The following is a 144,179-nucleotide window of genomic DNA, read 5'->3' on the forward strand; positions in this document are numbered from 1 at the left end:
TTTTAATTCATACTAATTGGAGGCAAGAGCCTAGACCTTTTGAAGTGGCTCTGTAGTCGAAGGTTACGGCAGGGCACCACAGAACTCCCCACAGCCGCTTCCCCTGTTTTGCTTGTGACGCGCCAGCAGAACCGAGGGAACGATGACTCTTGCCAGCCTCTTCTGAAGTTTGGCCTTTTGGCTCAGAAACACGAGGTTAATTTCGGCATACGCTGTTAGCTTTTCTTTTGAGAGCAGTTCATTTTAAGAGCAACCTGCCTGTATCTTGAAAAGCATCCAAAAGCAGCAAGAAAGGTTTGGCTAGGAATCTAAATCAGTAAATTAGCTATCACTGGGCTAGCAGTCAGCCTCATTAATCTTTTATCTCTGCCTCTTCCCTCATATTTATTATATTCTAAATCACAAGAAAATACGACTACTCACTGCAGATGATTGAAGAAAAAATTAAGTTCTGGGTTTGCACATTGCCCCCAGAATACCACTCTTACCAAGCTGGTTATCAGTCAGCTTACAGCCTCCCCTAAGCAAGCACTATAAACACTCTGTGGTGAAAAACATTCACAAACCCAGGGAACTCACAGCGACTCCTCAGATACTCACGAGGTGGATTCACAGTCATCCAGGTTTTGCCACCCTGCTCTCATCCACCCTTTCTGCTCTTTCTCCTCCTCTTTCCTTTTTGAAACATAAGCTATGTTTAAAGAGAAAAGAGGAATTGCAGTGCTTGAGGGCAGTGGGAAACTCCTGCCTGCTGCAGGTCTATGCACTCTCACGGTTAGTGGGGACCAAGCGCGGCCTTGCACACAGGGTACATTGTACTTGGAGGTACACATAGAGCTGGGTCAGGACGGGTGTTCGTTTTTCTTCTTACATCAATGCTTCCCCAGAGATTAGGTTTATTTATTCATAAAGCTGAGATGATGTCAGACAGGAGTTACAGCGGTATAAAACCCTGGTGCAGACTCCAACAATCAATGTGCTAATACCAGAGGAGAGCACATGACTCCAGGGAAGCATGCCGCTGCACTTCCGTGTGTGAAAGGAACAGTGCAGCACAGCATTAAATTCCTGTTTTCCAAGCTACTTTGCATACAGACCTTAATGGAATACGATAAAAATCGGACCCTGCATTTGCCAAATATATAACTTAGAACCAGGAGCTGGCCAGAAGCAACACCAGTTGCTTTATTGACAGTTGATCCTTTATTGACACTAAGTCTGTTACTCACAAAGGCCCTGCTACCTGCCTCATTCATATAAGTCAGCCTCACAGTGCAGGGAGCTTCAGGGGCTTTGCTGGGCAGGAGGTAGTCAGCAGGAATGTGTTCGTTCTTTTAAGTATTGGTTTTAAGTATTGGTTGGTTTGTTAACATGTATAAATGGTTCTCTATGTGGTTAGACCATATACATCTTATGTAATTGTGGTGGTTTGAAGGAGATGTCCCTAATATCCTCAGGCATTTGAATGCTTGGTCTCCAGTTGGTGGCACTGTTTGGGGAGGCTTAGCAGGTGTGGCCTTGTACCATTTTGAGTTTACTCTCTCTGCCGCTTCCTGTTTGTGGTTTGAGATGTGAGCCCCCAGCTCCTGCTCCAGCTGACAAGCCTACTCTTTGTAGCACACCTCCCCATGGTGATGGTGATTGAGTCCTACCCCTCTGGAACTTTTCCTTCTGCAAGCCCAAATAAACCCACCCTTCTATAATATAAGTTGCCTTGGTCATGGTGTTTTGTCACAGCAACAGAAAAGTAACTAATACAGTACTCCTAAAAGTTTTTACCTTTTGTTAATAGAAGTATTTTTCAAATGAATAGTTGCTATTTGGTTTTCCAATTTATTTTTAGAAACTACAAGTTAAATTTTCCCTGTGTCCTGAACTGATTGTTTTTCCAGTGGCTGAAAAATGCATCCAGTGACTAGAACGTCATTATGTAGAATTCCTGACAGTAGTTTTCTATGAACTCTTTGATCTTTACATAGTAGAGCTGGGTGGGGAGTCAGATGATATAGACACTGGCCTTATCTGCTTCTGGCCCCGTGTGACCTAAGGCAAGGTCCTGGATTCTCTGGGACTTCGGTTCTTGTTCTTACTGTAGCTTTGGTTACTGGTTTAAAGAACAGTGAGTAGGCCAGGCAGTGGTGGCGCATGCCTTTAATCCCAGCACTGGGGAGGCAGGAACCAGGCAGATCTCTGTGAGTTTGAGGCCAGCCTGGTCTACAGAGCGAGGGCCAGGACGGACACCAAAACTACATAGAGAAAACCAGCGTGTGACAGTGAATGTGAAACTGGCAAGCTCTGGCATCTTAATTTCCATGGTCTTCCGTGCGTCCGTCTCTTCTTTCTACTTCAAAGTAGCCAGTCAGTTTCTTAAAGAGGAAATGAATGAGATAAAAGGAGTAGACAGACAAGAATTATTCCCTCGCCAAGAATAATGTTTATTCCAATTTTAAAAGTCTGTGACTTTCAATTAAAAGAAAAACTTTCAGATGGTAACTCAGCTGCCAGCAGCCCCAACTCCCTTAGACACTGCACCAGGAAGATACATCCGGGTATGGAGACCAGGAACCTCACGCCCTGTCCTGAAAGCAGCCAGCTGCCCTGCCGGGCCTAGGGCTTTAGCACATTGCCAGTGGTTTGGGGGGAGTCTGAGTTACTGTTCCATGAATCTCAGTTCCTGACGGCATCTGTTCTCTGCATGTCACACCAGCTTTCTTGCTTTGTACACCGAGATAACCGGGTGGCTTGTGTGTGCTCTGGAGTTGTCTGCATTGCGCTCCAGGAGCACTCTCTAACGTAGGAATGGACATCTTACTTGTGAACAAGAGCAGATTCTCAGAGCTGGTTTGGAGGCCTGTGGCTGCCGTGTCCACTTTAGTGGGAAGGCCAGTTGCAGTGGAAGCACTCCAGGGGTGACCTGTGTAAAGACAAAAGGGGAGGCTGTTAGGAATCTCACCATCGTGTTGAGGACCGTTTCTGTTTCCTACACAGCTTTAGCTGAAGTCTCGGTAACATTTGTCAACACAATCTGCTTTCTACGATTCACTTCTGGTCATTTGCCCTCCTTTAAAATTCATTCTAAACTTCTCTAGGGAATAAGGTAGGGGGTTATTGTCCTCAGCCATACCCTTGGCTCCATTTGAGGGCTCCTTCACTCCTTAGATCAGCCCAGGAGACAGTGGAGTGACATGTGTCCCATCAAACCAGCCATCACGCCCGAATTTCTGACCTGCTATGATGTTGAACTCTATAGTGCTGGGGGGAAGCATGGTGTCTGATACTCTTGGCATGTCCATTGCAGAAGAGCACTCCTTCTCTGTGTGGGCCTCAGTCACCTCAGCAGGCAGCAAAGAAGTTACTCTAATGGTCTCCTGTACCCAACAGCCAATACAGGCATGGGATGAGCAATGTCCACCCAATTCCATACGCATGGAGGCCTCATAAATGATGGTGTGTCTCTGTCAGACCGTCTCTCCTTTGAGCATTCTCAGCCTCCATCTGACTAAACTTAGAGGAAGAGTTAGCTCTCAGGATAGTGGATGGAGAGTGGGAGAGCTCGAGCCAGATGGTGGACAGCCCACGGGAAGACCTGTCCAGATCTGGGAATTTGTCCCCCCGGGGTTGGCCTTATCTTCCGATTCCCGTCTCTCCCTTGTGACCAGGCAACCTTCTCTTCAGACTGATGTTCCAGTTCATCTATGTAAAATTAACTCCCACTAGTGAAAGAGGCGTTTCCGTGTTTGTTCTCAGTGTCTTGGGGTTCCCCAGAGGAGCTCATGGAAGCTTCTGCTGTGAACCTAGAGCTCAGTGAGCAGGCCTGTCTGGCTGCCCCCACCATCGGCAGCTGAAGCTGCTTCCCATGTTCCTTTTCTCACAGCACAGACCTTCTCTGGTGAGCCTACCCTTTTTTTGAGTAAAGCTGTGCTGGAAGCCCTTATCAATGTACAGAAAGGGAGACCATGGGCTCTTATGGGCCCATCTGAGTCTACTAGAGTAGAAGAAACCACAGCGATGAAAAGGCGCAGTCGGAGATCTCTAGGAGAGATGACCCAGCTCCCTGTGGGATGTTTACTCTAGATTTTGAAATTTTATTTCTTCCTCTGTATTGATTTCTTTCCTCCTTGCTATAATGGAACACTTGACAAAAACCACTTAAGGAAGAGGGGGTGGGGAGCTGTTCTGTCTCACGGTTTCACGGCACAGTTCATCCACCATGGAAGGCAGGGCAGCAGGAAGATGAGGCAACTGCTCACCCTGCGTCCACAGTCAGCAAGCAAAGGAAAATGAATCCTGGTGCTCAACACACACATTTTCTCCTTTGTGTGCGGTCCAGGTCCCTAATGGGTACCACTGACAGTTAGAGATCTTCCTACCTGAGTTAACCTCGTCCAGAAACACACACACACACACACACACACACACACACACACACACACACACCTGCTCCCACAGTGATTACAAATCCTGTCAGTTTGACAATCAAGCTTAGAACTCAGGACAGTTCCGGATCATTTCCTCTACTGAAGTATCTGTTTCTTTTCTCTTTCTTAGCATCTTCCTCTTCTCCCTTTACTTTATTTCAAAGAAATGCCTACAATACTCTGTGGCATATCGCATTGCCCAGCACAATGCTTTAGTACTCCTCGGATGTTGTCTAAAATAGATTTCACTACAGTCATGATGTCAGCCATGGTGAATCTTGACCAATGTCAACATGTTCCTGATAAAGACAAGGTTAGGCCTGTCTGTGATGGCTTTAGCCACAACAAATCAGCCAGCAGTGAAAAAAGTAAAATTTCCAACAATTCTTGCAGGGGGAAAACAAATCTATGAGTGATTAAAAAGAAACCATAGGCAGACAGCCAAGAAACTTACTGACAAGTGGGTCCCCCGCTTCATGGACCCGTCCTTTGCCCTTCTCACCTGATGTCCAGAAGTAGAGGCTTCCCTGCACTTGTTTTCAGCTGAATAGAAAGAATGCAAACTGTGTTTATGGACTTAAAGGGATTGCCAGAAAAGTCTTTGAACAAAACGGGTTATTTTTTTACAGAGGACAAGCAAATACAAGAGATGTTGTGTGTTTCTGAGCCTCTGCTAATAAGCATGGTGACCATGAGAAGGAGTATGGACACTTTGACATCCATGCTCCTGTTAGCTAAAATGTAGTGACTGGATTCCAGTTACTGTTTTCTCATTTTGAATTGTTTTATAACCCTTTCACATAATCTGATAAATCATTTAATACTCGAAAGTGTGCCTGAGACACACACACACACACACACACACACACAGCCAAAACTGATGAGAACAACTAAATAATAACAAGACTAGACCATGCCCCTCTAGTCTACCACCTGTCGCCCCTCTTCCCATCAAAGACGGTTTTCATAGGTTGAAAACCTTGGACAGTACCCTTGATTCTGCTTTTGTTCTTGAGATTTGATTTTGTTTACATATGGATGGTGCATGCTCCTAACTGCTGAGCCATCTCTCCAGAAGCCCCAGATGGTTCCTTCTTGCCATTCAAATCCCAGCTTTATTGTTTCCTTAGAGAGCCATCCCTGATACCCATATCTTAGGAACTCCAGCAACAACTAACAACAAGCATACTCTCTCCCTTTTCTTCTCCTTTTTCATTTTCTTTAGCCGCCTGGTAACTGGATGTTAGTCAGTCTTCCCTCACAAAGAGGAGAGCAGAGACCACAGCTGTCTTATCGCCTGAAATGCCCAGTGCACAGGGCAGTGCCTGGCCTGAGGAAGGAAGCCTTTGTGAAACATTCCTCCCAGCCACACACTTTCTTCTCCCCATCTTCTGGGCCTTCCCCGAGGCCATTTCAGCAGAGATATTGTTTCTGGGTCCACCAAAAGGAATGCTTACCAGACAGCTAATGCAGGAAGGAGCTTTCCCCTGGCTTTCCCCTGACTATGGACTCTGTGGTCCTGGGCACCATGCATCCTTTCACTGAGCAGCAGCTGCTTTCTGGATCTGACTGGATCACCAACATCCACCCACTGTTGGTTAATGTGGGAGGCCCTGGAGGTCAGTGAGGGCTGGACAGCTTTTGAGCCCCAAGATAAAGGAAGGCTCTGGACAAGAACCACATGCCCACCCTTGAATTGCTGCAGTCGGGCTGGCTCTGCAGGCCAGCTGGAGAGCATGCTCTGCTCCGCGGACAGACAGAAGACAGGCCTGACAGAGCCTCCTTTCCTGGTACTGTTGATTTACACCCACCACCCCACCTCCCCACCTCCCCCATGAGCAACTGTACCCTTTTCTCACCGCCCAACTCCAACACAGTGGCCTGAGTCTGTTCTTGTTCTGTCTGGGAATATAATTACTACATTTTCTGCTAATGGCTTATTTTACATGATAATGAGTCCAAGTTTTTCTGCAGAGTCGACTTCATTTATGCAAAATAGATATAATTTGGAACGTGTCTGAATCATGCTATTCTTTCGGGGAGCAGAGAAGCTGTTAGGGAGCCTGTAAAATACAATTTTATGGGCTCTTGTCAGGTTAACAAAAGGAAATGTTGGTTCTGTGTTCACCAGAGATAATGTTTATTAGAAAGCTTCAGGTAAAACAGAAAGGAGCCTTTGAAGCTCATGGTCCTTGTGACTTCCTGTTTTAGGAAGGGAAATGGTCTTTGCCCATCTTCTGCACTTTACAGTAGTGACCTTGGTACATCAGCAGTCTGAAAGCATTAAGGAGACTTGCTCACTGATTTCCAATAGTATAGAACAGCTATTCCAAATCGAACCTGGCTATTCACAAGGAAAAGGAAGAAAATTAAATTAGCAGGGAGATGCAGCAAAGGCCTTTGAAAGTGTCATGACATCTCTTTCTATGTGATCCCCATGAGAATCTAATTTTATCCTGGAAAGAAAACATTTGTCTCCTCAAAGATGACAAAATACCTTTACTCTATTAAAGACAATGGGTTATTGCTCATAAATGGAGAACTGGGAGTTCTTCTTTATTTAATTTTGTCCTCAACCTGTGGTGGGTTTTCTCCAAAAACAATAACCTGCAAGAATATCATTCTTGTCTGGTATGCAGTTTGGTTTTTAAGTAGAGTTAATTTTCCATATTAATTTAAAATTGGGGCTTATGAATTAATAATTAAGAATTTTAGAAGTTCTTAGCTCTTGGGGCATTTATTGATCTTTGTCTTTTATGTGAACTTGAAAAACAGATGCCTCAGTCCTTGGAAACACATTCAGATCTAAAAAGTCTAAGTTCAGGGTAAGTTCTTAGAAAACAGCAAAAGGAACTTTTCACTCATGCACAAAATCTTCTTTTTAATTCGAAATAGACTTTTTTCATATAATATATTCCGATTACAGTTTCCCCTCTCCCATATCTCCCCACTTCTCCACCAACCCACATCCACACCCTTCTTTCTCTCCCTCATTAGAATACAAACACTCACCTGAGAAAATAATACAATAAGATAAAACAAAACAAACAAATCAGAATCGGACAAAAGAACCAGATGGGAAAGAGAGTCAAAGAAAAGGCTCAAGAAGCACGTACAGATGCTGGGAACACACTCGCACACGCAGAAAACCCATCGGAAACAAAACCGGAAACCACAATACGTAAGGAAAACATCTGGGGGTGGGGAGAAAACAAAAACAGACATAGCGTTGTGAAACAAAAAAGCCTCCAAAGATGCCATTGAGTTCATTTTGTGTTGGCCATCTCCTGATAAGCATGGGGCCTGCCCTTAAGTGTGGCTTGTATACCCAGTTGAGACTCCATTGGAGAAAACTAATTTTTCCTTTCTAAGTGGTTATTGATTCGAGATTCTTCTGGGTTATGGATGGGAGCTCATTTCTACTTCCTCTCAGCCAACAAGACCTCATCTGACTTAGACCTGTACAGGGCTTGTGCACGCTGCCACAGTCTCTGGGAGTTTATATGTCATGCACAAAATTTAAGCTTGGACCTGATGCCAATGATGTGGCACAGAAACATATGTATTAGGCCAGAGGTTGTAAAAGATCTTCCTCAAATGCTTTCTGCCTTAGTTTTTGAGACAGGGTCTCTCACTGAACCTGGGGCTCACAAACTTGGCTAGACTAGCTAGCCAGCAAACTCCAGGACCCCAACAGTCTAACACCCCAGGGCTGAGTTGCAGGTGGGAGCTGCCACATGCAGCTTTTTACATGGATGCTGAGGATCCAAACCTAGGTTGTCATACTTATGCTTGCCTGACTGAGCCGCCTCCCCGGCCCCCCACTTTGGCCTTTAGGGCAACACAAATGTGTTCAGAAAGGCCTGACTGCCCAAGGTTGACTTTGATCTGGGGAGGTGATAGACTAGGTTTGAGGACGGCTTCAGACTGTCTTCGGAAGAAAGGCATGCACCAAGAAAGCTTTACATATAATTGCAGGTACTTTTCGGGTCTCCCTGGGCCTGCCCCACCATCTTACGTAGGACCCTGGCTTGCATCTTCTGACCAGTGGCAGAACTTAATTTTTGTGCTGAAAAAATCTCGATGTTGTGATCTCTGACGATAGTATGGCACTTGGTGAAGATTTGGATTTTATTCTATACTGTGATACTTTCAGTCAAAGAAACATTTAGTGAGCCCTTTCATCGTTACTGGTATTTAAGACGCTGACAGTCATGAAGGAAGGAGCTACAGAGTTTTGTGAAGGACCTGTGCATAGAAGCTGATTTTTAAGCAGGCTGTTTGCCCTTAACAAAGAACAATCTCTGTAGTTTCTTGAGCTGTAATGTCCTTGGTGTCTTAAGATACAAATACTTAATCCATTTTCTGAGTAGAGTTAATTCATGTCAGCATTCGGATTCTTCTAGAAAAATCAAAACCTGGCTTTAATTCCGTTTAGTGATAATTGATGGATTTAAATAATAGGCACACTCCATGTGACGGTTAAACTTTTCAAAAGTGTTTGGGAACCTAGTAGCACTGGTGAAATCATTGCTCTTACTCACAACTCAAATCCTTTATTGTTTTGTAGTTAGTGGTTGTCTTGTGTGTAAAGCCCTTTGCTAGAACTTGTTCTACATAGAAAGTTAAAAAGTAAAAATGGCTCCAGTCCCACCAATCGGGTGACCCCCTTCTCTCACAGAAGGAGGAGCAGACGTGAATATTCATAGTGAGTGCAGAGAGAATGTGTAAGAAATGGGGCCGGGGAAGCCAGGAAGGCCTTGGCAAGCTCTGCAGAGGAGGGTGGCTCAAGCCGGACCTTAGTGGATAAACAGTAGTTGCTTGAACAAAAAATGCCTTTGCAGGACCACTCTCCTGTTCTTTTGATTTTCCTGAACTCTATTCCTAATTCTACCTAAAAGCTTGTGAAGACATACCTTACCACAGTCCCCAAGCTCGACTAGCACACGTAGTAGAAAGAAGCCAAAGCAGGCAAGCATGTGGAGAGACACCGTTCTCTCCTTTCCTTGTTCCTTCAGGGAAAAAGAGCCTAGGAGAAGCCGGCAGAGTTGATCCGGGGCCCTTTTCAAGCTCTGCTAAATCCGGTGGGGAGAGTGTCTTGGACAGGACCAACCTTGGCTCCGTCCTCATCCCAGCCCATCACTCCAGATGTAGTGACAGTGGCCTCACAAGGCTCTTTCTGCCCACAGCACTGAAAGCTCCCTTTCTGCCGTCTGGTACTCACATGACATGTGAGGGGTGAGTGTGGTCCCTGGCGAGGGGTTTCAGGACCAACTGACCAGGCCATGAGACTTCTTCCCCACCTACTGGCTCTGTTGCCTGGCCGTGCTTCTTAGCACCCTCTGTGCCCCCGGACCCTCACTCATAAGAGCACCTAGTCTTGAGGCTGCTGTTAATGTCGTCTTTGGCCTCCTCCCAGCCATAGTCATCACCATTGCCATTTGAAGGCAAAGCAGTCGGGCTCAGAGGTTAATTAACTTGGCCCATTTCACACACAGTATGACCTAGAGCCTGGGGCTTCCTGGGAGCCTCACTGCACACTCTGCACACAGGGTACATCTGCATTACACTGAATAGAATTTCAGAATTGCATTTTCAGATTTCATCACAGACAAACCTGTTTTTCGTGTGTTCTCTGTAGGCGACCCTATCCGTTCCTAGGTTTTCATTAGTCATGTGACTCAAGGTTGACAGCAATACATTTTGGGACCTGTTATCTGTAAATTAAGTTTTACTGGAACGGCCGTGCCTTCGTCCTTCAGCTGTGTTTCCTGGCTGCCTTTGTGCTGCAGTGGCAGAGTTGGAGTTATGAGGGAATGAGTGGCCTCCAAAGCCTGAAATATTTATGCCCTGGCCATTTACAGAAAATTGATGAGTTTCCTAATCTCACTTAGTATTTTCATCTTTCCTCCAAGATCAAGATCCTTAAATTTTAGACACCCATCAAATTCCTCTACCTCCATGCCCCATGTCCTACTTAAAATCAGCATCTACCAAATGATTCGAATACATTTTCCACAGGAAACAAATTCCTCCTGGGCTTCCTTCCTGTCTGGGTTAACACACCGCCCTATGTCAGCATGCCATCTTTCTCTTCACTGCTTGTGACCAATCTGCAGTGAATGCCTGTTGATTGTCCTAAATGTATAATCTGCTTGAGAACGTTGGCCTCAATGAGAATGTTCCCCATTCCAGTGTGCTCAGACCAGAGCCCAGAAATTCCTCTCCAGAAGGTCTATCAGATAACAGCTGTTGGTACATCTCTGTCATGGGAGAGAGGTCCATTGCTGAGTTGTAGACATGGCTTTTCAAGTGAAAATTGGGAAATGGTAGATGGCCAGAATATTCTTAAGCCTATGGTTTCTTTACGTGAACATATGGAGGGAGGAGTGATTATCCAATTGATCGAGTTGGCACTTCAGAACCATTTATTTATTGCATTGAAAGGGAATCTCCCATATTTGATGCAAGGCCTCGTTGATTGAGGGTAAAGAGTTAAAACCCTTAACATGACATTATCATTTTTCTTGTTCATCCAGAGAGCACAGACAGATAATAAATGCATTTTGATCCTCATCAGTATTACTTGAATATTATTGAAAACTCATGATACTATTAGCTCTGCTTACTCTTTTATGAATTTAAATTATTCTCCGATAACTAGTAAAGAACACAGAGGAATATCGCACAAATAAGCCTGAAACACAAAGGGATTAGTGGGTAATTAATATCCACTCAGTGCCTTAGCCGCTTTGATCTTGGCATTTGTTTTATCCAGCAAATATTTTCATAGTGCCTTAATTTCACTCTCTATTTGAAACTTAGACAGGAGTTGTCTTTGTTTTCCAAGAACAGAAGAGACGTTGACAACACTTACATGTAGAGCTGAGGCCATAAATTAATTCTGATTCTCCCAGCAAAGGTATTAGTCTTTGTGGAACACAAAATAGACTCAAGAATAACAGGTCCACGTGCCAAACAGTGATCTTAAAGATTCATAGTTTCCTCTGTTAGGGATAATATACTACATCTATAAGCTTCCCCAAATCCTCCCTGGAGTGTTAATTATCTATAGACTTTCAAAGATATATTTTGATCAGACATATAAAGAAAAAGTATAGCTCAATTACTGTCAAATTAAGAATGATTTTACATTCTGGTTCAGAGAAAGATACCGCCCACCATCAGACTTCAGAATTGCTGAAACACTTAAAGAGCAAGTGTTTGTGGATGTTAAGCTAACACATCGATTCCATGCCCTTTTCTCAGCTGCCTCCTGTAGTGATAGCAGCTGCTACTGGCACTGTGTCACTGTTTGTAAGCTGGTGACCCCGTAGGGCCTCCCATCTAACCTGGCAGGTGGCACTCCAAGACTAGATCACACTACAAGATCACACAAGTAGGTTCGTGTCTTTTAGGGAATAGAAGCTCGCAGGTCCACAGTACCATCCAGTGGTCATCTAGAAAGTTTGTGTTTGTTTATTTTATTTATTTTTACAGTACTGAGGGTTGAACCTAAGGACCTCCCACATGCTAGGCAAGTACTCTACCACTGAGCTACACCCCAGGCATTTTTTATTTTTGGGTGTCATCATTTTGGTTGGGAGGGGGGTTGTTGTTTGTTTGTTTGTTTGTTTTTGAGATAGGGTCTAACTATGTAGTCCTAGCTATTTTAGAACTTGCTGTGTGGACCAGGCTGGCCTGAAACTCACAGACATCCTCCTGCCTCTGCCTCTCAAGTACTGGGGTTAAAGGCGTGCGCCACCATGCCCGGCTATTTTTTATTTTGGAACAATGTCTTACTAAGTATTCAGATTGTGCTCATTCTGAATCCCAGATGACCTTGAACTTGTGATCCTCCTGCCTCAGCCTCCTGAGTAGCTGGGATCATAGTCGTGCATCATTAGGCCCTGCTCCCAATGATCTTTTTGTCAGAGCTAGACAGTTTGGTTCAATGGATAGAGCATGGCCCTAAGATTAGTCAAGTAACCTATTTGTGCTTAAAGTGAGAAGTAATGCCTAGTTCATGAAAGGTGTGACATGAAGCATGGGAAGAATCCTGTAAGACATCTGGCACATAGTAGGTTCTGGGATCGTTGTAGTGATGGTGACTGTTGATGCTGTCCTCATCATCAACCTCGTGTTTGAGGCTTACCCTAATCATACAGCACCTCTGTTCAGTGTTCCAAAAGTTTCCCTGTCACCTAGAGATGTTCTAGTTAGTGAGAAGTGGAAGAATCTTCTCCCTCTCAATAGGAAAGTAGTGCTTCTCTAGAATGCTAACTGTTCTACACATGAGATCATGATTTGATGTTATGGAGGAAAATGTATGAAAGTCATTCACAACAGTTGGCCCACCCTAATATCTACCCCATCTATGACCTGCTGGAGCTTGGGAATGGACTGGTCCTGTGGAACCATAGCCATAGGTCAGAATGTTTTGTCACATCAACAGAAGACAAACTAGGACAGTATCCTAACTGAAAATAAAGGTGACAATATGGACTGGCTGGCAGAAGCTGGACCAATGTTTCTAAAGAAGGTCAAAAGCAATGTTAGCAGTCAGAAGAGTTCGTCATCCACTACTTTCTGTTTTCTGTAAAGTTGTGTAACTTTATAGACTGTTAGGATTTGTCCGTTTGTTTTCTCAGCTTTCCGATGAGAAGTGAGTCTGTTGCTCCTAATGGCAGACTTGAAAACTTCTGAAGTAAAACCCTCCCCTTATGCTCTCTTCTCACTTGGTTTTTAAGAGTTTTTTTCTATATGTTGCTAAAATCTTGTATATGTAAATAAGCTAACAAGGGAGGGAGACTTGATTTAGAGTTCTAATTAACATATATATACACATATATATACATGTATATGTATAGCCAACCCACAGTAGATGCATCCTCTGTAGTAATTTATGTGTCCATTTGGGACTCAGTGGCTTCAGAAAGCTTAAGTGCTTTGCAAAGGACACCAGACAGTGTGATTTATATAACCTAGACTTCTCTGATGTCTCATTGTCCTCTTTCCTCTTACTGCATCTGACAGGTACTGCACTGTGGTAAGCTCATTTCTCCTATGCACTGAACTATAAAATCACCCCAGCATAGCAGGAGGGGTGGGAGGGACATGACTTTGGAATCAGCCGTGGATGACTTACTCAGACACCTATTCTCGTCTTTTCATTGGTTAATGGGTTTCTCAATATGATGCCTCTTTTTCTGTTGTTGGAATTCCCACCTGGAGGGGAAATCTGCCTTACATTCAATGTATTTACTATATTGTAAATAATCTGTGGACAAAGATAGGATAAAAAGCAGTGTGGGCGACCCATCATATTATTATCCACTGCAACCTCAGGAGGCTGATGCAGAAGAAGAATGAGTTTGGTGCCAGCCTGGACTACATGAGAAAGTCCCATCTAAGAAGAAAACGCACTGTGGCTTCATGACTAAGTATCGGTCCTCTCTCTCCCATGGTTTGGCACTTTGTGATGGCTGTACTCGTGAAGAGGTGACCTCAAATTACAGTTCTGACTTGAGAATGCAGAGAGGCCTCGAGGCCTTAGATTCCTGTCACCTTAGATACGGAAAGCTTACTGCTTAATGTCAAAGAGCATCTTCCGGGCAAATTCCGTAGTTCTCTCTATGGATGTTTAAACTGAACTTGGTTTCATTCGATAAATTGTGACATTTGGGCACACATTTAATCTTGCTAGAAGATTAAATGCTATATTGTAAAATGCAAAAGGACACATTTAATTTGGAATCTCCATTTTAATTGAAACACCATCATTCTATTTTGAGCATTGAGGAGGAACAATAAACCATGTGCTTAAGTTAATGATTGAGCTTAACTTTAAGGCAGCTTTCCTTAGTGTTTTTTGGGGGAGTGGCGGCAAGTATTTATAGGTGTGTTGTTTATACACAAATAAAACTAAATGTGTATATGGACGGCCATGTGTGCGTTGATGATTTGGTCCCATGTTAAACAGGGTCAGTTGCATCAAAACAGGAGAGTAATGACCTGTGTCCTGAGTCCCAATGTGGGGTTTGTTACACAGCAGGTGCTCAGGAGTAACACACCAATCTCCAGGTAAGTAATCAGCTGCAGAAACTTGGCTCTCCAGCTAGAGTGCCAGTCCTCAGAGTATTGTTGAAGCCCTGGGCCTCAGTTTCCCTGAGTACAGAAGTGTATGACAGTGTTTGCTTTGTCGTTTTAAAGGATTGGAAGTTAGAATCAAGGGGATGTTTGTCCCGTTTGCGAGTGTTGGACGATGCTGATGCTGGAATCCTCTCCAGTGTTGTTCCTGTGTGGTATTTACTGCATGCCAGTGCCATGCCAGTCCTAACACCCCGCTGCCCTTCAACAAATGCATAGTTAAGCCTTAGGAGCTAGTAATGTGATACTAAAGTTGAGGCAAAGTGTAATTTCTTCTCAATTATTTGACTTACAAACACTAATTAGACATAATTATCATTCCTTTTTGTTTTTCATGTGGAATTATTCAAATTCATACAGACTTATGATTGAGTCATTTCTCTCTGTACATTAAAAGCTTTTATGCATAGATGAATATGTATAAGAATTATTATGAAGGTCTAAAATATAGATAAATGAAAACTTGGCATTTAATGGATTACTATCACTCCATAGGACATTAGATCAGGATATGTGTCACATAAAATTCACTCTTAGATATGCTGTCTATTTAATGATGGGGTTTTTTTGAAATGAAATCTTACAGGTTTTGATGAAGAAAATCAATCAGTGTGTGCCTTATCTTTTATTCTCTCTTCTGGCTCAGTGTGCAATTAGATTTACTGCACAGGATCACAGTGTGTGTCATATATTAATTTTATACTCACCCTGCCCATATTAATTTTCTAGTCACCCTGCTGAAAAGTGATACCAGAAATGTACTAATAAAGTCATAATCATTAGCCAGAATCACAAGTGTTACAATTCCATTTTATTTTATTTTCAGTCTTTTCTATATATCCTTAGCTGATATGTTAATGATTGAACCCATTTGAGTTCACTTTCGTTATATACTGTCAGGGAGTGCTGAAGGCAGAGACTGTCAACATGTGATCCAACACATTTTCCAGGCAGGAAAATAAGATACAATCTCACACCATTTTTTACAGCTGTCTAGTCACTACGTGCATTCATATAGAGAAGAATAGTGGAGTCTTGGTTAACACTACGCTAAAGACTCCTAGGGCTTTTCCCTAAGCTCTGAGAAACATTAACAGATGGAATAAAATCACGGACAGGTGAGGCTCAAACACTACCCATTGCTGCAGAGGCCAGGCTGAAGGCCAGGTTTTATTTGTTCTAATATGGAACCCCAGCTTGAAGCACAGGCCACAGCGGCTTGCACAAGCCACCCCCTAATCCCAGCAGAGCCACTCAGGTTATGGCCCAGAGAATAGAAAAGAGCTTGTGTTCCCAGAGGGCAGCCCCACTCCCGAGAGAAGCAGCATGTCCCCCAGGTAATTCCTTGGAGTAGTCACGTTACCTCCCCATAGATGGAGCTAATGAAGAGATGGATTTATGTGCTTGAAATATGGCCATGGGGGCGGAATAGTTCACTCCCTTTGCAGAACAGGTAATAGAGCATTTCGGGTCATGTGAAACTGCCTAGAACTTAAAGACAGAGGAAAAGAGTGAGCTTTACCAAGAATGATAGGGACACGTTTGAAGAGAAACATCCCAGGCCTGGTTCTATCAGCAGAGATATATGCAGGGGAGTAACTTTGTGTTAGGAAAAAGCCAAGGCTGACGGAGCGTGTGAGAGCTGGGGAGCTGTCTCCTCACCCACAACTGTTAGAAGTAGCACAAGTGGGCTTTTCTTTGGGAAGGTTTTGTTGCTGTTGTGTTACTGTATGCTAGCATGCTGATCTCTGAGAATATCTTTGTATATTTGCATCGTTCTCTCTAATTTATCTTGACTAATGACATGTAGCTAGAAGCTTTCCAATTATACATTGAACTCAGTGACTAATCATCAGATTTCACTAGCAAAGAGCCCATAATTTTTGGAGTGTATGATCATTATAAGGACATGTTGCAGAAAGAGATTGTTTCCTCCTTTTCCCTGATAAAAAGGATGTTTGTGGTTATGTTAGAAGAGAGAGTTAGCTATGAGATAGACATTAAAATTTCAGTTTGTAAGTATATATCAGTCCAGGCAGACTGAGTGGCATGTGTGGGTAACTCAGGGTAAAGTCCAGATATATTCCCAAGGCAAGTACCTACTAATGTTAAGGTTGCCGCTTCTGTTTAAGTGAGGGTTATGCTGAATTTGCTCAAGATTGAGTCCTTTGACAAGGAACTTCAAAGAGAGATAATGGCCAGTCATAACCTATAGATTTTGTCATTCCTTCCAGTGAATCATGCCCAAAGATATCACTAAAAGAAACAAAATCAGTCTTTAATATTATGAGACTGTAAGGGAGGTCCATCTGGCATAAAGCCATAGTTAACTCTTCGCTGAATGCTTCAATGTGGACTACTGTGTCTGTTAGTGATGCTTGGGCAAGGGTGATAAGAAAGTTGTGGGGCCTGGAGTAAACAGAGCATATCAGCCACCAGCTCCTTCCCTGAAAGTCTCGCTAGGAAGATGTGACAATCACATGCTATATGGTAAATACAAGACACCATATGGATAAGGGCCAGGTTGTCTATCCTAGACCTGCCTGATTTGTTAAAAAGGGCTTCTTACAGAGTTTTGTTTTGTGGGATCCTGACTGCTGTGACTGTCTTGGCTTAGCCCAGAGATCAATAGGCTTGCTGTGTATAGAACCGGGCATGGCTTCCACGGTCTGGATTGTGGGGTTCCCTTCTTGGCTCTCTTTGACCAAATGGATATCTTAGTTCTTCATTAGATCGCAGCTGGCCGAATCCAGGGACTCTGTAATGCCAGAGAAAGAAGAGGGAACAGGATGTTGTAAATAAAGGCAACATATGTCATGTAGTTTCTCTGTTCTACCTGGGCAATAGACAGGGTGAGAGGGCCAGCTGTGTCAGCTTTTCCTGAAGAGACAACAGGATTTGTTTTCTCTTAGTGCAAGAGGCCTATTTTACTTGCTTATGTGTGTATGTGCTTATGAAAAACATTAACTTGTTTTAATGGCAGTTTTGTGAACTTATGAATTTAGTAAACCATTTGTGCTGGATAGTTTTATGTCAGCTTGACACATGCTAAAGTCATCTGAGAGGAGGGAACCTCAATTAAGAAAATGCCTCCATAAGATGGGCTGTAGGCAGACCTTTGGGGTGTTTTCTTAATTAGTGATTGATGGGGAGGGGACTAGCCCATTATGGGTGGTACCATCCCTGGGCTGCTGGTCCTGGGTTCTATCAGAAAGTAAACTGAGCAAGCCATGGGGAGCAAGCCAGTAAGCAGCACTCCTCCATGGCCTCTGCATCAGCTTCTGCCTCCAGGTTCCTGCCCTGTTTGAGTTCCAGTCCTGACTTCCTTTGATGATGAACAGTGATATAGACGTGTAAGCCAAATAAACCCTTTCCTCCCTAACTTGCTTTTAATCATGGGATTTCACAACAGCAACAGCAACCCTATGTAAGACATCATTCCTTTTTTTTTAAATAGATTATTTTCTCATACAATATCTTGTTTATAGTTTCACCTCCCTCTACTCTTCCCAATCCCTCCCTACCCTTCCTCCACTCCAGATCCACTCCCTTTCTGTCTCTCATTAGAAAAGAACAGGCTTCTAAGAGATAACAACCAAACATGACAAAGTAAAATATAATAGGATGAAGCAAAAACTTTCATATTGAAGTTGGACATGACATCCCAGCAGGAGCAAAAGAGTCCCGAGAGCAGGAGTCCCATAAAAATACTGAGCTAATAGCTATTTTAAATATATATATGTATGTATGTATGTATGTATGCAGATGACCTGGTGCAGACCCATGTCTGCCCTGTGCTTACTGCTTCAGTCTCTGTGAGCATATACGTGTTGTTCAGTTGATTCAGAAGGCTGTGCTCTCCTGGTGTCCTCTATCCCCTCTGAGATTCCATTTTTTTTTAAAAAAGCAAGTTATAGAGAGAGCATTCTCACGTCATATAGTGCATTCATTTCCAGTGCCCAGCACAGTGGCTGTCATACCCAGAGGCATGCAACCATTGCAGTCAGCTTTAGAACATTTACATGAACCCAAAAGTGGCTTTCACTGCCCCTGCTGTCCTCCCACCCCACCTACAAGTAAGTATCCCCTCCCCCCACCTACCTTAAGAACCCTCTGATTCCCTTCTGCCTCCATGGAACAGGCCAGGCAGCCCCTTGGAAACACTTACCTGGGATGGTTGTAGCTGTGAGAGTTTGCTGAATCTAATGGAAAAGTCTACAGTTTCTGCATGGACTGATGAAAAAATTATGTATCACTGGGAACGGTAACAAGCTGAAAATAGCCACGAATTCAGAACGGAGGAAAGTTCTTTACAGGCATCGCCAGTTGTAGATTTCAGTCATTTGTTCTACCTCCTCGCATGAAGTGCTTTTAACAGACAAAATTTGCAATAAATAGCTTACCGATTTCATATTTTTAGGCCTCTGGTGTACTGTATAGCAAAAGCCCCTGGGGACTTTCTGTGTATCGAATTTGAAGGGATGACTCCTCCCTTCTGAGAGGCTACGGCCCAGTAGGGAGGGATGAATTTGCAAAAACAGGTGAGTACAAAATAAAGTCAGAGCCTCTTAACAGCACTTAACAGTGCGCAAGGAAGGAACAGTCACTTCAGCGGGAGCATGTGAGGCAGAGCTCTCAGAAGCAGCTCCCACAGAGGGCAGCACTAGAGCCCACGGAAGCATTAGGAAGGCTTGAACACGGGGAGAAGGAAATGGAGGTGAAGGACCAGAGTGCTCAAACACATGAAGGTAGGACACATCGTAGGGCCTTGGGATGTGAGCAGATGACATAGCCAAGGGATAATGGGAAAGGAAGGTACTGAGGAGAATCCTTTGAACTATGAATCAGTATCTAGAAAGTCCTGTGTGAAGTACCAAGAGCCCAGGCTTCACCTACCACATTCATTTCCTGTGACGGCTATGGCAAAGAACCACAAACCAGTGGTTCAGAATAATACTTCCCTTCCCAGAGTTCTAGAGTCCACAAGTCTGCAGTCAGGGTGCCTCAGAGAGAGCCATGTTTCTCTGCAGCTCTAGGGGAGGAATCTTTCTTTGCCTTTCCAGCTGTGGTAGCCTCAGGTACTTCCCTGTCTGCCCCTAGCATCATATAATGGTCTCCCCGCGTCTCTCACGTCACCTTCCCTGTATGCAGCTGGTCTCTTGACCTTTTTTCCTTCTGCCTGCCCATCATCCCTCTTCCTTTCTATATACACATCCAGCCATGCTTGATAAAAATCTTCTAGCCTGAAAATAGAAAGTCAAAGGGAACTCACCGGAGAAAAGGACTTCCAGATCAGATAAACGACTCCAAATAAGGAGGAAAGAGACGTTTTACCAAAACCATCATGTGAAAATGTTCAGGCCCTGCTTATTTAGTTATCAAGAGTGTGTGAGCCAGGTAGTGTTGACAGCAGGAAGCCCGAAGCACACATGAAAGCCATGTTTCCGGCGTGAGCTATTATATGCCTGGTGCTTTACAGTTGGTGAACAGAAGACTTCCTGTGTTTGGAAATGGTGTGGGTATGAAGTGAGCTGCTCCCTTTAAAGCAGCAGTGTTCAGAGGTGGGACTTGGGGGAAGTGATTGGGTCATGAGGCTGTCTGGCTTCATCAATATACTCAATGGATTCATGGATTGGATGGCATTATGAGGAGGTAGTGAAACTTAGGAGGTGGGTGTCACCTGGAGAAAGTAGGCTACTAGAGATGCACCCTTGAAAGATAATGCTTTGTCCTTGACCCCATCCTGTCTGGCTGTTTGCTTCCTGGCCGCTGTGAGGTGAGCAGCCTCCTCTCCCTTGGGCTGTCACTAATGTGATCGATGTTCTGCCTCAGCTCTAGCCTGGAACGATGGGGCCACTAGCCACAGACTTCTGAAGCCAGACACAAAATCAGCCTTTCCTCCTTTTAATTGTTCCTCTTAGGTGTTTGTCACAGTGACAAAAACTAGCAAGCACATGCTTTATTTCCATGATGGCCTCACACCAGCCCCGGAGGAAGAATAGCTCAATCTCTTTAGGAAAGGGAACAGCAAATCCCAGGTCTCGTAGCCTCGCCAACACCACAGGTACCATCTTTCACTGCCGTCCTGATGCCTGCATGTCTCAGCCAAACATCCTTGGTACCATATAGATTTTTTTTTCTTAGCTTATACCTTTCATATTAGCTCCCAAAAATCTTCTGCCAGCTGCCAACTGTGAAGAATCACAGAGATTAGCAGTTATTCTCATCTATGTTACTTATTTATGAAGTGGACTGGTCATTTGAGTAACAAGCTTGATAAATAATGTCCTTTAAGTAGGCCACCAATAATGTCTTACAAACTTGTATTTCATTTTGATAATGGTAATAATAACTTTCTCGTTCATGATACTAAATCAATGGATACTATCATAAACGATACAGAAAGTTCCACAGAAATAAAGTTTTGTTCCTAGTTGGATTTTAAGGTATTTCCTGGTGATTAATCTAAAAATGTTAGTATCTAGTCTAGAAATATTGTCCATACTTCTTCATAAGAAATAGTTGCTACAGGCTAGAGAGTTGGCTGCCTGGGTAAAACATGCGGACTTGAGTTTGGATCCCCAGCACTCATATAAAGAGCTGGATGGGCCGGGCGGTGGTGGCGCACGCCTTTAATCCCAGCACTCGGGAGGCAGAGCCAGGCGGATCTCTGTGAGTTCGAGGCCAGCCTGGACTACCAAGTGAGTCCCAGGAAAGGCGCAAAGCTACACAGAGAAACCCTGTCTCGAAAAACCAAAAAAAAAAAAAAAAAAAAAAAAGAGCTGGATGGTAGCACTGTGACCCCCGCACTAAAGACAGGGTGTTGGGGAGAAGGCAGGCTGGGCTAGCCTTTCTGTGAGCTCCAGTTTCAATGAAGAAAACTTCATTGAGGGTGGAAAGGAGGAAGATAGTTAACATCAGCTTTTGGCCCTCTTGTGCTCATACACATGTGGCCACATGAACTCACTTACACATACCACACACACAAAAAAAAATAAAATAAAATAAAATAAAATAAATAGCTGTTAATTGTTTTACTAATTCTTCCCAAAGTTCTGGAATCCATAATCTGCAGTCAAGGCGTTTCAGAGCCATGTTTCTCCTGTAACCTCTAGAGGAGGAATCCCCATGCTGTCCACAGCTTCTTGGTCTGAAGGAAGAAGGCAGAGAAAAAGAGTTACTAAATATGTTGTATACAAGACAGAGAACTATAACCCCAAAGTCGATCATCCTCTAGAAGTGTTGATGTCATAGATACAGCAGTCTTCCCTCCTACCATGCACCGTTTGTAGTAAAACTCTAGAGCGGTGCTTAGGACAAATTCAGGGACACAGCTGCCCCTGACTAACACTGTGGTCCCCCCACGGACCCTGCTCCCAAGCTGGTGGGCTCTCTGTTTGCAGCATCCCTTTCAAACGACATCCAAGGCTTGACGAGACGGCATACCAAGTCCCTGGTTGCTCCAGATCTGAGGTTCATTTTGCTACAATGCACCTTTCTGATTTCTTTCTGTGGTGGTTTTATATAGTTTTTCTCACCTTTGCTGCTTAACTATAGGGCAGTTGCCATAGTAACACCTGTTGATAGCAGACCGGAAAGAAAACTGAATGCCATTTGCAGAAGGAAGCTGCTACTGTGTTCTTGCTCCCTTCTCAGACCAAGGGATGCTTTTTTTCTTTCTAATCTTGTGAGCGATACCTGTTTTCTTCATGTTGGCAGGTGGTTGAAACTTTTTTGCAGTTTCCATTTTACATGCTAAGCTGTGGCTACATCACCCTCTCGAGTGTTTTGTTGCGTGGTGATTTTGCTGACTATAACACAAGTCATGTCTTTATTAATTTTTACATAGTTTTTGTTAGATTTTTCTTTTTGTAAATGACCTATTCTGCTCTGTAATCCCCTTATTGGGCTGATTTTTCATGGGTTTTTTTTTTCTGAGTTTTTTTAATTCAGATTTTTTTTTATTCATTTTACATACCAATCACAGATTCCCCCCCCCCTCCTTCCCCTCATGCCTTCCCCCTCAACACACACCCCATTCCCTGCTCCAACAAGGCAGGGCCTCCCATGAGGAGTCAGCAGAGCCTGGTGCATTCAGTAGAAGCAGGTCCAAGCCCCTCCCCCTGCAACAAGGCTGTGCAAGGTGTCCCACCACAGGTAGTGGGCTCCAAAAAGCCAGAAAGAGGAAATCAAATGTATTTACTGTTAACATCTTTGTAGAGGTAAAAGAAACATACAGTTTAGTTCTCCTATTTGGTGTATAGCATCTACTAGTTTCTAGTATCTGTCTGTCCTCCTGAAACTTACTGTTGTTGAACAAACACCGTCTGTTCAGTGGATCTTGGGAAGCAGTTAGTGGGAAGGAAAGTGATGGGAGAAGGGTACTTTATTACCATGGGCAAACTGGGCAGAGGAAGACAGATCCAAAGAGTGTTGTCCCTAAAGGGCCATTGCTCACTAGAACTTTCAATTAGTGACCCTTTCTCAGATTTGTAGAACCTAGAACATGTGTAACCTTCAAGAAAGTTGAGAGTGTGTATCCGAGATATGAACTGATACTCTTGCATCCACCCAAGGCCAAAATGGACTTCCTCAAATGTCCTGTAAAAGTATTTTGATTGTGGCTGTCAGCAAAGATGACCCTTCAGGAGTTCGAACTCTTGCTGCAGGAAACCATGGCTCTCACTATATAGTCCTGGCTGTCCTGGAACTCACTGTATAGACCAAAGTGGCCTCGAACTCCTAGAGATCCACCTGCCTCTGCCTCCTGAGTGCTGCAGTTAGTGGTGTGTGCCACCGTGCCAAGCTACAGCCTGTTTTAATTCTCTCCTTTTCTTCTTTGTTTCCTCCCTCCCCTTTCACGCCCTCTTCCATGGTCAGTTGGGTGGATGTACATTCCATCTTTGATGGGGTAGCCAGGCAAAGGGCTGCAAATAGTAGAACATAGATTTCCTCTGTCATTTAAAATGTCACCAAACAACTAGGAAATAAAGCTAGGCTTATATGTGATGGTCATTAGCTCTACAGATGTATTAGAAGAAATATATTTTAGGTGTTAAGTAAAATGAAGAGATTCTTTAAAAAGAAATACACTAAAGAAACCACACATCATTAGTGTTGTTTTACTGAAGCTGAGATGTTTCAGATGCCCATTTAAGTGGGCATCTGGGCCCAGCTGGTCTGGGTGCAGCAATACAGCAACCTTTGGGTGAGGGGTTTCATTTGATTGCAGAACAAGTCCTTGTCACCACCAGAGTTAAAGGTCATGAGACATGGTCATAGGGATTCTGCTCCGGGCTCCGATCCTAAAGTGCTACGTGGTCCTAGCTGAGCCTTAGTTTCCTTCTCGCTACCATTCAGAGCTGAGGTATCGTGAAGTTTGCTCTCAGCTCTAAAAGTATCTTAAGCTTACTCTGAGATGGGTACAAGTCCTGAGGAACAGAACACAAACACCATTACACACCAAAGATGAAGGAAATGTCGGAAACCCAAGTAGTCTCAGAACCGTGAACACTAGATGACTTTTCCGAGAAGAGACAGCATGAACAGAGTGGAATCACAGAAAACAGATGGGCACTCACCTACCATGTGCAAGGCCTAGGTTCAGTCCCCAGTACTAAAATGAACTAACCGTGATCTAACATGTTTATGCAGTATGCTCTAGTAGAGTAAAAGCAGTTCTCAGAGAATTCCAGCCAGCCCAAAGTCTTGTGGGGTCCTTTCATAACTATCTCACAATTATAATTATGGAATTTTCTCTTTCATTCTGCTGCATGTTGTTTTCATAATTAGGCCTGCAAGCTAGTCCTGAAAATGATGTTTAAAAATGCACGCTCCATCTTTGAAATGGTATAATGAATGATGTGAACCTGCCTGCTCCTTCTATGTTCCTTTGAATTTCTATAATTAAGAAACAGCAGCAGCAAGGTGGCTGTGTCAGCCTTGATGTGAGGGCTATAATGCCCTGAGCATTACCTGCCTCACCCTCCCCTCTCTGCCTCAAAGGTGGGATGAGATGGTAGGAAGTGTGGCTGTTTTTCCATGCATTGGTTCTGACGGTTTCCCAGGGCCGCCATAACAAAGTGGCCCAGAGTGTGTGGCTTGGATGACAGTGATAGCTTGTGTCAGCTCTCCACGCTGGGGCTAAGATCCAGGGGTCAGCAAGGCACGCCACTGCAGTGGCTTCAAGCAAGTGTGCCCGGCCTCTTTCTCTCTGCAGCACCTTGATTTAAGGCAACCAAGTCTCAGTTTGGATCATGTTCTCCCGGCCTGTGTGCATGACTCTGGATCTAGGTGTGTGTGTGTGTGTGTGTGTGTACATTTTTGACTAGACAACTGAACCTCTAATGGTCTCAGAAAGGTAGCAGGTAAGTGTGTATACTTGGATATACACAGTTCAGCAGTATGAGTGTGTCACCCTGCAGAGATATAGCTTCCTCTTCTATTCTTCTAAACGCACCATGTCTTACTATTCATAACACAGCCCATATGCACCGAGCTCTCACTGTTTACTGCATGGCTCCATTGGGGTGCTTGAGCACACATTGGTTCATGCATTGTTTACCTTCAGATGAATTTCCTTGTCTTCCTCTGAGATACTAAGCATGACATCTTACTGAATGTATCAGAATCACCAAGTTCAACTTAGGTTATCAAGTAATTGTTTCCCATCAGAGAATGGCTGGGGTGTCCTGCATGTGGTGACACCTCATAGAACAAGCCCTCTGTATACATGCTACCAATGGCAGTCTTGTATGATGTCTACAAGCAGTGTGAAAAGAATGTGCTTGAAGTGTGTGTGTGTGTGTGTGTGTGTGTGTGTGTGATTGTGTATACAACTCTCCCTTGTATCTGAGTGGGTTGCTTAGGACACACACACTCACAAATACTCAAATCTGCTGATGCTTATTTCTTATATAAAATGGCATGGTATTTGCATAGAACTTTGTACATCCTCCAGGATCCTTTAAATCTTCTTTGGATATAACACCTAGTGGACCATGAATGCTCTGTAAGTAGTTGTTCTACTGTATTGTTTAGAGACATCAAAAAAAAAAAAAACCTGTTCAGTAAGGATGCATTTTTTAATATTTTGATATTCTGTTTTCATTCAGCAACTGGTTGAATCCATGTATACAGAGGGTTAGAGAGAGAGCGAGAGAGAGAGAGAGAGAGAGAGAGAGAGAGAGAGTTGTTAAATAACATACTCTAAGAAGTCTTGAGTTTGGACAGATGCCTGCTGTAGACTGTTATTATTGTTTGCTTTACTCTTTTGGGGGGGCGCCACCCAGCTCCCAAATAAATTACATATGGAAGCTTGTTATTAGTTATTAAATGCCCAGCCTTAGCTTGGCTTATGTCTTGGCTGCTTTCCTTAACTTAAATTATCCCATCTTCCTTTTGCCTCTGGGCTTTCCTCGTTCTCTTACTTCAGTAAATCTTACTCTTACTCCGTGGCTTGCTGTGGATCTGGGTGGCTGGCCCCTGGAGTCCTCCTCCTTCTCTGACTACTTCTTTTTCTCCCAGATTTCCCCTTCTATATATACTCTCTGCCTGCCAGCCCCACCTGTTTCTCTCTCCTGCCTCGCTATTGGCTGTTCAGTTCTTTATTAGACCTTCAGGTGTTTTCCACAGGCACAGTAACACAGCTTCACAGAGTTAAACAAATGTAACATAAGCAAAAGTAACACACCTTAAAATAATATTCTACAACAGACTATGGAGTTTAATGGAGGCCAGGACTATGAAGTTTTATGAGAATAACTGAACTTAAGTTGTTTATAAAAAGTGCTGTAGCCAGTTCACTGATTAATGTATGAACAGTGAACTAGTTAAGCTATAACCAATTGACTTGGGGCCATGCTGGAGCCTTCCCTGTATCTCACTGCTGTATAATTAGTGTCTGATTAGATTGGTGCTCGAGGTTCTCAGAACCTGCTCTGGTTCAGGAAGCTGTATTTACTGGAAATCAAGATTTTGTTTTATCTTGCCTGAGAAACTCAATTTAATTGATCTAAGGAATTTTCCTTTTACCAATTGTGTGTGTGTGTGTGTGTGTGTGTGTGTGTGTGTGTGTGTGTGTGTGTTTTATACATTTATAAAGATGGTGATAGATATCTAGTCTATGTGTGTCTATATGGAGACAAAGAATACAGTTACTTCATGTTTCATTTCCTAAATGTCAGCCAGGCCTACTGCCTATTCGCACAACCTTCTGAAACTCAGGCAACTTTGCAGACCAGTCTTTGAAACGTGGAGGCCTATGAGCAGAGCCTCATCACATCATCACATCGCCTGTATCCACCACCCCACACCCCCCCCCACCCCCACCCCCACCCCCCCCACCCCCACACACACACACACGCCGCACAGGTAGCCTGCCTAGGGTCCATGCAGCACAACTCGTTCTGTGGCTCCACAAGAACAGCCAACACGTCCACTGCTACCCCAGGATGGCATGGGCTGGCACTTGGCATGTAGATGCTCATGCAGTTGAGGGTGTCAGAGGTGTCTCTGTACTGATTTTCAGCTCCAGAGCCTGCACTTATACCACTTCTAAGAAGAAAACGTCATTCTTGCCTGTCTCCCTTCTACACTCATACAACTCTGCTTCCTCCAGCCCTTGGGTGATCTAGAGATTAACCCTTGGGTGCAGCAACAGAAAACAGAAATTAGAGGAGTTATTTCTTCTCAGGACACATCTGAAGGTTGACCTGGGGCTGTGATAGACAAGTCTGCATTCTCGCTGCCCTGTCGGGAAGATGCCCATCACTATGAGACAAAGTCAAACCGAAGCCAGAAGCTGATAAATGGCAGTGAATTCTCAGTGCAAAAAAGATGTTTCTGTGCCATAGGGAATGGCAGGACTGGGAAAGAGGAGATTTTATATTCATAAGAAAGGTAATAAAATTGACAGATGAGCCGGGCGGTGGTGGCGCACGCCTTTAATCCCAGCACTCGGGAGGCAGAGCCAGGCGGATCTTTGTGAGTTCGAGGCCAGCCTAGTCTACAGAGCGAGATTCAGGAAAGGCGCAAAGCTACACAGAGAAACCCTGTCTCGAAAAACCAAAAAAAAAAAAAAAACAATTGACAGATGAATGAAGAAAGTGAATGAAAAGTGACTTTCCCATTGCTTTGTTACTGTTCCGTGTGTATTTCCATTCTCTAAAAGAGTATTCTTTTAAATTGGAGTGAGGGGTCAGACCTTATTATGTAGCCCAGGCTGGCCTTGAACTGTCCATCCTCCTGCCTCAGCCTCCTGGTGCTAGCGTGTGCCATCTGCTTACCTTGAGAAAATTCTTAAATATTTTTTGCTACCAACTTGTAAAGGTCATGAGCAGAAACAGTTTCTGTATTTTCTGATCTCCAAAGCAGCATGTCATTTCTGAAACTAGCATTTTCATGCTGGTGTCTGTGCCCCTGGCCTTCTGTCCAGATACCTAAGAAGGGTGCTGTAGACGTCCCCTAAATGCTCACATTTGCATATTCTAGCCTCGTCTGTTCTTTACCAGCCAGGAGGACTGGTTTCCTGTTAAGCGCTCTATCACTTTCATTATTTTTCTCCTAGTATTAAAACTGCAAGGGATCCATCGCCAAGCCACACTTGTGATACATGCTCACAAATAAGGTTTGTGTTAATGTGTCATTTTATCTCTTTCCAAGTAACAGGCTTATAAATAGAAAGCTTTTGCTTATAAAATGCCAATTGTTTATGACTAGACCTTGGCATTAGAATGGTACCTGTCTTCCCAAGGTCTGGAGACTGCAGATAGTATAAAAATATGTATTCAAGGATTCTTATCACCAACTCCCTAAAATTCAAGAAAGCATATTATTCTTGGGGAGATTATTTTATTAAACTGAACCTTTGAGAGGATTTCCAGAAGGAACTATTTTCCCAGTGTCGTTTTTATAATCTTTTTGATGACTTAAAAAAAACACCCTGACATTCCCAAGCCATCTCATCCTCATGGTGGCCTTTGCAGGGCCTCTGAAAACTATCCTTTCTCCCCTCTTCCATTTCTCCGTTTGCCACAAGGAAAATAAAACAGGAAAACCCCCTCCTCTTAATGGCCTGCCGCTCTGCATCCATCAGGGATTTCAGCTGTTTGAGTGCAGGAACAATGAAGCAGGAGCATCAGATGATGGCGTGAAGACTGCAACTGTGAACAGGGAATGCAGTGACCGCCAGGGAGGCTGAGCTTGTGGCCAGCAGGACGGGGGAGGGGAGAGAGAAACAGCTGGGGAACTGGTAGGAGGTAGCCGGCAGCGGAGGCGAACAGGAAAAGCTTAGTGAGGGCAGGCCAGTGCCAGCAGCCGCAAGGAGACTCCTTGGAACACCGGCGTAGGGCACTGGTTCCTCCACTTTGCACAGCCGTTGACAGCCTGTTACCTTGTCTGTCACTGTCCCTGCGTTGCTGAGCCACTGAGCAGTTAACACTGTTGTCTCACAGGATTGCTGAAAAGGACTGAATACTGACATTTGATGGACAGGCATATCTGTCCTGTCTAAAATAGAGGGAGATCTCTCTAATTTATTGTTAATTTGTTAAACCCATCACAGAATGCCAATGGACTAATGGGAAGTAGCATGCATTAGTTTATGGATTTTTTTTTCTTTACCAAAAATCTTTCAAATTGCTGACATTCATCATCTTGACAAATTGGGGATGTGTATAATTAACTGGATTAATAGCTGATTTAGTAGGCATATCCCAGAGGAGCTGATTAATAAATTACTACCTCCCAGGGAGGCTCTTGGAGTTTTAGACTAATCCCATTTTAGTCAACGTTAGGCCTCATCTGGGTGAAACTCCGTCTGCTGCTGTAAACTGTGAAAGATGGCCACCCGATGGCGCAGTGCAGGAACCAGGAGCACCCTGGCCTTTAGCTCTGCACCCCAAAGCTGAGACACAGAACTGCCCTGGAGACTGTGTAAGCAGCCTCTCCCCAGACCAACTGCAAAAGCCTCAGGAAGGAGAGATGGGGCTTAGCCACAGAAGGAAGTTCACATTTTGTTTTAGCTAAGATGCTGTCTACAGCAGGATAATGTAGCTGATAAGAAGCTGCTGTGACCTTTGGCTTTCTGTATAAAGAATGGTATGCAAGGCAGCATAGACCAGGGCTCTGTACTCTGACTTGACCAGCCACATTCAGTGGAGAATTGCCTTTGAACTGCTCAAGGAGAACAAAAAAAAAAAAAAAACCCCACAAAACCCGAAACGGGAAGTGTTCGCCCCAGGAAGTCTCTTCCTGCCTGCCTTGCCTCTCTCCTCACCACTTTTTCTCATACACATCATCGTGCCTTCCCCAAAACTGAATTGGTGGTGACTAAAACATGAAGTATTGAGGCTGTTTAATGTGTGCTGCTGGTGGAATGCGCCATGGATCACATTCACTGGGCCTCATCCATGATGGATGCTTGCTCAATATTGGTGGAATTCATTTGTTCAGTTGTGATTTCCCATGCTGAGATGATATTGTCGCTGACCACTGAGAAGACTTTTGATGCCAGACCAGGCCTTTTATCAAATGCAGATCTCCTACCACAGGTCCCAGGGTCCCCAAATTAAATTATTCCCATGGCTCTGAACGGCTTTAGGCTGAGCAAGCTTTCAGGTGTTTTGCAAGCATATCACAAACTCCTTGTTTGGACCTTCTTGGGAGTATCACTTCAATGTTCAGAACCTGTTGCCAGTCATAAGGAAGCTGTCTGTAGAATAAGTGTAGAAAAAAATGATGCTGATCCTCACATTCTACAGGCTCTGTGGATGCAGATGCAGAGGAGCAGAAAGATGAGTAGATACCTGGTTTGGGGCGTCCTAAAATCCCACAGGACAGAAGAGCTATTAAGTTGAAAGTGTAGGCTTAGTTTGAGTCAGTCCTCTTTTGCAGTGTGCACATGTACAGATAGTCACACACACACACACACACACACACACACACACACACACACACACACCACACACACACCACACACACACATGAAAGGAGCCCCGAAGGACCACCATGTCAGTGAGGACTCTACTCAGGGCAGTTCACACGCGACCATTTGCCATGCAGCTAGGTGCTCTGCTTCAGTTCAAGTTTGCCACAGTTCTTTGAGAGTGATCTGGAAAATATTATAATGTCTACATCTTGTGGAATATTTTTTCAGTAAGAACTTTACTGAGCTATAATCTGTATAGCATACAATCATCCATTTAAATGATGCAGTTTAATGGGTATTAGCACAGAGTGATGCAAGCATCGTTTGTAGAACATTTCCACCACGGTGCCTACCTCCCATCTTCCCCAACTCTAAGCAGTCACTCTTTCTCTAGGCACCCAGCTTTATTTATTTGACCATTTTTGGACATTTCTTATCAATGGGGTCCCATAATATTCAGGATCACTGGCTTCTTTCCCTTACCGTGTGTTCAAAGGGCATCCATGTTGAACCTATGTCAATATTACATTCCATTCTACATGTGACTGTGTGTTTACCATTTTTGTCTCCGTTCATCAGTTAATGGACACATGGGTGGTTCTGGTTTGAGGCTGTGATGAATCATGTTGCTCTGGACCTCTGTGTACAAGCTTTTGTGTGGATTTCTGTTCTTGCTTCTCTTTGTTCTATTTAGGAGTAGAACCATTGGATGAGATGATAGTTCATGGTTAACACTTTCAGAGAAGTTTGAGACTATTTGGAAAGTAGATGATCGTCTTGCACTCTTAGCAGAGCGGCTGCAGGTTCAGATTTCTCCACATCCTGCCAGCACACATTACTCTTAGCTTTTAGTTCAGACCCATGAGGCAGCATCTCATTGTAGTTTACACTTGCATTTCTTTGATGATGGCATTGACCATCTGTGAATTCATTGGTCCTTTAATAACTTCTTTTGGAGAAATGCCTAGCTAAGACTCTTTGCTCGTTTGGGACTTGGATATCTTATTTCCTTTTAAGAGGTTTTATATATTCTCACTACATTTCCTTTATCATAAATAGGCTTGCACCTATTTCTCTTCTCTGGGATGTCATCTTTATTGTACATAGTGTTTTCTAAAGCTCATAACTTTTTATTTTATATTTTATTGATTGTACACTTAGCATCATATCAGTAGCTTTGGCCAAATCTGATCTCATGGAGATTTACCTGTGTTTTCTTTCATAGTAGTTTTTTTTTGTTTTGTTTTGGGTTTTTTTTTGTGTGTGTGTGGTTTTATCTCTTACATTTATCTTCTCAACTTAACTTTAATATCACATGAACTCAGGATTCCACTTTCTTGTCTGTGGCTGCTACCTATCCCAGCACTGTTTGCTAAAGTGATTGTTCTTTCTCCATTGGGTGGTCTTGGCACTTCCGTTAAAAGGCAATTGACTGTGTAAATAAAGGAATGTAAATCTATGGGTTTGCTTGCATGGGTGGTAATTTTTTTCCCATTTAACCTGTATGTCTGTCTGTCTTTGTGATAATACCACTATCTCCATCACCTTGTTTCCCTGGAATAGTTTTAACTCATGCTCTAGCTATTTTGACAGTGCAAAATTATGCACCACCCTAGACTGTTCAGTTTTTAAGTCGGGCTCTTCCTTCACATCTAGTAAAAGAAAATGCATTTTGATTTTATTTGTATGTGTGTGTGATATTAGGGATTAAACCTAGACCTTTGAGCATACTACACAGTGCTCTACCACAAACTCACAAACTGCATCCCCAGCCCTGAAATACTATTTCTAATATGCATTGACAGCATTTCACATTTGAAAACAAAAACAAAACAACCCTGACCTGAAGCCATTGGACTTGGATAATTAATCTTGCTCATCTTTCTGACTAATTCAAAAGAGTTTTCTGAGCTTGGGCGTTGACATGGAGAAGCCAAGAGGTGATTAGAATCTGCATCTAAATCCATGTGCATGGCAGGAGCCTGGGAGGAGGTTTGACTTGAAAGCTAATGAAAGAGTGGAACAATATCACTAGAATTCACTTAGCCCAGGAGCACTTCACCCAGCGCAGCCTTGTCCCTCCCACTTTGTGTGATTGACAGAGAGAGACCTGGAGTTGGGTTAGAGGAAGACAGCCCGTGATTGTGCCTCTCGTTCTGATCTTTTTAGATTTACTTTAGAAATAAGAAAATAATAATGTAGCTGAATGCACTGGCAAACAAAAGGCAGCCTTTCTCACTTGACAACTGGCAGGGAAAGAATAGTTATACCTTAATACAATATATACAATATAAATAATGTGTTGATTCTGCAGCAGAAGAAAGCAACACTCAGAAATGACGATCAGTCCAAAAGAACAACAGTTAATACAAATCCGGGTGGCTCATGTTCTACGATTGAATGTTAAACAATACAGAATTTGTACCTCAGTCTGCTAAAGTAATTAAGAAGCTCTAGATCTTGGTCAGCAGTCGGAATAGCCTCATGAGAATAAACTCTTCATTTCCACTCCATTCTTCTCCTCTCCTCCCTCGCCCCGCCCCCATCATCGTGTCTCATGTAAAGTAAGTGTTCAGGGGCCAGAGAGGCAGTTCATCAATTCTTCCAGAAGACCCAGGTTTGGTTCCTCAAAACTTCTGCAACCTCATCTCAAGGGGCTCCAGCACTTCCTCCAGCCTCCACGGACACCCCCACACAGCATACAGATGCACACATGTACACGTAAATAAATATTTTCAAAGATACAACTAGGTATCAGTACTGAAGGGATTTGTTCAAAGGTAGGAAGTAAAGCAGAGAGGAAAGGGAGGTGGGAGACGGGCTGGCCAAAACTCTAGAGCCGACCAGTGACAGGATGTGGGAGCTGATGAGTGGGGAAGACTGGGGGAGGCTTCTGGGAGTTGCCTCCCTTTCTGAGAACCTTTCTCATTTCCATGGTGGGGTGCTGATGGAATGATAAAGGATTAGATCCACATGCCCTTGGGTCTTGATGTATACACCACACCACCACAGCTTCCTTTCCATCAGAAAATTTCAGAATTGAGTCACAGCTTACCTTGCCAAAAAGTATGAATGTTCTTTTCATATAAATACTGTGTTTTACCTCAAATGTTGGTAACTGTTACTTGATCTTAATTGTACTAAGTAACATACAGATTTATCTGTCACAAACTAGGAAGACTTGGAGGGGAAAAAAAAGTAAATTGCTTTATATTGGATCAAATAGTAATGTGGCTCTTGTTTCAGAGGGGGAAAATCGTATGTATTCACTGCTGTTGGTACGTTTGCCTGTTTAGAAGTTAAACCTGCAGCCTCCTTAGAGAGGAATGCAAAGCTCCATGTCTGGTAAACAGGCCAGGGTTTTTCCAGTAAGCTGGCAAGTGTCTCTCACAGCCTATCCATACGCCTTCCCTGCCCCCCAACATTCTTTCTTTCTTTTTGGTTACAGGCCGAGAAAGGAGAGGGGCCCTCCCGTAACAACATTTGATCGGGACCCATTACTAGAACTCAGAAATACTTTCGGACAAGCACTCCTCCAAGGTAAATATTGCCATTGAGGAAGAACGAGCACACGGTTAGCATTCTCAGATGGCGGTGGCGGCGGGACCGCACGCACAGAGGTTTGATTGTCTAGTCTAGTGCAGACTTGGACTGTGTGAGAGACGGGGAGAGAGAGAGAGAGAGAGAAGAAAGGAGGGCTGCCGCTGCTTCCTGCAGCCTGGCTAAGTGTGTCACCAAGAGAACACCGTCTCACCCTGGGAGATCATGGGACAGGTCGCCGGCAAGTGTGTGGGAAAAGAGGAGGGAGCGGGCCTGTGTGTTTAGACTGAAAGTAGTGTTCATTCCTTTACGACGAAAGAGTTGAGTGATTCTAATTAAAGGTCAGATAAAGTATATGTTCTGCACATGTCATGGGGGGAGGGGGCTAGACCATTATACTCTGCACCAACTAAGACAACAAATAAGAAAAGTTTTGAGAAATCTCTCTTCTTTTCTGAAAATGTACACCAAGTAAGCCTTTCATTGATTTGTGTGCAAAATGCTTTCTAAATGTCTCATTTTGGAAGATTATGTACTTAATGCCTGTTCTGAAGAGGAGCCGTGGAGGGGGACACATAGACAGTCCTTGGGACCGGAGCAGAGTGGGCCAGCCTTGTCTTACATCCAGGGGAGTAGCTCCAGGCTCTTCCTCCATGAATCATGAGCTTAGCAGACAGCACGGCTTCAGGGAAGCAGTGGAGCCCACACTCACTTTCACACTTGTGCCTCAGCTCCTGGTGTCTTCACACAAACCTCTGGGAAGGCCCTCTGCTGCTGTTTAGTCTGTAGCAAAAGGCTGTTTTCGCTAAGCCCTGAGATTTTGCTTGACGGGCTCTTCCTCCTTTTTCCTCACAAAAGTGTCTGTGTACTCAAATCCAGAGGGATAAGACAATATACGATGGGAATTAAAATCTACTTGTCCACTTCCTTTGATTAGAAGATAATACACAGTTAGTGTTGGTCCACCCTCGGTGTTCTGAAAAGCCGTTTCAGATTGGCAAGGGGAGAGCCGTGTTCTGTCCTCCCCCTCCCCTGGCTGCTCTCCTCGGAAGGCTTGTGGGGAGTGGAGGCTGTACATTAGAGGAGAATTTTGTGATACTATTCATTCTCGGCTCTGACAGAGAGGACATTGTTTGCTCACTGTAATAGTCTTGGCAGGAGCCTCTGCTGTGCATACAGAATGGGAAACGGCAGAGCAGTGGGAAACCTCAGAATTCTAAGAAACACATCAGCTTAGGGATTTTTTAAAATATATTTTAATAGCTTCTCAGTACCAAGATGCAAGTTATAATTTGGGAAACCGTTTTCCTTGCTTACTTTCTTTGCCCTGCATTATGCATGTCTTACAAAGAGAGGTCCTTATGAGAGCAGTGTACCCATCTCAATACTGCAGCATCAAGAATGTCAATCCTAGAAATTTAGAAAGACTTCCTGCACGTTCCAGACAGCCTTTGATGTTGCTCCGTGTACTTTAGCACGCATACCATTGCCGGTGATGTTAATCTGAAGCTCATGGAAACAGTTATGTGCCCCCTGAATAAGAGAAAAAGCACATTTAAAGATGTGCAGAGAGTAAACGCTGCATGGCAAGGGGCATGGAGAGGGTGCCACCCATGGAAGGCACCAGCTGGAGAAGTAAGTGGTCAAAGTCTCTATGGTCTGGACTGGATACTGCCGGGGCAGAAATACAGACCTCGAGCTGAGGTCAGGCCTGAGTTTAAAGCTTGTCCCCAAGCTTGCCATGAGATTGTCCCTCATTCCCCAGTCTTGCCAGATATGTAGAAGAATAACCCCTTTGAATATTTCCCCCAGCTACTGCATTTTGTAAATCAGGAGATTTCTCAGTGTGCAGTTCCGATAGTGTCGGCCCTCAGATCATTGCAAACCCTCCGGGCTTTTGAGGTCACCTATGTAAAGACTCATCTTACACAGTCAAGGCCCACCTTTCACTTGACCGCCAGTGACATGACTAATGAAAATTATTTGTTTCGTTGTTTTTAAACTTTCCAGTATTTGTTGATAATCTTTTTAAAGATATGCTTGTATTTCTCTTTTTTCTAAATCGTATATTTTAATTGTTTTTTTTTTATTTTTTCTGATTATAATAGGAAGAGGGCGGGAGCTAAAGCTCAGTAACAGCGTAGATACCTCATATGCCTGAGGACCTACGTTCAATCCTTAGACTTACAAACCACAGTAATAAATAAGAATGATGATAAATAAACAAAAAATAGAGGAGTGCGTTAATATGACAGTGTTTGGGACTGAACAACAGAGAAATCAATAAAAATAACTAAGATCTCCAGCAACCTCCCTCCCTTCCTTTCTTGTTTCCAGTTGATGCATTTTAGTTTATCAGCTTTTAAAATAAATGTTGTTGTTTTTAACAATTGAGTAGAGGATTGCTGAGGGCATGGGGTAGATGCCCTTGGCATCTCTAAGATGCTGTTGTACGAGGGCATCCTAGAGAGCTGGGCCAGCCACTCCTGCCTGTCGGGAAGTCTGTGGAGGTGCTGCTTAGATGGCAAGGCTGTCTACAGAGGACCTGGTGGCCGGCCCATCATGACTCTGGCATCCATGGCATCCAAGAGAAACCCATTTGTTTCTCTTGAGTCTGAAACCCCCAGTACCGCTATACCCGGGGCCTGAGCATTGTTACTGTTGACACCTCGTCTCCCATACTTGTGAGCATAACTCATCAGAAGGATCAGGGGTAGGAGCTCACAGGCAGGTAGATCCTTGGAGGAGCCAGTATTAACTGGTTAGCTACAGTTGTCCTTAGGGGAGGAGACTAAGGGACTTGTGTGACCATTGGTGTAAGTCATCCTTGTCCACTGTGAAGAGAAATGTGTATGAAGGGAAGACAGCGAAGTCTGAACGGTGTTTTCCTGTTGCAGGACACATCATGGCTCCCGGAAAGGGAGGGGCAAGCATTGAGGTATTAAATTGCAATCTGCATGGCTCCATATTGTGATTGTTAGGATACCCATCTTACTGAAGATGAAAGAGAAATTCGGAGAGGGTAAGAACACAAGAGGCAAGAGTCAACACTGTCATCTAACAACAGCTTGTAATCTGGGCTGACCTTGCTGAGTTGTCCCCTCCTTCGGATCTGTAAACAGTCACCTCTCTAAAGGCACACACTTGGAAACAAACCATTGTCTGATTGTGTGTACCTCTGTAGAAAAATAACTTAAAGTCGCCTCCTGTCTAAAGTAGACAAAAGACAGTGATCATTATAAAACAAAATTCCAGACATTTCCGTCATGACCCTCCTGGTGCACCGTGTTTCTAGCGGGCCCAGTACCCTCTCCACTGCTGGGAGATTGAGCTCCTAGGGACAGTGTGACTTGCCACCTGCAAGAGCACCCTCAGCAGAGGCTGACGCGTCAGGAGATGAACATGTGGCCATCTCTGTCCTCCACCTGATTCCTGGGATCTTGTCTTGACCCCAGACCTCTCAAGGTGTGTTCCAAGGAGCCTTCATAAGTGTAGCTCCCAACCGTGGCCCCAAAAGAGATGTTTTTAATTCATAATCAGATATGTTTTACAGATACAAGTTAGAGAAGGTTAAGTGGATTCACTTGTTAGAAGACTTCTCAGAATTTTCTTGTGACCCTCTAAAGTAAGGTGTAGCCTGGAGAGTTTCTCTGTGTCGGGGAGAAGTCCAAGCGATGCCATCTTAAGAACAGGAAAGAAAAGAGTCTTGTGACATGGAGGCAACAGTATGCTAACTGGAAATCATAAACTCCTTTTAGGATCCCTGCCTTGCAGTCAGACTTTGAAACGCTAACTACTGGGACCTGGGATTTCTCATCTGTGAACTATGCCAGATAGAACTGGATTATTTCTAAGCTCTTTGTAGCTTTAGAAACCGGGGACTGGTGAGAACATGCCCTACTCCAGAAGGACCACAATACACAACACATGGACAGAAAAGCATGGCGGGAGTGAAATGAGGAACGGAATAGAAGGGGAGAGGGCTGGTAGGATACAGAGGAGTTCCACAAGATCCTTTGTGGTGGGTGTGAGAGAAACAGACTTTATTTTATTTAATGAGCAGTTTGAAAGGGAAATGTGTTTGTTGCTTCATGATTAATGATGTTCTAAACCCAAACAATTAAATGTTCCCAGGAGAAGCAACTGTTCCCAGTTTTGAGACCAAAATTTCCCCCATAGTCTTTTAGATATTGATTTTGGTTCTGCTGCAAGAAGATGCGGGACCTCAGTAGATGTGAGTCACGGGGAGCCATGCACACATTGTCCTCATGCCTGAGCTCCTGAACCATGCAGCCCTGCTTGGTATATGTGATGTGTGAGTCTTGACTGTCTGAGTTCTGAGGTATTCTCCAAAACCAGACGGACTGTATGACAGAAAGCCCCAGGTCCCTGGTGCAGTTGGAGGAAATACTGTCAATAGCAAAGCATGCTAGCCTTTCTGCCTGCCCCATTTTCTCATGGCTCCCCTTTTCTTCCCATGTTCTCAGCACCCCATCTTCTTTCCCTTCGCCTTTATGTAATTCCTTATAATGTGCCTGGGCCCAGAGCGCTGAGTTCTTCCTAGCAGCTGCTCCACCAAAATAATTGGGATTCACCATGTCCAGGAGTTGTACACATTTCATAGTACTAAAGGAAAACATTAGGATTCAGCATACCCAAGAGTTGTACACATTTCATAATACTAAAGGAAAATCACTGAGATTCAGCATGCCCAGGAGTTGTACACATTTCATAATACTAAAGGAAAATCACTGAGATTCAGCATGCCCAGGAGTTGTACACATTTCATAATACTAAAAGAAAATCACTGAGATTCAGCATGTCCAGGAGTTGTACACATTTCATAATACTAAAGGAAAATCACTGAGATTCAGCATGTCCAGGAGTTGTACACATGTCATAGTACTAACTATGGTACTATGGTTCAAATCCAATTTCTGTGTTTAAAGAATTGGTAAGTGAAATGATGACTTAAATGTTTAAGAAAATAATGTTTGGGAAAGGTGTTTTGGAATATGTCAACAGAGATCAGGTGAGCAAGCACACTTCAATGCCTAGGGTTTGTGTAAACATTCATAATTCCCATCTCAGTTTTCTGTAGTTTCCAATACTAATTAAATGAGGTTTCTTTATACATATAATGGACAGCCAGTTTTTGACAGTAAACATTAAGAAACATCGCAGTTACCACATTACTAACTGCAGTCATGTGCTCAGAATTTGTACACACTTCTCAGGATTTTGGAGAGAGAGAGAGTAATAAAGCACAGTATGTACAAATTTCAGGTAATGCATAACTAACCCATCGGCCATCACAGCATTTATAATTGTTTGCATTGGGCCTTGCTCAAGACCAAGCCTGTCATCATTCAATCATAGATCAAGGAAGGATGCACAAGACCACAGCCCACCCTGCTGACTGTGAACTGTCAAGGAGAGATGGTCATTGTCTTCCTCCCTAGTGTCCCCACAGTGAGCCCTCCAGGCTCCAATGGATAGCTCAAAGTCCATGGTCACACAGATGGCCCCGATTAAACTCACCAGATCACAAGGTAAAGCACAAAAATGTGGCCTGGCAGTGGTGACACACACCTTTAATCCCAGTACTCGGGAGACAGAGGCAGGTAGATGTCTGAGTTCAAGGCCAGTCTGCTCTACAGAGTGAGTTCCAGGACAGCCAGGGCTGTTACACAGGGAAACCCTGTCTCAAAAAACCAAAACAAACATCACAAAAACATGAATGTGGAAAAGACACTTGTAAAGAGGATTAACATAGATGGAGAGACCTGGGAAAGGGTTGGGAGATGAGTGTGTGTGTGTGTGTGTGTGTGTGTGTGTGTGTGCCAAAAACTTTTCGCCAGGTTACTTTATTATTAACCACAAAAAATTTTGTAAGTTCAGTATTTTTGTCCAAATTCAAGATACCATAAATGCTAATTAGTATAATAAACAATTTTTATCTATTTTAGTATCACGATATACTAAATGTAGCTTGAAAATTGCATTCTTAGTTCCCAAACCAAGAATATATAGCATAATTGCCATTTCAAACCTGTTTGGTGGGGCTGGAGAGATGGTTCAGTGGTTAGGAGCACTTGTTGCTCTGGCAGAGGACCCAGGTTCAGTTTCCAGCACCACATGGCAGCTCACGACCATCTGTGTGCAACTCTAGTTCCAGGAGGTCCAAAGCCCTCTTCTGACTTCCTCAGGCACCAGACATGCATGTGGTGCACAGACATACATACAGGCAAAACACTCATACACATAAAATAAATAAATCTTCTTTAAAAGATATTTTAAGTTATGCATTCCAGTACAAAATAGATTTAAAGTAAATTAAAAGCATGTTACTTTTTAAGTAAGAAAAAACTCAAAATGCGACAGCTAAAGTTTATATTAAAACAAATTTGACAATATAGTTAACAATAATATACCAAAAACCACAAAATTTTACGTTGTTTTTACGTATTATAGAACATTTAAATATCTGCCGTGAGGCCTGCAAAAATTTAACCATGAAAGTCAAAGTAGGCCACACCCTTAATGAAGCCCAGGAATGACTTTGGAATAATATTATTTGTTATAATTTGAATCTTGCCATTCTTTTTTTTAAGATTTTAAGATTTATTTATTTTTCTGATTATTTTTATTTTCTGTGTATGAGCATTTTGCGTGCATGTGTGTCTATGCACCACATGTGTGCCTGGTGCTCAGGGAGGCCAAAGGAAGTGCCAGATGCCTGGAACTAGAATTACAGGTGGCTCTTATCCCCCCAACTAGGTCATGGGAATTTTGAACCTGGGTTCTCTGAAAGAGCAGCAAGTGCTCTTAACCCCTGAGTCATCTCTCCAGCCCCCAAATCACAGGTGTGTGTGTGTGTGTGTGTGTGTGTGTGTGTGTGTGTGTGTGTGTGTGTTTCTGCACCATCAGGGATTGAACCCAGGGCCTCACACAGGTGGGACAAATGCTTTTCTGCTGAACTATAGCCCCAGCTCAAATCTTACCATTCTTAAAATCCATCAAGTACAGTTACTTTATTACTATATATATAAAATGGATGACTGATTAAAGGCAGGTAGCCTCATAAAAATTGTAATTTGATATGAAGCCTAATCAGTTGCAGAGGAAATCCTAAAGTCCACTGGGGTAGTCATTTTATTAGAAGAAAATGTCATAAAGCTGTGCTCACAACACCACCACCCCATCCATGCCAGTTCTCCTGGAGGTTTCTGTCCCAGGAGTCACCTCTTCAGATGAATGATAACCTTAAATGTCATTGGAAATCCCTATACTATTTATGTTCTCTTTACATAGTGCATGACAGAGAGATCTATACTGTTTTTGAAACGTCAATCAGACACAAGTGACATTTCCTCATTTATTGTTCTTATCATAAAAAGATTTCCCCAGAATTTCTACATTCCATTAGAATATGTTAGTTTTCCTTCCTTTGTGCCTTTGGGCATTAGGATGTTGTTAGGATCTCCTTATTTGGCAGGCTTATCAGTTTTGAAGTTCTGTCTTTATTCATTTCTTCCATCACAGTAGATAAAATTTACATCTGCTATTACATACATCCAAACTCCACTAACAAAGTTCAGAATTATTTATCTTGGACTCAACTGTTTTCCAAGAAGATTGGTTGACTCTCAATGTTAGTTTAAAAACCCACCTGTCATCACAGCACTGCTTAACAAGGTTTTAATATCTAAAGAAGTATTCATTGGACAGGACAGCAACAGACAAACCCATTCAGTGAAGTATCTTTTACACTGCATTAACTGAAGTAAACTACAATTTTTCTTGGAATCATAACTAGCTGTTATTTTCAAACTTTGAAAGAACAAGTCATTAGTACTAGGAAAAAAAGCTGTTGAAGTGCTGTGCTTGGCAACCTGGAGGGTCTTTTTGGCCTTTAGATTTGCCCATTTATAGTGCAGCACCAGTCAGAGTAAAATACTTGGCATCTCTGTAAGGGACACAAACGCTTTACCATTCTCTGTTGTGATCTGACAATCCTCTTCAAAGTAAGATGAATCAGTCTTGTTTGGGAAATGTTTTACACAAACATTGGCAGGGAAATGATCATTGAATCATTGTGGGCTTTAAGAATATGAACTTTCTCAAGCCAGTGATGGCAAATTATACAAGAGTATCATGGTTGTGTGTGAAATGCCTGTTATTTCTTCTACTCTGTCCTATCCCTTGCCTTTTAGGTTTTGGTGATCCATGTTAAAAATCAGAGACCACATGTCAGGTCCTTCCAAATGTCACATTCTTTTTAACTTAACCTTTCTCCTGCCCACAGTGTATTTCTCATAATTAAAACTTGAGATTACTTCATTAACATGTGCCCTTTTCTTCATAGGAGAACAGGAGAGCAGTAATTTGTAGGATTGCCCCCTTTGAATCCCAGAAGAAAAATACTCATGTCCATCCATTCTCTCCCTCCCCGTCCCTGTCACAGAGTGTGTGTGCCTGCCATTCCCTTACCCTTCTCTCCCTCCTCCTCATCTCTCAAAGAAAAAAAAGAGAAAAAGAGCCAACTAAATGTAATGCACCATCCTGGACAAAAAGCCAATCATTAGAAGCCTTGTCTGGTGGCTCACAACTCCCAGCACTTGAGAGATGGAAACAGGAAGATTGCTTCCAGTCCAAGGCCAACCAAGTCTACAGAATGAGACTCCTGTCTTCAAAAAATTAGATAAATTCTAAGAAAATATGAATTAAATGATAACAGTGTGCCAATATCAGTTTATAAATTATAGCATGCTAATATAAGAAGCTAATGATGCACTAGAAAATAAACAATTTAAACTAATGTAGTAAATTGCTATAGTTGACATCCGCCCATTTTGTAAGAAGAACTAGTGTAGAAAGTGATCATTTCTGCCCTTACTAAAATTCTTCACTGAATGTAACCATGCAGAGGTTGGCAAAACATAGGCCTTCAGCAAAGGCGGGGAACCAGCTCCAGTACTGCACCCTGATTTTGTGCAGTAGAATACACTCCAGATGCCCCAGAGAGAGGACGTAGGCTCAGACATCCAGACATGGTTGCCCAGACATTCCGGGTAGGAGTACTGCTGATCATGATCCCTATCTCCTGACCTTGTTTTCCTGTCTATAAAGTCGGGTCTGAGCAGGTTTTTCTCTTGGGGAACCTATGTTTATTAAAGATGAAATGTTGGCAGTAAAGTGACTTGTGTATATTATATACTCTGTAACAAGATTATTTATAATTTTGACACTTGAAGTCTTGTCCAAAAATAATTATAATTGTGAAAGTAACACTAGTACCAAGTGAGTTACTAGCATACTAGGAAGATAAAACCACATTCTTTGAGATCTCCGTGTTGAATCTGAACCTGAAATTAAAATCACACTAAAATACCACAGTGTAGCTTAATTTGTGATAAAATGATTTTATTCACACAAATGATGTATATTTTCAGAGAAAGAGTTTAGATTAATGTGCTTTTAGACTATACACTTAAATGATAATTAGCTTTGCTGTATTATTTAATGCAGTCTGTAGTATTGTTATGTGTTATTTAATTTAGGTCAATAAAACCCTGAATACCCATTTATGTTGGAGGCTTTTAGGATATTTTGGGTTCTGCCAAGTGTTCACATTATGCTTGGAGTTAATCGTAGGGACATTTCTCATCTAGTAATTATTTTTTAGTTCCTTCAGAGCCAGTCATTGTCTGGTATAAGAAATTATTTCCTAGCTGTGGTTGGTGCATCAGTGCTGAGTTTTGATTACAGGCATATTAAAAAGGTTTTGTTATAATTACCTTGATTGTTAAATCCCATAATGAGTGTGATGGAAGGGAATCTGTGGAAGGTTGAATAGCAGTTTTCAATTCTGACTGCTCGGTCAGATCACCCACAGGTTTTTAGTGTCCGCAAATGCAAGTTGCACCCCCAAACTAATTAACCCAATCTCTGCGGGCTTTTCTTTAAAGCTCCCAGGTGTCTCTAATGTGCAACCGGAGCTGAGGACTACTGCCTTGGAAAGCAAGATGCCTCCAAGGTGGCCCATCACAGAATGCTCCTGCTGTTTGTGACTGTGTGGCTTGAGCTGGGGAGTCCTGGGGACGAACATAGTTTCAAAGAGAAAGACACTTGCCAGCATTTGAACAAACAGAGCAGCTCCTGGCTGACCCTGACTCTCCCTCCAGGAGACGCGGGGAGAGGTCGCCCTGACTTTGAAGCCACGGCACGCCGGCATGCATGTTCTGGCTTTGCCTTGTTCTGCTTACTTCCACCTTACTTCCGGCATAGAGTCCACGGCAGCCAACAGTTAAGCAGCACCTGCTAAGTATCAGATCCCATGTTCACATGGATCTGACTTCCAGCCAGGAAACATGGATAAAAGGCCAGAGTTCTTGGCTTTGCCAGCATGAGGCCCCAAATTCAGTCCCCAGGACCATCATTATAGAAAGAAATCCAGAGTTCTGTTTTGTGAGAAAACAAATCTTTCTGACTAGTTTGACATTCCATCATTTGTTCATTTTGTTAATAAAAGAACTCAAAACGCAATCAAAAATAAGGCTTAAAGCCGGGCGGTGGTGGTGCATGTCTTTAATCCCAGAGGCAGGTGGATCTCTGTGAGTTCAAGGCAAGCCTGGGCTACCGAGTGAGTTCCAGGAAAGGCGCCAAAGCTACACAGAGAAACCCTGTCTCGGGGAAAAAAAAAAAAGGTGGGGGGGGCTTGAAACGGCAACAGAAATACAAATGATCTCTTATACCTGAAGTAAAACAGAAAAAGTAACAACCCTTGTCTGTTGCCTCAGCACAAACTCAGGGTGACCATTTGTCTGGCCATTGATCCTGTGGAGCAGTCGATGGGTTGTGTGTGTGTGTGTGTGTGTGTGTGTGTGTGTGTGTGTCCATGCTCTGGTTGATGTGGGTTAGCTCCTCCTAGCTAGGCTGTTCTTCCATATCTGGGCTTCAGCTGAGACCCCCTGGCTGACAGAGCTCTGCTCTCTGAATCTCAGCGGGACATGGTAGGCTTGTTGGAAGGGGCATCAGGTTTCCCTTGAGAATACAAGATGTCTCAGACCTCCCAGAACTGTGACATTGATACTTTTACTTGGGCTACATTCCTTGGCCAAAGCAAGTCAGTCGGTCAGTCTATGTTCAGGGGATGGAAAAGCAGATTTCATCTCTTGATAAGAGATACTGAAATGTCACACTGTGAAAGGCACAGACAGAGTGAGCAGCTGTGGTTCTTTTTACCATCACCCAGAGGATAGAAAAAAGTAATTCTGTCTTCAAATATGATGAGAGATTCCCAAGAAGTGGTTACATTTGAGCAGATTTCAGAAGCTGAAAACCCATTTCAGGCACTAAGAATAGCAAGAGCCAGACCACCAAGTGGTAACTTCATTAGACAGAAATGACGAGTTCTTCCGATACAGGAAGTACCCTGACACTGAGGACACTTCACGTGGGCTTCTGAGTGTGGACAGTGATGTGACCTAAGAGCCCAGGCCCTCATGTCAGATGTGATAACTGATAGCCTTTACCACGTACCAGCTGGTGGAGCACAGACAAGTGACGGTCCCTGCGTTTAGTACAGAGAGGTCAACCGTGTGTCTATTGGCTTTTGCAGTGTAGCAAGCCACCCTACGATTCAACAGCTGGCAAGCAGATACTTCTTCAGCTCCTAGTTCTAGGCCCTTCCTGTTTGTGCTGACTCACCTGGGCAGCTCTGATCTCACCGGGACTTATCAGGAGCCCACCGTCAGCCTGCAGCCAGCCTTGTCTCTGTGAATCCAGAGGTTTACTAGATTTGAGAAACCAGGGCAACTGGGCCCAAGTCTGTGAGCACGCAGGCTAGGCTTCCCAGAGAGAAAGCAGGGATCCAAGAGTAAACACTGCAGCAGGCACAGCTTGCTGGAAGGCTCAGAATGGACCTGCTTTTGCTCCCAGCGCTTTGCATAGGTAGAAGTAAGTCAAAAGGCCAGCCCAGAGCAGAGGGACAGCTATGGCTCACTGGAAGGAAAAGCCAGCCCAGAGCAGAGGGACAGCTGTGGCTCCTGGAAGGAGCTACGAAGTCCCATTCCAAGCAGTGAGGATACAGAGAGGGGAAGACTTGTGACAGTCTATGATCTCTCCCATCTACTTCACAAACCCATGAGGTTCCAAGTGCCAAAGCACCTGGCAGATTGTGCCTGTTCAATACCTCGAAACTGTTAACCTTTTCTTAGGTGTATTAACGATCAGATCCAAATTCTTTAACTGCTTTCTTTTGAAAGGTATCAGATAAGCCTCCATGAAGCACTACTCACAAAAGTTGAGTGTCACACAGCCTTCCCGTCTAGCATGATAACAGACGTAGGGAAGGTTGCCTCTGAGGGCATGTGTAGCTTGGTTCAGGGTCAGGGACTGTCACTTGATGGGGTCACCAGAGCTTGATGGCAGTGTGCATAACACATAAAGGGTCAACCCAAGAAAAGAGCCAGAAACAATAAAATACAGTATTTCATCTCCCAAGCTATTAAAGGTCTGTCATAATGGGTAAGAACCCATTTCAAAACCCGGGCTCTTAATAAACCTTTATTGATTTAGTTCACTATTGTAAATATTTTCATCAACCTCTTAAGGCCCACATAGTTCCAGATTGATCCATAAACTGCACACAAATCCTGTGCAACAGATTGAGCATAGGTTATTTGTCTGGCGGCTAGAATACCTAATTAGTGACATGGGTGAAAAAAACCTGCCTGTTTTGAAATGAATAAAACATCAAAGGCAATTAAGAAATACTTGGAGGGCCAGGGATGTGTCTCAGTGGGTAGAGGGTTTACTGTACTGTGAGGACCTGAGTTTGGGTTCCCTGGCACTAGATACAAAGTCTGCTGTGGCTCCATGTGCACCTGGGACCTCAGTGCTGGAGGGTGGGATGGAGACAGCTCACTGGGGTTTGCAGGCTTTCCGCACAGCCAAAACAGCAAGCTCCAAGGTCAGTGAGAAACCCTGCCTCGAGAGAACGAGGCTGAGAGATGAGAAGACCTGACGTTATCTTCTGGCCTCTGCGGGGATAGGTACACCTGCACACCACTCTTCACACGACACATGAATGCATCCTGTAGAACTATGGCAAATTCATTAAAGGGTCTACCTCCTAGAACGTGGAAGTTTGAAGCCCCGGAAACAGACGTCATGTGGTGGGGATCTCTGCCACTGCCTCCAGCCTGCTTCACCCAAAACCATCTCTTCTAGAAGTGCCAAGGCTGCCTGGAGGGCCTGACTCTTGTCGGCCTCACTTAGTCCCTTTTGTGACTTTAGAAAGTCTTGAGGCAGAGTGATGAAGAGGTTCAGCCTTCACCTCTCGAGGCCACAGAGGGGAGTCTGAAGCTGTAGGCCTTAGCTCAGTTCCTTCTGCACCAACAGTCACCTAGTGGATGGGGGTTGATAGAGCTATTCTAGTACATTGATGGTTAGTAGATTGTCAGCAACCACATAGATATTGAATCCCAGAAACTCCGAGTGTCAGAAAAAAAAGGGACTTGGAGTTAGAAGTCCCAAGCGACCCAGGCAAGGGGTGTGCTGAAAGGTTTGCATCTGCTTTTAAAACCCACACCTACCTCTACTCTCCTTTCTCAGTGGAACACAGGGGCATGCAGGTCAATCTTCTGGAAGGCTTCGGTGCCTTGGTGATAGAGTAGAGTTCATTCTGAACTTGCAGTGTTTGTTTTGAAAATAATGTTTTATGGACCATGCAATGGAGCACCTAACACAGTACTCCTTTGTCTGTTCTGCAGGCCTGACAGTGATTTCTGGTTTGTAAAATTCATGTTGGCAAGGAAAGTGCTTTTGTTGATACTGGTAGGCCATCTGGGCTTCATATTCTAAACTTGGTGAGTCTATTTCTATATCTTTAAGAGGAATTCCATAGTTTTGACACGTGTTTACAAAACTAGAAGTGGCATATTAGAATGATGAGCCCAAGATAAGAGAATTTTACCCTGGTAAACCCTGCAAATATGTTAAATTGCCACAATGATTGTCAATAAATTTTTTTAGATGCAAGTATCTGAGACTAGTTCTCCAGGATCCCTGAGTGGCATAAAGTTTTCAGTATTAACACTTTGTATTAAATGCATATGTTGAAACCTGTCTGAAACTATACCGATGAAAGCCATCCATGAGTTTAGTGAGTGCTTCATTCCTCAGTTTCAGATAGCTGGTAAAATGTAAATGCTCATTCCTGCTCACACAGCTACAGTAGTCACACTCTCACATTAAGTCATGAACTCCTGTTCTACTATGGAAAATCGTAGACTGTTGTCACCTTTAGAGATCTCCCTCCCTCTCTCCCTCTTCTGCTGCTTCCTTCTCCCACGTGCCCTCTCTCCTTACCTCTCTCCCTCCCTCTCTGCCCCTCCTTCTGCTGCTTCCCTCTCCCTCCTGCCCACTTTGAGACAGGTCTCACATAGCCCAGATTGACCTCAGATATACTATGGAGCCAAGGCTGACCATACATTCATGATCCTCCTGCGTCCTACTCCTGAGTGCTAGAATTCCAGACATGTACCACACCCAGAGTAGAGCCCAGCATCTAGTATGGGTGGTGTTGAGTAATAGCTTGCCTCTATCTCCTCCAACTCTGTTACTCCCCAACTGTCAAAGTCAAATCTACATCTTACTTTTCTTTTTTCGTTTCTCCTCCTCCTCCACACCATGTTTTTTAGTGTTAAAAAGAATGTATGTGGGCAATGGTGGCACAGGCCTTTAATCCCAGCACTCAGGAGGTAGAGGCAAGTGGATCTTTGTGAGTTCAAGGCCAGCCTGGTCTACAGAGTAAGTTCCAGGACAGGCACCAAAGCTACACAGAGAAACTTTGTCTTGAAAAAAACAACAAAAAGAATATATGTATTGAGTTCTGTCTTTTCACAAAAGTGAGAAAGATGGCTGACTCTTCGCTGGCTGCATCATTGTTGGTGTTACCTTCTGGTCACTGGGGTTCACGTTGTCCAATCTGTGACCTCACAGCTCATTGATAAGAGCTTCACTCTGTGGAATCCCATGTTTCCTAATCCAAATACATAATGAGGAGGAAGCATAGACTTTAGAGATGGTCCCAACACAGGGATAGTGCTGTCCCCTGGGTGGGATTCTTTGCCACGTCATCTCTCTATCATATTGACCCCTTTTATAAAACACTCATGATAATTTTAAAATAAAAATTAACTAATCAATTTTCAAGTTTTGAATTACTCAGAAAGGAAAATCTATGAAAATGTTTGATGACTCTGACATAGTCCACAAAGCTAAGGACATCTCACTGCCTTGAGTTGGAAGGTGAGGGACTCAGAGCTGGCTCTTGGTGTTTGTGAGTGAGTGAGTGAGTGATTGGGTGAGTGGGTGAGTGATTGGGTGAGTGAGTGAGTGAGTGAGTGAGTGAGTGAGTGAGTGAGTGAATGAGGGATTGGGTGAGTGAGTGAATGAGTGATTGGGTGAGTGAGTGAGTGCATGAGTGAGTGAATTCATGAGTGAATGAGTGATTGGGTGAATGAGTGAATGAGTGCATGAGTGACTGAGTGACTACATGAGTGACTGAATGAGTGATTGGGTGAGTGAGTGAATGAGTGGCTCAGGACACTTGGTTGGGTCAAGATCTCATTTCCATCTATATTCCTCTTGGGCACTATCAAATATTGGTTTTATGGGTGATTGTCAGTTTCTCTCTAAAAAATGGGAAATAGAGGGCCAGAAAGATGGCTTAGTGGGTAGAGCAGTGCTGTGCAAGCATGAAGACCTGAGTTCAGATCCTAGCACCCACATAAAAAGCCATGCCTGGCCGCGGGGGCCGGTAAACCCAGCACGCTAGGAGAGGAGCCAGGATTGCCGAGGTTTGCTGGCCTCCAGCCTTGCTTCAGGCTCAGTGACAGACCCTGACTTAAGGGAATGAGGCTGAGAGCCATCCAGAGCCACCAACATCCTCACACCCATGCATACACTGCACATACACCCAAGTGTGGAGTCAGCCTTCTACAGTGTTAATTTGAGGAAATCCTTTGTGTTCTAATAGGTCTGTAACATTTGAACTTTAAAGTGCAGGGGACAGTTACGTGTCTCTTACTCAACAATCTTTTGGGGAAATAGTACAAATGGACCCTTATCTTTAAACCTAACCCCATACTTTCCAACTAATTATGAAAACAGAAACTAAAACCAAACCCAGACCAGAGGATCCAGATTCAACAAGATTAAGCACGTGTGACAGAAGATGAGATGGTATCGTGCCGCCAGAGAGGAGACTGCAGTGTCTGCTGACTCCTAGCGTGGGTTTGATCTCCTGGTAGGGTTGCCACACAGTCTGACCATGTCCCATCCACATGTGGACGTAAGAAAACATGGTGTTGTGAAAGAGGGAAAGACCAAAGCTCCTGTCAGTAACCTTTGGGTCAATTCCTTCCCCTGCTGTGGTGCAATTCGGACAGACCTGAACCGGGGAAAGCCGGTGTGGGCTGAGGAAGTTCCAGAGATGCAGGAAGTGGGGGTGGGGGAATGGCAGGCCGTGAGTGAGCAGGATGAGGTAAGGGAGCGTGCAAAAGGCAGAATGTTCAGGAAGTAGCAGGCTGCTTATGATTTCCTTTGCTGTATCTTCTGAGCTGTGGGAAACCGTTAAAGGTCCTAAGATGTGAAGTTGGTGTGATCAAGCTTTCCATTTAAAGATATCGGTCTGGCTGAGGTCGGGGGCAGCAGCATGAGTCTAGGGACCAGTAGGCTCCTTCAATGCCGAGATCCTGGTGGCTTCAACAATGGAATGCAGCAACCAGGATAAGTTGAAGAAATAGACTTTAGAGTATGTAAAGATGAAGGCATTGAGGAGCTTGAAGATGGACTAGATAGGGGAACCAGCCGAGGAAGGCGGGAACTAGGATAACCTAGGGTTCAGTCTAGTGTAGCTAAGGGAAGGCTGGTGGAGAGCCCAGCCTGGGAGACGCCAGGGGGAGAGGCTCCGGTGCGAGCTGGATACAGAGCCCTCTGCTAGGTATCCAGACAGCATCAAGGCAACATGACGGGAATTGAAGTCATGATCATAAATAACACACACAAGAAAATGACAGAGAGCAAAGTAAGGGAAAGAGCCGAGGCTGGGCCTGGAAGAGCTTCGGTGTCCCGCCGCTGGGGAGAGGACTGCAAAGGCATCCATGCATGATGTGACTGCCATGCGAATTAGCTACTCTTCTCGTTGCTGCTACCAAAGGTCCCACAAAAAGTAACTTGAGGGGGAAAGAGCTTATGTGGGCACACGGTTTGGGGAGACAAAATCCCATCGTGGCTGGTGGCTTGAGAGAAATGCCTCTCACAGGCTCACGTGTTTGAACACCAGTCCCCTCTTGGCGGTGCTGTTTGGGAAGGTTACAGAACCTTGAGGCCATGTGACCTGCTGGAGGAAGTGTGTCCCCTGGAGAAGGCTATCGCCTCACCCCACTTGCAGTTGACTGTCACCTCTCAGCTCCTTGTTCCTGCCACCATGCCTTCCCACCATCATAAGCATCTCCTTCTTGAAACCTAAGCCAAAAATAAACTTTTCCTGAAGTGGCTTCTGGTCATGGTGTTTTATTACAGCCACCAAGGAAGTAACTAATCAGTGGCCAAGAAGGACTGGTAGCAGGGGGTGTTATCTCAGTCAAGGAGCAGACAGTGGGCAGGAAGTGGGACTGGACTTCAAAGCCTCCAGGCTGCCCCAAGATCGACTTCCTACAAGTCTCCACCCCTTAAAGGTCCCACAACTTTCAAAACCAGTGCCACCAGCTAGGAATCCAGTGTTGGAACACATCAGCCTGTGGGGACATTTTATATATAAACCACAAGACCACAGTTTGCTGTCTTCTGTTTGCTGGACCTCTGCCTTTGTAACTGATGCATGGAGCACATTACAGATAACTGTACAAGATGCGCGTCTAAAAGTTGCTCTGATATTTTTCCATGGTTAGAAGCCTCCAAGACTTCTCTGAAAACGTGGAAGCCCATGAGTTGGCAGATTCCTTAACAGTCCGTTAGTCATCCAGAAGTGTTCCAGTGGTGACACAAAAGGCTTTGGTTAGAGCCCGAGTTCCAGTTGGTTCAGATTCCCATTGAATTTGCACATTCTAACTCAGGCCAGATAGAGCTGCTCATGTCACACAATACAGTGTCTGCTTGTGGCTGCTCTCACCATGCTAGGAGTACTCACTGGGTTTGGAAGGATCTACTGCCTTTAAAAAGCTCGGTGTGTAGATAGCTGGAAAGGTTGCTCAGTGGTTAAGACATTGACGCTATGCTTGACAGCCTGAGATTGACCCCTGGAACCCACAAGGTGGAAGGAGGGAACCAATAATTTATGCAAGTTGACTTCTACACACATGCCATGGAGGTCACAAAATGAATAAGTGTAATTTTTAATTCGGCATATTTAAAGCGTCTACCTGTGCAGAAATCTGATGATTTCTCATGTTCTATGTTCATTGCAAATGATAAGTTGTAAATCATAATATCAAAATCAACTGCTTTGAGTGCAATAATGTGCAGATTTTTCCTTTAAGTGTGTGTTGAAGAGAAGAAGATTGTATTAAGTCGGCAAGGGAAGCAGCAGGAGGTAGTATGATTTATCGGGGCTCTATTCTGGACAAGGGCACTGAGCTATGCATGCTCCGTGAGGTACAAATGGAGCTGATTTTGATAACACTATTAAATGCTATTAATTTTTTCTATGCTTGTTAGAAAAGTGAAACACTGAAGTTACTGATAAAATTCTCAGTGGCTCTCAACCTTCCTAATGCTGTGACCCTTTACTACAGTTCCTCATGTTGTGGTGTCCCCAACCATAAAATTATTTTTGTTGCTACTTTATAACTGTAACTTTACTATTGTTATGAATTATAATATAAATATTTTTGGAGGTAGAGATTTGTCAAGGGGGTCATGCAACCCACAGTAGAGAATCACCAAATTAGAGTGCCTGTACACACCCATACATGTGTGGAAAGCTGGAAAGGTGTGTTTTCAATGTGGGTGGAAGTGTGAGTCTACACCAAACAGAGGTGCCTCAAAATAGTGGCAGTGCCCGACTGTCTATGCCATATATCCATGGATTTGTCCAAAGATTCTGCAGCTGACTTCCTGACCAGTACCCTCAGTACCATGTTGGTAATAATATAAGGATACAATTGCAGACAAAAAAAAATCCTGGACTGTAATTAAAACATTTAATAGATGGTTTTTGTCCTGAAATTCTCATCAAAAGCCAGCCATGTAAACAATAGCAAGCCACCTAAGGACTTTACCTTGGCATACTGAGGGCCCTTAGCCAAATATATATGGTGTATTTCCAATCAAGCGCTCTAGAAAAGTACCAACAGAGTAGTGGGGGTACAGTCTCATCTCTCTGCTTTCTGCTGGGAATTGAAAGAAATAGCCAAGATAGCAAGTTATAGAGAATGGAAGCGCTCATTCTGGCAGAAGCTGAGAACCAGCTAGAGGTCAGGGAGGCACAGGATGCAAATTGGCTTCTCTGCAAAAGGAGCTGGCACTGTGGAGCTAATTAAAATCCCAACGTGTGCATATTGCATGAGAACTATAAGTTAAAATTGCAACTGAGCACACTCATTTGTTACCTGCCATCAGTAGTTTCTAGCTCAAAGAACTCGGGACTGTATTTGGTTACTATTCTTGGTAAGACTACAGAGACAAGCATCCACTCACAGTCTCAGTAGTTACCATTGCTGGTGGTAGAGTTGGAGCTGCAGAGGCCAACAGGAAGATTATATTCTCTAGGACACATGCAACATAAACACAAGGTTCTATAAATATGATGCTTTCATACAGGGATGGCAGAGAGAAAACAGTGAGTATAGCCGAATTGCACAGACAACAGGCTGGTCAGGGAAGGCATTTCTGAAAAACATGTTTAAGTAGGATAGAAAAATGAAAAGGAATCAGCTATATGTTACCCTGAAGGGTGATCATTCAAGAAAACATTATGAAAATTCAAAGGGGAGGGCATGCCCAACATCATCAAAGTCTAGAAAGAAAAATACATGGAGGGTTATGAACAAGGAGAAGGAACCAGCTCAGAGCAGAAGGTTAGGTCACCTGCTGATGGTAAATCTCCAATGAGAGTTTATTCAACTGAGCTGAACAAAGTATCGTGTCCACTTCAGCAATGGTGATCAATAGAAAAGCTAAGATGGCCTAAAGCATAAAGAAAAGTTATTTCTTATCAAGATAATCTATTGATTTCTAGCACAGTCTTTACCTCTAAGGACTATAGATCATTTTGCAAGTGAATAAATAACTAATGTGTTTTAGTTGGCTTTGACACATCGCCTAAAAAACAGCAGCATTGAGCTTCAAAGCCATAAGATTTAATACATTGCTTGTTGAAAATTTTCATCTTAGAATATACTTTATAATTTATCTACCAGATTATGAGTACCTTTATAAGTTTGATATTAAGATTTTGGAAGATGCAGAAACATGTGGAAAGAAGAAAAATATGTAGACATGGCTCAAGGGAGCTGGGAGCTGGCTTAGGATTAAAAGCACCGAATACACTTCTGGAGGATGCAGATTTGATTCCCAGCACTTACATGTTAGCTCACAACCATCTGTAACTCCAGTTTTAGGGGATCTGTCCTCCACCACCATCAGGCACATACATGGTACACAGGCATACGTGCAGGCAAAACACCCGTACACATAAAATAAATTTGGTGGTAAATGGCTCAAAATCTCTATGTTGGGATTCTAGGTGTTTGTGCCATGAGCTTAGACACCACTTTCTGGGCCAGGCTTGATGTAGGATGTGTTCGGGACTGGGCTGTAAGCATAGGAACATTCTCCACTTACAATGGCTCAACTGAGGATTATTCAATTTGATGATGCCATGAAAGCTCTAAGTATTCAGCAGAATCGATGCTTCAGATACTAAATTTGGATCATTTCCCAGGCTAGTGCTATGCAGTACAATGCTCTCTCGATGATGATGGGGGGTAGCATCACTGAGCCTCGGCCACCAGTCAGGAGTGATGGCTCGGGAAAACAACCATCACTGTGGAGCTCTGCTTACCATACTTCTATTTCTGGTGTGTTTTACTGAGCTGTGCCCCCATTGTGAGCCAGAGAGCATCTGCTGGTTTATGGAATTGCCGGTAAGGACTTGTATGGTAAGAACGTACGGGTGAACTGTGTGTCTTACATTGTCCCTTCTTATTTTTGCTAGTGTTCTTGTAAGGTGAAAAACAACTGAGAGGAAATAGCACTTGTTAGTCAAGGCTTTAAAATACTGGCACTGGGGGGATGACCCAGCGGCTCAGAGCTCTTGCTGTTGTTGCAAAGCACCCAGGTTTGGTTCCCAGCACCCATATGGAGGCTCACAACCATCACTCCAATTTCAGGGGGTCCGATGCTCTCTTCTAGTTTCCTATGATACCAGGCACACCATTGATTCACATAAATACACGCAGACAGAAAACTAAAACACATAAAATAAAATAAGTCAACAAAGAAAACATTTAGACTGTCTGGCAGTGGTGGCGCACACCTTTAATCCCAGCCCTCAGGAGGCAGAGGCAGGGAGAACTTAAGTTCAAAGCCAGCCTGGTCTATGGAGAGAGTTCCAGGACAGCCAGCACTACTTAGAGAAACCCTATCTCAAAAAAAAAAAAAAAAAAAAAAAAAGCTTAGTAATATAAATGAACAGTTTAGCTCTGTGATCCTCGATCCTCATTATATATTCCAGTGCCTGGGAAAATTACTAGTGACCAGCCTTAGGGCATTTGGCTTGGACACTTGTATCTTATGAAGTGTCTCAAGTTATTCTAATATGTAACCAAGGTTGAAAACCAGCAATCTAACCAAAGGAATGAGTGTTCACCATGAGTTGCAGAGTTCCCTTCAGCCTTTAGGGGAACGCTAGTTAAGTTTTATTGTCTTGGATCTTTGAGAATCTCCCCATATAGCCCAGACTGACATTAAGCTCACTATGTAGCTCAGGATATAAACCTGCAGAGATTCTCCTACCTCAGCCTCCAGAGTGCATCACACCTGGCTAAATCTAATTAGATATTAATCATCTTAACATTTATGTGTCCGGCAGATCCGGTCTCAAAGGCTAAAGAGAAGACTGGAGCACAGCTCAGTGACAGAATCCTTCTTCAGCGTGCTAGTAACCCTGTGCTCAAATGCCAGTACTGAAGAGAATTTTTTAAAAATCTTCAGCTGAACCTGGAGACTCAGGCTATGATTCTAGCCACATGGGAGGCTGAGGCAGGAGGATCACAGCTCAAGGCTTGCCAAGGCCGCAGAGCAATTTCAAGGCCAACCTGAACAACTAAGTAAAAGGTGGTGAAGGTCTAGCTGCGGGTAGAACTCTTGCCTAGCATGTGCAAGGCCCACATTTAGTCTGCAGTACCACAAACATTTGCATTACCTGGAAGTTAAGAATCAACTCAGAAAAGTGAAGTTATAATAAAGACACATAAAAGTTTCTTCAAACGGTGTGAAATAAAACAACTTGTAATTGGAGTTGCTGCAGAGAGAGGGAAGAAAGAGCTAGGCTAAGATAATTGCTATAATTGAAGATAATTACACACTTTGAGCTCACAGCCAGCCGTGTGAAGGAAAAAGAAAAAAGGAAATAAAGGCAATATGACTTTGTACGTATTGCCTGGTTTTTCTAAAGAGAAGCAAGCAATTCACTGGGATGCAAAACCCTTCTTCCAGCTCTAAGAGCACTAGGTATTTATTACACAGAGGCAGAAAACTTCCTGGACCCCACAAACAGAGCAGTGGCATTCATTAACAGTTTTACCAAAAACACAGATAGACAGGTCATGTCAGCTTTTCATTTAAATATGTCACACAAAGCTGCTATTTATGACGTGAAATACTCATGTCATAAGCTCATAGATTGAACTGCTACCTCCTCGGCCTCCCAGCCCATGACAGTAGGAACATGCTAGACACAATACTAAAGCGTTGTTGGTGTCCTGCTTAGCAGGGGCAGGATGATGCCCTTCAGCTCCTGAGAGCCACCCCACATGGTAGTAAAGCAGGGTAAAGGGTGTCAGGTGAAGTACACACTGTTAGGAAATGTGGGAAACCAGCATTAGATCATCCACCCTACCCCTACCCTTTTAATTGGGGTAGCCAGAGCATTCTGATGTGGCCTTTGAGGAGGCGTTAGTCATTTGGGAACTATTCTGAGATTGTGTGCCTTGGCATCCTGGATGAATCCCGGCTACAGACCCAGACTTGGAACAATAGCATGCCTTGCACTATTCTTCGCCGTGTTCTCAGCAAAAAGAAGCAGAATGCATCTGTGGGTATGCAGTAGCCCTGCAATCTACCTGCTCCTGATAGACTATGATATGCTCACTTACCAGAAAGCCAAATAAGTTGAATTTAAAGAGTTTAGAGAACGGCCTAGGAAATGAATGTGGGAAAGCCTGACTTGTTCTTGTTTATGGTAGAATACTGTGCTTAGGGTACAATAATCATAAAATATTTTACAAACAAGAACAAGATAAAGTCACTTAGGTTAGTTAAGTTAAAATGATAACTATGAATTCCTTTCCCAGTAGGAATTACTAAGTATCAAAAACTGCCTTGCTTTCTTAGGTGAGAATTTTGTTTTAGGAGGGGGGTTTGTGGTTTTGTTCTTGAAAGGAGCCTCACTGATTTGTTCAGACTGGTCATGACACCCTGGAGTCAGGCAATCCTCCCATGGTCTCAGCCTCATCAGAGCAGAAGGTCGATCACCATACTCAGCTCCTAGGTGACTCTTCATCTGTTCCTGAAATCATCTCTTGTACCATTTCACAAATATACTTTGCTGGAAGTTTTCTTACAAGAGATCCAGGAGACTAGTGAGATCCCCCTCTACTGTATTTCCCAGAGCAGCCAGCATGGCTATGCAATGCACACTTCTTGCCTCCAGAAGACGTACCACACGCCTTGCAGTCTACGCCCTTAACAGAACCAGAACCATGCAAAGCTTCAATGGCAGAAAAGAGTGAATTCCTAACTACATGAGCAAAATCTCTTTGCGTTTTCATGTGGTGTCTTTGGTTGGTTGGATTTTGTTGTTGTTGTTGTTGTTGTTGTTGTTGTTGAATTTTTGGGGTCAAGGGCTTGGGAGATTCTTGGATTTTGTTGTTTTGAGACAGCATCTCACTAGATAGCCCTGGCTGTTGTGGGATTTGCTATGGAGACCAAGTTGGCCTTGAACTCCAAGAGACCTGACTGCCTCTGCTTCCTGAGTGCCGGGATCAAAGGTGTGCATCACTACACCTGACTTAAGTTCTTTTTTTAAAATGTTTTAATTGTGTGTGCACATGGGTGCATGCACGTGCGTGTAGATGCTCTCAAAAGCCAAAGGTGTCTTATCCCCTGGAGCTGGAGTAACAGGTGAGTATGAGCCACCAGATTATGGGCACTGGGAACTGAACTTGGATCTTCTGAAAGAGCAACAGGTTCTCTTAACCTCTGAGCCATCGTGTTAGCCTCTGGCTGAAAGCGCGTTATAGTAACTTGCGTTCCAATAATATCCATTTCCTTATTGTTAAATTAATAGAACTAACTTTGACACTCTGGGATGATGTGGTCGTCATCATTTTTCTTAGCTTACTACAGCACATCTTAGAATATGCCCTTCCCAAGCTCAGTTTTCCATGTCACCATCTGTCACTCACTTCCCTTCGATGTAATACCATTAACATTCCCCTTCCAGAAAAACATGAAGACACGGCATAGAGCAGTGAGGACCAGAGGTATCAGAGCCATCCCTCATAGTAGCTCTCATTGTACAAGAGTAGAGAATTTTTCTGCTCTTCCCTTTCCAAAGAAAATGGGCATTGTGGGTAAAGTGACCGTATTGACTGCCCGGGTACAAAGTGCTTTAAACTCGGTGAAGGGAAAGGCTGTGCCTAACTTCTCAGTTCAATGCATCCATTCTGAGTTCCTTTGCAGGCCAGCCCTAACACTGCAGCAGGGACATTTCAAACACAGCTCCTCCGTTTGGGAACTACTGTGACGTTCACTCAAACCGTAAAACTCTCCATATAACACTCGTAAGACTTTTCATAAACATGGTCTCAATGCATCACCTCCATTTTACTCTCCATTTACAGAGAAAATGGAAGATCTTGGGGGGAAAGATGTGATTTTCATTAGCTATGAAGATGTTCAAAATTGGATTTGCTTCAGTTCATTAGGTAGTATAATCGCATTAGTTACGTAGCTTTACAAGGAGCACAGTTGACCCCCAGAGTCTCCCTGAGAACTCCCTAGAGCTTCCCCTTCTCTGCCATGGGACACACAGTGGGATTACACTTTTCACTTTTCAGAATAAACCAAGGAAAATAATACTGTGTGTAGAAACCCTGCCCCCACACACCCTCCCTCACCCTCTATAGCGAGCCCCTGCCTGATGCTCTGTCAATGTTAAGTAATTCTGAAGTTTTGAAAATTTGAAGAGTGACTGCCACCTCCCTGGGGTCCCCATTAGGGAGATAAACAAATATCTAGCATATTAACCAGTGGTTTTATCCAAACTGTGGCATTCGGAATCTGTCTGAGGGTGTGCGTAGATGAGTCCTATCCCTAACCTTCCCCTGCCACCCCCTGCCAAAAGCCCTGGAGTGCAAGCAATCGTGGCAACTTAACAGGAGGCTGTGAAGCTGCATGTCAGATCCATGACTTCGCAAAGCTGCCTGAGGAGCTGTGATGGGCAGGAGCAGGGATGGTGGGTGCTTCAGCTGCTCGGTGCAGATGGGATGAACACTGTAAGACTCACGTGCTCCCCGGCCTGTGTTCTTTGAAGGATTTTCATTTTGGAATCTCTTAGGATGCAGGATAAAAATACAGACTGTGGGATCCCACTTTGAATCTATACCAGAAGATCTGACGGTCAGGTCTAGGCATCAGATTTCATAAATGTTTCAGGGGTTGTGAAGCAGGACTGGAAAAGGTGAAGGAAAGAGAGATTCTGGAGGGTACCTTTGGGGGAGCCATGGTGGGGGGCGGGGTGACTAGAGCACGTGCATATCACATGCTCTGCTGCAGACCCATGCAGTTATTGGGCAAGGCCAAGTCGCAGCAGGCACCTCCATAGGCCGACACAACACTCCCCTGTTCAGAAGTGACATGCTGTTCCACCCTACTGTCCTGTCCCTGTTTGAGACCCTGTCATTTCCTCCATGTGGTTTTCTATAACTAGAGACTTTTTAAGCTCTCCAAGGCTTTAGCAGCTTTTAAATGGAACAATGAACTAAAAACATGACAGCTTCCTATTGCTGAGTTCCAGATTCACTCAGGTTGGACCTGGTATGAGCAGGCCCTCAGCAGAAGACATGAGGGTTGGCTCTGGGCATCAGGTTTCCCAAAGGCCTCAGGTGTTCCAAAGCAGGATTGGGAAAGGGTGAAGTTGATTCTGGACGGCACCTTCAGGGGCTCTCGTCCTAGATCCCAGATCTTCTGTTCCACATCTGGCAAGAGAAGAGAGAGAAATCAAAATATTAAAGTATGTAGACACACACCTTCGTGCGCATGTCCGCCTTTCTTCATCACGTTCCCCATCTGACCAACCACAGACAGGGTGATAAGGCAGGAAAAACTGCCCTAAGAAGTCCCCTAGTTCAGTAAAGTGGTGCTTCACAGGCATAAGAACCTAGGTTGGGGCGTCCAGCACCCATGTAAGAAGCCAGATGTGGCAGTGTGTGTCTGTAATCCCAGTGCTCTGGAGGCAGAAACAACAGGATCCCTGGAGCTCACTAGCCAGCCAGCCTAGCCAAATCAGTGAGCTCCAGGTTCAATGAGACACTCTGTTTGAAAAGATACGGTGGAAATCAGCCAAGAAAGACATCTGATGTCCACACTGGACCTCCATACTCGTATTTACACACATGCATGAGCACATTGCATACACACAGTCACACGCACACACGCACACACACACACACACACACACACACACTTCCAAGTCTGTCCTTCCATGTCTCATCTTCCTCAGTCACAGCCCTCTCACCCTCCTTCCCTCTATTTTCTACACCAGGTGACTTGGTTGACACGGGTCATACATGCTTCTGTGAGGTTTTCAGCGCTCGTCCCGCCTCCCTTAAGTCTTTGCATTCTTAACCTTTGGTCTTAACTATAAAACCAGCAGCTTTCTTCGGTCTGTGCTGGCACATCCTGTCCTTGAAAGCTGGCCCGTCTTCAGAGGCCAGCTGATGCTGCTGGGAGGCTGCGTGCACGTGGGTGGTGGGCCTTTCCACCCTGCGAGCATGCGAAGACTGCCTTTGGAATCCGCCCGACACATTGAGGACAGTTCTCAGCTTGAGACCACATCAGTCCAAGGCAGTGCAGCTGCACGAATTCCATGGAGCCTTTGCAGCCACGCTACACAGAGCCAAGCTGCAGGGATTGCGGCGGCGTGCTGTCTCAAATGTAACACAGTGGAAGGGAAAGGACTCACGGCCTTTTGTTCTCATTCTACATGCTTGGAATATAATGCTAAGTTGTTTTTTTCACTCGTGGCCAAAAATACATCCTTGATTGAGAAACTTTGCTCTTACAAAGTTGACCTATTTCTCAGCTTAAGATGTGATTCGATGTGTCCCGTTTAGCACACAGTGGGTAGTTAGAGAATGAGAATGGCAAAGAGTTAGAAATGTCCAGAGGTATGAGTCAAGAAACCAGTGGGGCCAAACCAAGACCCTGCCTCTGTACTTCCTCACCAACAGAGGCAGTCTCTGGAATGTCATAACTTCTGGAATCCCCTTGGGCTTACCACACACTGAGATGGAGCCCTCTCAAACCTGTGGGGTTTGCCAAAACACAAGCATTTGCCCTTAGAGAGCTTCAAGCTCAGCCGACGGTGGTGGCGCATGCCTTTAATCCCAGCACTCAGGAGGCAGAGCCAGGCGGATCTCTGTGAGTTCGAGGCCAGCCTGGGCTACAGAGTGAAATCCAGGACAGGCTCCAAAGCCACACAGAGAAACCCTGTCTTAAAAGAGCTTCCAGCTGTGCCCCGCAGCAGCGGCTCGGCGTTACTTGTGTATGAACCACTGAATATCTGGGGCTTTGCTCAGTTCTGGCATTTTTGTTAAAGGCTGTTGGAAATCGCAGCCAGAAACATGTACATATGCTAAGTACATGCTTTCTGTTTCTTTGTTTCATTTTTTTTTTTTTTGGAGGGGCAGGGTTTCACTACATAGTCCAAGCTGGATCATAATTCTCAATTTTCCTGCCTCAGTCTCCTAGGCTAGAATTACAAGCATGTGCCTGTAATGAATCATGAAATGTAATGTTCATGAAATGATAGGGGCTTGAAATCAGCCTCGGTGTACACCATAGATTATGGCTGATGTTTTAGAAGGACTGTGGGGTAGATTCCTAGTACTACATGCTGCCTACAAAGACGGCCTGTGATTTTTTTTTCCCCCTCATGGCACCTATTTAACTGATAAGACTTCCCATGAACCTTAGGCCCATGCTTCCTGGTGCATTCAAACTGTCCTTAGGAACGGCCGGGCAGCATGTGTGCCTCTACATACGGCCCTGCCTTGTTCTTACTTAGAGAACCACAGCCACCTTCATGAAATGATAGAAGCTAGAAGCTGGAAAGGAATCTTAAATGACCACATTTCTCAAAAGGGGAAACTGAGGGAAGCCTGGGACAATTTAGATTCAGGCCACACAGCAGCTTAGTGGAAATGCATAGAACAGAATCTGCTGCACATGGCATGGGGTGTCCACCATGCCTGTCTGTCTGTCTGTCGACTGCTGGACTGACAGAACTGCCTTGTATTTAAGCACCACTGGGAAAGAAGGCGCTGGAGACCTTATGGCCACACGCACTTCATAGACGGTGAAGGCCAAGTTTCAGCACCAGGGAGCTAGCCACGTAGCCTCTAGCTCTCGTTGGAAGGATGACAAATGTCTTCCTGACAGGACTCAAATATCTTACTGGCATGAGTTGAGGCGAAGGCCATAGGTCACCATCTAGACAGTAGCTAAAAATGGAGAGCCTTTGGCCCCTCCAGAATGGCTGAACTAGAACTTCCAGGTCATCAGTGAGCAGCTAAGATTACAGGCCTGTGCAAGCAAGCTGGCCAGAAGGCTGTGTTTTCAACACATTTCCAGGAGGTAAAGTGCAAGACCACTGTTTCAGCCACTGTGCTATATGAGCCATGCTTGACCCTTCCTCTGCCAGCAGGTGAGGGAGTCATCTCCTGAGCAGCATGCCTTCACTGTCCGTGTCTGTCTAGTGTTACGGCCATTGATTGCTGTGGCACAGTGAGGGGGTATTATGAACAGAGTACCTCCGCTATTGTTTCTGTTCTATTACTTAAGCCATGTCTGTCTTAAGTTTTACTTCTCCAGCCCTGAGGGTGACTTCCACATAATAAGCATGTTTGGACGTACAGTGCTGTTAGGGGGTGCAAGAGAATGATAAACTCGTGATTTAAACTGTCCAAGTGCATCTGAGCCGTGTGTGTGTGTGTGTGTGTGTGTGTGTGTGTGTGTGCGCGCGTGCGTGTGTGCGTGCGTGTGTGTGTGTGTGTGTGTGTGTGTGTGTGAGTATGTGTGTGCAAAAGCAAATGCACTTGTAGATGTGGAGGTCTGGGTCAATGCCAGGTGTCTTACTTCCACTCCACCTTACAGTCACTGAAGTTGGAGCGCACTGGTTATGCTACACCAGCCGGCTAGTGAGCTCCCAGGAGCCTCGTGACTCCTATCTCCCAGCACTGAGGTTATAGACGTGTGCCACCAAGCCCGGCATTTGTGTCAATGCCAGGGATCCAAACTCGGGTCCTCGTGCTTGTACATCAAGCACTTTACTGACTAAGTCATCTCCTTAGCCGCAGATCTGAACTTTTAAATACAGTGAGCTGTAAGAGGAGGATTTGACTAGGAGGTATTTATGTCCAAGAGTTCATTTTTAAAAAAGAAGAAGCTGAAATCTGTTTGTGTTGTCTTGTACGATTATGAAAACAAGGGTTCAGTCAGTGAGCCTGAGAAGCCAAATAAAGAGGTCTGGAAGCAATGCTTAGCTGAGCGTGATGGTAAATAGACCTGGGCTCAGGCAGCATCCTGGGAGCAGCACATCCATCACAGCCCAGCTGCTGCCCAAGGCCTGCGAAGTGCTCTGGCTGCCGCGGAAAGACAGCCTGTGATTAATGCACCATGAGAAGGAGCGCTGCCCAAACGAGTCGTGATGGGGAACCGAAGCGCGAGGGAGGCTGGGTAGAGCTCCCTTGTCCTCACTGTCTGCCATCGTCCCTGGGAAGGATGAGAGCACCGGGGAGAACCCCCTCTGGATGGCCTCTGAGCACCTAGTGCTGGAGAGGGTAGGGAGCCCTTCCACTGACAAGGAATTAACAGGAGCGTCAGTTCCTGGTGTATAAAACAGACTCAGTGACACCCATAGCAGAGGCCCACAGGATTAAATCAAACATCGTATACATGAGCTGGAAAGATGGTTCAGCGGCTAAGAGTACATAGTACTCTTCCAGGGGGTCCTGAGTATGGTTCCTAGTGCCCACATCAGGTGGCCCACAATTCCTGTGCTTCCATTCTAGGGTGTCTGGACACCCCTGGCCTCTATGACACAAACCCACATATAGACACATTATTAAATATGAATATTTTTAATGATAGGGAAAGAGGCTGGTATGCAGTATAGACTCATTTAGAGTTCTGATGGGCTTTATTTCAAATAAAGTTTTTAAGGAAAACTTCTATGCGCGGGGCCCTAGCTGAACGTGGAGGGGAGAGGGCTGTGAGCACAGGGAACCTGTTCGGAAGAATGGCCGCGAAGCTGAGCACTGGCAGACAGGATGTCATCAGATTAAATCCCAGCTGAGGCTGTAGATGTGCAGAACCCTCTTTCCTCTGAAAAGGGTAGCATCCAGCTCCCTCCAGGGGAGAGGAGATGCAAAATGGTCCTCTGTGAGAGGGGAGGTGGGGACACTCAGCCTGACGACAGTGGTGTTGCCAGCACCCGGAGCCTGCTCAGTGGTAGCCATGTGTGTAGAGCAACAGTGTCCCCAGAATGATCCGCTATGCTCATTCCCAAGGGAGGCTTTGGCCCCAGGACACACTGGGCTTCTTCAGCTGTTCCACGCGCTCACCTCTCTCTCCCTGCTTCTCTCGCTTACACATAAACCACACTTGCATTTTGAGAATCTCCGTGCTCGTCTTCCCACAGAAGCAGCTAGCAGGAAAACTTCCTGTCCAGAACCTGTTGTTCAGCTTGTGGAGATGCTGAGATTTCAAAGGAAAGTGAGGCAAATGTGTTTGCTGCTAGGTCAAGTAAGCAAGCAGGCAGCATAAAGAGAGGCCTCCCAAAGGCCCCAGCTGCGGGCTTGCTGATGTGGCCCACACACGGTCCAGAGGCAGGACAACAACGCCTCTTCACCTGCTGCCCTCCTACGCAGCCCAGGCTGGGTCACCGTGACCCAGATGCAGGCAAGAGGATCTCGGAGCTCTGTCTGGAGGCAGACAACACAGGCTGCTAGAAATCACAAGCCCTCCTAGCTCCTCTTTTCCTTCTCTCCTTCCCCAAATCCACGTCAGATCATAATGAGAAAAGGCAGTCACAGGACTCACTCCCCTGCCCATCGAACCCCATCGTGCCTCTTAACCATTTGTGGGTGAGTGAACAAAGCAGCTGGGTTCCAATAAACAAATGGCAGGCAGGCGTGCTCAGATGCTCCCCAGCAGGGTCTGCTCTCCTGTGTCCAGGCTAGGTCAGAATCCCCGGTCGGGAGAAGTAGCCAAGCCCTGCTGACAGATGGCATAAGGATATTTAACTTATCCCTCTCATAGGAACAGTGACCTGAGTCACTCTCCCTTTGTGCTGGTGGAGGTGAGACTTTCGGGGTAACGTGTTTCTCAAGCTGCGGCAGGAAGAAATATCAAGATACTGCTCTGTGGTGACATCACAGGAAACAATACCAGAAAGAATCTTGGCCCAGAGTCTCTTACCACTTTCTGATCTTTGGGTATCTTCCTTCCATGCTCCAATCTTGGTAACATCTAGATAACCATCTATGTACACTCCAAGACCAAAACCTTCACAGCACACCGCAGAGGAACAGAATATTTGCTTCCATGATTCAGGCATATGCCACAGACCTGCTTCATGCTGTTGCTTAGCAGGCTTGTCTGTGTCTGTCAAAGTCCCTTCAATCTGAAAAGACAGCCAACCAAATGTAAACACTTGAGTTAAAACTCTCTAAGGGGATGTGGTGGTTCATTTCTAACTGTCCACATAATACAACCTAGACTAGCCTGGGAAGACAGTCTCAATTGTCTAGATCAAGTTTGCCTGTGGGGGATTGTTTTGACTGTTAATTGAAGACCACTGTGGGTGGCACCATTCTCTAGTAAGGGGGCCTGAACTATATAAGAGGAAAAGCAAGCAAGCAGGATTACATGCATGTATTTCTCTCTGCTCTTGACTGAATAGGGCACAACTAAACGTGCCAAGTTGCTGCCACTTTGACTTCCCACTAGTGATGGCCTATAACCTGGACTTGTGAGCCAAACAAGCCCCTCCTCCCCTGAGCTGCTCTCAGTGGTGGTGCTAGGAGTGGTTGTCGTCATAATGATATTTTATCACAGTGACAACAGTGACATTAGGACAGAGGACATGAGAATTCTGTCCTGGGATTCATTTACCCTTGGCCCCCGCACCCATCACTGCATACAGGACTGGGATCCGCCTGAGAGTGTGGCTCCTCGTGATTGTTAACTTGTCTGGTTCATTTGTAGCCCATAATGTGTCCTTTCCCCCATGGTTCTCATACCTGGTAATGACCAGGCAGGAGCTGTTCCCATATGGGGCCTGTGACTCTGCCCTCCTCCGTCCCTAGGAGAAGGATCATCAGCCGAGATGGTTTCTCTCATCCTTAATTACAGGCCCACAGGACGACTGTGAAACAGTAGTTACTGTCATTACTGACCCAAACCTGCTTCAAAGCAGCTGCAAGTGTCGGCCTAGATAATCTAACACGGTGGCCATCCCGGCCCTGCAGAGTGTTATTATTATGTGACTGGCTGTGTGTGATCAGAGCACCTACCTGTTAAGTGTGTTTGGCTAGGGAAGTAAACAGCTGCCATATGCTCTGTACCTTTTCATTAATTGTGTCTGGTATTTGCTTTTTTTCCTTTGGAATTGATCTGGGTGGCTGATAATCCAAGCTAATGAAGACAATTAAAATGCCAAGTACGACAAACACCAGAATTATTCAGCGCCTCTGTGAGGCTCCAGCCTGCTCCCTGGAGCCGAAACTAGACCTATGCTGCCACCTTGTGGCTAAAATGGTATCAGTTTTAAAGGCCGGTGGTTTTACTAATAATTGAAGTAGAATCAATGTATTTGACAGGATGATAACAGATAGTGAAGTTTTCAGTACAAAATAAGCAAGCTTGGTATGGTGATACACACATGTAATTCCAGCGCTCTGGAGGCAGGGGAGGTAGAAACAGAAGTTCAAGGCCACCCTTGGCTACATAGCCAGTCCAAGAACAACAAAACGTACATAAAAAAAACTAAATAGACGCACTTCTGAATGAATTCCCAGCAGTTTTATAAGCTGAAGTACTGACCTTCCTTAATTAAGGAGGTGAGTGACCACAGTCCCCCCAGAATTGACATAGGTCTGGGGGATGCAGGAAACCCCACGGCCCCGTCCAGTAATGCAGTGTATTTTTATTACACGGCTGTCTGCAACTTGATTGATGTCAGTGTATCCAATAACGAGGTATACCATAACACAAAAGAGCTGTGCACACTTGTCCACTGCCTTTCCCACTGTAAGGTCCACATGTGTCGTAGTGTCAGTTAAGGTGCATTGAAGGTAGACAGGCTCCTTTGCCCTGCAGCAAATAATTCTCTAAAAACATTACACATGCACTCTGGAGTCAGCTACTCTTTTTTGGTTTGGGTTTTGGTTTGTTTTTGAGACAGGGTCTCTCTACATAGCCCTGGCTGTCCTGGAATTCACTATGTAGACCAGGCTGCCCTTGAACTCACAGAGATCCATCCACCTGCCTCTGTCTCCTGAGTGCTGGGATTAAAGGTGCACACCACCACACCCGGCCTCCAAAATCAGCTGTTCTTGATGAATCTTTGCAAGAGATGTAACATACATTTTACTGAAGGACCCGACCCCCATTCCTGCCTAGAAGACAGAGAGCACAAGTCACAGTGTACACACACACACACACACACACACACACACACACACACACACACACGACAGCGGGGCAGTGCATTCACACAGAAGGGACCTTTCATCTCCACATAAAGGAGGAGACAGTGCATCTACGCGCGTTGGCAGGGAGACAGCAGGAGACACTTATGGTTCAATTGTAGAGGAGCCTATGGAAATTCAGGGTGTAGTATCCAGGGAAGACATGGGGGCAGAACTATGTGGGCAGATCCAGAAAGAGATGGAGACAAAAGAGTATAAGATCTCTAAACTAGGAATACTCTCACTCCAGAGGTCAGAGGTGTGAAGGTACCCGCCTGCCCTGGCACCATGTGCACACCCTTGATGCCAAGGCCCTCCAGGGACCTTGTAGAGGACCACTACTGCTACCTCGTCTCTCAGGGCTCTGCCCAGACCCCTGCTGGAGCCTCAGTCTTCCAGGAGAGTAGCATCAGGAGCCACTGCCTTGGAAGCTGTCCAACAGCTGAGACTGAGATTTTTCCCTGGCTCACTGGGAAAGTGGTACCAGACAAGCATTCTTTTCATGGCGAGATTTTTGTGCAGATGAGAACTGGGGAGAATTTCTTTCTGTGCCTTTTTATGAAGTTCTAATTGAAGGGGGTAAGCCAGGAGTTTTGACACATTTTCTGTGAGTTCCATCTTTTATTCAGTAGCTTGTAATGACTCCTTTTCCTCTCCCTCCCTGGGCTACCCTACTAGGACGGTAGCCTACATATTCCCTGTATCCAATCAGCCCCTCCTGTTAAGGGAACAAGAGAGGAAAGAGGAGACGCGTTCAGGAACGGAGAGAGGCGCTGGAATGGAGAGGAATACTGGAGAGCCCCTGCGGGCTTCTGGTCCACCACTCTGCCTTTGAGCAATCCACACAGCCAGCTACCTTCTAGGAATTTTGTCCTTTATAAATAGCATTGATTAATCCGGTGTGTGAATGAAAGTCCTTTGTCTGTGCTTCCTAAAGTGTTTCATGGTTTACACCTACACGTAAAAGTTATTTCATGGGTCACCACAATTTAAATGCTTCTTTCGTGTGTATTTTAGAAACCGATTGCCATGGCAGTTTGTAGACACAGTTTAAAAAGAATTATTTTTTGCATCCTGAAATGTGGTGGTTATTTTATTCATGTAGAAGCAATTTGTCTGTGTATTACTTTGAGCCTGGCCTGTTTACAGGCATAATGTATAACCAGAGAAAAATTCTGTATTACCCAAGTTCTAATGTATGCATTTATAGAGCATTCAAAGCATATTCATGTGGACTCACAGACAGAGAAACAGGATTTTCTCGGCTGCACTGGGCTTCAGCTACATATTGTTCTTCATCCTTGAAGACTGAGATAAACATGTCATAGAGAAATCTGTGTTGGTTGAAATGGCTTGGACTTTCCCCCTTTGGGTTACACTCTGATCTGTCACTAAGACACCCTAGAGGTCCCAGCAGGTGCAGTCTCGGGGATGGCCACACTACAGTGCTGTCACTAAGTCAAGTGAAAATGTAAACATCAGTGGTCTTTCGCAAGGAAGACGTGGCTTATGGCTCATCATCCTAACACAGAAGTTATGTTTTCTTACTGTACTGCTTACTTGAGAGGAAATTCCAGGCTGTTCCTTTTAATTAGAATGTTCTGAAACTGACCAAATGGGTGCTGTGTAAATAAGATCTCTCTTCTTACAGATAATATTGGCCTGGTGGCTCCTCCATTTTCAATGTGCCTCTAACACTGAATATTTAACACCAGTACCTGGACATCCTCAGAAGCATTACAGTGAGAACAGGGGGCTGGTCCAAGTGAGCTAGGATTTCCTCAGTGGTCAGGAACACGGCCATGTGGAGTCCAGGCGCCAGACTCATGGTTCCAGAGCACTTGGACCAGGTTCTTTCCCTGCATGGGTCCAACCTGCTCTGCAATGGGGACGAACAGTGCCTCCCGCTGAGTGGTGGTGGCAGCAATGCATGCCAAGCATCTGGTGGCGTTCCTGGGGCCTGCTGAGTGCAGGTCTTATGCCTACTTTGTGGTTCTTCACGAATCCATCTTCTACTGAGGGGGTGTCCTCAGCACAAGCTTCCAGCCTTTCCTTTGAAAATGAATGACTGGGTACCTCACAGCAGCTCAGTGAAGACTCCTCCTAGAAAGTAAAGTCACAAAATCACACCCTCAGTGAACAGCTGTGTGCAGGTGTGAAGACGGGCCACACTGACCATAAGCTATCTACGGTCAAAATGGGCTTGACGCTGGGCGGTGGTGGTGCACACCTTTAATCCCAGCACTTGGGAGGCAGAGGCAGGCGGATCTCTGTGAGTTCGAGGCCAGCCTGGGCTACAGAGTAAGTTTCAGGAAAGGCGCAAAGCTACACAGAGAAACCCTGTCTCGGAAAAAAAAAAAAATGGGCTTGAGGAGCTAGGGAAATAGACAGTGGGACATGGAGACAGACGGTGGGGCAGGGAGACAGACAGTGGGGCAGGGAGACAGACGGTGGGACAGGGAGACAGACGGTGGGACAGGGAGACAGACGGTGGGACAGGGAGACAGACAGTGGGACAAGGAGACAGACAGTGGGACATGGAGACAGAAGGTGGGACAGGGAGACAGACGGTGGGACAGGGAGACAGACGGTGGGACAGGGAGACAGACGATGGGACGGGGACAGACGGTGGGACAGGGGGACAGACGGTGGCCGTGGGACAGGGGGACAGACAGTGGCCGTGGGACAGGGGGACAGACAGTGGCCATGGGACAGGGGGACAGACAGTGGCCGTGGGACAGGGAGACAGACAGACAGTGGGACATGGGAGGAAAACAGCATTTTTGCAAACTGTGTGTCTAGGGACTGGCAAGATGGCCCAGAGGTAAGGTGCTTACCACCGAGCCTGACAACCTGGGTTCTGTCCCTAGCACCTACGGAGGAGAAGGAGAGGACGGACTCTTGCACGTTGTCTTGTGGCCTCCACATTTGTCCCATGGGGCATGTGCACCTACACACACACACACACACACACACACACACACCTAGATCAATAAAATGAATAAACAATTTAAAGATGTGTATGTATGTACATGTATACATGTGCACCAAACATTTTATACTGCCCTAGATAAAGACATATTAAGTCCAAATAAACATGTTTTCTTGCTTTGGGGTGCTTGAAATCTTTATTGAAGACCTGAAGAACCTCCCTCGAAATAAGTCCATCCTCCAAATATATCAAGATGATACTGTACCCATTGCTCTGGATGCTCTGCTAGGCACTGGTGCATTCCCAATCTGATTCTCACACGAGGAACGCACACATCGGACCACAGACTGGCCAAGTGTCGGGTTCCCAGGGATGCCTACCTCCTGCACACATCACCCTGGCATCTCTGAGACCTTGCTTATGACAGGAGGCTGTGCGTTTCTTACTTGAAGTGATCGTGAACAGTGCTGGAGGATTTTCAGATTCTGAAATATAGCTAGCTGGCCTGGAGAAAAGACACAAGCCTGGTGGCGACATTCCTGTGTATTTCCTATTCATTTCATACACAAACTGAAGGTCATTTTACGGGGCCAGTGCACATGCATCGGGCATCATGGACAGCAGTTTGTGGGGGTGGCAGCGTGGCAGTACTCAAAGTTTAGATTCAGGTTTCCCTCCGGTTTTGAATTTTCAGCTCAGGAATGCTCAACCTCTCCAGCGAAGCGACTGCAAACGTGTCTTTCTCTCTGCAGGAGGACGAAGCCTCTAGACCCATGTGAGCACCTGTGAAGAGCTGCCTCCAGCCTGTTGCTGGCCACCCCGGCTCCCACCATGGGCCCTGCAGGAAGCACACTGAGCAGCGGGCACATGCAGATGCAGATGGTCCTGTGGGGAAGTCTGGCTGCTGTGGCCATGTTCTTCCTCATCACCGTCCTCATCTTTCTGTGCTCGAGCTGTGACAGGTGAGGACAAACACACCTCTTCTGGAACCTAAACCTATTCCCTGTGCCCAGAGGAGCCTCTGTATGAAAGAGCCTCCCTGGCCCGCGTTCCAGGACATTCTTCATCAGGCGATTGGAAAGCCTTACTAATTTTCCTGGAGAGCAAAGCAAAGAGCCCCTTGTAGTAGTTCAAATGTCTCAGAGTGAGTTCTTGCTGTTCCTTGAACGCATCCTTTTTGTGTGTTGTCTTTTCCTAGCTGTGGGCATTTTGGAATCTGAGTGGGAGGCACTACATCTTTTTTTCACAGTTGGAGTTACTGAGGGTGCTCGCTATTACGTGGCTTGGGAGAGCTCATGTATTATTAAAAATGTGTGCGGTGAACTGCCCTTTATGAAGAGACAGATTGGTTTTCCTACAAGAGAGACTCACTGAATGTGGAAACATTTTTTTTTTCATTTTAATTAAGCATTACACTTGTCTCCCTTTGCTCAGGGAGAAGTGGAGTTCTTTGCAAGCAAGAACGGTCAGGAAAGGTATAAAGTGTGCAGGCTTCTGGTGTTGCCAGAACCCATGGGGACCAGCTTAGCCAGCTCCCTGCTCAGTTCTCTCAGTCTGAGAAGAAACGGGATGATATTTAGAAGTCTGATATGGATCCCACCCTAAAATCTGTCAAGAAGAGAAAATCCAGGCTTCATGTAGCCTCTCCTAATCCCTGCTAAGCATGGCACCAGGTCTTCGGGGCTGGGACAAGCCTGACCTCCAAGAAGATGAGAACATGGGAGACCCTAGTTCTAGCTCCCACGAGCTTGAAGATTCTGCTCTTGCAATGACTCACTTTCCCGCTAGGTGTCACCCTTTCCTCACCATAGGTAGAAACGTCATCTTTACTACTGACAGCTTTCTTTAGAGACTGTTCTGTGTAAAGCACGGTCTATTTTTATTCCCTGGACTTTTCCGTAGACTAGAGGTACATATGACTCATCCTGAGAGCATGTCACCTTCCTGATGTGCCAATGTTGTATCTCCTGTACTTTCTCTCATGTACTTTCACAGCATGTGACTCCACAGACTCTCAAGGAAGATGAGATCATTGTTAGGATTCGCTAGGGAAAAAAAAAGCGCTGTCTGTCATCTGAGCGCTCTAGGCACAGCCAGACCCTGCTTGCAGCCTGCCTCTGTCCTCCCATCGTGAACTCGATCCTCGGCTCACTGCAGGGAGGGGACTTGACTGTCAGTTGTGACTCTTTCCCTCTCTTAGCAAAATAAACCTAGTTCATAAAACCAGGTAAACATTAGCCTAGAGAAGCGTGGTGTCCGCTTCACTTTAAGGGACACACTTGACATCAGAACGACGACGTCTTCTTTTCCACTGCAGAGAGAAGAAGCCGAAGCAGCCCAGTGGGGACCACGAGAACCTGATGAATGTGGTAAGCCTTGGTGTGTCTGTCTGTCTGTCTGTCTGTCTGTCCAGTGACACCTGCCCAGGCATGTCGCTGCTGGCTTTTGACCCCCGTGAAGCTGGCATGCGGAAGTAGATAGACATGAGCTGTGGCAATCTACAGTCTGCATGTGTGGCTGGGGACGGGGAGGGTGCGCTTCGCCAGGGCTCCCAGCGGCTTCTGAAGCAAAGGCAGTCGCCGGACTGCCTGGAAGATCATACAGGGCTCCAGCCTGCTGCAGGGATGTCTTCGTGTCCCCTCGGGTCTGAAAGGACCGTCACAAGAACAAGCTGGATGACTCATAAGATTTATTGTCTCTCCACTCTGGAGAGCAGAGTCGGGCATTCACAGTGTTGTTACACTAGGTCCTTCCTGAGTTGGATCTGTTCCCAAGTTCAGTTCCTTAGTTCACACCCAGTCCTTGTCTCCACCTTCCCGCCACCTTCTCCTATGGCCCTCATATCGCCTTTCCCGCTCTGAGTGTCTGTCCTTAGGGCCAAGTCCCCTGCTTTCATAAAGACACCAAACATAGAGACCGGAACCCACCCTACCTAACCTCAGCTAATGTAACCTCGGCCTCAACAAGTGTCATCTGAAGTGGCCCTGTTTCCAGAAAAAGTCTGTGCCCTGGGGAATAAGATTCTGACCTACATTTTGGTGGAAATACAACCATTCACCAGGGCCTGGGGCCCACAGCAGAGTCTGGCCTTGCTGCCCTCTCCGATCCTCAGCATTTGATGGGCTCTTAGTGGGCCCAATAGTCTCAAGGATCCACCCACCTGGGTGAGAACCAGCCTGAGGGTGTCAGTCTGTCTGTCCTTTGACTTAGTTGTGCCCTTAGGTAGTAGCGCAGTCTCTGCAGCTGTATCCACAGGGCTGTGTTAAGAGTCCCCTCTGAGCCCCAGGGCAGTGCTGGGAGAGAAGTCGCTTTCGCTCAGAGCAAGAAGGAAGCGTGAATGCATCAAAGTCTGTGGGATCCAGGTTACTTGCACTCAGCGGGTGTGTTCAGAGCTGGTACAGGAGGCACCAGACTGCCCGAACTCCCACTTCCCAGTATGCCCATGGCCCAAGCAGGCAGGAAGCTGCCAGGATTCCCTTCCTGGCTCCTCCTCGACCCCTAGAGGAAGCGGGTAGAGGGATAGGCCATTCTTCACCCACCACCTTCCTCAGAGTTGGGGGGATAGTGAGTTGTGGCTGAGGCTAGGCATCCACCTCTACCCTCTTTTCTCTAGAATGAGGGTTCTCAGCCAGGCCTGGACCATTAGGAAGAGCACCACCTGGGAGCTGGTAGGCAGCCAGGGTTTCGGGGGTTGGACCCAGCCTCCAGGGCACTCTGACACAGGTCAGTGTGAATGCCACCATTCTGGATCTGTCCCTGCTGTCCTGCCCGAGGTCGGCAGCCGTTGGTGAGGTCAGCAGGTGAGGAGAGGAGAAAGCTGCCTCTTCATCGTCTTCCTCACATAGGATCCCCTCCACACGCCTTCATGACATGACTGTCTACCACAGTGCATACTCACAAGGATGCGCGCTCATACTGACGGCACACACGCTGTTGCCCACCTAGCTCCCGCGTTTCCTAAATCATTCAGTTTGCAGGTTTGTTCTGACAGAAGTTAAGGTGGAGAACAGCGGTTCAAACACGGCTTGTGGGAGTTCGGCCATGGTAGGTTGGCTATACGGGACACCTTCCCTTGATCGCCCGTCCTGTGCCCTGAGGACACTGTTTCCATAGTATGAGCATCTGGAACGTGGAGCAGCAGATGTGAACGGCATTGGCATGGAAGAGCAGGCTTCCTGGACATTTGGGCATCACCACACAGTCAAGGGCCATTCTCTGCCTGTTGTTACTGTTATTTGATTTCCTCTCAGAATCAGGAAGTTTGTGAGGCCAACTCCCCAAGACTTCTGTGTGGGATACATGAGAATTTCCTGTGTGATCTATCCTGGAGGCTGGGCTGTGTCTTGGGCAGCAGAAGCCATGAACATGAAAAGGATGGGGTCCATCGTACGCCCGTTTGGGTGCTCTCTGGGACCAGTTGATACCTGGAAGAGATGCCTCCAGGAGCAGCTTGGTTCTGCATGCCCCTTGTGACAGCACTACCTGTCACATTGTTCCAAGGAGTGTCTACATGCCACCGTCACTCCAGAGGGATAAACTGTCAGCCCTCTCTTCCTTCCAAGTTCCTATGTGTCTTTGAGAATAGGAAAGATACGCAAAGCAATTTTTCAGGAGATGATCATTTTAGTGAAAAACCTGAAGCCAGCGCTCTGAAACAGACTCAGAAATGTCTGGCATTAAACACTGTGCTGGCCCAGACTGAAGTCTCTTCCTAGCTGGAGACAGCAGGGATGCTTTTGTTGTTTGTTTGGCAACACCTGAGTTACAAGGATGGCATTGGTCCCTGCTGGGGTCTGTTCTGACCCACACAAGAATGTGTGGTCTCCTTTTGCCTCAAGCTAAGGAAACACAATGTAGCTGGAGCCCTGGAGAGTCCCAGTGCCCCTGAGAGTCCAGAGCCGCATCTTCGGAAGTAAGCTTAGTCGTTCTCCTGGTGAGAATGGTCCCCACTTGACACCTGATTGTGGCTCAGTTGTCTGCGGGACTCACCTAATTTAATTCACGGATTCTGGGGTTTGCTTTTGGCTGCTCTGATTTTAGGAGTGTCCTCCTCTGGTGCCCCACAGATTCTTACCAAAAGATGTATTTAAATTTTTCAGCCTTCGGACAAGGAGATGTTCAGCCACTCAGCGACCAGTCTGACAACCGATGCTCTGGCCAGCAGTGAGCAGAACGGGGTGCTCACCAATGGCGATGGTAAGCTCTGCAGAGATACCCCGTGAAAGTACTCGGTTTCCAATAAGGTAGCTCACAGGGCTGAAATGATGACTCAGTGGTTAAGAGCCCCACTGCTCTTCCAGAGGACTTGAGTTTGATTCCCAGCACCCGCATGGCCCCTCACCACCGTCCAGTACTGCAGTTCCCGGGGATCCAATGCCCTTCCTCCTCTGGCCTCCACAGGCACCAGACATGCAAGTGATGCACAGACATACACGCAGGCAGAACTCCCAGACATGTAAAATAGAGATTTTTCTTTTAAGTAAGGAAAACAGGCAGCTCAGAGACTGAGGAGTCTATCCCAGCCCAGTCATTATGATTACTAGTTTTAGCCAGAAGTCTCATTTGCATAATGACACGTGATATCTGGTTGTTGGCTGCGGGGTGCCAGGAGCCCTGTTAGAAGTGTGTAGTTTACTCCGGCCTTGAGAGCTTGCTACGCCTCGCTGCTCTTGTTACTCCCCCACTGACAGGAGGCACTGAGTCCCCAGTTTAAAAGTGAGAGGACTCCAGCCCACGGCGGCGGAATCCAATGGCCACAGACCTGGAGTGAAGCAAACTCATTAACTGTCAAGGTCACAAGTATGAGCAGTAGTAAGATCCAGGTGTCTGCAGGCCTGCCCACACTTCCTGCTGGGGCTGATGGGGAGACTTCTTGCCTGTGTCCTTCATCTGTGGCTTCTCACTGAACCTTTGAATCTCCCACTGGCCTTCCTCTTCCACTCTTTAGACATCATGTGGTCTCTTGGGCTTGTCTGGGTAACCCAAGTTTCTCTACCCATCTCAAGGTCAGCTGATCACACACACACACACACACACACACACACACACACACACACACACAGCTGCTGTGTGATATAGCATGAAGTTTCCATAGACTGGGATGTGGGCATCTTTAGGAAGCCAAATCTTTGTCACACAGCCATTAATAACGTGACCAAGGTTTAATTATCACAGAGTTTGGGGATCTGTAACTTGAACCGGGTAGCATGATTGTAGGGCAGGCACTCAGCACTCTGCGTACCAGCCATCCCTCTGACACACTCTGTACACTGACTGACAGTGGAGGAGCAACAATCACTTCCTTCCTTTGTGCTGGGCATTCACCCGAGGCCAGGCATCTTCTTCCTCCTTTATGAAGGAGACTCGGGGGTTATCAGTCACGGCACCCAAGTCTGCAGGCACCTGTGCCCCTGTGTGTCCTGAGACCAGATAACTGGAGCCACAGCAGGAGCCCTCCTGCAGGATTAGAAGGGGCTGGAACTCTAGCACTGTTAAATCCAGAGGATTAAGGACACATTATTGTCCCGCACGTTTCTCTCTTTTTTTTCTTCTTCCTAACAGTTTAATACTTTACATTTCCATCCATGGATATAATGTACGTTGATCACATCCACCCTCTTTGCCCTCACACTTCTGCTGACCCCCTTCCTCTTCCCACATGCCTTTCCCCCTTTCCTGTTGGGTTTTCTTGGTTTGCTGTTGTTGGGTTTTGTGTTATTGTGTGGTTTGGGTACAGGGCCTCGGAAGCCCCTCCCGGCTGGTACACTGTCACTAATTTCCCTACGGTGAGGTCCACTTGGGTAAGAACTTGTCGTTTCGATGTGAGCATCCCGAGAGAAGAATTCTGTTCCCGCTCACCTGTGGGTCTCTACCTGACTGAACAGTTCCTGGCATCTAGCCAGCACTCAAAAGTCACGTGATGAGGACCGACTCCCAGGTGTCAGGGTTACGATTTTAGAGGCAGTCCAAGGACATCCTGGTTGGACTTCGTCCGTGAGGCAAGGATGCAGCCGAGGTGGAGTGGAAAGGAGGCACGGTGTGTCTGGGCCCTTTGCGATACTGGCCCACCACTACTGCTCAGCTCCAGTTATGTCTGCTGAGTGAAAGTGGCCTGTGGAGTGGGGTAGGCATGGGAAGAGCACCTAGCCCCTCCATACAGGCAGGAACCAATTAGACGAGGGCGGCACGTGCCCCATTTCTAGTATCTTGCAGCTCCATGGGTTGTCAACTCTGTTTGTTTTCTGTGCTGGAGGTGGAACCCAGGGCCTTGGGTATGCCGGGCAAGCACTCTACATCTGGGTTGCAGCCACAGACCTCACTTCACTTTTTCTTTTGAGATAAGTTACCCAAGCTGGTCTTGAACTCAGTCTTCCTGCCTCAGCCTCTTGAAGCGGTTGGCCCCGCCTGGATTGTTACTTTAATCCTGTGTACTGACAAGCCCTCTGCCTACATGGGTTTCAGCAGGAGTAACAGTAAGTAATGAAAGGAACCATGAGTCAAAGTATAGCCCACATCATTTATTAAATTTTGTACTGGGAAAGATACAAGGGATAGCCTCCCTTTAAACATAACGGAATGAGAATCTGCATTGACGTCACAGTCTGTAGCCGAGCATCAGGTGAAGATGGCCTTGACGGTCTATCATAGTGGTCTGCTGCACCGGTTAGTAAGGGGTGGTCTTCCTCTGCTGCTAATACCCCTCTCCCTTCAGTTCTTTCAGAAGACAGCACCTTGACTTGCATGCAGCATTATGAGGAAGTTCAGACCTCGGCTTCAGATCTTCTGGACTCCCAGGACAGCACCGGAAAGCCCAGGAGTCATCAGAGCCGGGAGTTGCCCAGGATCCCCCCTGAGAACGCTGTGGACGCAATGCTCACAGCCAGGGCTGTGGATGGGGACTCGGGGCCCGGAGTGGAGGGGCCCTACGAGGTGCTCAAGGATAGCTCCTCCCAGGAGAACATGGTGGAGGACTGCCTGTATGAAACTGTGAAGGAGATCAAGGAGGTGACGGACAAAGGGCAGGCTGGCAAGTCCAAGTCCACTTCCGCCTTGAAGGAGCTTCAGGGGCCCCACACAGAGGGCAAAGCCGACTTTGCCGAATACGCCTCCGTGGACAGAAACAAAAAGTGCCGCCAGAGCATCAACGCCGAGAGCATTCTGGGAACTTCCAGTGACCTGGAAGAGGAAGCCCCCCCACCTGTCCCCGTTAAACTTCTAGATGAGAACGCAAACCTTCCAGAGAAGGGAGAGAGGGGGGCAGAAGAGCAAGCTCCAGAGGAGACCAGTGGACACAGCAAGGTGGGCTTTGCCTGATGAGGAGGTTACGGGGTCCTGGGAAATCCGTATACTCCCAGCAGGTCCATGAAACGGTGAGAAGGGACACAGTCTGGTGTGAGCTGGGCTTGGCTTTTCACCTCTGAGTCTTAAGATGCTGAAGATGGACGTTTTCAAAACCTCCCGCGCTCAGTAGCTCATGTGGATAGTTTCCAGCGTTTATATTAGATGTAATTAGACCAATATCATTGTCTTCAGTTTGAAGACTAAGAACTAAATAGGCAAGATTATTTGCCGTACATCCTCCCTCTTCTCTGTGTGGCTTCTCTGGGCAGGATGGTAACCTGGAGCCTTTCAGAATCCCGCAACTCAAAGCTGTACAGAGAGTCCCGATGTGCCCCCGCTTCCAACTTATTGTGTCTATTTTCCTCTAAATCGACTCACAGCTCTTATTTTTCACTAGTTTCTATGCAATATTTTGAAGTCATTTTTAAAAAGTTCAGTCAACAGAGGTCTAAAATCCATCAGCAGTCCACAGCCTGTGGCCCATGTGTCTCATAGCGTCTGAGCCACACCGAGCCTCGCATTGGGTGTCAAAATGCCCTCACTGTTAAGAAGGCCCCCTCTGCTTCAGTCAGCTAAGATAGATTCCTGTTATCTACACAGAAAAAATGCCAAGTTATCTTCCGGCCATAGCTTCACCTCCAGCCCTTTGCAGGGATCAGGAACCAGATTGGTGATGCTCATCCTTCCTATGGCTACACTCGGCATGTTATGAAGTCATTCTTAGCACTATTCTGAGTTTGTTTCAAATCTTTACGTTATCTTGTGAAATCGGCTGTGGCAGGCACCTTAAAAGTATTTACAAACATGTCCATAAACTGCAGTACAGTCTTGAGTTTCCACCCTTCGTATAACCAAGACAGGGAAACCAGTGTAAGCTCACACTGCCTAGACTAGCTAAAGGTTCTTATTATTAAACGTGTGAACGCTAAAAGGGTTGGTTTTCTATTGTTAATAAGCAATTCTCCAGGTTTGACATCAAAAACTGGAAACCCACATCTAAGGGTCAAATTATCCCTTCATGTCATAAAAGTGAGTAATCCTCTTCCGTGTAAACAATCCCAATTTTAAGTGAATTAAGAATTTAAAATGTTTGATAGTCTAAAAAGATTTTATTGAGCATCTACTATATGTCATATGGCCTTCTAGATGTTATACACCAGTGACCAAAACACAAATGAATGAAAATCCAGGTCATGTGGATTTATGCTTTAATGAGGAAGAGATAGACACAATACAGTTCAAAGGGAAAAAATAAAGTAAGGAAGATTGGGAGTAAGTGGGGTGGGGATAGAATTGTTGGCTTCCACCTCAACGTGAAGGTAATCCCAAGAAGAGTCTAGGGAGTGGCTGGGAAAGGTGCCCAGGTGGTCTTCAGGCACTGTGCAGTTTGGTCTCTGGGAAACCCCTGAGCTAGATCAGCGGCTGGTCTGTGGAGGGAGGGCAGGGGTAGCGCATAGACAGGCAAGGACGAGAGCAGTTTGCCGACAGGTACCAGGGTATGGATGTGTGGCCTGGGCTCAATGTCTGAACGAAGCCAGCGGGATGCAGCAGTATAATGTATGCTCTGAAAGCCTCCCCCGTGCTAATAACCAGAGCTAGAGGGGCCCAGTTAGGACAGAGGAAGCAGAAGTGGTGAGAGAGCCTAGCCAGAGCCAAGAGCTGAGGGCTGGCACAGCCTGTGGGCACAGGGAACCACTGTGAACCAAGATAGAGTATCTCAGGCGGCAGGAGCTGGAGCAAGCTAGAGCTCAGGACTGGCCCCAGTGGTGACACACCTCAGGGCAGCTGGGGAGGTGAGTGGGCCGAGAGGGAAGGCAGGGACTGGATTCCCACCGTTAGAACTAGCAGCAGAACTGTGTGTAAGCACTTGGGATTGCATGATTGAATACTAGGGCCAGAAGAGTCCCGAGAACAGGAATCTGGGGATGGGGGGAACAGTGGGAGAAACCAAAACAAGAACAAAAGACAGGAAAGAGGGCGGGAGTTGCTGGAGACTGAGTAAAGAAAGTATTTGAAGAGGAAGGCGAGACCTCAGTTCACACGGGACAAGTCATTGTTCTGATGTGGCCATCACTTGGGACCAGACAAACAGTTCCTCCGACCATGGAGGTAAAACGCAGCTGGAATGGGTTCCAAGAGGACAGTCATCTGAGACTTTGTTGTGCGACAGTGAGGGAAAGATGGAAGTACAGTTGTTTGTTTGTTTGGTGTCTAGCATGTTTACGTGTCGGTGGAGATGACCCCACCAAGGGAGAAAATCTGGTGCTGTAGACAAAATAGGAGAGAGGTAGAAGAGCACTCACACGCAGTGTGAGAGGACGGGATCCAGGGTGAGGGAGGGACGGCTGAGAGCAGGGCATGGCAAGCACGTTCGTGTGTGGTAACCCGTTGGGGACAGAAGGACACCAGGGCTGCTGGGGGTAGGGTAGAGTATTTGCCCCTCTCAGTTTTCTCAGAGAATCCAGAAGCGAGGCCGTCCCGTCCGTCAGTGACTGAGGTGGTGCTGTGGTGGGCAGGTGAGGATGTAGGGGGGCATTGGAGAAAGAGGAGAAGATGCCAAGTAAATGGGCCTGAGGAAGAGCAGATGCGGAGTATCTTAGTCGAGTGGCCTAAGACACAGAGCCACTGTGAGGGCCCGCCCACTGGCTCAGCAGCAAGGAAGGGACCTGAGTCTCCCCAGTTGTGACAACTGATTATAGAGTAATACTTGGTAAAGCAGGAAAGAGATACCACAAGGAGAAATGGAAAGACAGTTGTATCACAACTAAGTGTTGATGAACTGTTGGAATCCAGAATTAAAAAGAAGAGTTGGAATGAGGAATGTGGGTCTGAAGGGATTTCTAGGAGCTGGGGTGGTGGAGCACAGAGAGGGCCCAGGTAACTAAAGGCCTGGTGCAGTGAAGAGACGCTGGGAGATGGCGGAGCATGCTGTCAGTGTGGGGGAGAGAGGGTTTGGATGGATGTGGTTTTGTTGGAATCAAGAATTAAGATAAGAAGTGTATTAGAATTAGTTAATAAGCCAGAGCCTAAGTCATAGAAGAACTGGGAACAAAATCATTGAGAAACAAGGCCAGGGGAGGTTGTGAGATCTATGGGCATTCCTCCTGGTGACACCAGCAGGCTCTCAGATGAGACATGCTGGCATGTTGTATAAAAGGGCTAGCTTTATTATCACCGTCCCCCACCTCAATCAGCCCTCCCTTGGTGGTGATTAGGAACCAAATCCGTGGTTTAAAAATCACTGGCTTGTTTCCACCTGCACACTGAAGTATTAGATGACCTTGTGTGGCAGTGATGTGTCTGGGCAGCCAGAGTGTGCCAACAGCTGATGCAAGAGACACATAATTGCCCGTCGTCTGTAGAGATCACTTGAAAGTGTTGGTGTAGACATAGGCAGAAGGTAGGTTAAACTGTCGGCTTCAAACTGCTTGACTTTGGTTTGCATTTTTTTTTTTTTTTGACAGAGATTTAGTTCCTTGTCATACAAGTCTCGGGAAGAAGATCCGACTCTTACAGAAGAGGAGGTAAATTTCAATTCTTTTCAAATAACAAAAAAAAAAAAAATCTTTAGAAAATATAGACATCAAGGGGCTGGAGACATGGTTCAGCAGTTAAAAGCATGTACTGCTCTTGCAGAGGAGTTCAGTTACCCAGGCTGGGCAGCTCACAACCCCCTGTCTTACCAGCTCCAGGGGAATCCAGTGCCTACCAATGCCTCTGATATCCACAGGCATCTGCACACACACACACACACACACACACACACACACACACACACACATATATTCACTGATATAATTTTTAAAATAAAACTTAAAAAAATAAAATTTAAGTCTATAACCCCAGTTATCATAAATCCAATGCGGTTGCAAACAGCTGCAACCATTGTACATGGGAGGTAGAAGCAAGAGGATCAGGAATTCAGGGCCAACCCTGGCTACATTCGGCTAGCCTGGGCTACGTGAAACTTAGTCTCACACATACACGAAAATTCTCATGGAGAATTGTCTTAGTTAGGGTTTCTATTTCTGTGATAAAACACCATAACCAAAAGCAATTTGGAGAGGAAAGGGTTTATTTCAGCTTACAACTCTCAGGTCATACTCCATCACTGAGGGAAGTCGAGGCAGGAACTGAAGCAGAGGCCATGGAGTAATGATTACTGACTTGCTCCTCATAGCCTGCTTTCTTATACAATCCAGTGCCACCCACCCTAGAAGTGGCACCACCCACAGTGGGCTGGGCTTTCTCACATCAATCATCAGTTTTAAAAATGCCCCACAGACTTGTCTACAGGCTGATCTTATAGAGGCCTTTTTTCAATTGAGGTTCCCGGCGCTCAGATGACTAGCTCATATCAAGTTGGAAACAAAAACAAAAAACCTGCGCAGTCATGGTTGTTTAATAACTGCATAGTCATAGTTAGTCACACACACACACACACACACACACACACGCACACGCACACGCACACACACGCACACGCACAAAACACTGCATAGTCACAGTTATTCACAAACATAGTCTCAGTACTCAAGAGGCTGAAGCTGGAGGATATTTAGTTCAGTGCAAGCCTGGACTGCATAAATAGACCTCCCACCCACCCACCAAAAAAGGAAAAATAGTGCTTCTTCCCAAGAGTAAACGTTTCCTGACTGCTTCCCTTGTTTGAAAGAACTGACAGGCTCCCAAGCCTCTGCTTCAGTGTCAGGGTTGAGATGTTGGTTTCCCACAGGAAGGTACATGAGAGGTGGTGAGCCAGGAGAACGGCAGGGTGAGTAGGTGAGCAGACTGAAGGACGCTAGGCAGGAGGAAGTGTGGGGCGAACGTGAAGAGGAGAAAGAACTGTAGTCAGAAAAAGGAGAGGGAGTTTAGTCAACAGCTGGGGGACCACACTAGAAGGAAATCCCCAAGTTGGGATGGGTGGGAACAGGGAATTTGATCCTGTCTAAAAGACGGGGAAATGTCTCTGTTGAGGAATGTTGGATGCTGGTCGCTTCTGGAAAGATGAATTAGGCTAAGGCTGACATCACTTGAAGTAACCAGTGAAAACAGATGGTGAATGTGCAAGAACCAGGGTAAAAATTGAGACTTTTAGTGGTGCCTTTGAAATGTAGAAGCCACGATTATGATACACGTCAAGCTGGGTTCAGACAGAGCACCAGACCCCTTCCCTACTCTTGCTGCACAAGGCTGGAGTGGTATGCCCAGTGTGGGCACTTGGTCCTGTGGAGACTCACCCACAGAGCCAGGGAGTTCTGGAGTGCAGGGCTGGACGATGAAGAGTCTCAGAGTTCAAGACATACTTTCTTCAGATGATATTGCCTCAGCTCCTACAAGTTCCTTTTCCTAAGGAAGGGAAACGTTCATCTGTCTCCACAAGGCAAAACCTAGGAGTCATCTTTGATCCCTGTTGCCTCCCCCTCCCAGGGGTGGCCAATTGCCAAGGCCCTTCAGGGGTCTCCCCACCTTCAGTCTCACACTCCACCTCTGGAGTGCCCCTCACTGGCCCATGCAGTCCCCTCCTACTCTGTCTCTTGTGATTCCATGGCCTCCCTCTAGTGGGTTTTCTACCAATCACAGAAGTTCCATCTGGTCCCGTGAGAAACCCACAAAACTGGGTTTACAGGGTTCATCAAGTATGAGTGATGTACAGAAAAGAAGACAGTTTGATTATTCTCTAGTAACATACTTAGAATTAATATTGATGACAACGGTAACTCGTGGGTGGGAGGTGTTCATGTGTGCCGTGTAGTAGCTCATCACCAAGAAGGGGAGGAGGAAGTCACAGCTTTCGGGCAGCATATTCATGTCTTTGTTCCCTAGATCTCGGCGATGTATTCCTCCGTGAATAAACCCGGGCAGTCAGCACACAAGCCCGGACCAGCACTGCAAGGGCCAGAGTTTACCTGCCACTCCAAGCAGGGACCCCCTCAGAGGTCATCCTCTTCCTGTAATGACCTCTATGCCACTGTGAAAGACTTCGAGAAATCTCCCAACAACATCAGCACACTTCTCCCAGCAAGGAGGCCCAGTGGGGAGCCGGAGCCTGACTATGAAGCCATACAGACTCTAAACAGGGAGGAAGAAAAGGTCCCTCTGGAGACCAATGGCCACCTTGTCCCCAAGGAGAATGACTACGAGAGCATTGGGGACTTGCAGCATTGCAGAGATATCACCAGGCTCTAGAGACCCAGGAAGGAGTCCCCAAGAGTCCCGGGACAGCGCTGCCGGAAGTGACGTCAGTCTCACGTTGCTCTAGTTAACCGAAGTCAAGTACAGGTTCCCAGCTGTTCCTCAGCTTCTGAAACAGTAAGGGATAGCCCCACCTGTCAGGGCAGGACCCCATGCTCACAAGGAACCCTGAGTACCTGGGGCCTCCGCACCCCACAGAGGAAGGCAGGCTGTGAGGGGAAGCTCCACCCACCAATGATGCAATTCCTTCTGCCTGGAATACGGCCCTGCGGACCAGCCAGGGTTTTCTCCCTCACTCTCCTTTTCTCTGTCTGCTCCTAGTGCTAAAATATCTGGCATTTCACCCCTTGAAACCTCCCCACGTCTGTGGTTCATTCCAAGGACGGTCTCCCACAGGCTTGGCGCTGGCCTTCAGCTAGATGTCATGATGGTGAGAAGCTGGCCGCTGGTTCCCATTAGATCGCCCTCTTCCCAGACCTGCCCTGTTGGTCCCCGGGAATCTGGACTGTGCAGGCTACTAGGTCTGGGTGGGTGTCCCTGGAGTCTCTGGGGTCCTTGCTCCTGATTTTGACACTGCAGTCTTTTCACAAGGTACTTGAGGGACTTTAGACGCTTTTTCTATTTTTTTCTGTTCCAAACCTTCCCCCACAGTGTTCAGAAATTTGTCAAAGCCTTCTCAGAATTCCCAGTGACTACTACGGTACCTCTGGAGCTGTGTAAGCCCAGGGCTCTTCCTTCCAAGCAGAGCCTTAGTGCTCATGTTGGGACCCAGGCCACATGTGCGGATGGCAGCCATGGTGTCTATCCCTAAAGGGCTGTGGACACGAGTTTGTGTTTCCAGTGATCTCTGCTACCCACGTGTGTGACTTTCCTGTTATCTGACAGTAATCTAAGAGTAAAATGTAAACATTTATTTTATTATATAAATTTATAAGATGTTTTATGTTTCATGCCTAATTTCTAGAAAGTGCCAGAAAATATATATTAACTATTTTGATTTTATGTACAATGATTTATACTCTCAATTTGAAAGGACACCATAAAGCACATAAGCTAGATAATTATGAGCAGCTTTTAGTCTTTTCTCTAACAAGTAATACAACATTGAAGACCTGTAATGACTCAGCTTTCCAAACGGTACTGGGAGCTCCAGATCCAAAACATCCAGACCACTGGTGGCGAAAATGCGGTAGGGAAAAATAAATGTGTCCGTGTTTGTGATGGACGCTACTGAAATAGTCAGTGTTAAAAACGGAACAAAATCCGACTCAGGAATTTTGAACTTCCTGAATGTATCCGACTTTCATTGAAGGCTGATGACGCCTTTAAGAACACCAGTGGTGCTGTCCACAGTGCAGCACTTGACAGTGCAAATTGCCTGTTAGGCTTTTTTTCCCTTCATTTAACAAAAACCAGGGGCTGAAGTAGTTCCGATGAAAAGTTCTGCCTGGTTTGAATTTAGTCATCTCTAGATCTTCCAAGGCCAACATGGGAAACCGTGCTCACTTCTCATTTCAAAAGGAGCCTAGCCGAAGTGCAGACAGGAAGCCTTCCTGCACAGATTCAGACAAAGAGAGAGGCCGGTCCCCCCACTGCCGTGACATCTGACTCCAATGACTTAATAATCATGCTGTTTTCCCTTCATGTGACAGCGAGTGTGACTGAGGGGGTGAAGTGCCCGGCTTGTGGCCTGTGTTCCCATCCCGTATTCATAAACTTCTGTCGCTGCTGTGTACCACGCTTGTGGGACTGCAAACTCAACTCTCTTAGGTGGTGTCCGTCAACCCGTGACGATGCCACACGGATAAGCATCACCACTGCCGATCAGAAGGTCATGAGCAGGGGACCGCCAGCCCCAGGAGCAGCGGAGGGCAAGGATCTTCCGCAAACACTGACTTCCACCGCTAGGTATTAATGAGTTGACCCAAGCGTCTCTCGGGTCACAAGTGTCGCCTTAGCACGTGGTGCTACCCATGACACAGGGCACTCCCAGTCTGTGCTTGCCACAGCACCATTCTTCACAGGCACCTTACGGCTCAGAGGTTTGATTGTGTTTTATACAAAGTCTTAACTTAGCAGGGAAGCTGGTGTGGTCTCTATGTATAAAACTCTTTAGAGACAAATTCATTATCAATAATCATGTCATCTTGAAATCTTGTCGTCAGAATGTCCCCAGAGTTTTCAAATATATATGCAAAACAGTCATAAAATATGCACTCTCCTGGTTTGAGAACCATGAATAAGTTGTGACAGATCGTATCTTAAGTGTGCTTTACAAGGAACTGGAAAGCCCTCGACACAAGTTCCGAAAGAATAAGCAATCGCTGTGAGGACTGGGGGAGGAGCAGGCAAGGACGGTCAGCTTGGCTCAGCTGAGCTTCGGGTACATAATTAGTGTCTATTGATTGGTGTCTCCTCATTGTTTGACTTGATTATCCAGGGCTTCTTCGTTTTGTTTTGTTGTAACTTTTTACTCTTTTACTTGGTTCAAAATCTGTGTTTCTGTCTGAGCTGGACAGATCCTGTGGTCTGTTTTAAAGTCTTAACCTAAATATTACAGAGTTTAAATGTGTGACAGTAATAATCAAAGCAGACTGCCCCGTAGTATACAGAAACATTCACCGCTGATATCCACAGTGTGTGTCTGATCATACCCTCCTTGTGGGAAATTATCTACAAAGAGAAAAATAAATCATAAGATCTTTTTCTCTAAATCAGAATTATAATTCTATCTAGAAGTGGTTATTTCTTTTTCTTTAAATACTTTTAAAAGTCTGAGGAAAGCATTTTATACTGCTTCACATACTTCCCAAATGTAAATCATAAGAAAGCATAGGCTGTCTTATGTGAAATGTTTAAGAAATTCTAAAAGAAGGTCATCTTTATAAACATGTTGGCTGCATATTTTTGACTTGTCCTTATCTAAATCATATCATTAAGTCTCTAACACTTCTAAGTAATATCAATAATCTTTGTGAGAAAGAGGTCCATGGTTGTTCTACAGTAAATTCAACAAAATTGGATTCTCCCACAGTAAATTCTAATTGAGTGCTAAATAACAATAGGCCATCAATACAGAACTAAAATCTTACCAGCATGCCAGCGTACTTCTCTTACTTGATTTTCACCTGTATAATTAGAACACCCCCCGCCTTCACCAGTCATGAACTGTATGTACACACACATGTGTATGTATGTACATATGTATGTATTCTGTGTTGCTGGCTCTGGCACTAATTAGTCTGTGTTCTATTATATGTTTGGTAAGTTTATCATACCAGTGTGATGAGCTTGTGTCAGAGCAGCAGAATTCAAAGAAACTATTCTCCATCCGTTTTATTTGGTAATTATGGGACGCCTTCCTGGGCTGCTTCCACTTAGCTTTCCCAGTGAATACATTCAGATTTTAATTCTGCCGGTTGGCAAACAATGCTGTCTGAAGATGCCTTTGTTATACTTGGGACTCAATGCATATTCAGTCTGAGAAAAGACTGTAAACAGGTGTACTACTCTGTGTGTGTCAAGGAAGAGAGAAAGCCAAAAGCAACAGAAGAGAAGCCCTGAGCTGGGCTGCAGGCAAGGTGGCCGCCCAGGTTCCAAGGCCAGTGATCACATGGGGATCTATTTTATTCCTTGTTCAACCCCAAGCACTTGCAGCAGGAGGGACAAAGCCTGACTTGTGACCGTGCAGCAGCTGATTCCAGACTGAAGCAGGATTTGTAAATGGGTAGATGACACTGATCCCAATGCTCCCTGTGATAGAGAATAGGAATCCCTGTGATCTCGGGGTGCCATTCTTCAGAAAGGGTTGGTTTCTGGTACACAGACAGCTTAGAGCTGGCTGCCGGAGTCACAGTCTGTATTGAGGGTTATTTCCTGGAAACCCTGACAGGTATATTATACTGTGCCAAGGGGACATTGAAAATGTAATATTGGGGGCTGGAGAGATGGCTCAATGGTTAAGAGCATTGGTTGCTCTTCCAGAGGACCCGGGTTCAAGTCCTAGCATCCACATGGCTGCTCACAACTGTCTCTAACTCCAGTTCCAGGGGATCTGATGCCCTCATACAGACAGACCTGTAGGCAAAACACCAATGTATATAAAGTAAAAATAAGCAAATTATTTTAAAAAAATAAAAGAAAGTGTAATGTTGGGTGTTAGTGAGTAACTGATGTGAAAATAGGAACATGTCTGGACAGAATCAAATGTGGATTTATTTACAGTGGCCTCTGCATCCTTCCTTACTGGGGCCCATATCTTCCTCAAGGCATTATTCCGGCAGAGCATCAGACAAGCTGAAAACACTCTATACGACAAATAAAGAAATCAGGACAGAACCCAGGAAAGTTATTTTTATCTGGAATTAGGAAATAAAATGTTAAAAATTATGGTCCAAAAGAGAAAGAACACCTGTATAGTTTTTTAATCCTATTTTTGCTCATTTTCAAGTCTTTTGTGTTTTTATTTTTTACATCTTACCTCTAAATATTTGTATTTTATTGCTTTTCAAGTTCTTTCATTTTACTGAGAAATATTTGTTCAGATTCTTAATATCAGATAAAATTGGAAGTACAGTTTTGTTTAAAAGAGAATATTAAAGATCACTCCATTTAATATTCATCTATCCTAATACTCCTAATACAGACTTCTTCCTTGGGTTGTCACTGATATTCTGTAGGTTTTAAGATATAGGAGCCAGGCGTGGTAGTTCATGCCTGTAATCCTATAATTTGGGAGAATGGGCTGGAAGATCTTGGGTTCAAGGCTAACCTGGGTTACATGGCAAGACCCTGTTTCTAAATAAGCTATTCCAGTTATCTTAAGTCACCTTATATGTAGGTTGATGACTGTCCCGCCTCAGACTCCTCTGTTAAATGGTCACAGGAAAATGTTGTCATCTGTTAAATAATCATGTCGCGTTTACATGCCTTATGTTTTCTGGGGGAGTTTGAAATACAGCCTGATAAGTACACTATCATAAGTAGGGTTTGTATTGCTCATTCAGTCACTTTCCCTCGTAAGGATGGTTAACTGTAACATGTCTCTTGGGTTCCACACCAGTTCGAAGGTACTCCTCTTACTCAAGTACAGTACAAAATAATTCAAGACTCAGAGCACCCACCAACTGTCTGCAGATCTTTGTAACTGTCCGATCATCCAGTTCATGGAGGAGTGAGGAGTTGGTTTTCAAAAGTGAAATACTAAAGCTTTGGTTTTATATGTTCAAAACTATCCATACTGCCTCAGAATCCTACAGTTCTTCCCTAGCTCTGATGGTCTAGAGGCAGAAGCACTAGGGTGTGAAGTTGTATTTCTTTCCACCTCACTTTGCTTGCTCCTGCACAGATGGCCTTCTGTCCATTTGTCCATCTGTCTGAGGACCTCTTCCCCACCAATGGCAATCTCCCCAGCTACCCCTCTGTGCCATCTCTGCAGGATGTCCTCTCCCAGCACCCATCACCAGCCAGCGCGAACCCACTAACTGTGGCTCTGGAATGACCACCTCTAATTCCCTGCTTCTCAGGCTCCAAGAAAAGGTCACTGATGACTTTGTCCATTCCTGACCCAGCTCCATGTAGAACCCATTGGCGAACCTGACATGACATTCCCCATCACGTAGGCCTTTTCCATTTTGTAATGCAGGCTTCTGTTGCTCTATTTCCCTTTCGTCCCCTGAAGTCAGTCTAGAATATCAGTTCCTCCATGCTGCTTCACAGAGGGCTGCCAGCTACCCAGGAGGATTGTGAAAGCATTCACAGTGTTTATCTAAGAGAGATGCTACACAAAAAATTCCTGGAACGTTGAGTCTGGGGCTCCAATCATTCCATGTATTTTTAGTATTTTTTTTAAGTATCAAATATACATTTAACTCTGAAGGGGAACAAAAATAAAATTAGAACTAAGTGTTGTGAGTAGTTTCCTTATTCTGTTTGTCTCTCAAAAATATCCTGTCCCCATTCCCCACCTGCCACTTGGAATCTCTTAAGGCAGTGGTTCTCAACCTTCCTAATGCTGGGACCCTTGAATACAGTTCTTCATGTTGTGGTGACCCCAACCATACAATTATTTTGTTGCTACTTTGTAACTTTGCTACTGTTATGACTCGTAATATAAATACTTGACATGCAGGATATCTGATATACAACCCCAAATGGGTCATGACCCACAGGTTGAGAACCAATGTCTTAAGATGTGAACAGTGAATGTGTATAAATGAGGACAATTCACTCAAACATTAAACTTGTTCCTTAGATATTTTCTTTGGAACTCAAGAGCAAGCCAAGTGTGTGGCTAACGTAGTATGGTCATTATAGCTGCAGTCTGTAACCAGGAGAAGCAGTCTTTCAAGGATATTTTTTTAAGACTTCAGCTGTTTCGGAAGATCTACTCCTGGAATAGAACAAAACTCCCAGAGCCTTTCTAGCAGAACACAGCATCTGTCTGCCATCATCCCAGGGGTTTCTTCTTCCAACAATTTGTGGGGAGCAGGGAGCATAGTTTAAAAATTTCTTGGAAAAGTGACTTTATGTATTGAATTAAATCCTCCAGTTTAGTCTGAAGAGAATTATTGGTTTTGGAGACAAGAGCACGGGGCTGTGGTCTCTGTTCCATCATCAACTTTACCACGTGACCTCAAGCAAATGATGGAACTTCTCTGAGCCTCGCTTTCTCCATGTGACAAGATGGGGAGAATGATAATCAACCATTGCCTACCTCACAGGGGTGTTTGGAGGACAAGTAAGATACTATAGATGAGTATGAATGCTTCGGCCTCCTTGAAAGGTGCTACACAAATTAAGGTTGCATTGTTTTTAATGATCCAGTTCATTGTATTTAGGATTAGATAATAGCAATACTTTTTGTCATGTTTCAATTAAGCCTACTACTCTTCTCTGGCCAGATCCCGAGTTTTCATTTAGTAATGGTACCTAAGGAACTGACACGGGTGTTTGTTTTCTGTCTCTGATGGTAATATGTCAATTCTGAATAGTCATAAAGGCTGCAGTTTAACTCGTGATGTCTTCTAGTTTACATGTAATGAACCTTATTCAAGTTGTATATTAAAAGTATAATTACTTGTAAATAACAGGTACGTTGTAATTAAAGGCACTTATAAACTTGTCTTTGTTCTTTTTAAATTGTAATAAAGGTCAGTTTTATATAAAAGCTTGTTAAAATTCATTTGATATTTGGAAAGGTCAAAAATGCCTAATTCATATGCTCTTAGTACATACTATATAAGGATGCTAGCCATCAGCTGCCACCATAGTCAGGAGACTGTGTCTGATGGTCAGACCAAAGAGTGCTGTGGTTAGGGCCAGATCTCTGCAGGAAAAGCATCTATGTTTGAGTCCAGCTCCAGCTGACTCCAGGGAGTTGTTGGACAGTCTAGCTGTCGGGATTAGAGGGTGAAGCTTACCCAGAACTTTACCCTGGAGCCTAAATGAGATCTTGAGCACCTGTGTTTTGCAATTGCTAATAGACTTCACATGAAGCCTGAGCAATTTAGGGTGGCATTGACCACCTGTGCTGGGCAGGCCTGTAGAGATTTGCCCCAGGCCAAGAGGAAACACAGCTTGTCTGAAGAAGGAAGGCTTAGTGCCTGGGGCTTCCCCTCAGTGTGTAGCCTTGAATGCTTGACTGGCCTCTCCTGGTCAAGACTGGCCCTCAGACTGAAATATGAAACAGTGGGGTTTTCCTTAACCCTGTAGGCCCAACGCCATTCCACCTGTGAAAGCTCAGAGCTAGGGAAAGCTTTTTGTGACTCCTTAAGTCCCAGAACCCACCTAGACCGCCTGGGGAACTGGAGTCTCAAACTCAACAATGTGGTCTGTGTTCTGTCACCTAGGGAACAGGGCAGACTGCAGGTCCACCAGAAGCAGCCTGCCAATCTCCACACAGAGTAGACATTTAGCAAAGGGAAAGAGAAGGCTGACACCTAATTAAAGCCAATGGAACACATTGCACTCATTGTCATTTTTTAAAAAAAGATCATTCACTAACGTACTTAACATCTGCACGAATGATCAGCTCTTATTCTGTGCGTTTATTCAGACCTCAGTGTGCACGAGCTTATCCTCGTGATTTCTTTGTTCATCCTGGAGGATTATTAATCAGAATCTTAAGGCTGGACTTCAGATTGTGTGGAGCCAACTGTGGACCAGGAGTCACATCTGTCCCCAAGACATCTCCATCTGTATGTCCCAATGTCATCTCCAAATGTCATTCTGGAGCAGAATCATCTTTCTCAGCTGCCCCATTTGCCCTTTGGGACACATTTTAGATTGAAGTATCCCCTGTAACATACACAGCACTCCTGTGGCCTTCAAAAGGTGCTACATTGGTGTTTGCTCTGGCTCAGATTCTCCCACTCTTCTCTCCTCCACAGTTCAGTGAGCTTGCCCTGGACTGGTGTCTAGCAAGCCTTAGGATTTTGTAATTGGGATGTGCCCCTCCTAAAAACTGCTCGGTGGCTGTGAAGCTCTGAAGAAATGGCAGGGGACCAAGGCAGAGATGTTCTCCAAGTTAGACCAGCCCAAAAAGTGCCAGTGAAGTGGGGAGGGAGGAGCATCTGACATGGAAAGAAACTGCCTCACCACCTGACAGAATAGGCACACAGACGTCCAACAGACAGCTTTTCCATGCCCAGGCCCAAAAGGAAAAAAATAATAAATCCTCATAATATCAAAGTAGGAAAAGAAAAGAAAAACCAAAGGAACCTCAGAAAAGCCACTTAACTGACTCATCTACACCGTGTGATAAGTGCTGAAGCCACCAACCGAAGGCCAGCAGCCCACTGGAGCTCATGGCCTCATGGCCTTGGAGCCTACCTTTAAATGGTTGGCATGCATGTTTAAATCCCCAGGCTTTTTGGTATCCCATCCCCACAGTAGATGAGAGTCTCAAAAGCCCTCTGTGGACAGGTTAGAGTTGATGTGAGACCACAGGGGTAAGCCAGCAGAAGAGCAATCCAGGTGTGCAGCTCTGCCAGTGCCGAAGCCAGGACTTCAAGCCAGCTAAGCAAACCTCGGTCTTCCCCGGCTTTCAACACCAATCAGAGCTGGGACCTCCTGCCAGGTCCCCCGATGTCTCCCTCTCTGGTCCAGCCCCATCCTATGGCTCTCTAGAGTGCTCCAGATAGCCTTCCACAGTGTCAGCAGAATTCTCCTCCACCAAGCCAGCCTGCTTATGTCAGGCCCTGCTGTTTCCAGATGTGGTTCCAGATACTGGGGACACGGTTCCACCAAAGGCGGCCTGGCAATCCCAATAGACAGTACACGTTTAGTACAGAAGTAGAATGCTGACTCCTAAGAAGGAGGAGGACACAGCCCGCCCACACTGTCATTTTCTCTTTTAAGAAAAAAAAATTTGCCGGGCGGTGGTGGCGCACGCTTTTAATCCCAGCACTCGGGAGGCAGAGCCAGGAGGATCTATGTGAGTTCGAGGCCAGCCTGGGCTACCAAGTGAGTTCCAGATAAGGCGCAAAGCTACACAGAGAAACCCTGACTCAAAAAACCAAAAAAAAAAAAAAAAGAAAAAAAGAAAAAAAAATTATCAGTATAGCTCTTCCGGGTCAGGAAATATGATCTGTATACAAATAGAAGACAGTTCTGTTCAATAATGCCCATGTTCTAGGGGGAAATAAAGGGTGATTCGTCAAATCTCAGATCCAAAGTGAGATACCTAAAACAAGACAAAGGAACCAAGGCTGATATGGTGTGCTGGTTTGCCTGGAACGGGAAGAATGGTGGTTTTCCTGTGGGATGGCCAAGGGGATCCTCGAATCACCGGAAGAAGCAAAATACTGAAAGAAAAGATAGAAACACAAAGGAGCCTGGGAGGAGAAGAGAGCGGTGTGTTTGGGATCTCGAAGGGACTGTGATGATAGAGTTAAAATAAAAACCCAGAAGGCGGGCAGGAAGCAGAGCCACAGTGAAAAGAAAATGGCAAAGAATCACCTTGTGGCTCTGGAAGCAACGAGAAGCTGTGGAAGATTTAGAACAGGTCTGCAATGATTGTCTTTTGATGTAAAAAAATAACGTATCATTGGGGTCACAACTTGTACCATAAATGGAAACGAATTTCAGAGCTGATTGCAGGAGGAACCAGGGAAAGAACTCCGTCACCAAAGCGCTTGCCTGCTAAGCTCCAAGACTTCGGTTTGATTCCCCAGGACAGAATTTGTGGGGAAAAAAAACCACTAGATATGGTGGCCCACAGCTGTCATTTTAGTACTGAGGAAGAGGAGTAGGCTTTCTGGGTGCCAATGTATCGTACTTGAAAACTCCTAGGCCTGTGAGAGATCTTATCCCAAAGGAGGACAATGTCTGAGGAACACCACCTGAGATTAACGTGGCTTAGTTACTGTGGTGGTTTGGATAAGAATGGCCACCATAGGCTCATGTATGTGAATCTTTGTCAACAGGGAGTAGCACCACTTGAGAAGGACTAGGAGGGTGGCCTTGTTGGAGAATGTATGCCACTAGGCTTTGAGATTTCAAAAACCCAAGCCAAGCCCGGTGTCTCTCCAGTGTCTCTTCCTGCTGCCTGTGGATCCTGAGGTAGAACTTGTAGCTTGAGTTTTCCTGCCTAGCCCACGGTCAGGGCAAATCTCTCTCACCCGCCAGTCCCACAGCCTCAGACCCAACCAAGTAAACACAGAGACTTATATTGGTTACAAACTGTATGGCCGTGGCAGGCTTCTTGCTAACTGTTCTTACAGCTTAAATTAATCCATTTCTATTAATCTATACCTTGCCACATGGCTCGTGGCTTACCGGCATCTTCACATGCAGCTTGTCATGGTGGCGGCTGGCAGTGTCTCCCTCACCCAGCTTCCTGTTCTCTCAATTCTCCTCTCTGTTAGTCCCGCCTATACTTCCTGCCTGGCCACTGGCCAATCAGTGATTTATTTATTGACCAATCAGCAACACATTTGACATACAGACCATCCCACAGCAAGAACTCTCAACTACTTCTCCAGCACCATGTCTGCCTGCATGCCACCATGCTCCCACCAGGATGACAATGGACTAAACCTCTGAAACTATAAGCCAGCCCCCAATTAATTGCTTTCTTTCAAAACTTGCCATGGTCATGGTGTCTCTTCACAGCAACAGAATAGTGATGAAGGTACTGAATTTTCTATTGCTGTGATGAGACACCATAGCCAAAGCAATTTGTAAAGGACAGCGTTTAACTGGGTTCATGGTTTCAGGGGGTTAGAATTCATAATGCTGGAGCAAAGGCATGGTGGCCTGAAGAGCTGAGCACTTTCATCTTGATCCACAAGTAGGGGACAGAAAGAGCCAACTCAAAATAGCACAAATCTTTGGAAACCTCAAAGCCTGCTCTCTGTGACACACCTCTTCCAACAAGGCTATACATGTCCTAATCTTTCCCAAACAGTTCCAACAACTGGTGAACAAGTGTTCAGGCATCATGGGAGCATTCTCATTCACACCAGTACATTCCACTCCTTAGCCCCCATAGACCTGTGGCCATATCATAATGTAAAATGCATTTAGTCCAACTTCAAAAGTTCCCCTAGTCGTTCACAGTCTTACCGTTGTTTACCCTCCGGCCTCACATACACATTTGTGTGTGTATGCATGCACACTTAGAGAGAGGGAGGAGAGGGAGAGAGAGAGAGAAAATGAGAGAACTAATCCTACAGAGCAAACGAGCCAGGCATGGTGGCTCACACCTGTAATCCCAGCAGGAAACCACAGCAGCGGAAGGTTTGCCACAAACCAGATGCCTGACCGGATTACAGACTGCACTCTATCTCACACTGAGTGAGAGAATGAGGCCTTGTCCCCATAGCTAAATAAATAAGAATGTAAAATAGCCATAGTTTTGTACACCTACTAACTACTGAGGAACCACGCTATACGTTTAACTGTTCCAGCATCTCAAACTTTCCAACAATCTAGGAAGTAAAGCCTCCTGCTATTTTGATTATACAGATGAGCAAACGGAAACATCATAGTTAGCTAAGTTGTCCGGCTTTTAGGATTTAAATTCACACACACTTATTTCTAACCTGAGTTCTCTAGCAAAATTGCTCTGTGGAAGAGTTCCATCAGGGTTTAGAAGCAAAAGGTGTTTCTTAAGTAACACAAAAAGTACCTGGAGTTATAAGGGAAGTTGGTGGTATCTTCGTCTCCCTAAATGTATAAGAATTTTTCATATGCATCAGGCTATGTGTTGTGGCTAGGACCTGTAATTCCAGCACTCAGAGGGCTGATACGGGAAGATGGCAAGTTCGAGCCAGCCTATGCTACCTAGCAAGCCCTGTCCCAACAAAGCTACTATGTAAATATGTACATCGGCAGAATTGGCAGCGTTTCTGAGGAAGGTGAGATACGTCCTGTGCTCTGCCATACACGCAGTAGGAGTTCATTGTGTGGTTGGAGCGGAGGATGGATGGAGAGAACAGCAGCAGAGCCCTGTGCTGACTGACAGCCTCCAGGTGGACATGTCAGGCAGGTTCTTACCTCAACCCCAGGCCCTGAGCTCCAAGCCCAGGGGATAATTCGGGCATTTGCAAAGGGGAGACAAGGAGTTGAGGGATCTCAGTCTGAGGTTCTTGGCATTTGTACTGAGGTGCTGAGACCAGAGGAAAGGAAACTAGTTAAGATGATGAGGAGGCTTGGTCTGGGGGGTGGAAAAAGAAAGAAAAAAATGATATAAATTCTAGACATAAATTGGTGTCAGAACAGAAGGGATCTGATGCCTGAGGCAATGCAGAAAAGCTTGTGGTTGTTTGTTTGTTTGTTTGTCTGTTTGTTTGCTTTTAAAATCTGTATCCCAGGCTGTCCTCGAACTCCAGATCCTCGTGCCTCTGCCTCCTTCAGCAAATCCTACCGGCCTGAGGCCAGGAGAGCCAGCTGGTTTTTGTTTGTTTATTTCTTTCTTTCTTTTCTAAGACAGGGTTTCTCTTTGTAGCCCTGGCTGTCCGGGAACTCACTTTGTAGACCAGGCTGGCCTCAAACTCAGAAATCCACCTGCCTCTGCCTCTCACATTCTGGAATTAAAGCATGCGCCACCACACCTGACTACAATGTAGAGAATTAAAGTGCTTGCCCAGTCTATAGAAGTCCCAAGTTCAATCCCTGGTACTTACCACACTCTCCCCAAAAGAAGATTATCGGGAGTGGTTGTAGCTACTGGTAAAGTACTTGCCAATCATGTAGAAGACCGTGATTTCAATTCCCAAAACCAACCAACCAAAAACAGTTATTTTAAACACATCAAAAGCCACGCACATGCCTGCAATTCCAGGATATATATAGTTGAGGCCAGCCTGGGCTATAGAATGAACTCTGAAGAGCAACCCCCCCTCACAGTGGGGGCTTCCTCCTGGACCCTGGGTTAGGTACAAACCACACCCAAACACCTGTTTTCACAGAGAGATCCTTTATTAAGTGGGGCAGAAAAGTTAAAGTGGCTGCTTTTTGACTCAGGCAGAAAACAGCAGGTGTAATGTGCTCGAATGGGCTAGGATGCTACGGCAAAGGAGATGGGGATGGGAGCGAAGGGGAAGGGGACAAGGGAGACAGGGCAGGGGTGTTTGTCTCTGAGGACAAAGGACTGCCTCTGGATAGAGAGGACACAGACATGGCACATGGGCAAATGGTGGTTTATAAAGCTAAAGGGGAAACCCCGTGCTAGGATGTCTTCAATTTTATTTGGACATATTAATTAGGTGAGCCAAAGGGGGCTTTCGGTTGCTGGACTTCAATATTTTGATGGCTGGGCCTTGGTGGTCAGTCTCAGGAGGAGGAAGTGGCCAAATAAGGAAATAGACCTTGGTGGCTAGCTTTAGGAATGTAATCTAATGGTTTTTAGCAAGGCAGAGGGAATGGGGAGAAGGACACGGCCTGCCAGAGCCATGTCACCACACTTGAGTTAGCCAGACTCCCTTCAATTCCTGTCTCAAAAAATAAAAGGGAAGGATTAAGGGCTGATATGAAATAGCAAGGTAGATTTCTGGGTAAATGGTGGTGAAATTCATGAACTAGTGATAGAGACCAAGATGAGAAGAAGGTAGACAATGACTTTGGTTTCCACAGCTAATAATACAACACTTATGATTTCCCTTCAACTTCCAAATAATTCAATAATAGTGCTTTGAATTCCTAGTGAAGAAAATCATGGGTTATCAATGGGTTAAAAGGAGACACAAACTGTTCAATTAGAATAAACTGGAAAACTATATTTCCACTAAAACATAGTTAACCAGACCTGAAGGGAACCCGAGGTTCTTTCCATATGTGGCCTCATTGATGACGTTCCCAAAGCCCTAACTTAGTTATTCTTACCTTAACCCCAGTGCCGGTAAATTCCATAAGTGCCATAATTAACCATACCAGAGCTAGATGACAGGATCTGTAGTCATGTGACTAGCAAAGAACTGCTGGACAGCTACAAAGAAGCCAGAATGTTCTAGAAGAAAACCATCTGATCAGTCCAGTAACACCCAACTTGCATCTTAAGAAGTGAGGTTAAAAACTGATTTTCCCATTTTAAAAATGCATTCTGTACACTCTCCTCTCACTAATTAATTACAGAGAAGACTGAAAAACAAAAAAAGGTTTGGTCTGAGACTTCCGTTGCCAATGACAATTAGTGTTAGTGTGGTTTTTTCCTTCTCCCATGTTTCTCTTGTTTCATTATTCATCGTAACTATTGAGGCCAGTGACCTTAAATTGTTCTGGGTGTCTTCCACTTGCTTGCCATCTCCTCACATACAGAAGGATAAAATGAACAGATTGACTGTTTCCTTGGGAAATGTTAAATATTCATATCCTTTGGCACCAATAGCTTCCCACTGAGTCCTGAAATAAAACAGCATGTGTACCCAGGCCCAGGCTCTGTTGCGCCACCTTGAGCCAATGCCCCCTCTCGTTGGCATCCATCCGTGGGTTCCTTGCTTGGCCACTCCCCACCCCTAACACTCAGAACCATCCCGAAGCAAAGGTCACACACTGTGGAAACTGCAGCAAAACCAGCCCTTTGCACCGTGGGTGTATGTATTGTCCATGTGGTCCTCGGCTCTCTGGGACCTTCCGAGGAGGAAACTGGCTGCTCTTCGTCTTTGCTAAGCCACTGCTAACTTTTCTCTCTTGGCAACCAGACTTTTTCCACTCCATGTTTACAAAACCAGGACTGTACGAAGTGGAGGAAGCCCAGATGATGTCCCGAGTGAGTGCATACTGTTGTCATGGCGCAGCCGCCAAGCTCAAGGCTCATGGAAATCGGCACAGCTTCTCCCCATATGTAGGTCAGGCTTGAAACTGGGAAAGCCTTCTTCCTCTGGTCCAAATACTAGTGTTTAGCAACAATTGATCCGTATGTATAAAAACTAGGACCTTCAGCTTCCTCCTCCAGGAGGTTACAGCCTGCGATGGTTCACTTACGGACACCTCCTGCAGGGACTAGCCAGCCCCTCCCCGGGGCTGCACCGAAAATGCTGAGGCTCTGGGGTAGTCCGTGTGGCTCCATCAGAGTGTGCGCAGCCTACCTGACCCCAGCTTTCCTGTACAAATGTCTTCACTCCTTCGATGCCTCGCTTCAGGTTTCCAGATGGAAGCCTCAGCATGTTTCTTTTCTTTTCTTTTCTTTTCTTTTCTTTTCTTTTCTTTTCTTTTCTTTTCTTTTCTTTTCTATTCTTGAGACAGGGTCTCATGTGTCCCAGGCTGGCCTCAAACTCACTGTGTCGTAAAGGACTGGTTACCTTCAATCCAGAGGAGTTATGTGGATTACGTTCATTGAGAGGGGAAGGCCTGCACTGAAAGCGGGCAGCACCGTTGCCTGAGTGTGGGCCCTGAAATGCCAACAAGGAGCAAGCATTCCTGGTTCTCTGTCTCCTGAGCGCAGAGATAACGTGACCAGCCACCTTAAGCTGCGCTGTGCCTTGTTCACCAGGGTGGACCGTACCCAGAACTATGTTCCAGAGTAAACCTTTCCTTGGCTCAGTTGCTTCTGTTGGTGTATTTTCTCACAGGCAGAAGAATAGAAACTATGACATAGAGTTTGGTGACCCCCATCGAGGATACTGTGAGGGTTCACAGAGGGACATCCCCGCTTGAGAGAAGACTGGAGTTCACCTCAGTTGACAAAGGACACAGAGGCAGAGGAATGTGGAGTGATCTATCCCCAGAGTGATGCTACCCTAAGTCCCCTGGGGTGCTCAGTCTCAAGGAGGGGCCATTGAAGGGAGAGGCTGGGTACTACCTAGGATGTCCCCGGGCTTCTGTGTCAGGCACTGAAGACCCCAAGCCTCTTCTTCCCCATGTAGCCTTTAATAGAATGACTACTGTTTGCCTGTGGGCTCCCCCGGGAAAATGGTAAATACTTAACTAAGAATTAAATCAAGTAGCACAAGTGAAAGGGACTGACTGACTTTTCTGCCTAAACATGTTTAGATCTCTTTGTTCCTTCCTGACACCAGGAGAGACAAAAAAAAAAAAAAATGCCAGTTTATCACATCGTGTCTCCTTGTGTGTCTTCTTGCCCTTTCTCTGGCCTGTGTGCTACACAGCAGTTGTGTGTGCCGCTCTGTGTACACACACATGCAAACACACATACACATTGCATTAGCTTGCTTTCTGTTGCTATAATAAAACATTGACCAAAGCAACTTGTGGTGAAGTGACCTGCTGCAGGAACTGAGGCAGAGGCCATGGAGGAACTCAGCTTACTGGTTTTTCCTCCCCTGGTTCATCTTAGGCTACCTTTCTCATCACAGACCCACCTAGGAAAGGATAGCACCACCCACAGTGGGCTGGGCCCTTGGAAATCAATCAACAATTAAGAAAATGCTGCACGGGCTGGGAGATGGCTCAGCAGTTTAGCAAAGGGCATGGGTTCAATTCCCAGAACCCTCCTGGTGGCTCACAACTGTACATAACTTGCAACCCCAATTCCAGGTGATCTGACACCTTCTTCTGACCTCCACAGGTACTAGGCAGACACATGGTGCACATATATACACATATAAGCAAAATAGTCGTAAACATAAAATAAATCTAAAAATTTTTAAAGAAAAGAAAATGCCTCAAGACACAGCAACGAGCAACTCTAAAGGAGGCGGTTCCGCAGCTGAGTTTCCCTCTTGTCAGGGGTGTGGAGGTTTGTATCAAGCTGGCAGCTGAAGCTAACTATGGCACACATGGACACACACATGCACGTGCAAATGGACATACCACGCTGACCTCCTCCCCATGGATGCAGCCGCAGATCCCAGAGGCTGCTCTGTCATCTAGCCTTGGTGAGATTCCCACCAATCACCTGCCACACCCCCACCTCCGTGCCGGGGCCTACAGGGCCAGAGAGAGGGGACAAAGCCAGATGTCACATTGGAAGCACTTTCCCTGCCTGGCTCTAATTAAATTTCTTTGTTTCACTTGAAAAGACATCTTTAGTTGTCTAATCCACACTGGGTTTTGGCTGAAGTACAAGGCTCTAATTCAGCTGTAGGAAGTGCTAACTCCAATGTAGCTGAGAGAGAGGGAAGACAATGAACCCGTCCTCCCAGAGACTTGGGGCAGGAGGAGGGCAGCAAGCACTCACTGTGCTCATGAGGCTGTCAGGGAACACTCGGAGCCGTGTGAGCTGCTCCCTCCTGTATCCTTGACCCACTCAGAAATCTTTGGCAATCAAAGCACCAGCACACAATGTTGAGATAGCGCATCCTCAGCCCACGGTTGCACCTGTTTGATGGTGTGTGCGCTGGAGGTGACACAGGACAGGACACACGGGTGCCCTCAGTAAGACCGGCCTCTCTGAGCATGACTAGCAGGGCCTCACAGCTCATGATGCCCGCGAGAAGACTGACCCCATACTGAGAATGACAGAGAGAGTGGCCACCTGGGTGATCGGATGAACACGGCACATCTCCGCTACTCCCACACTTTGTCATTTTCATTCTGGTGACAGATACTCTAACTGTCCACATCCTGGCATGAACAGCACCTGTCTCTGAGAGGCAAACCAAACTCAAACTTACACCAACTCATCTCTTTCTTCCCTATCCTTCCTGGCCCCTCCCTTCACAGCTGTCCTCTTGGAGTGTGGGGTGACAGAGGCGGCTGGTCCCTTCTATCCCATTGCTTTCCCCACATCCACCTGGCTTCCCTTCTCTAATTGATGACACTTCAAGCCCCATCTTGGAGAGGGAACGCCTGGGGAGGAAGGACTGAAGGAGGAGCAAACGCTTCAGGCCTCACTCTTCTGTCTGTCATGAAGGCATCCTCACCCTGGCCTTTGATGGGGAGAGTCAGTGAGCCTTTCAGACAGCTGGAAAGGATGCCAACAATGCCAGAGGACTGCTCAATTCCTGATCCTGGTGCTGCCCTCAGCCTTACCCTGCTTGGGTGAGGCCTCCACGGGCAGGTCTCTGTAGCAGCGCTTCCCTGACAGCCTTTGGCCACTCCCACATCTCTGCCCCACTAAACTCTAGCCTCTCCTGTACCTTCACCTGATGTCCCAAACACACCCCCAGGCTCCAGCTTCCAATCTTTTTTTTTTTTTTGGTTTTTTTGAGACAGGGTTTCTCTGTGTAGCTTTGTGCCTTTCCTGGAACTCACTTGGTAGCCCAGGCTGGCCTCCAACTCACAGAGATCCGCCTGGCTCTGCCCCCCAAGTGCTGGGATTAAAGGCGTGTGCCACCACCGCCCGGCCAGCTTCCAATCTTAAGGACTGTGTGATGATTCACGTTGTCAACTAGACAGGAGCTAGACTTCCCTGGGAGACAAATCTCTGGACCTGTCTATGAGGGAATTTCTAAACTGATTAACTGAGGTGGAGAGAACCACTCTAAATATGAGTGGCACTCTTGCATGGGCTGGGGTCCTGGACTGAATTAAATGGAAGAAGGAAGCTAAGAACCGCCATTCATCTCTCTCAGCTTCCTGACTGCAGGTACCACGTGACCTACTGCTCAAATGCTTGCCATCCTGTCCCTGTCCAGCAGCCTCCTCATTTCATTAGCTAAAGAAGTATCTTCTTGGGGAAAGTAAAGAAATGCTATGTGAAGACTTAGCCTTTGTTCCTAAAATATCTATAACAAACCAGGATGTGCAAACACTGTTCTTCCTTCAGAGCTAGGAGGTATGTCTGAAGCTTAACCATATTAAACCTTCCTATGAACGTCAAGGTCAGCTACCAACTGTGCTGCCTCTGGCGTACCTAATGGTCTTTTCCCTCGGCTTTCTACTTAAGCTCCCGTAAGACACTCCAGCTTCCTACCCCTCAACCGTGATCTCTGCTGCCCTAACTGCAAACACAACCATTATGCCCTTCTGCTCACACCCTCACTAGCTCCCCTTCCATGGCAGGCGGAAGAGCTGGTCCCTGAAGACATCCACATCCTAATCCCCACAACCTGAAAACTTTTCTAGTCAAAGGGGATAAAGTTAAGGTTGTAAATCAGCTGATCTAAGATGAGAAGATGACCCTAGATGACCCAGGTGGCCTCAGGCTAATCACAAGGGTTGCTAAAAATAGAAAAAGGAAGCAAAAGACAACAAGACCTGAAGACTTTATGTAGATGACTTTGAAGACCAGGATGGGGCCAGAAGCCAAAGAATGCAGGAACAAGACCTCCAGAAGATGGAAAGGCATATGGATTGTTCCCCAGAGCCTCTAGAAAGGGATGCAGCCCTCTGATAACTTTTAGCCCAACTGAATCTTATTTGGGACTTTTAAGTATAATAGTTATAACACAGTGGGTGATAACTGTAAGGTGATAAGTGTATGTCCAGCTAAACTGTTGCGTGGCCATTTGAAATGACCTACCCCCACATCAAGGCCTTCCACGATGAAACTGCTTGGAGTAGCATCTGCCATTAATCATCCTCTCCCACCCTACACTGGGGCCACACTGGTGTGGTTCCTCCAGGCCATTGCACGTTGAGAATAGCTGCTCCATTTTTCTCACCTAGATAATTCCTTAAGTCTAACTTACTCGCCGGGCGGTGGTGGCGCACGCCTTTAATCCCAGCACTCGGGAGGCAGAGCCAGGCGGATCTCTGTGAGTTCGAGGCCAGCCTGGTCTAACTTACTCGAGTCTGAAAAAAAAAACAGTGGGAAGTCTTCACTGATTGCACTCAGAATGAACATGAACTGAGTACAGTCTGGAAGATGATGCTCAAGCCACTGAAGGAGCGAAGGAGTTTTAAACACGATGCCCTCAGAGCAGCTCTCAGTGAGTGGTTGGGAAATGGACCAACCAAGGGAGGGTTGGAGGGGCTGGAGAGACCCTCGGTGGTTAAGAGTGTGAGTTGCTCAAGCAGACATTCTGAGTTTCGTTCCCAGCAGCCACATCAGGCAATTCACAGCTGCCTATAACTCCAGCTCTAAAGGATATGTCGCCCTCTTCTGGCTCCCATAAGCACTTGCATCTCATGTGCACATACCCACACTTAAACATGTACATCGTTTTAAATTTAAATTTAAAACAGTATTACTTTGAAGATAATGGTGTAGGTTGTAGAAGTGCCTTGAAATCTAACAGCGATCCTCTCTGAACTTGCGAATTCCTTCATTTTCCAGCACTGAGATGTCCCTTCCCATCAGGCAGTCTTGATTGCTCCATGTGGACTCCAGATGTTAGGTGAAGTCGTCTGGCCAGCTAGCCATAGACAAGGCCAGTTTGACCTACTTTTCCAGGACTGGGAGAATCCAAAGTCGGCCAGTTTTTTTTTTTTTGTTTTTTTTTTTTTTGTTTTTTTTTTTTGTTTTGTTTTTGTTTTTTTTTTTGTTTCCTTTCTTTTATTCTCACGGTCACTGTTAGCTCAGATTTGTGCCTCAGCAACTAACCCTGACACTGAACCAGTCTGCTCTGGACATGGTGCTTGGAAGGCCAGGGGGGTCACAGAAGCATTTGGCATGAGTCAGCTGGTGTGGACTTGTCTGAGCTGTTAGGCATGGAAGAATTAAGTTGAATTAAGGAGAAAGGCTCCTAAGGGGAGAAGGTGGAGGGAAGGGAAGAAGAAAGGGAGGGAAGGAGGGAGGGAGGACAGACAGGAAGAGAAAGAGAGGGAAGAAAGGAAGGAAGGACTCCGGAGGGTATCTGGGGATGGAGGAGTCGGTTTTTGGTGCTCAGCCCTTTGGCCTTGTAGTAAAGTTCCAGGCAGTGGGGACACGATGAAAATTCAACAGAAAAAGCAGCTGTGCTTTTGAAGCCAGCAGGAGTGAGGCCTGAGCAGCAGAGAATGATGCTCTTGCCTCCACAAGGCCAGAGGGTGAGAAAGGGGACTCACAGGGAGGTGCGACTCTCCCTGGTCCTGAAGTAGCAAAGGAAACCCTGAAGAGACAGACCCAGGAAGCCAGAAAGCAGTGTGGGGACTCCTGGGAAGGGCCAGGCACAGGAAGGGCACTCTTCTGAGGTAGAGGAAGAGGGCTGTCATGGAGTTCGGAAGTCATCCGCAGTCCTCTCTCTTCTTGGTGCGGGGCCAGGTAGAGGCTGCACCTGAGGTCCAGTTAGCGAGCCTTCCAGTATCCACAGGTTTGTGAAAGCAATGTTAATTATTGACGGAACCAGCGAGCCTAACTAAGTCAGTGGGTCTCACAGCATGATGTGAGCAGCTTCCGTCCACAGAGTTTTCACAAGCTACATACAGTGCCTGGTGCTTGGCTACGTGGGCAGAGGATATACGGGGGGCAAACCAAGGTTACCCAGCTCTATCTGGAAAAGGAAGAAATTGGGGAGGGGAGAAAGGGGAAAGAAAGGAGGAGGAAGGTATAGATGAAGCCGGAGGACTCCAGTTGAATTCTTGGGACCTGCATGGTAGATACATGCAACCAACTCTTGCAATTTGTCCTCAGGCCTCCAATTATGCTCCATCCCCAAGTAAAATAATAAGTAAATAAATGTAATTTTAAAACGGAGGGGAGACATTTCCTTTTACCTCTGGGGAGGGGGTTCTTTACTGGGCATCCAAGTAACATTTCACTGAAAGGAAGATCTTTTTCATTGTTTGCTGTGTTTATTTATTGGGTGGAGGGGTGTATGTCTGTGGAGGTCAAAGGATAACCTGCTAGAACTGGTTCTCTGCAGCCACCACATGGTTCCCAAGGGTAGAACTTCATTGTCAGGCTTGACAGCAGGCAATTTACCCACTGAACCATCTTACCAGCCCCAAATTAGCAATTATTTTTGTGCCTAGAATTCTATTGCGATCCCTGACTCTTCTATAAATAAGGGGCTCCCTTTATGGAGAGGGAAGCAATTCTGAGCAGCATTAACATTTTCTGAGTCATGTAGTCAGGTCCATAATTGGAACCTTTCCTACCTAAGTCCAAGTCATTCTTTGCTCCAGGAAACCGTGTAATCTCACAGGCACATGAAGAGCAGTCGTGATTTCAACTCTCTTTTTGCCAGTGTTTTTCTGAACCTACCAACAGGATGTGCTGCTTCTTTTAATTACAGAAGGAAAAAAGTAGGACCCTTTCAAGATTTACCACATTTTCATCTAAACGACATGGACCTTCTGATCCTCAGAATTTTAACCTTCTTGTCACTAGCGAAATAACTGAAGTTGGCTGTCATTTCCAAGCCTAGCATCTATACATGGTTTTCTTCACTTTCTTATGCTCTTGGATTGGAAAACAGTTAAATACAAAATAAGTCACTAATCATCACTGGTTAAAAAAAATAAAAAGTTGACTATGTTTTACTAGTCTAGACTGTCACAGTCTGCTTGCCGGAAATCTGTCCAGCCTTCTGTCTTCTTTCTCAATTGTTTGAGTAAAACACAGAAAGAGAGGAAGAGAGAGACAGAGACAGAGACAGAGACAAACAGACACAGAGAGAGATTTATCCTTCCCGGCACAATGAGGCTGAATAGATGGGGAGACCGGAAGGGTCCAAGGCCGGCTCTGGTTCAGGGTAAATGCCATTCTTGAGCCTCCTCAGGAAGAAGACATCCCCCCTGGAAGGAGACAGAAGAGCTGGGTGTGTGAAGGCCGGCTGAACCAGCAGGTTCAGGTCTTCAACAAACAGCCTCTGTCTGTCACCTTGAACTTGAAGTAGCTGGCTGGGCCCTGAGCACAGAGCTCCGCCAAGTCCTGAGCAGAATGCCTCTCCTTCCCAGAGACTCTGCTGTTCTCTGCCACCTGGAGACTTTCCAAACTCCGGAGATGTTCAGGGAATCAAAGTCCAAGAGGCCCATGTGGAAGAACAAGCAGGGCTCTTTCCTCTTGCAAAATATTGCTCCAAATGCCTGAAATGCTCTGAGGGGAGAGTATGCTTTTGACTTGTCAGGTCAGCAAAAGTGAGGGAAGTGATGAGCTAGGACGTTCTCTCTCTCTCTCTCTCTCTCTCTCTCTCTCTCTCTCTCTCTCTCTCTCTCTCTCTGTGTGTGTGTGTGTGTGTGTGTGTGTGTGTGTGTGTGTGTGTGTGTGTGTGTTTGCAGGTACACATGTATGCCTATAAGTGTGGAAGTCAGAAAGCAACTTTGGCTGCCCTTCCTTAAGACGTCATCTACCTTGTTTTTGAAGAGAAGTTTTCTCACTGGCTTGGAACTTGCCAAGTAGGGTGGCAGGTCAATGAGCCTGGAGGATCCACCTGTTTCTGACAAACTTCTCTTGTTCACAAGGCAAGTACTTTACCTCCCAAGTGAGCCCTCTCCTCTGCCCCATAATAACCTCTCTTGTTCCCTTTGGAATGAGAACTGGCTGTGTTTTGTGGTGATAATTGTTTATTTGCTTAACTTTGACACATCTGCGGCTTCCAAACCAGGGCTTCCTGTGTGACACTGATCTTCAGATCTGCTCAGGAGAAAGGTTTCTCCAACAGAGGGCTGGACTGGAAGCCAGACATCATGAACCTGCTTCAGCCTTGCTAGGTCTCTTATTCTTATATTTAGAAATTAAGGAAGTCACCTTGAGTACCTCAACAGATTCCTCACAGGGCCACGGTTCTGAGATCTCTATTGCTCAAGGACTACCTTGGGGCTAGAAATGGCACTGCCCAGTGTGGTGTGCTCCATTTCAGTCAATCTGGGGAGCAGGGAGGGGTGGACGTGAGCGGAACCACAGTGGAGTTGCTGTGGAGTTAGCAGGGGCTGAGGAACATCCTCAGAATCTTACAGCTCTGGCAGAGAACCGCCACAAACCAATCATGGGCTGACTTATCCCCGCCAGCCAGCTTAGCGGAGGTTCAGGAATGCGTTTGCTGTTGAGGGTGTGGCATGGCTGCTGAGGGGAAAGGCTCTCAAATGCTCCCGGGTAACATTTTCCTAATTTAGCAGTCAGTTAACTGTGACTCATAGTCCTCCCGCGGCTCCTGTGACCAGGAGTAAATACAATATTGACAAGAAGTCAGCAGATGCCAGCACCCCCTCACCCACCCCAAAGAGAAGACGTGGGGAAAATGGGCTTGCTTCCTGTTTTCTTTGCCTAACAAAATGGCAGGGACCACTACAGCCTCCATTATTGTAGCCTATGTGAAAGAGGGCTGATCGCCGTTTCCAGCTTATGAACTGCAAACACGGGCATACTTCTACCTTCTGGATCTTGCTTTCAGACAGGCCCGAGTCACAATGAACAATGACGAATGGGTACGTGTCCTCCTGATTCCTCAGAGGTCTGCTGTTACTGAAAATCTTTCTGCAGTCACAGCTCTTAGCAGAATGAATGCAGCTTCCCGCCTCAGCCGTGTGTCTTCTCGGCTGTGCAACTTTGGGCAAGTCGCTAAGTGTCTCAACATCCAGGTCTCACGTCTCCAACAAAGAGAAAAACGTATCCCTTCCAGCTGTTGAAGTCAAATGGGGTTTACGATGTTCCCAACCCCTGCCCCTGCTAGATGAGTAGTCAGGGGAAGATGGTGGCCTGCACCATCCGTACGCACCTGCTTGTGAGCTGCAATTGAACAAGCATTGCCCCGTCAGTGCACAGGATGGTGATGCAGAGAGATGAGGGCTGAAGAGATCTCTCAGCAGGTAGAGTGCTTGCCTTGCAAAAATTAAGACAAGATTTTAATCCCCAGAACCCACAAAGAAAGGGGGTGTGATCATGTTGGTGCAAGCTTTTAATCCCAGGGCTGGGGAGGCAGAGACAGGCTGAATGCCTATGACTACCTCTTCAGCCAGCCTAGCCTGCTTAGCAACACATATATGAACACACACACACACACACACACACACACACACACACACACACACAGAGGCAAACAAAGAAATGAACCCTCTTGGTGCACCCATTGCCCTGGAGCAGCATGGTGGGCAGGGTTCTTCTTTGCTCAGAGAGAAAGCGTGTTCTGAAGCAAAGCTTCCCCAGGGAAGCCAGAAACTCCAGGAAGATGTGTACCTTAGGCCGCATATCAAAGCACACCAGGAGCTTCTTGGCTGGATAGCAGATCAGCAGTGTGAGAAGGCATCCATGGTGAGTTGTAACATCCAGGAAGCTGAACAGTAAAACTGGATGCCTCTCCTTATTCCTCCTCTCCCCTCCATCCCAGCAAACATCTTTCCTATTGGCCTCTCACAAAACTCGATTTCTGGACACTGGTGATGTGTGTTTGGAAATCTTCAAATGTTCTACTAAAATGCAAATGCAGTGGAACCCAAATGAGCAGGAGTGCAGGCTCCCTGAGGAGAGCCCACTACAACGCCCTCCTTTTCCCAGGTTCAAACATGGAAATCCCAGAGGGCTCCGTAATTCAATGAAAGCCATGCCATGGGATGCTAGAAGACATCAGTTTGCCTTAAGATATTCCTTCTGCTGCTTGGTCAGAACCATCAGCAGCTGTAGGAGAGAGAGACAGCCTGGCTCACAGTGTGTGTTTTTCCACTCAGTATGGCCCTAAGAAGCCCTTTCACTACTCACAGATTGAGCTGTAAAGCTGCAAGAGTCGTCTGTTTTTTAAGCTCTGAGGAGTTACAGCATCTAACTGCACAGATTGCAAGGGCAGCTGTCCTTCTGAGGAAAGCAATTGCATATATTGTCATTTGGATGGTGGGGTTGGACAGAAAGAATCCAAGGCCTCCGGTCTTTGGTGGGGACAAGTTTAGAAAAGTGACCAGCGTAAGAGAGCTGGGCAGTAAGGATAGTGAAGATCGCTGTGGGTGGAGGAGTTAATATCAGTGGGAATGAGGTGATGAAGAGGGACCACAGAGATGCTCATCGCCACCTCTCTATCATCTATTCCATTCCATTTCAGTCTGAATCCTTAATGGGAGCAGCAGAAGTGCCTGTGGCGGTCTTCTCTCACAGGTAACTCCCGTTCATCATGCCAGGAGCTCAGCGAGCCAGTGGTGTGAAGGGCAGTTTGAGAGCATGGCCTCAGAATCTGCAGGAGGCTGTCTGAGGGGCTGCCCGAACGTTGCCCAGCTTCGGACCCCTCACTTCTTTGTATGATTCCTCATAGCAAAGCTCCAAAGGAAAGCACTGATTGGCCAAACAAGATCACACGTTCACTTCCGGCCCTGAGGCTTGCCCAGTTGGCAGATACACCTCTCCTTCAAGACAGCACATTTGGGAGTGGAGGAGGGGCACTTTCCTGCAAGGTAACAAGGGCTTTTGGATATTCGACAGACAAAACAGCGAGACGCGGCGGTTAGAGAGTCTGCCCTTGAGTTTGAAGTGTGCTTTAGCATGTTGAACATATTTAGAATGTGTGTGAGGCTGACCCACCACAGGAGGCTCGGAGAGGTGGACCACGGAGCAAAACTGCATCTGAGCTGATGGACAAGAGGACGATTCTGGATGCAGAGTGGCACTCGTTACATAGGTTCAAATCCTGGTGTGGTCCCTATGTACCCATAAGTGACACTTATGGACAGGGAAAGGGTGGAGAGTAAAAAGTAAAAGAGTAGTTTCCATGTCTTTGGAGGGTTTTTGTTTGTTTGTTTTGGGTTTAGGTTCTTTTGGTTTTTGGAGACAGGGTTTCTCTGTGTAGCCCTGGCTGTCCCGGAACTAGCTTTGTAGACAAGGCTAGCCTTGAACTCACAGAGATTCACCTGTCTCTGCCTCTCAAGTGCTAGGATTAAAAGTGTGTGCCACCATCACTGGGCTCAACGCCTTTGTTTTAATTACTGAAACAGCAGCTCCACCTCTGCTCAAGATGCCGAGGAAGCTGACACCTGTGTGAGTCCTTCCTTCCTGCTGCTCCTCAGGACGCGTCTCCTCTTGAACACACAAAACATCTCTTGGGAAAGAAATACTCTATGGTATACTACCTAAGTTCCGACACTGACAGCTCTCAACAAATGTGTTGAGCCTAGGTGACGTGGCCTTCGGGAACAAGGCTTTGCACAGGAGGAAGCCTCTACTGGCTTCTACATTTTTGTCATCAGACCTTATTAGCACCCTCAGTCTGATAAGAAAAAATTCACAGTGCTCTCCACAGTGCACACCATTCAGATGGAGCTAAAAAGCGATTCCCTGGACTATTTGGGGCTGCTGCTGCTTCCTCCTAGCTCAGTGATTCTCAACCTGTGGGTCGTGAACTTTTGTGGAGGCGTTGAATGACCTTTTCACAGGAGTTGCCTGAGACCATCAGAAAACACAGATATTTACATTATGTTGCATAACAGCAGCAAAATTACAGTTATAAAGTAACAAAGAAAATAATTTTATGGTTGGGGGTCACCATACCATGAGGAACTATATTAAAGGGTCGCAGCATTAGAAAAGTTGAGAACCACTATCTTATCTTGAGCAAGTGACAGAATGTCTTTGAGATTCCATGTCGATCATAAAAAGAAGGCTTGACACTCGGGAGGCAGAGGCAGGCGGATCTCTGTGAGTTCGAGGCCAACCTGGTCTCCAAAGGGAGTTCCAGGAAAGGCACAAAGCTACACAGAGAAACCCTGTCTCAAAAAACCAAAAAAAAAACCCAAAAAACAAAAAACAAAAAAACACTTGATACCAGGGATTATTGTGAACATTAAAGAGATGGCAGGTCCAACCCAGCTGAGCACACAGTAGTGCTCAGAGCATACATGATCAATATCTGATAGCAGTCACCCTGAAAAGCTCAGTGGAGCTCTGACACAGTGGCTCTACAGTTGGCCATGTGTAATTGGAAGATTCTCTCCTGCCTGCCAGTTCCCAAATAACCATTCAGAGGCTTATATTAACTATAAATGTTTGGCTGACGGCTCAGGCTTGTTACTAGCTAGCTCTTACATCTTAAATTAACCCATTTCTATTAATCTATGTATTGCCACATGACCATGGCATTACTGGTATGCTGGCATGTTATTCCTTGGGTGGCAGGCTGGCATCTCCCAGACTCCACCCTTCTTCTCCTGTATCTCTGCTTGGATTTCCCACCTGGCCCTATCCTGCCTTGCCATAGGCCAAAGCAGCTTTATTTATTAACAGATGAGAGCAACACATATTCACAGCATGCAGAAAGATATCTCACTAAAGTGGCAATTAACGAGGCAATTCCATGTAGTTTATCTGGTATTTAAAAGAGGTTTATTTCAGGGTAACTTACAACCAGTAAAGGGGTGGGTTACAGGATCTGGAATAGGTGAGGTGCAGTCCAGTGTGGTTCTCTGGAGAGCTCTGACTTGGTCTGCAACCCAGCATCCAAGATCACGAGGAGCCAAAAGAGCAGGCACATATGCATCTCGGGTCTTAAGGGGTCCCTGTCTCAGCCATGCCCCAGGAGCAGGTCACAGGCACGTGTAGCAGTTACCTGCTGCCTCACTAGGGTCAGTGCTTCAAGATCAAAGCTGGAACAGCTACCCACTACATCCCACAGCAGCCATGTGGTTTGAAACCTGTACCTTCAATATAGGCACCAGCTGTGGGCCTCTTTACCTGCTGTTATTTTATGTGATGGTTAGTCTTGATTGCCAGATTGACAGGACTTGGGGTCACCTAGGAAGCACTGCTCTGGGTGTGTCTGAGCAGTGCTTTTCTAGAGGATTAACTGAGCAGATGAGGCCTGTCTTCAATGTGAGCAGCTGCATTGGACCACTCCCCATGGGCAGCACAGGTAGAAAGAGGCCTTAGGAACAGGCAGTGTGGGGCGCCCGTCTATGCTTCCTCTTGTTGAGTGAGCACATCTGTGGTTGCTGCTCCTTCCCACTACTGACATCGGAGTCCAGGTTCTTAGGCCTCCAATATGTAGCCCACACCATCAACGGCAGGGAACATCTCGACTTTCAGCACTGGATTTGGACAGCTGAGGTCATCTAGCTTCACAGACTAGCTACTTCTGAGTTCTCAGCTTTTCTGGTGTTGCAGACTGACATTGCTGGACTGCCCAGCTCCTGTCATAGGAACCAATCCAATAAATATCTACAACTAAATATGTATACATTATGTTCCTCTTGAGGGCCCAGCCTAATACACATCCTCAGAAGGCTGGGAATGAGTGAGATGATGTTGCTAATACACAGAGAAAGATGCCAAGCACTCATGAAGTTTTCAGTAAGTATGAGATGCAATTGTTGATGGTCCTCGCTTTACACAATGCTACCCATCTGGCTGGAGAAAGGATTTGAGCTACCCTCACCTCGGTACAGTGTACAGCTGGAGTTAAAGGAAGAAGGATGACCGGAGATGCTGACATCCCTGAGGGAGGAGATAGAAGAGACAGGAAAAAAGGATTTCGTGTATGGATATTTGGTCTGGAAGATAGGCTCCCAAGTCATAACTATGCCCCTGTGGTAGTTCCAGCACATTCCACCTAGAAGAGTGTTCTTAATGTGACATCCCCTACATGTGCCTCCTTTACAAGGAGACAGACTCTCGGTGAGAATCAGCACAATGAACATGACACCAGGAAACACCTAAGTGAAATTTAAGGAAAGAGAGCCTGGTGTGGGCCAAGGTAATGTAGGTTCAGCAGTTATCGGGTGCTTATCACTTGAGAGAAACCGTGTATGCATTTGAGGGACCCCAAAGTGGCTGGAATCAAGGCTGTTTATGAAAATCTTGTAAAAACATCCTGACAGATTACGTGGATGAGGAAAAGAAAATCCAAAGAGCTTCAAGGAGGAAGAGTTTTAAAATTGTGAGGACATGCAGGGGGAACGTTCTGCACATTTTAAAGGTTCAACACTCCTGTAACGGGAGTTAATGAGAAGAAATCCTAAGAAAGCTGCTTGATCATAGGTTTGTGTGACTCAAGAGCCTTTGGACTGAAGACCCAAACACCCAGGCTAAGCTTCCCATTTCATGCTTTAGTTCTATAAAGACACTCGTGCAGAAGTATGATTGAATAAAAGGCTGTGAACAAAACTGAGCTGGGAGAGTCAGCAAGCCTGTCTCTTCAGATTCTCCCAGAATGCTGCGGAACATAGCTTCCTTCCAGACACAGCACAGGATCATTTCTGGAATGGTGTTAACATGGAGGTTTGATCGTTTTTCAATGTTAGGCAGAAAGGCAGCAAAGTCAGAGTCATGTTTTGGGGTTTTATGTCTGGCTTTGGAGGAAGGGATTCTGGTTGCTGCTGTCCCATTGCAGGAGAGGGATTCTAGCTTCTGTGGCTTGTGAAAGGAAAGTGGTCAGAGGCAGGAGGCTGGGGAAGCTTAGTGATAAGCCTTGCTGCTAAGGACTTCCCTACAGACTGACACTTTTCTGAGGCCCAACAATCACCAAAACCCAGCCATTTGCATATTTTTCAGGCATTTAAGTAATGGGTGAAGGAGACACTTAGAAGCAGACAATTGAAAGAAGAGAAGAAAAAAGTTCCAGACAATGGCAAAATTACTAAATGTATCACAGATTCAAAATGGAGAATATGCAAAAAAAAAAAAAATGTCATTTAGGAATCCTTGGGTGTCTGTTGTCTTGAAAGTCTTTGAGGGATTCAAGTAGACAGCAGGCTCCCAATCAACTCATCTCCATAAGCAGACTGATATTCAAAGAGGAATGGAGCAGAAGTCTTTGTTAATCATAATAAAGAATTTGCTGCATTCAAATGAAATAACAGCGAAGTGGAAGCATGCCAGGGCAACACCAGTTTCCCAAGCGGGAATAAAGGGAGCACTAGGAAATTATAGAGCCTTCATCTCAATGTCTGTAATTTGCAAAATAATGGAAACAATAGCAGGGTAAGTTTGCCAAATACATTTACAAATGAGTATCATTCCCTTTAATCAAGCTAGAGATAGCCAGCAAGGCTGCTAGGGAATGGGGGTAGGGGTCAGAATTTCCCCTTTCTCCCCTTGATAGGGCCTATGACACAATGAATAAATTACACATGACTTGTTTGACTTTAAGGTCCAGATTAATTTACATCAAAGTGTGACCGTTAATACCTACTTTCAACTTCGCTGGATTTGGAATTTCCTAGGAGACACACCCAGCAGGTGTGTCTGTGAGAGTGTTAAAGGTTTAAAAGACCAGAAAAAGATACGCTCTGGCTGTAGGTAGATAGCTGTTGTTGGATATTTTGATCACACTGTGATACTCCAGACTGTCGATAAAGTTTACCTTGAATCACAGGGCGAAGCCAACGACTAGCTGACCAGAATTAACCATAGAGAAGCCAGCAATTTGGATAGAGAAGATGCTCAGGAAGAAAAGAGCTGGGACCAGAGTTTGAACTTCCTTTTGGTTCTGGGATGAGGGAAGAGAAATGTCTCTTGCAGTGTCTCTGGCCAAAAAGCAAGGTCGGCTAGCTGCTACTCAACCTCTCTGAGCTAGCAGGTTTTCATCCCAGCCTTTGACTCCTGCATCTTATTGATAAATAGAACAATAGAGACTTAATTTAAACCTGAATATTATGGCCATGGCAGAGCCAGGGCCACAGCCACTCAGCCAGTGGGGCGCTGACTAGGGGGCTGTGGGACTGCAGACATAATTAAAACATTGGTAGATTCATGTGCAGCCACTAAGCTGACAGAGAAACATTAGGTAGCACTCTGCCACAGGCTGAGATACTGAATGGAATAAAAAGGTTTTAAAAAATGGAGAAAATCAGCTGAGTGGTACCATTGACCTCCTCCTCCTGGCTGTGGACACACGGTGTGACCAGTCTCCTCCTGCTCCTTGGCCATGTCTTCCCCACCATGACGGATGTATCCCCACAAACCAAGAGCCAAAATCAACCCTTCCTTCCTTAGCTGCTTTTGCTAGGGTGTTCTGTCAACAGCAGTGAGACAAGAAACTGACACCTGAAGGCTCCAGATGTACCCGTTACAGATGAAGCTAAGTCAACAGGAGCAAAATACTCTCCAGTAAATGAAGCCTCCTGTGTGCTTTGTGTGTATGCGTGTGTGTGTGTGTGTGTGTGTGTGTGTGTGTGTGTGCATCCTTTTTCTCTGTGTCTCTCTTTCTGTCTCTCTCTCTCTGTGTGTCTCTTTCTCTGTCTCTCTCTCTTTCTCTGCCCTTTCTCCAGAGCCCACATGATGCACAGAATTAAAAGGGCATTTAAGTCACATAAACTCCCTAGGACTAAATGAAAACCGCCTAGAGTGAACATGTTCCCGAGGCTCACCTGGCAGGTTCTCCTTCCAAGTCCAGCTGTGATTCAGTAGCTTCCTGGGATATCATTCCTTATTAAATCTGTGCCAGTTCACATCTTCCCACTGTTCTTCGGGGAAGATGCAGCTCCATAGCAAGCTGAGGGTGCTCTCCCATACTTGACTTCCACAGCAAGCTGAGGGTGTTGTCCCATACATGACTTCCACAGACATAACTTTACCAGACACCTTGCATTGTATTTAATTTATCTAACTTGAATACTTAGTTCATAGTGGAAAATCCTTGAACTTCTAGAATTGATGTCATTTGACATAAAGTGTAGCAGACTGGCCTAGTACAAGGAGCTGGAGAAAGATCTTTGATCTCCCTGGTATGGTGATATTTTATTTGTGCTGAAATGTGATTTTATTTGTATGTTAATAAATAAAGTTGCACCGGGCGGTGGTGGCGCATGCCTTTAATCCCAGCACTCAGGAGGCAGAGCCAGGCGGATCTCTGTGAGTTCGAGGCCAGCCTGGACTACCAAGTGAGTTCCAGGAAAGGCGCAAAGCTACACAGAGAAACCCTGTCTCAAAAAACTGAAAAAAAAAAAAAGAAAAGAAAATAAATAAATAAATAAAGTTGCCTGGGGGTCAGAGCCAACAGCAAGCCACAGCAGAAGTCTGGCAATGGTAGCACACACCCTTAATCCCGATCACATGACAGGCAGATCTCTGTGTGTTCAAGGACACCACCAGCATGGAGACACACACCACGCCTTTAATCTCAATACCAACCATAGAAGACCTGGAGTTCTGTATAGACAGGCAGTGACGAGGAGGTCATGTGGTTGGGTTTACAACCAATGAGAAGGCAGAACAGAAAGTCAATAAAAAGACAGATACACAGGAAGTAGGTCTCTTTTTCAGGGGAAGGACGGCAGCGGCAGCGGGTAGTAAGAAGGCGGTTTTAGTCTCGGCTCTTGGCTACTGCTCTGACCTCTTGGGCTTTTAACTCTGCATTTGGCTCTGTGTTTCTTATTTAATAAGACCATTACATCTACACCCTGGGATGCTGATGACCAGTTCCTAGGCTAGTTTATAGTTTCCCTATAGTTTTAATGCTCTTAGTTCTTTTTTGTGAGTTCATTCCATCATTGACCATGTAGATAAAATAATCAGTACCTCCTCCTGTGAGAGCCAAAGTAATGTTTTAAGTTTTAATTACTGTGCCTAAGAGTTTCATAAAACAAAAATGCCTCTAACCCGTAAGCTCCTCGCCCAAGGACAGCTACTTCCTAAAATGCTGGAGGCTATTTATATAAGATAACAAGCCAAATAATTTCACTCCCCTAAATAAGTTTGTTTGATCCAACTGCACAGGATGTGCTTGATCACATGTAGGTGGTGGTATGTAGGCAGGAAATATGTCAGGATGTATGCTTGCCTCTGTTTGGATCTGGTGGGAAATATGAGCCTTATGGGTTTGCCTTATAAACCTCTGCAAAATGTGACTTGTCACCATTTTCTGGGATGGCCTAGGAAAGGACCTGGTCAGAGTCCATCATCCTGGCCAGTATTTAATTGAAGGTTGCTTCAAATATGGCTCAAAATTGTGGTAGTGGTCTTATTTTCATCAGGTGGGATTAACACTCCCCATTGGTTTCTCCTTTCCTGATTCTTCAACCTGGAAAATAGCCTTCGTATTTCAGTAATTCAAGCCAATGGGCTTAAAATTCCTAAATTTTACAAACAAAATCCCCCTTTTCATCCATTGCCATTCTCAAAGTTTGAGATGGAGATGTGTTCTTCCTTCTGTTGAAGATCAGTGTCCCTAACTAAGCCTGTTCTAGAATCCATGTGCTTCTGTCTCTGTGGGGACCTCACATCAGTCTTCAAATCAGGTCCACGCTCAACGTCTAAACCCACCCCTCCAACGCCATGCTGCTTCTAGCTAAGCCCCTTCTACCTACGTGGCTCCAGACTTGACCTTCTGAAGGGAACCATCTCTGCCAGTCCCTCCTCCTCACTCTGAGCCCTTGAACCTCTCTCCCATTCCAACAGTACAGAAGATGTCTTCCTAAAAGTTTCCAGCACCTTGCTCATCTCTAACTTCTTCTCTAAGCTTTGCTTCACCTCTCAGTAGCAACTGACCCCTTTACCCATGTTCTCCATACAAGTTTCCTCTCGGTTTTGAGCTGGTCACTGTTGAAGTCTTTCCGGTAATCACTTTGCCGAAAGGAACCCGAGGGACTGTGCTGTGTCTCGGCTTCTTCTGTATTCTCTTGGAGATTTGAGCCTCTCCCTTGATTCAGACACCCAGATTCTAGGAGATTCCCAGTTTACATTCAGTTCTGCTTTTTTCTACTCAAGACATATGCTTAACTTCTGAAAACTTCCTTGTCCACCTCTCCAGCCCCCTGCTTCCTTCTTTCCTCCGTCCTTCTTCTTCCTCCTTCTGTATAGGGAATTAATGTTATCATTATCTACCCTGCTTTCCTGAGGCAGAAAGCTGGGATCAATTCCAGACTTCAAGTGTGCTTCTGTGTTCGTGTGTGTGTGTGTGTGTGTGTGTGTGTGTATGTGTGTGTGTGTGTATGTGTGTGTGTGCCTGTGTGTACACATGGATGCTTCATGTATATGGAGGACAGAAGTCAATGTTGGGTGTCTTCCTCAACTGCTTCTCCATCTTATATTGTAAGTCAAGGTCCCTCACTGAATCTGAAACTTGCCAATTCAGCTGGACGTGAGCTTCAGGGATATCCCCATCTTGGCTTCCCCAGCTCTGTGACTACAGATTGCACGCTGCTGTGCCCAGCTTTTACATGGGGGATGGAGGTTTAAACTCAGGTCTGACCTCAGGTACCAGGTGAGTCATCTCCCCAGCTCCTAAGCTGGGACTCCTTGTCCCTTACAAGTCACAGCCAACCAGCCACCAATGCCCTCAAATACTTCCCTACCCATTGCCGTGTGTAACCACACCACTTCCTCCCTGCTTGGGGTTGAGTCTGAAGTGTCCCCCATCGGCTCATACTCTGATGTTTACTCAGCAGTTAGCACTGCTGTTTGGGGAGGCTGTGGGACCTTCAAGAGGCAGGACCTCACTAGAGGCAAGGTAGGTCAGTAAGAGCAGGACTTCCCAGGTTATACTCAGCACCCGGTCCAGATAATCCTCTGCTCCCTGGTGTGCTGTGATGGGAAAGGCCTCTGCCATTTGCTCTTGTGGCCATGACCAGCACTGTTCTATCATCCCTGTCAGGTATGAAGGGAACCCTCTGAAACCCTGAGCCTGACTCATCTCCTTCAAGCTGTTTCTGTCAGGGACTGTGGCCACGACAGTGCATGTATGACTGACACCATCCCCAGTGCTGTGGACTTGCCTGTAGCCCTTGCTGTCTGCCCCGTGTAGATTCTTGGAGCAGGCCTCCTTCCTTACTTCTCTGCCTGTGTGCTACTCCATCCGTTTTCCATGCTCCTGCTAGCATGCAAGCATGAGACTAAAATCCAGTCATGGATGGCTGCTAGCCATCTTTGATAGCTCCCCATTATCTGTGTCACCCCTGATCCAAGTCCCCCACCATCTCACATGGTCTCCTGACCCATTTATTGCCTCCACTACCACCACCCCATCCCAGCAGTATTGCCTCCAGATGCCATTTAGTCTCGTCACTACATGTGTTTGTGTCCAAAGCCCACGGCCTGGAATGCCCTTCACAGCCCGGCATAGTCACAGGTTCCACCTCATTCTCAAAGGACTGAGATTATCCTGTCCCGCTCTGTGTGGGGGAGGTCCTCTCTTCTGCCTAGGACTCTTCCACGTATTCATATTGGTGACTTATTTTTACCCTGTTAATATTTGTTGGCATGTCTGTCTCCCCTTCTGGACTCTGAACTCCTTGGGGATAAAATGCAGACAGTTATCTTTGCATACCCTAGCAAGGCATTTACATTATGGTTAATGAAATCAGCTAAGTTGAACCGAGGACAAGAACTTTCACTCTGCATTCTCCAGGTTGTGGAAGACTGTTGGTTTACTTGCCTTCTGCTAATTCTGTGACCAGTTTAATGTTGGAGCTTGGTTTGGTTTCTGCAGCATCTCTCACAGTCCCCAGTTGGCTAGAAACTAAGCCAAGCTAAGGCCGGGCATTCATAATTAAGAATAAGCTTTCGTCCCATTCCCTCAGGTTCTCATCCCCCATCTGTTCTCCTGTTGCCCTCCCTCATCCTCAGTTTACTCATGGGGGAGAGATTATGGGGTTAGGGAGAAACCTGGAGCTAGGGAAATTCCCAGGAACCCATAAGGACGACCCCAGACTAGACTACTAGCAATAGTGGAGAGAGTGTCTGAACTGGCCTACCCTGGTAATCAGATTGGTGAATACCCTAACTGTCACCATAGAGTCTTCATCCAGTAACTGATGGAAGCAGATGCAGAGATCCACAGCCAAGCACCAGGATGAGCTCCAGGAGTCCAGTTGAAGAGATGGAAGAGGGATTCTATGAGGAAGGGGCATCAAGATCGTGATGGGGACACCTACAGAGACAACTGAACCAAGCTCAGAGGAACTCACAAACGTTACCAACAGCTGTGAAACCTGCATGGGACCGACTAGGCCCTCTGCATACAGGAGACAATTATGAAGCTGGGTCTGTTTGAAGGGCCCCTGGCAGTGTGATCAGGATCTATCCCTGGTGCATGAGCTGGCTTTCTGGATCACATCACCTATGGTCGGACACCTTGCTCACCCTTGATGCAGAGGGGAGGGTCTTGGTCCTGCCTCAATGGAATGTACCAGGCTTAGTTGTCCTGCTATGGGAGAACTGGGTGGAGGGGGGGGGGAGTTGGGGGTTGGGAGGTTGGGGGGGGTATGAGAAGGGGATCTGTGGTTGGTATGTAAAATGAATTAAAAAAATAATAATAAGCCTCCATATGTGATTTATTTGGGAGCTGGATGGTGGCCCCCCCAAAAGAGCAAAGACAAATTCACATAAGATTTCCCCTTTACCTTTATAAAGTGCTCTGTGTCTGTCTCCTCTCAATCCACAAGCCGTCCTTTGTCCCTCCAGGACAAATACTCCTGCCTCTTTCCCTTCTTCCCTTTCAGGTCTCCCTCTTCCTCTATCTCCTGCCCGCTGTCCCTCTGGGGCAAATGAATCTCCTTTGTGCTAAGAACATGGCCTTGGGGGTCCGCAGCGGGTACTTTTCCTTTCACTACCCCATGCTCATTCAGCAGGGACCCCTCAGAGATCAGTGAGGTTTACAGGGCAACAGGTACTGGGCCTCTGGAACGAACTGTCATATGGGTAAGAAAGGGCAGAGGAGAGGGCACACACACACACAATGAATGAATATGCCAGTCTCCTCCCCGACTCCTTCCCCCCAGTGCTAGGGCCAGAACCCAGAGCCTTAGGAGAGCAAGTCTACCAGTGGGCTGCATCACCAGCCCAAGTGTCGCAACCTACAGGCAGCTTTTCTAGGGCAGGTTCCAGACTTCACGGGACAGTTGTACTTTGGACTTCATATTTATGAAGGACCCCATGTCTTAACCAAAAACAAAACAAAACAAAAAACAAAAAACCTCCTTCTGTCTGCTTTGGCGCTTATTGATAAAGTAACCAAAGTGCTTTGGAAACAAGATGAGTAGACACATAATCAGCCCAGATCCTTTATGGCCACCACGGGTGTGGATCTTTCCAAATGGCAGAGCTCGCTCTGTCTAGCTTTGGAGCCCAATGTCCCTTTCACACAGAAGCGTCTCAGCCGCGTTAGCCCAGCCTGGAGCACTCTTTTGTCCCACAGTGGAAGCTTCACAAGTACTATGAATTGCCAGTCTGCCCTGATGCCTTCTGCCCCTTCCCAGCTCGGGTACTCGGCTCGGTGCCCAGCTCAGCCATGGTGAGAAGCCTGTTACAGGAAAGAATAGAAGACCAGAATTCTGTATTTCAGTTTAGTTCCAGACTTTACACTAACCCCTCTCCTCCGCCAACACCTGCTCAGACTCATCTCTTGAAATGGCCCTCCCTGGAGATTTATTCCAGGTTCATGTGCCTATTCTGCCCCCAGTAGGGTGTTGTCTCTTCATACTGTCCAGCAGGGGTGTGGCTTGGGTGCCCAGGACACTGCACAAGCAGACTTTGGGCTGAGAGAGAGAGAGAGAGAGAGAGAGAGAGAGAGAGAGAGAGAAAGGAGGGAAGGAAGAGGAGGAGAAAGAGGAGGAGGAGGAAGAAGAGGAGGAGGACAAAGGAAAGAAGAAAGAGGAAGGAAGGCTGAAGGAAATTATAAAACATTGAAATAAAAATTTCAGTTACACAATTAAATTTAAAGTTGCATTAAAATTAAGTGTGGCTTCCATCTGCTTCCCCATGAAGTCACAGTCGTGTTGTCAGTAGTGAACAAAGAGACTTTCCCTCTAACTCCCCTACACAAAACAGAATTCCGTTTGTTCGTCTGTGTTTTTAGTTTGCTTGTTTTTACTTGTTTGTTTGAGACAGGGTCTCAAGTAGCACAGCCCATCCTAGAACTCACAATACAGCCCAGAGTGACCTTGAACACCTGCTCCTCCTTCCTGAGTGCCGGTGTGTGTGTGTGTGTGTGTGTGTGTGTGTGTGTGTGTGTTACAGGCGTGCACTGTCAAGCCCAGCTCCACTCGCTTTATCCACATCCCGGATTTCTAGCCCAGCAAGGCATCTGGTACTTTCTTTAAACCCTTCAAGGAAGCCTGGCAGCCTTGGCCTCTGCGAAGTCTCCGAGGACTCCACTCAACTGGGGAAGCAGAGAGGAAAAGGGGAGTGTCTCCTCCACCCACTTTTAATATGGCTGTGTGTTACCAAGGGGAGGGGAGGGGCAGGGGGGGGCTTAGGGGGGGGGCGTGGCTCACCAACCATCCCCAACAGCACGAACTGGTGTGACAGTAACTTTTGTTACTGTAGTTTCTTTTGTCCAGCGGAAGAGCTCAAAACTGGAGAAAACAGGAAGGTACCAGGACCTCCCACTGGGAAGGCAGAAGTCCTTTGTCTCCTTAAGGCCAACCTCACCCTTATCCATTAGTCACGCTTTTCACCTCCAGAGAAGAACCTGGCCGCCCATATCCTAAACCACTGTCCCCCACACCCTGAAAACACGGCTTCTGCTCTAGGCTTCTGCCCATCTGCTCTAGGAAGCAGTTCTTTGCTTAGCCGCGAGGCCCCACGCCCCAGGACAAGGAAGCAGACAAAAGCAGCCACCCACTCTGTCCAGGACCCTCAGTACTACCTGGTTGGTTTTCCATCTACAGTCGACATTTATTTATTTCTAACATTAACATTCTTTCTTTTCCCCCTGAGACAGGGTTTCTCTGTGTAACAGTCCTAGCTGTCCTGAAACTCGCTTTATAGACCAGGCTAGCCTCAAACTCAGAGATCCACCTGTTTCTGCCTCCCAAGTGCTGGGATTAAAAGTATGCGCCACCATCACCCGGCACATTAACGTCCTTAATCGTGCTCTGCTGGTGGTTTCATTATTCAACTCCGAAAGCGTCATTCTCCTGTGCAGAAATTGGCACAGGGGTGTGCACATACTGTCAAGTGAAAACATGGGGACTTCCAAATGTAAATAAATGAGGCATCGTCCCTGCCTTGGACATGTTTATAGATGACTAGCTCTTGAGAAAATAAATAGAAAGCATATATACTATTCATGTAGGCATATATAAACCCATGAATGCATATAAATGTTTTATACATTCATACACAGAAACAGTGTAAGTTGAGCAAACATGGGCTGTTTAAAATGCTCCCAGCTCTTCACCAATGCCAGTGGGAGGCATCTATGTTGCAGAGAGAGGTGGGAAGCCTTTCTGAGGACCACCTGGGAGCTGGCTCCAGGCAGGTGTAGGGTCCAAGTTGAGGAGAAAGAATTGCACAGAGATATGCATGTGTTGAATTTGGGGGGAATGAGGCAGGGTGCTGGCACAGTTTGATGCAGGCCCTTTTTATGAGAGAAAGGTGAAAGACGGGATAAACAGAGAGGTTGGGATGGGTGCTGATGAGCTCCTCAGCAGAGGTAAGAAAGGAGAGAGGGGTGTTTCAGCATCACCAACCTCGAAGTTGGAGGGCCATTGGAGAGGAGTGCCAGGTCTCCCTGTGGTGGCACTTGACTATAATCCCAGCTGCGGCATCCTCAGCTATTCGGAAAGTTCTAGGCTGTCCTGGGCTACATGAGACCATGTCTAAACAAACAAACCACTAAGTAGATAACTTTAAAACCATCCCTGAGGCAGTCTGCTGATGGCCAAGGACTAGAGCAGCCACAGGGAACTGAGTGCGGATTATAGCAACGGAAGATGTGAGAATAAACAGAGGTGATCTCAGAAGGGGCCTGAGGACTGATGAGGCACTGGGAGATACTGAGAGGTAGACCCCGTTGGCACAGGGTACACCCTGTTTGGTGACAAAATTCCCCAATCTTGCAAAGCTTCTGGGGGCATCCTGGTTTTGTGGGAAACAAGTTTCATCAAGTTCAAGAGCCCTATTAGGAGAAAATGTATGAAGTAGGTTAAAAGGTCAGCTTATCTTTAGAGTAAAAGAAGTTACAGCAAGTTACACGTAACAAAGCCGAAAATGGCAGATCTAGAAATGACATCATAACTTTCTTATAATTGTCAGTTAGCTACTGCATGCAAGACTGTTTCTCTACATCCTCTCTCCATCATATCTTCCTTCCTTTTTTAAATGAGTAAGTTATAGGACATAAAGTTTGCCATTTCAAAGCGTGCAGTCCGGGGGGGGGGGGGGGGTTAACACATTCACTGTGCCGTACGCTGGCCACTGCTCTCAGTCACAGAACACCTCTGCCACCCCACAAGAAAGCCTGCCTCCAGGTGCCAGCAAGAAGGCTCCGCAGCCAATGGTGCTTGCTGCCAGGCGTGCCGATTCCATCTCCGGGTCCCCCAGGGTACCAGGAGGAAACAGACTCTACACATGAGCAGGGATGCACATCCACACTGGCGTATAGAGTAAATAAATAAACGTGGAACTAAGTGGGAAAGCCTGTCCCCATCAGTTGCCAGTCACAATTCCCCTGCCTTGACCCCCGAGGCCACTAATCTATTTTCCAACTCAATCAATTTCTTATTCTGCGAATCATGCAAACTGTGTTATGTAATATGTGGCCGTTTGTGTCTGGGTTTGTTTTGTTTTGTCTGTTTTTCACATAGCAGGCTGTTTCAAGGTTGATCTGTGGCATGCCTTGTAACAATATATTCCATTTTTAAAAGAAAATAATGTCTTGAGGTGAAAGTCACAGAAGATAAAATCATCTAAAATGACCAATTCCCCAGCAGTTAACATTCCTCTTCACTGTATGATCACTGCTTTTGTTAACTTTCAGGGTGTTTTTTCTGTCACCCCGAAAGTAAACCCCACATCCTCTCCACAGTCGTCCTCACGTTCCCTCACCAACACCTCATCACTGCCCATCTCCTCCCTGTCAGTGTGGGCTGACTCACTCTCCTCCTCTGGCACTGGAGTGAGGTGTGAGCAGGTAGCCCATGGGTCTCTAAGTCTCTGCTGAGTTTCCATGTCACTCTCTGTCTCCATCACCCTACCTTCAAATCATCAATTCTTCCGCCTGATCAAAACTACTATTGAGTGAGCTGTGAATTCAGTTACTATGCATCTCAGCTCCAGAATGCTATTGGACTTTTTAAAAATACAACCTCTTCTCTGTGAGTTTGAGGCCATCCTAGTCTACAGAGCAAGTTCCAGTACAGGCTCCAAAGCGACACAGAGAAACCCTGTCTGGAAAATAAACAAACAAACAAAATACAATCTCTGTCTCATTACCAATACTCTGCACTTGCAAAGTCCGGTACTTTTCAATTGTTTTTAATGAAGAAATTGAATATTTTATTTCTTATTTTGCTATAAAACTGTTGCTTAACCAGTAAAACAGAGCCAGCAAATATAGTATACTGCATAATTAAGATAGTGTTGTTCTTCATCTGTCCCTGTGCAACTAAGATACTTTCTTCTACATCCAACAGTTGCAGCAGGATGATCATTAAATTTCTTAACATAAATCCATAGATAGAGTAAGCAGGCAACAATATTATGTAAAGCTTATAACAACAATGTTATCTGTGAAATACGTCATCTTTTAGAAAGTTTTAGCACAAATAATCCCATGAATTCTTTTTTTTTTTTTTTCCCTCTCTATATAACCATTCTGACTGTCCTGGAACTCATTCTGTAGACCAATCTGCCTATCTCTGCCTCCCAAGTGCTGTGTGCTATGGGAAGAAAACATACCTGATTTAAGTGTTTGAGTGTTTGTTTAGATTTATCTGTGTGCGTGCGTGCGTGCGTGCGTGCGTGCGTGCATGCATGCACATGCCAGACATGGGGAAGATGCCCAAGGAGGACAGGAGAGGGTGTGGATTCCCTGGAACTGGAGTTACAGTCAGTTGTAAATAGCCCATTGTGGTGCTGGGAACCGAACTTGTGTCCTCTGTAAAAGCAGTATAACAGTTACTTTTCTTTTGCTGTGATAAAATCTGATGACTGTGAAGAAGTCCTGGAGAAGTCCCACAAAAGACCACCATCAACATATGCAATCAGCAAGAGCATTTATTATTCCAGCACACTGGGGCCTGCCATCCCACACAAAGGCAAGATGATGAAGACCCTGAGAAAGATGTATGAGCTCCCTTTAAACATAGCAGACAAATTCTGAGAAAGAGCCACAAATAAAGGGCAACTAATCACTGGTGCCCCTGACAACAGGGACAAGGGAGGTAGGTTGCACCAAGCCTGGGCCACTGAGCCAGTCCCCACAGTCAGTATATGCTAGGTCAGCCAGTTTCCACAGCAGCTCAAGGACAAAGCCTGGGACTTGTCCAGGCCTGTTCAAAAATGGAAAACTGTACCCTGACCAGCCTCTAACTATCCCTGGCCAATTAGAACATACTGATATGATTGCCACTTGCTTGAGCCAATCATATGAAAGTGACCTAACTGCCTTAGGACCTCCCCTTGGCTATGTTCTTATTTTCTGTCTTCCACCCCTTCTAAGAACCTTTGCATGGTTCTGCTGGAATAGTTCACGTCTCCTTGTCTATTTAAGGTGGCACTTTCACTCCTGAGTAGGTTGTCCATATTTCTCACCCACTTCTTCACTCATTAGTCATCTGCTTCTGAGGGGTGATGAAGTGTCATCTTTATCAGCAATTCCTCTTCTTAGCAAGCTTCACTGACAAGCCCTGGGTGTTCTCCCTGTGCCCCCTGCATGTCCATTTCTCCAGAAAGAGAGCAGAGCTCAATGGCAGCTTCCACTTCCCAAAGTCCCAAGTTCACCTTGCTTTTCCAGGTTATGAGCCAACTTCAGACAGACCGCAGCATCAGCTCTCAAAGTTTACCACACAAAATGGCTCATCCCCACTCTTCAGTATCATTTCCTGTGGCTACTCTTAATCCTAGCACTCAGGAGGGAGAAGCTGGTGGATATCTATGAGTTTGAGGCAGCCTGGTCTGCATAGAGAGCTCCAAGACAGCCAAGGCTACACAATGAGACTCTATCTCAAAATGACAAAAAAAAATATTTTATTTTATTTATTTATATATTAATCCATCCAGTCAGTCATTTGGGAGGGGGCTGCATATCATGTCTCACTTATGGAGGTCTGAGGACAACCTATAGGAGTCAGTTCTCTCCTTCCATCATGTGGGTCCCAGAAATCCAACTCAAGTCGTCAGGCTTCGAGGAAGGAAGCATTTCTACCATTCTGTAGGTAGAAGAAAAACATGGATGGCGGAGCTAGGAGAAGGGGCCCTAAAATACATCCCAAGCCCTGGTCCTATTTGTACCTCCTGACAAGCTATTGTAAACCTCTGACCCTAGTTTTATTTTTTATTTATTTATTTTTTAAAGATTTATTTATTTATTATGTATATAGTGTTCTGCCTGCATGTATGCCTGCAGGCCAGAGAGGGTGCAAGATCTCATTATAGATGGTTGTGAGCCACCATGTGGTTGCTGGGAATTGAACTCAGGACCTCTGGAAGAGCAGCCAGTGCTCTTAACCTCTGAGCCATCTCTCCAGCCCCTGGCCATAGCTTTTAAATAAATCTTAACTAAATAAATAAAGCCTAAAGTTAAAAGCTAGCAAAATTACTTACCTGACTCACAGCTGTGAGAGCTATCATGGGGTCCTGAGCCTCTCAAAAAGGAGTTAGACAGGAAGTAATCAAGGAAGTTATTCAGAATGCCCCTGTGATGGTTTGAAAGAAAATGTTCCCCAAAGGGAGTGGCACCACTGGGAGGCATGGCTTTGTTGGAGTAGGTGTGGTCTTGTTGGAGGAAGTGTGTCATTGTGGAGGCGGACTTCCATGTCTCATATATGCTCAAGCAATGTCCAATGTTTCGGTCCACTTCCTGTTGCCTGTGCAAGATGTAGAACTCTCAGTTACTTCTCCAGCACCATGTCTGCCTACAAGCCATCATGTCCTACCATAATGAACCTCCGAACTGTAAGCCACCCTATTAAATGTTTTACTTTATAAGATTGCCATGGTCATGGTGTCTCTTCACAGCAATAGAAACCCTAAGACACTCCTTTATGGTTAGATGTCCTTGGAGCTGCAGATAAATAGTTCTCACTGTATCAGAAACTGTGGAACGGGGCACTTTCCCACATCCTAAAGACCAATCTTCAGAACAGTACAATTTTCATTGTGGTTTTGACCAACTCCCCAACACTTTGTGAGCTTTTCTAGATAATCATGGGAAGAAATACCCTAAAAGAGAGATCCATTCCACAAAGATTTATTTTTTTAAATATTACCTTACTTCATGAATACATATGTCATATATCTCAAACATATTCATGAAGTCATATATCTCATTACATATTTATGAAGATGTTTTTCAAACCCTTAACACAGACCCCGGTGGACTGCTCTCCTCTTTGGGTGCAGCCTACTTCAATCTCTGGAGTGCCTATTTACTTTGCTGAATAAACTGCTCAAACTGTCTCTTGATTGAATTTTATCCTTCAAAAACGGACAGACCCCTACAATAAACCAGTCATGTTTCTCTGAATTCATACACTCCAGACGCCACAGAATGGGTCCCTGCAGTATTCCCTCTTAAATGTCCCACCTCAGCAGCTAGGCTGTGGTGGGCAGGCCTTATCGGGCACCTAGCTTGTCTGTAGGTTACATTCCACGGCTCGCTGGCTCTTCCCACTCCCTGCCGTGAGTACGGGAGCCCAGAGGCAACTCAGCTCTGTTTTTCTTTTCTTAGGTCTGGTTTCCTTCAGTTTTTTTTTTTTTTAATGTATTTCAATAGCTTAATTAAGGGCTTTTCTAGGTGTCCAATGTCTCTGCCTCCTCAGGGACACTCTAGTAGTCTCCTCGTTCCTTGAGTTAGGCCACATTCTCTCTCTCTCATTCTCTCTCTCTCTCCCTCCCTCCCTCCCTCCTTCCCTTCCTCCCTCCCTCCCTTGCTCCCTCGCTCTGGCTCTCTCTAATGTAGTGGTATTTGCTGCACCCATGACCTTAGGCTGTACAGCCCAAGGCGGTGCTTCTTGCCCTTGTACATGACCTCTTGAAAGGAAAGGGAGAGGGGTCATGAGGCCCCTTCTCCCTGCTTCCTGCTTCCTGGTGTGATTGAACCGCCAGGTGGGTTTGCTCCCAGTCAGGTCAGAGGACGATTTCAGCTGTTTACTCGGTTCTACTGTATTTGTGAGTGTATTTCCTCACAAATATGTATAGCCTAATAAATTCTCTAATACTCCTTAAGCACATTCCCAAGGATTTCTCTCTTTATCTGGTACCCAATATGGTATCTGAAATGTATGACTGAAGAGGAAAGAGATAGCTCAGTGGTTAAGAGCACTGACTGGTGTTCCAGAGGAACCGGGTTCAATTCCCAGGTCTTAAGTCCAATCACATCAGGACAAAAATAAATAAGTAAATAAGTAAATAAATAAATAAATGGAAGAAGGGACATGTGACCCCTCTCTCCTCTCCTTTTAAGAGGTCATGTACAATGGCAAGAAGCACGGCCTCCTTTGAGCCCTATAGCCTAAAGTCATGGACGGAGCAAACACCACTATATTCTCTCTGTCTCTCTTTGTCTCTCTCTGTGTCTCTCTCTGTCTCTGTCTCTCTCTCTCTCTCTCTCTCTCTCTCTCTCTCTCTCTCTCTCTCTCTCTCACACACACACACACACACACACACACACACACACATACACCTTTGCCTATCTCACTAAAAAAAAAAAAATAAGGTCAGGTGGTGGCGCACACTTTTAATCCCAGCACTTGGGAGGCAGAGGCAGGCAGAGCTCTGATTTCGCGGCCAGCTTGTTTGTTTTATGTTTTTGTATTGTATGTATTTATTCATGTTTGTTGTTGTTTTTATATCCCAACCACAGTTTCCCCTCCCTCCTCTTCTCCCAGTTCCCCTCCTCCTCCCCTCTCCTCTCCCCATCCACCCACCCTCTGTTTCTCTTCAGAAAAGGGCAGGCCTCCCACAGGTATCGACCAGCCATGGCATATCAAGTTGCAGTGAGACTAGGTATCTCCTCTCCTATTAAGGCTACACAAGACAACCCAGTATGAGAAAAGGGTCCCAAAAGCAGGTAACCGAGTCAGAGACAGCCCCTGCTCCCGCTGTAGGAGTCCCACAAGAAGACCAAGCCACACAACTGTCACATATGTGCAGAGGGCCTAGGTCGGTCCCATGCAGGCTCCCTGGTCGGTGGTTCAGTTTCTGTGAGCCTCCATGAGCCCAGGTTAGTTGGTTCTGTGGGTTTTCTTGTGGTGTTCTTGACCCCATTGGCTCCTATAATCCTTTTTCCCCTCTTACTCAGGATTACCCAGGCTCTACCTAATGTTTGGCTGTGGGTCTCTGCATCTGTGTCCATCAGTTGCTGGGTGAAGCCTCTCTGAAGACAACTGGACTAGGCACCAATCTATGGTCTACATCCAGCATCCAGGATCCAGGAACCAAGAGAGCTGGCCCATCTGGATCTCGGGTCTTAGGGCTCCCATCTTGGCCCCGCCTCGTAGGCGTGACAGTTACCAGTCAAAGCTGGAACAGCTATCCACTACACACCAGGGTTGTTGATGACGATGATTTTAGTGGTTGTTTACTTAACATTTTTTCCGAATGAATTTTCTAGCATCAGCATTCTTTGCCATTTGTGGCCACTGAAGTCTCTGTTAGATTAGGGACAAGATGATAACCTAACAAAGATTTCTTTAGATGCCTGGAACCAAAACTATTACCAGATTTCCACCAAGAAGCAGCCTGTACGTTGGGGCCTGGCTGAGCACTCACCAGGCAGCTTACACTTCTGCCCAACCCTCTGCTTCCTTCTCAGGCTGAGGTTAGCCAGAGGTCAGAGGTTAGGCCATTCCTAAACCCAAATGTCTTTTCAGAGTCCCAGGAATTACCTGTGAACTTTCCGAAGTTTTTGTGGACCTCACACTTCCCAGCCTTTTCCCCCTAAGTTTGTGCCCACTGTTACCTGTCACCTCAGGCAGTAGCAGTTAAAACATTTACCTGTGAATACTCTGGACTAATGCCTCCCTCCTCTCCAGCAGCTTTTGCACTGGGCCACTTCCAAATCAAGAGAAACAAAGATAAGCCTTTTAAGCTGGCTTTCCACAGAGTCACCAAGTGCATTTTTAAAAAGAAACTAATTATTACCCTTTTAAAATGAGGTCTATTCTGTCGTGCTGGTGCTTGGAATTCAGACTGTTCCCCACAGCATCGCTACCAGGAGCTGGGCTGGACGCTAAAGTTAAAATGCCAAACAGCTCACAGCTGACCCTGATTTCCAGAGCATTCTTTGAATAAACACTTTCTAGCCAGGTGGTGGTGGCACACACCTTTGATCCCAGCATTCCAGCAAAGACAGAGGCAGGTGGATCTCTGAGTTCAAGACCAGCCTGGTCTACAAAGCAAGTTCCAGGACAGCCAGGACTATGTAGAGAAATGTTGTCTCAGAAACAAACAAACAAAACACTTCCTGGTGACTTTGAGTCTCTTGTTAACTTCTAGTGTTCTTAGTTTTTGTTTCAAATTTTATGTGTATGGGTGTGTTGCTTGCATTTATGTCTCTGCATTGAGAGAAACCTGGTGCCCTCAGAGGGCCGAAGAGGGTATCAGATCCCCCAGAACTAGAATTACCCCTAGAACTGGAGTTACAGATGGTCTTAAGCTGACAAGTGAGTGCTGGGAATTGAACCCAGTTACTCTGGAAGAGCAGCCAGTGCTCTTTCTTAACCATGAAGCCATCCCTCTAATCCCAAATTGTAGAGATCTAAAAAGTTGATTATGAAAGCTTTGGCCTCTTTGCTATGCTTTATGGAGCAAAGCACTGGGGTCGTCTGTTAGAATTCTTAGCCACTCTCCCAGCTACACGACAGTGTGTGCACTGTCCAGGAGCCATGCAGATGCTTAGTCATCCCAAGGCCTTACCTTCACTTCGGGATCACGGGGTCCATATGCGCATGTGCGGAGGGGCGGGGGAGGAGGGGGATACCTATAAAAGCGGGTTCTACCTATTCCTCCCCTTTCTTCCTGCAGGGTCACTCCATAGGCCTATGCACACCCCTTCTGTTCCCTCCCCTTAATAAACTCTTATAGTGGATTTTGTTGTGCCTTGTGGCTTCTCTCGCACGGTAAACAGCGCCACTTAATAAATACCATCCTCAGACCACAGACACAGACATGGCTATGGGCTACAGTCCTGATCACAGACATCGACATGGCCTTTGGCAGCACGGATCGTGGACATCAACATTTACCCTCAACTCTTAATCCTCTTGGCTCTATCTCCCAAGTGTGCTGGGATTATAGGCTTGTGCCACCAGGCTGTCCCATTAACAAAATGTCTACTCTCCCCAGGTAGGGCACCAACAACAGACCAATGAGTTAATTAGGGCTACCTACAAGAGCATGGGTGGTTACTTACAGGATCATGGATGACTTATGAGTGGCCGTACCACCTAAGAAGTCTCTTTCTACCATCAACTATTAACAGTTTATGTATCTTTGGGTGTCTAGGCGGGTGGTGGGAGGAGCAGGGCCTCATGAATGTTAATAGACTCAATTTTTTTTTTTTTTGGACAGGGTTTCTCTGTGTAGCCCTGGCAGTCCTGGAACTCGCTCTGTAGACCAGGCTGGCCTTGAACTCACAGAGATCCACCTGCCTCTGCTTCCTGAGTGCTGGGATACACCACCATCACCTGGCTTAATGGGCCCAATCTTGTACATGTCTCCTGCAGGTAATTATAGCTGCTGCAGTTTAAGAGGGATGTCTTAGGGTTTCTATTGCTGTGAAGAGACACCATAACCATGGCAACTCGTATAAAGGAAAACATTTAATTGGGGTGGCTTACAGTGTTTAGTCCAATATCATCATGGCGGGACATAACAACGTGCAGGCAGACATGGTGCTGGCTACAACTTGATCAGAAGGCAACAGGAAGTGGATTGATATACTGGGTGTGGCTTGAGTATATATGAGATCTCAAAGCCTGCCTCCACACTGACATACTTCCTCTGACAAGGCCACACCCACTCCAACAAAGCCACACCTCCTAAAAGTGCCACTCCCTTTGGGAGCCATTTTCATTCAAACCACCACAAGGACAAAGGCCATGTTATACCCAAAGACATCATTCAACACTGCTTTATCCCTTTCTCGTGCTCCAACACACTACCTACTTTCCGCCCTATCATCCAATGTTTCCTGAACCTTGGAAGGTTTTAAATAAATGTCCTATTTGGGTCTGAGCATTCAACAATCACTTAGTCTCAGCACCCTCACCAGTTATAGGTCTCTAAAGTCCCACTGTAATAAAAGAAGTTTCCCTGATCAAGGATGGCAGCAGTGATAATCTATGGGCAAAAACGTAAGTGTTTAGAAAGCAATTTGATAGACACATCATAACCATTTAGCAAAACGATATCAATAGCTCCCCCACTAGGACCTATCACTGCCTCAGCCATAGGTGGTTGACCTGACTTACAATCCATGAATTTCCTCCTGAGTGCTAGGCCTCGAATCTCTCCAGGAAGTGGTTGCACTGATAACAATCATGCTACTGTTGTACCAGCACACACGTTGCCTGGTGAGTTTATAATGCAGCACACAGGTATGGTACTTTGAATGAAATGGCCCCCATAGGCTGATATATTTGAATTCTTACTGCCCAGTTGATGGAAGTGTTTTGGAAGGATTAAGAGGTGTGACCTTGTTGGAGAAAGTGTGTCACTAGGGGTGGGCTTTAAGGTTTCAAAAGCCCACCCATTCCCAGTCATTTCTTTCTTTTCTCTGCCTCTTGCTTGTGGACCAATGTAACCTCTCAGCTACTGTTTCAGCCCCATGCCTGCTTGCCCGCATCATGGTCATGGGCTCACTCTCTGTAACTGTAAGCCCTGTACCAGGCTTTTTTCTTTTGGGCCACCAACAAGTTCCCAAGTCATGACCAAGAGACATATTACTAGTTTTGAATGCCCAGTCTTATCTTACCTCTTTTATGGCTATCTCTTTTAATTTAAATTAACTTGTTTTAAATTATCTACCTTTTGCCTTGGGACCATTTACCTTTCTTACTTCTGTATATCTCATTTTCACTGCTTCTCATGTCTGGCTGGAGTCTTCCTGGCTTCTGGCCCCAGGCATGTCCCTCATTCTCTCCTTCTCTCCTTCTTCCCTCCACCCCCTCCCTCACCTAGATTTCTCCTCCTATTTAGTCTTTCTGCCTGCCAGCTCTGCCTATCCTTTCTCTGCCCAACCATTGGCCATTCAGCTCTTTATTAGACCAATCAGGTGTCACAGGCAGGCAAGGTGAAACAGCTCTGCATGGTTAAACAAATACAACATAATGAAAGTAACACACCTTTACACAGTTAAAGTAATATTCTGCAGCATAAACAAATGTAACACATCTTTGCCTAGTTAATACAATACTCTACAACAAAGGCCCAATAAACCCTTTCTTCTACATGTTGCTTTGGTCATCTCTCTGTAGCAACAAAAAAGTAACTTAGACACAGGGTCTAAGCCAAGTCAGATCGTTGGCCACAACTCTCCTTGAGTAGCCTGTGTAGCACTTTCCAGCACTATGAAAGCTAACGTAGAGGAGGTTTCCAGTTCAGTCCCAGCCTGATTTCTTCATATCAAGGCATATGACATCTTCAGCAACAGGGTCGTTAGTCTTCTGGTTTCTGTAAGCATCTTTAAAAATTTATTTAATAAAGTTTTGTTTTTCCAAATGTACAGCTGATTGAACCTGTTCACACATCTTCCCCGGCAGCTGGGGCATCTCCACCCTTGGTGATTCTGGTGTATCTGTGAGCGAGCGTCTTTTTTCACCAATGCAGGGTACTTTCATTAAACAATTAATCACTGTGTTAACATTTAGAGGCACAGGCTCTTACAGGATTTTCTCATGCCCCTTCTTGGGTGGCATCTGCATTTTACATTCCCGGGAATTTTACAGCTGTGCAAGCCTCTTGCACCTTTTATGAAACGATTGTCCAACCTCATTCCTTTAGGTACACTTTCACATCTTTCCGATACTTGTCTACATCTGTTAAGCACTCAGAGTTTAGCATACGATGTCTGTGGGTGAAACCTTTCACAAAGGGTGAACAAGATTTCTGAAGGCCACTACCCATCACCCCAAGCAAGAGCTAGCTCATCACAGTAGTCAGTAGCTAAAAAGTACTACAGAAAAAAATGTTAACAAGTCCAATATGGCAGGAAAAGATTCCATCCCTTATATTAACTGCCTTCTCAAAAAAAAAAAAAAATCAATGTTGGGGGACTAGACAGATGGTTCAATAGTTAATAGCACTTGCTGCTCTTGAAGAAGATCTAGATGCGATTCTTAGCACCCACACCAGGCAGGCCAGGCTGCAGTCACCTGCAACTCAAGTTTCAGGTGACTTAGCGTCCTCTCCTGGCCTTTGTGAGCACCTACATGCACATAGTGTGTAATATACATATACATAAAATAAATAAATAAATCTTTAAAAAGACCCAGTGGACTCATTGGCATGGGAGAAAGGCACTGCCATGAAACCATTATACACCTCCCCACTTCCAAAGGCCTAGACAGCGCCAGCCCAAGCTGTTCTGCCTGGCCAGAGCCAAGGGGAAGCAGGACCATGCTTCTGCAGGCCAAACTTACCATGCTTGCTAGTTAAAATGGTCCCCCAAGTCTGTCAGGCTCTGGACTCCTGCTGCAGAGTATGCATAGGGGATTATGTACAAGAGTGTGGGCATTTATGGGCAGCTACAAGAAGAGCCTTTACCTATCCCAAACAACCGTTAAAACACACCACCACCACCACCACCACTACCGCCACCACCACCTTCCCTGTCCCTGGCTACCATCAACTGTTTACCTATCCTTGGGAGGAGCAAAGCCCCATGAGCCTCTGCTCTTTCTATGACAGAACATTAACGGGCCAATCTTGGGTAGGTCTCCTGCAGATAACTATCGCTGCTGGGAGAACAGTATTCCACAACACATGGCCAGGAAACATGTTTCTCACCGACAGTGAGTGTCACCACATGTGTAAGCTCCTTAGGTTTCCCGCACAGGCAAAGTTTCTTGCTGGACAAGCTGTCAAAGGACTCTGTCCGTCTGACTTGGCACCTGCCATTGCCCCCCCCCACACACACACACCAAGCAGCTTGTTTGTCCAGTTCTCACACCTTCCTTTTCCCCATATTTCTGTCATCATTAGCCGGTCCTGAGGTCAGAGGGCCACACACCTACAGCTTGCAGGATCTCTGTTTTTTCAAATCCTTTTCCAGGGATCAAAAGTAGGGTTCAAATACTTCCTGAGAACTGCCAAAGGTGAGTGGGTGTGTGAGTCAGGGACGGATGGGGCTGGAAGCCTGCCCACCCCACCTGTAGCTCTGGGATGGGCAGCAGGGCATTTGTAAAACAGCGACGGAAGGAAGAGTCCAACCTCAACATTCATCTAAGGCTGGCAGGAGTGTGGGCCTTGACTCGGCAATAAAGAAAAGAGTTCTGAGGCAGACTGCAACACAGAAACCTGACAACAAAGTTCCATGAGGAAGAATCTGGTCTCCAAATCCTATGGGCTCCATGACTCTCTGAAGTGTGTCCAGTGGGCAATTCTGTTGAAAGAGGACCTAGATGGTTGGGTGTCTAGGTTTCTAAGAGTGAGGACAGGAATGAGGAGAGGCTGACACAGGGCTTCGGGGTTGGATTTGAAAATGTGCTGGCTTGTGGTGATGATGTCACAACTCCGTGAATATGCTAAAAGCAACAATAAAACTGAAAATGACTGAAATTTAGAGTTTTAGTGGGTGGATTTTGTTATTTGTATTATGTTGCAATGGAGTGCTTGGAGGGAAGGAGGGTAATAAGCTCATGTGATATGAAAGCAAAAGAGGAATAATGAAAGTGGAAGGGTCTGTTTAGGTGGGAAGGGGGGGCATGCCAGAGAGGAGAGGGCAAAGGAAGGTTAACCAAAACCCAATGAGGTGTGCAAATGCCTTCTACCATCTACCTTGCAAGCTAAAAGCTAAAACAAATAGAAAACAAGCAAGCAAACAAACTAACTAAAATATTAGCAATATTAAAGACCACCTGGGGTGCTAGGGCACCCCAGGGGATGGCTGTCAGCTTGGGAAGGCCTGCTTCCTCTGCCTTCTCTCCTTTTTTCAGTAGTTTAATTTAGGGCATCATTTTTTTTTCCTGAAAAAAAAAAGGTTCATTTTGTTAAATGACCCACCCTATTGCTGTGGAATAATGCTTTCATATACTGGTTTAATAAAACACTGATTGGCCAGTAGTCAGGCAGGAAGTATAGACGGGATAAGCAGAGAAGGAGAATTCTGGGAAGAGAAAGGCTGAGTAAGGAGATGCCAGCCTGCTGTCCAGGGAGCAGCGTATAATGGCACACAGGTAAAGCCACAGAACACATGGCAACATACAGACTAACAGAAATGGACTGAGTTTAAATGTAAGAGCTAGTCAGTGGGAGGCCTGAGCTAATGGCCGAGAAGTTTTAAATAATATAAGCCTCTGTGTGTTTACTTGGGTCTGAGCGGCTGCAGACTGGGCAGACACAGAAAAACTTCAGCTATACCCTATCCCTATTGGGTGGAAATAAGCTGAGGGGAGCTGAGTAGAAGCTGTCCAAGGAAAAGAAGCAGGGTTAATATTTACCAAATGTACAGTCACATCGGTTGGTTTATTTAAACAGCCCCTGCCAATCAACATTCCCACCCACCCTTTCTTAACTCTGCAGATTCTAAGAGTGGTAGCGATGGACACAACAGCCAGAAAATCAGAGTTGGTCTCAAAAGCTCTACACCTCACAGACCTCTTTGGAATCCTCCCAAAGGGACATCTCAACACACAGAGCAGGAGCCCATCCCACCTGGAGCTCAGAAGTCCCCTCTAAACTTGCAGATGTTTCCCGGCTGTCATTTCCAAGACCACGTTGCTGTGGGATGGTCTGTATGTCAAACGTGTTGCTCTGATTGGTCAATAAATAAAACACTGACTGGCCAGTAGCCAGGCAGGAAGTATAGGCAGGACTAACAGAGAGGAGAATGGAGAGAACAGGAAGGCGGAGGGAGACACTGCCAGCCGCCACCATGACAAGCAGCATGTGAAGTTGCCGGTAAGCCACAAGCCATGTGGCAAGGTATAGATTTATAGAAATGGATTAATTTAAGATGTAAGGACTAGATAGCTAGAAGCCTGAGCCATTAGGCCAAGCAGTTTAAATAATATAAGCATCTGTGTGTTTATTTTATAAGTGGCTGTCGGACTGCTGGGGCTTGACAGAAGCCGGAGAGAAAACTCTCCAGCTATACCACATGATAACTTTCTTTGAAAATTTTTGCTTTGGTTAACTTCTGTTTGAACCATGGAAAGAAACAGGACCAGAAAATTCTGATAGCCTTGTGAACCAGGAGGGTTTGTCAGTTTCCCTCACCACCAGCATCACTGATGCACATGAGTTTCATCTGCCAGGTCTTGGGATGGGCAAGGCATGAGCAGGCCTCTGGGTTAAGAGGAGATTGTGTTGAGACCAAACCTCCTTCTGCCTGAGGCTGCTTCCCCTTCCTCGGGGCCTGCAGACTGTTTCCCAGCATGATTTACTGATAGGAGAAATTATTACACTGTGGTTGGAGAACAAGAACAGAAATGAAGTGTATCATCTCCAGGTGCTGCCTGGACACACCCTACTCTTCCTTTTTTTTCCAGCTACAACAAAAGAAACTCCTAGGGCAACACAAGCAAAGCACCCACAGACTAGAGATATCAGAGACTGCATTACCCCAGGAGAATACCACAGTGGAGTATTCATACAGTGGGCGTGTTATCTGCATTAGGTCTCAATGTTTGCAGGTTTCTCTGTCTATAGAGGCCTGTACTAGTTCATTTTCTACTGGTATCACAAAACGGCTGAGGCAAGGTTGAAACAGCATGCTTAGCTATAACTGCAGCCTATGAAAAATAACAGAAGCATGTTTTAGAAAAGGATCACACCTTGAAACACAGGAAGCTAGAGAGCCTTGGCCCTGGCAATCCCTCCAGAGGGAGCACCTCCCCTGCCAATCTGAGGATCTCCTCTTGGCCACCCTTCTTAGTTTTATCACCTCTCAAACCCTAAGGGCTAAGGCTCGCCGCATGAGCCTTTGGGGGCATTCTCAATCCACCCTTTGCCCTGGCTGGTACACAGGAACTTCAGATGAGCTTGGCCTTGTTAAAATGAACTGCTGGGTAATAAACTACTCTTAACCCTGGTGGTTTCATATAGTAGACGCCTGTCATCTCAGATGAGCTGTGGTTGTAGAACTCAGGCATGGTGCAATCAAGTGCCAGCCAGGCTGCGGCTGGTAGAGGCTCTACTAACCCTTCACACTCTGATGGCCGTTGGCAGCCATTAATTCTCTGACAGTCATTGGTCTGCAGGTCCCGGGTCTTTCCTAGGAGGTCACTTGTCAGTGGGTTCTTACCTTAGAGTAGCTGACAACATCATAGCATCTGGCTTCCCTTAGCACCAATGATGAGCAGCCAACTGTGATGCTCAAGGCTACACCTGGGGTGCTCTAAAACCTAGTCTTGGAAGTGGCCACCCTTCACTGTGGCCATGTTTTTATGGTCAAGCTTTGCTTAAAGGGAAGAGATTACAAACAGGGACATGAATATTATAATGCTGCCCAATGTATTACTTTATGTGATTTCTCATTCCAGATTTGTGGCTAAATTCACTCTTGAAAAAAACATTAAAGCTACAATGACTGATGAGTCCAGCCCAGTCTTTGGACAGCCTTTGGTATAGCAGAATGTGGACTGAGAAATAATAGATATGAAAAATAGAGACATAGACATAAAAGAAAAAGATAGAGACACAGAATAGGTTTGGGAGGGCTCTGAGTCAATACCACAGCTGCCCCAAGTTTATTCCTCATGGGCTTTTTATACACCAGCAAGGGGAGAGGCAAAAGACCCCCCCCAAGGACAGCATGGTTCAAGGTGCAAAGTATAGACAAGTGTAAACAATTCCTTAATTCTCAAAACATCTAGGCCTTGAAGTATAAGACACCTGGTAACCACACCTTTGGCAAAAATATCCTATTATGCAGCCTTGTGGGGGCAAAACAAGCTCAGACTCTCTGACCTTGAGTCAAGATGGAATAAGGCCACACTATGGAGTCTCTGTGGGCCCCCACAAATGACCCATATGGTGGCTATTAAAGTTATATAAAATTAAAAAGTCAATTTTAGGGCTAGAGAGATAGCTTAGTAGTTAAGAGCAGTTGCTGCTCTTGCAGAGGACCCAGATTTGTTTCCCAGCACCCACATGGTAGCTACCAACTCTCTGTGATTCCAGTTCTAGGCAGATCTGAAACACTATTCTGACCTCCTCTGGCACCAGGCATGTATATACACACATGCAGGCAAAACATACACACACACATACACAATAAAAATATGTCTTAAAAAAATTCAATTCCCTGGTCATACCAGTTATCTTAGTTAGGATGTCTATTGCTCTGAAGAGACACCATGACCATGGTAACTCTTTTTTTTTTTTTTTTTTGGTTTTTCGAGACAGGGTTTCTCTGTGTAGCTTTGCGCCTTTTCCTGGAACTCACTTGGTAGCCCAGGCTGACCTTGAACTCACAGAGATCCGCCTGGCTCTGCCTCCCGAGTGCTGGGATTAAAGGCGTGCGCCACCACCGCCCGGCGACCATGGTAACTCTTATTGAGGGGGTTTGCTTACAGTTTCGGAGGTTCAGTCCATTGTCATCATGATAGAGAGCATGGTAGCATACAGGCAGACATGGTACTGGAGGAACAGCCAAGAGTCCTAAATCTTGCAGGCAACAGGTAGTCTACTGTGACACTGGACAGTATCCTGAACTTAGGAAACCTCAAAGCCCAACCCCACAGTGACACACTTCCTCCAATAAGACCACACCCACTCCAGCAAAGCCACACCTCCTAGTAACGTCACTCCCTATGAGATTATGGGGGCCAATTATATTCAAACTACCACACCAGTTATATTTAATTTGATTATGTCTAGTCACCCCCATTTCTGAAAACATACTCTCAAGAAAGAAATAATCCACACTAAGTAGTTGTCAACAACTATCTTTTAAATCTTCTTATTTCCTCCAGGGTGTTTTCATTCTAGCAAGACTAACTAAAAGAATGAAATTCTAGGCTGGAGGGACAGCTCAGCCATTGAGAGTATTTACTGCTCCAGCAGAGGACCGGAGTGAGGTTCCTAGCACTCACCTTGCCTATCTCTTAACTACCTCTAACTCCAGCTCTAGGGGGAGCCAAAGCCTCGGGGGGCCTCCTCAGCCACCAGCACTCACATGTATATTCACACACAGACACAGACTCACATACTTAAAATTAAAATGAAGAGGTGACTCGGTGTTTAAAAGCACTGGCTGCTCTCCAGGGGACCCGAATTCAATTCCAGGAGATCTAATGTCCTCTTC

General features: G+C 45.7%; 1 protein-coding gene across 1 annotated transcript; it reads left to right on the forward strand.

Moving 5' to 3' along the window:
* The first annotated feature begins 33,941 nt into the window (after nucleotides 1-33,941).
* Nucleotides 33,942-90,381, forward strand: Pag1 (phosphoprotein membrane anchor with glycosphingolipid microdomains 1). The gene is made up of 7 exons (XM_059253950.1): nucleotides 33,942-34,035; nucleotides 71,991-72,200; nucleotides 73,556-73,607; nucleotides 76,338-76,434; nucleotides 78,950-79,536; nucleotides 83,043-83,102; nucleotides 85,405-90,381. Exons 2-7 carry the CDS (start codon nucleotides 72,070-72,072, stop codon nucleotides 85,765-85,767), a joined length of 1,290 nt encoding a protein of 429 aa, XP_059109933.1. The 5' UTR covers nucleotides 33,942-34,035; nucleotides 71,991-72,069; the 3' UTR covers nucleotides 85,768-90,381.
* The last annotated feature ends 53,798 nt before the right edge of the window (nucleotides 90,382-144,179 follow it).

This window comes from Peromyscus eremicus, chromosome 2 (genome assembly GCF_949786415.1).
Source record: "Peromyscus eremicus chromosome 2, PerEre_H2_v1, whole genome shotgun sequence".
Taxonomy (NCBI): domain Eukaryota; kingdom Metazoa; phylum Chordata; class Mammalia; order Rodentia; family Cricetidae; genus Peromyscus; species Peromyscus eremicus.

Bases quoted from the DNA above. Each gene is read 5' to 3' on its own strand.
- Pag1 (XM_059253950.1), top strand. From the start codon at position 72,070: ATGGGCCCTGCAGGAAGCACACTGAGCAGCGGGCACATGCAGATGCAG. The intron at 72,201-73,555 runs GTGAGGACAAAC...TTTCCACTGCAG, and splicing joins CTGTGCTCGAGCTGTGACAG to AGAGAAGAAGCCGAAGCAGC. The intron at 73,608-76,337 runs GTAAGCCTTGGT...TAAATTTTTCAG, and splicing joins ACGAGAACCTGATGAATGTG to CCTTCGGACAAGGAGATGTT.